Source organism: Phoxinus phoxinus (assembly GCF_949152265.1).
Source record: "Phoxinus phoxinus genome assembly, chromosome: 11".
Classification (NCBI taxonomy): Eukaryota; Metazoa; Chordata; class Actinopteri; order Cypriniformes; family Leuciscidae; genus Phoxinus; species Phoxinus phoxinus.
In genome coordinates, this window is record NC_136886.1 from 12903671 (window position 1) to 13047849 (window position 144179).

Genomic DNA, 144179 nt, shown 5'->3' on the forward strand with positions numbered 1-144179 from the left:
GCATGTTTGCAGTACGTGTTCTAAGCAGGTCAGTCTGTGCATTAGTGCTGGGGATATTTAGTAGCCTTTTCTGTAGATTTTGTGAGACAAGTGATGGGATGATTCAATGATTTACTAATGTCATGGGTTGAACCATGTAAACGCAAACAAACATGAAGACGAAGATAGTAGGCAACCTTTCAATAACAGCAAACTAACACAACCACACAACAGACGACACCGGACAGCTAGACTGAAACAGAACTGAACATATACAGATGATAATGATGATCATTGATGAGTGCACAGATGAACATAATTAGTATCCGTAACAACAAATGAATGACTAAGGCAGACAATGAGGAAACACAAAGGGCAAATTCCAAACAGCATTTTTGCGCACTTGAAGGGCCCTTCGGGAAGGGGACACCATTTGTAGGGGTTTTCCAAACGAAAGTGAACAACTGGAGCCCTTCACGAAGAGCCCTTCCACAAGGCCCGTTAGCGAAGGGAATATGCGATGTCCCTTCAAGGAAGTAATTTTATAATTTATTGTCATGTGACCCAAATACACGTGATTCATTTTAAAGCTAGATGGCGGGATAGTTGAGTTAATTTACAACCAGAGCAATTCAAGTTGTTTTGTTCATGATACATTTCACACATTTTTGTCATGTTATGTTTAAATAAGTTTCATAAATGTGCAATGCAGCAAAAAAAGGTAATGCAGGGTCCAAAGATGAGATGGCAAGTTTTAAAGTTGAGAACAGCGAAACACACTCACACCCAGATATATTGCAACCCATTCTCACTCCCAGGGCGTCAAAAACTGAAGCATGGTCAAGTGCCTTCCGCGTCACTTAGAAGACGTCGAAGGTGCCCCTAGGCGTCACTATATTGACGAACAAGGAACTCCATTGATTTCAACGGTTTGCCTTATGCGTCAGATTAAGACGCAAAAGGCAAACTAGCCTAGTTTAATAGACCCTATACGTCATCGCAAATTTCTAAAGCTCTGGTAAGAAATAAATAGGCCTATTAAATTGATTAAAAAAAATGTATAGCTAAGTTTCGTTTCTATAGCTACATAAATGTATTTAATGTCTATAAATCCCCTTTTTAACATTATCTGTAAAGACTTTTATCTGGGCCTGGCTACCTCCAGCAACTCGAAAGCTTTAAAATCCATAACACGTGTGTATACATGTTTATATATTTGCGTTTTTATAATGCATAACTAAATTATTGTGTAGGCCTACTGTGTATACTTCTGGCCTGTTTCTTATTGTAAAAAAAAAAAAAAAAAGATTAAAACACACACATATTTGTATTGATAGATTTGAGATCTTTAGGACAGGGACATTAATTATCAGCTCGCTATTAATGTTAATTAATGTGCAATCTGTAGAATCTGCGATATTACGTGCTTTTACTGTTGTGGTTCTTATTTTGGCCAATCAAAACATAACAAACTCTTACACATAATCAACCGGGTATTTTTTATAATATAATAATAAGTGTATAATAATACATACAATTGTTGGTTTATAATTAATAAATGTAATATATATATATATATATATATATATATATATATATATATAATAAAAGCAATGCCACCAATAAAGTTTTTTTTTTTGGCATCCCATTCTCGCGATAAATCCTGCCAGTCTCACGGCAGTTCGTGATATGGTCACGTAATTTAATCTATTGATTCGTGAAACGGGCACGTTTATTTAGTTATTTTCGTAATTGCAGCACGTTTTTTAAACTAATGTATTTCAATGGGAAGCATCTTTCGTGATCAAAGCACGATTCTGTCGGGCTGCAGAGAAGCTGTTTAATCAACATTTATTCACGAGATCTTATCATAGTTTATGTATTTATTTTAATTATATTATTTCGGTCTTATTGCCAGGGAAGCTGGATTGCTTTGCTGTTTATTTATATTTTAAAATATATGTTATCAGTAGGAAATCGCGCTGAAGAAGTCTCATTCCGAACACCTCGCGATATTTGGCATCAGGTCACGTGTGCCAGATGTTGGTAAGTAGTCGTAAATACGCTGTCCTATTAATGTTTGATATAATGTATTTTCTGTGTATCGAAATGAATCAGATTAGCTCAAGTTCAGTCACTGCATTATATCTGTCATCTCCACGGAGGCTTTGCGTTTCATTGCTTTCTTTGAAAATGGTTTCTATGGTGATTAAACACTGTCTGTCACGTGACGTGCTATAGGCCTAGAGTAGACCTTCAATCAGTTAATCATATTCATATCAGGTTTTTAAGTAGTACAATTAGTTCCAAAGTTGTATGTGTAGTAGAAGCACAGTAAAAACAACACCATGCTTTTACCACAGTAACATTAGTGATAAGTGTAGTAAAAAGACAGTAATCACACAACTTACCATGCTTTTACCACACTATTGGTAGTTTTAATGTGGTACTTATTGTAAATGCACAGTAACCACAACACTAACCATGCTTTTACCTCAGTAACCTCAGTTTTACTGTGATGGGTGTAGTAAAGGATAGCAATCACAAAACTTACCATGCTTTTACCTCAGTAACCTCAGTTTTACTGTGATGGGTGTAGTAAAGGATAGCAATCACAAAACTTGCCATGCTTTTACCTCAGTATTGGTAGTTTTAAAAGATAATTGTTGTAAATTATGCGTATTAACCACAACACCTACCATGCTTTTAATGTTTAATAATGTAACATCCAATATTTGTAAGGAAAATCAGTACTTTTTCCTTTAAATAATCCTATATATTATACATAATGATATTCTATTTTCTCTGTTTTCAGCTGAAAAGACCAAAAGGGCCTTTCGGACTCAGTCAGCCCATTATTGTTGAGGACAAGTAAACGGAGGAGACGGACCGCTGCAAAGACAAATATTCGCAATGGTATGTATGTGTTGGTTTTAACCCTAAATCAAACATTTTATCAAGCATTTGTTGTTTCTTAAACCTGTTCTTACAAAACCCATAGCCCAATCAGTGTGAACAGTCTCAAAGTCTTAATAATTCACAAGATTTAACAAGTTGTCAAATTCGTACGATACTAGTACATATTTGTATACTCGTACATAATCCTACAGCTTTTACTCCTAGTGCTGTCATTGGCTACTGCCTCAATTCCTGTACATATTTATCGCGATATTTGTAAATCAGTTGCGCCCCTTCTTGGAAAGTAGTCTGACGTCCCACACACTGTCAGAAAGTTTATATTAATTGCATTGTGTATTCATTAAAATATTACAAATGGGTCCATGTCTGTTGTGTTCATGTTCCAATGTCCAATGATACATGATGTCTCTCCACACCTCATAACCTACCTCTGTTTGCAAGAGTGGAAAAGCTAATCTGACTTGTCACATGACATCAGATACTCGATTGTTTTGTCGTAATCAGATCAGTTACACTGCTGATAACTGTCCCGTTTGCATATAAATCATGTTATTTTTAAACGAGTTCATATGATTATTGCTTGCTATTAAAGACATACTTTTATTCATAGAAATGCCCACATATCAGTGAACGTATAACATAAAAATGCTTTTAACATTTAATTATGCAACACTCTTTACAGAAATAAATCCTACAGTTATGGATAAACTCCCAACATCATCATCAAGTCCTGTGCTGGGCACATTGGGCAACAAGTGTCCTCCAACGTATTCGATCCGTGGCCAAGTTCTCCGCATCTTCCCATGGGACACTGACATTCTTCAGGTCTTCGTGAAACATCTGTCTCCATGTCTTCCCAGGTCTTCCCTGTCTCCTGCATCCTCCTGGTGGTGTCCACTTCATCACTGTCTTTGGGTGGTGTTGTTTGGGCATGCGTCGGATGTGTCCAGCGAGGTGCACCCTTTGCTCTGTCACAGTTTCTGAAAGTCTTCATGTGAAGTCCCACTCCTCCTCAGGATCTCTTTGATATATGCAGAACCAATATTGAAAATAGTGATTTATCTTTTTTCCATATTGTTAAAGCATTTAGTTTTCTCTTTTCAGCTTCATAAACTGTGCTTGATGTCTGCCTAATGCCTTCATCAAAGAAGTGTCAGTGCGCATCAGGTGTTTTGCTAAAGGACATATTCATTGCCATCCATTAGTTCTAGTCATGCAGTGACTTCATGATGCAATAGACAAATGTATATTTCTGCAAGTGTATATAGCAGGTGTTTGTCCGAACAATTGAAGATAGTGAGAGTGTTCAGGAAAACCTTTAGAAAACAATCAATATTTATGGAATTCGTATTGGTGCTGAAAGAATATTACAGAAATGAGACACTTGACATAATGGATATTATTCTGAGTTTGTTACCTTTATATTTAGATGGACTTAATGTCTTACATTTAGCATCATTAAACCTTTTATTACAGTGGTCACTATAGTAATGTGAGGACAATGTCCACCATAACTACATCTATGGTATCATTACATCACTACCTGGTTAATGTAAATGTAATATACCCGTGAATGTATTTTATTGAAGCATTATGTTACTGACATTTATAATCATTAACTATTTTAAGTTGCCTTTCATTTAGTGACAATAAAAGTGACTAATAATCACAAGAATATAGAATTAAAGGTGAGAATGTAAAACGTTGTGCTTACGTTTTTGCCTATTTGTTCTTTAAAGCGAAGAAACAAATATATTTTCACATAACAAAGTTGTATCTCATCTCTTGGTTTGTAAAAATATAACTTCATCATAGCGATTTTTTTAACGTTACTGTATATGTCACTAAAGATTGCCCTTGTATCTTATACCTGTTTTTTTTAATATAATTATCTGATTTTTATACTGTTGTGCAGTAGGTTTGGCACTACATTTGTCTTAAACAGTTTGACATTAAATATTGGAATATGCTTTCAAAATTAAGTGCATTCATTGTGACATTTATTTGAATATAATTGATATAACTTTGATATACTATACATACACTGTAAATGTTAGAGGCACTTTAGTACATGTAATTATCTTTAATTAAAATACTGCAAAACTACCCCTGCTGTAGGCCATTGCTTAGAAAAAAGTTTTTCTTTCAAATGTATTTATGAATCACTCTTTGATCATGTGATCTCGTTTTTGGATGGTAACCACACAAAGGAGTCTTTTGTTTTTAAATGTGAGTTTTATCATTTAATTAGAATTAATACATTACAGCCCAAATATTGTTTGGGTTTAAATATTAAATATTTAAGGTATCTATCCCTGCAGCCGGAACCAGAAGAGATCTGTCATCATTTACCATAAATGGGCAAGTAAGTGTGACGCATCTGTTCAGCTGGATTGTTATTGGCTGTGACCAGCGCCATGGCTCTGGCTGTGACTTTATCTGTGATTGGACTATCGTTTAACTCATATAAAACGGCGCTTCATGTTACAAAGCATGTTTCGGTGTTATTATTGCGTTAGTTATACATAAAGTTAACTATAAAGTGTCTCTATGTTGTGAGAAATTGCTCCTTTACTGAGATCCCTACCCTAACCCTAAGCATGTCTGCACATTTCAATGAACTACAGAACAATGTTTCCTGTTCCATTGGTAGCATGACAGAGATATGTGGGTAATGTAGTTTAAAACATTTAGTAATGAAACAATAAATGTTAAATAAATAATATTTTTAATGGACAACTGGATATCTAAATTTGTTCATTGTGCAAACCTTTATGACATATATGAGGGACAGGCTGAAATTTGATAATTTACTGTGAGCACTTTAAAAAATAACCTTTATGCCAGCTTTCCGTATTATGTCAGAAAACTGGGCCCAACATTATTTAGTAAACATAGCATAAGCAGTTGTCCTGCCGATTTTCTCTTTGATACACTAACCGGACTGTGAGTTACAGCCATTTGAAATGTGCAGTTTTTTGCTCTTCTGCTGGGCCCTTGGGGTGGAAGTGCAGTACAATCTACACCAGGGATAGGCAACTCCGGTCCTGGAGGGCCACTGTCCTGCAGAGTTTAGCTCCAACCCTAATTAAACACACCTGAACTAGGCAATCAATGTTTTCAGGATTACTAGAATAGATACAGGCAGTTGAGTTGTTATCAGGGCTGAAGCTAAACTCTGCAGGACAGTGGCTCTCCAGGACCGGAGTTGCCTATCCCTGATCTACACAGATCTACACTCACTATTACACAGGGATAATGCACCATTCAGTAACACAAACAAAAACAAAACAGTACCAACATTTCCTTTTCACCCCCTCTGATTGCTGCTTATATGCCTGACATCAGTAATGTCTATGCTTTCATTTTAAATGCAGTAGTAGATGTACTAGAATGATCAACATGGATCATCTTCAATTATGCTTGAAGTGTTTATAGCAAGATAGCCACTGCAGCCTCTTGTTATTCACATAGCTTCCCTTTATTTCACTACAAAGATTGCAGTTGCAGCTTATACATGCAAGTATGTGCAACTTTTGTCCCAAATATCATTAACCAGATCTAAATGTGTATGTCCTAAGAAAAAGAATCATGGTAATTAATTATATGTACCGGTAGTTGTTTTTAAATTATGAACTAAACTAAAGAAATAAGAAATTAAAATTTCTCAAATATGTTTTTATTTACTGTACCAAACACCACTTTCAATAAACAATATTCACCATACTTTATTACACAACACTTTATTGGACACAGCATAAAGTTGATAAAGTAGCATACAGACAATGAGATTCAAGATAAATAAAAATGTGTCTTCAAAAATACATTAACATCATATTAATCCATTCACAGCTGCTGAGCCACAAAATGAGTGCCAGAGAATCATATTCAGTCACCTATGATACAGAAAACAGATTTGATATTGTGTTGGAAAATAATGATTCATTATCACAGCTAAACTGGTTTCTTGCTCTTCCCTGTACATGTCTCTATCATGTTCATGTTCTTCTTCCTCGTCTAAACAGTTTGTTCAGGTGTACCCTACAGTACAACAGAAGAACAGAAGATGTGATCACTGATGTGGTGTAGCTTTTTCTCAACCAGAGGAAGAAGTCTCAACATCCCATTGTCAGGCGTTCTCCAGTCCTGGTCTGAAAGTAAAGCAAAAAACACAAACAATACAAATTAAATTGTTTAATGGACAGTCAGGTCAGCTTATGGCTACGTTTACACGTGGATGGCTATTTTCATAAACGGACATTTCACCCCTCTTCGTTTTCAAAAATAACATTGTGCACACGAACCCGTGTATATGCCGTCCAGAGCATGCCAAACCTGTAGGTGGCAGTGTAACAAGAAGCTCAAGCCCACGTTAGCCAATCAGAATCCAGAAAATAGTCACATACTGTGACGTCGCTGCCTTAAACTCAGTTTTTCTCAGTTTACATGCAAACGTGCAAACAAAGTTTTCCAAAATCTCCACTTTGGCCCGAGTTTTTAGAAATAATCGTTTTCTGTGATAAAAACGGAGTTTTCGTGTAAATGAGAGGCCAAACCGCAGGGAAATATCTGTGTCTTGTGAAGGTAAACAATGAGTCCGCACACCAGAAAGTGCTCCTAGGCAAATTTAATGTTTGCTCACCGCATGCAACGTTTCGGGCCCAAGCCCTTCATCAGACATATCATCAAATATCTGTGTCTTCACTTCGTGTAAACGGGGCCTATGTTCTGCGATATATTAAAGCTGCCGTCGGCAACTCTGGCAGATTGAGTGGACTTAGACAAAATTTTGAATGTTTACAACTCTCATGCCCCTCCCCCACTACCAACGAGCACCCGCCCATCGTCAGTGCGTGTGTACCTGATTTTCTGTGAACGCGTCCGTCTCTTCAGCATCGAGCAACACCATAGACTCGGAGGTAGGCTGCCCTGGCTAATCTATCCATAGATAGCAATAACCGAGGAATTGGAAGCTTGTTATTAGATTTTCTCTCTGCCATCACGCTTCGTACAATCTTCAGGCGAACTTCAGGCGTGTCGTGTGCATGTGATATTGTAACGTCCGCGTCTGCGCGAGGGAGGGGGATCTGTGATTTGTGCACGACCTGTGATTGACAGTCAGATCTCACTGTTTAGACCCGATGATCCGGGAGCAATTTATGTTGTTCTGTCGGATTATAGTGTCAATTTCACTGAATTTGATCAAAAAAATGTTGCCGACGGCAGCTTTAAGCAGTGATGGGCTACTCTGGCCCTTAGCGTCCACTGTCCTGCAGATTTAGCTCCAACCTCAAACCCTCCTGCCTATTGTCTAAAGTAAAGTAAAGCTGAAGACTTTCAGATGTGCTCGATTAGGTTTGGAGGTAAACTCTCTACCTCAAAAAGGAGAACACAAAAGGGCCATTTTTTACCCATATCAACAGCAACCTATTTTAAAATATCTTTAAGAAAGGCATGGACTCTTTTGCCTTTGCAAGTGATGCTTGATTTTTTTCAAGACAACATACTCTTCTGTCACTTGTTTCAAGAGCTTCACTTGGTCAAAAACCAAGTGATAACCTGTACAATGTAAAATTGTCAACATCAAATTATGTACTACATATTACAGCATTGTTTCAATACAAGACATACCAATGGACTCGCGTACCTTTCTGTCTTCTTTGGGCACCAGATGTTCCTTCCTCACCCGAAACAAAGGACTTACTCGATTAGCTTGTGTTGATATAAGGACTGGTCTTCCTTCTCTGCTGTAAAACAAGAAAGTATCTACTGACTCGTGCAATTACTATTGTTCTTGAAACATAAATTAAGACAGTTATATGCCTTACGATTCAGGTGAGAGCATTTGATGAGTAAATACTGATTGAAATATTCTAGAAACTTTACCTGGGAAGGGCAAGATCCGCTGCGACTCACTAGTAGCTCGTGTCAGGGTTGGCTCTTAAAAGAGCTGTTGAGTTTGATGTTGTAGAGATGTAAAGTAATCCTGCAATACAGAAAGGAAGGTCATTTTATTACATTACATGCAAGCAGTCAGTTATACAACTGTAGGATTTATTTCTGTAAAGAGTGTTGCATAATTAAATGTTAAAAGCATTTTTATGTTATACGTTCACTGATATGTGGGCATTTCTATGAATAAAAGTATGTCTTTAATAGCAAGCAATAATCATATGAACTCGTTTAAAAATAACATGATTTAAATGCAAACGGGACAGTTATCAGCAGTGTAACTGATCTGATTACGACAAAACAATCGAGTATCTGATGTCATGTGACAAGTCAGATTAGCTTTTCCACTCTTGCAAACAGAGGTAGGTTATGAGGTGTGGAGAGACATCATGTATCATTGGACATTGGAACATGAACACAACAGACATGGACCCATTTGTAATATTTTAATGAATACAATGCAATTAATATAAACTTTCTGACAGTGTGTGGGACGTCAGACTACTTTCCAAGAAGGGGCGCAACTGATTTACAAATATCGCGATAAATATGTACAGGAATTGAGGCAGTAGCCAATGACAGCACTAGGAGTAAAAACTGCAGGATTATGTATGAGTATACAAATATGTACTAGTATCGTACGAATTTGACAACTTGTTAAATCTTGTGAATTATTAAGACTTTGAGACTGTTCACACTGATTGGGCTATGGGTTTTGTAAGAACAGGTTTAAGAAACAACAAATGCTTGATAAAATGTTTGATTTAGGGTTAAAACCAACACATACATACCATTGCGAATATTTGTCTTTGCAGCGGTCCGTCTCCTCCGTTTACTTGTCCTCAACAATAATGGGCTGACTGAGTCCGAAAGGCCCTTTTGGTCTTTTCAGCTGAAAACAGAGAAAATAGAATATCATTATGTATAATATATAGGATTATTTAAAGGAAGAAGTACTGATTTTCCTTACAAATATTGGATGTTACATTATTAAACATTAAAAGCATGGTAGGTGTTGTGGTTAATACGCATAATTTACAACAATTATCTTTTAAAACTACCAATACTGAGGTAAAAGCATGGTAAGTTTTGTGATTGCTGTCCTTTACTACACCCATCACAGTAAAACTGAGGTTACTGAGGTAAAAGCATGGTTAGTGTTGTGGTTACTGTGCATTTACAATAAGTACCACATTAAAACTACCAATAGTGTGGTAAAAGCATGGTAAGTTGTGTGATTACAGTCTTTTTACTACACTTATCACAGTAAAACTAATGTTACTGTGGTAAAAGCATGGTGTTGTTTTTACTGTGCTTCTACTACACATACAACTTTGGAACTAATTGTACTACTTAAAAACCTGATATGAATATGATTAACTGATTGAAGGTCTACTCTAGTTTAGGCCTATAGCACATCACGTGACAGACAGTGTTTAATCACCATAGAAACCATTTTCATAGAAAGCAATGAAACGCAAAGCCTCCGTGGAGATGACAGATATAATAGAGTGACTGAACTTGAGCTAATCTGATTCATTTCGACACACAGAAAATACATTATATCAAACATGAATTATAGGACAGCGTATTTACGACTACTTACCAACATCTGGCACACGTGACCTGATGCCAAATATCGCGAGGTGTTCGGAATGAGACTTCTTCAGCGCGATTTCCTACTGATAAAATATATTTTAAAATATCAATAAACAGCAAAGCAATCCAGCTTCCCTGGCAATAAGACCGAAATAATATAATTAAAATAAATACATAAACTATGATAAGATCTCGTGAATAAATGTTGATTAAACAGCTTCTCTGCAGCCCGACAGAATCGTGCTTTGATCACGAAAGATGCTTCCCATTGAAATACATTAGTTTAAAAAAACGTGCTGCAATTACGAAAATAACTAAATAAACGTGCCCGTTTCACGAATCAATAGATTAAATTACGTGACCATATCACGAACTGCCGTGAGACTGGCAGGATTTATCGCGAGAATGGGATGCCAAAAAAAAAAAAAAAACTTTATTGGTGGCATTGCTTTTATTATATATATATATATATATATATATATATATATATATATATATATATATATATATATATATATATATATATATATATATATATATATATATATATATATATATATTTTACATTTATTAATTATAAACCAACAATTGTATGTATTATTATACACTTATTATTATATTATATTATAAAAAATACCCGGTTGATTATGTGTAAGAGTTTGTTATGTTTTGATTGGCCAACATAAGAACCACAACAGTAAAAGCACGTAATATCGCAGATTCTACAGATTGCACATTAATTAACATTAATAGCGAGCTGATAATTAATGTCCCTGTCCTAAAGATCTCAAATCTATCAATATAAATATGTGTGTGTTTTAATCTTTTTTTCTTTTTTTTTTACAATAAGAAACAGGCCAGAAGTATACACAGTAGGCCTACACAATAATTTAGTTATGCATTATAAAAACGCAAATATATATACATTTATACACACATGTGTTATGGATTTTAAAGCTTTCGAGTTGCTGGAGGTAGCCAGGCCCAGATAAAAGTCTTTACAGATAATGTTAAAAAGGGGATTTATAGACATTAAATACATTTATGTAGCTATAGAAACGAAACTTAGCTACACATTTTTTTTATCAATTTAATAGGCCTATTTATTTCTTACCAGAGCTTTAGAAATTTGCGATGACGTATAGGGTCTATTAAACTAGGCTAATTTGCCTTTTGCGTCTTAATCTGACGCATAAGGCAAACCGTTGAAATCAATGGAGTTCCTTGTTCGTCAATATAGTGACGCCTAGGGGCACCTTCGACGTCTTCTAAGTGACGCGGAAGGCACTTGACCATGCTTCAGTTTTTGACGCCCTGGGAGTGAGAATGGGTTGTATATAATGCTTATTTTAAAAACTTTTTTTTGTATAAAATGTATATTTATTTGCAACAGTTACGTCAACAGCAATAAGACATTTCTGTCGTAAGAACAGCTATTCCGCTGATGGGTACCGTGCTGCGTTGTCATGGGAACATCCCAGGTGAAAATAATGAGGAAATGATGTTGTCTTTCGTTGCTCCCTTCGTCAAGTGTATTCCAAATGGCTACATAATTGCACGCAAGTGCCCTGCTCCCTCCAAAGTCCCCACTTCAAGGGCTCTGCCCTTCGAAGGGAGTAGGGCATAGGGATGCTCACTTCCGTTTTTGCCCAAAGAGTCCAAACAAACGTGATTGTGACAAATAAAGCCACGGTCACACTAGACTCAACTAATAGAGTGAGGTTGGGGCAGGATATTTGTCTGAGAAATGTAAGACAGGGAGTGTGTTCAAGAAACATGTTCAGTAACTTTACATTATTTTTTCATTCCATTTGGTGGCACTGGTGGCATGTACAAAAACGGATTCAGTTTCAAATTGCTGATTTGGATATACACAGAGATTTGACATTTAATCATCTGCATAACACTTCTTCTTTGAGAGAATGCTGAAATAGTTGACATAAGTGTGAACGGAGAAGCTTTTTAAAGAAGCTTAATTACTTTTCAAATGGATTATTAACATATATTGCCCCTGATAAATTATGTTTTCACAGATTGGCTCATCAACATGTAAAATGCTTGAGTATAAGGGATGTAGATAAAACTGATGCTCGTAATAGAGGTTGAACTTTGCTGTAGTACGCTTGCTCTATTATACACCAACCCTTCATTTGTCATGCAAGAGGGCCCTTTACGAAATGGGAGAGCAACTCTGCACAGCACTGATGAATGTATTTACCCTTTCAGTAAAGAATCCCATTTCCACTCCTTTATTATTATATATTATTTACCTCTTTTATTGTGAGTCAGATTTATATCTAGGCTGCTTGAATAAAGGTTTGCACTGCGCTTGGCCTAGAGATGTGAATTCCACATCTACAAATCACTCATGCTAATATTCCCCTTGTTAAATTGTTAACCAATTGACTTTCTGTCGGCTAGACCCTTTTTAACAGCAACTGAAAACACTGCACATATTAAAGTCTAATCATATAGCTATAGCCGTATTCTGCTCCAAGGAAACAGAAGAGTGCAGTGGGATCTGTCGGTTTACCATTAAATAATTTGTTGACCGACAACACCGAAATTCGCACTTAATACCAAAAAGAATGAACTCCCTACTACTACCCTTGAGTCAGCCATGGGGGTTTGACAAACACCATCTGTTGAGTAATAACAACAACATTTTTCTCACAGTTTGAATTCTGGCTGAATAATGGAAATATAAACAGGAACAATAAAATATGTAATTAAGGTTAGAAAAAAACTGACATTTAATCTCTATGATAGATGTATAATAGAAAGTTAGATATTATGGAGGTTATACAGAAAATAGACTTGACAAAAGAAAAAAAATGTTTGTCAGCTTTTAAACTTTCACTTGACAAAAACTCTTTGTCCCGATTAATTGATTAATCTTCCTCCATTTTATGATGTTTTTTTTTCTCTCTCTCCAAGTGTCATAATTCGTTAAGTATAACACTTCCTGAAATTTGAACAAATGGAAAAAGTGGGAAAAGTCTAAAGAACTGCAAGAACCTAACATCTGTCACAAAGTTTCCCTTTTAATCTTTTGTTCTGCTTCTAAGCATCAAAGCCCAATGACAATCAAGTTCCCCATTTGATTTTACAGATCTGATTGAAACACAGCAGGAAATGTAAAGCTTGTTAGCCATCTTTCAATTACTCATTAGACAAGTTAATGAGTTTCTAATGGTTGGAAACCTAAATAAATAAATAAAAGGAACAGAAAAAGTAAGATGCAGATTAATTAGTATATATAGGTTGCAACTGTTTAAATCACAAATAAATTAAATGAATCCCAAAGAAATATCATAAAAAATGGGGTCAGAATATATTAATATAACATATATATTAATATAACATGTATCATAAACGTTATAAAAATGTAACTCTCTCTCTCTATATATATATATATCAAATTATATATAATTTAAGATATATATATATATATATATATATATATATATGTATATATATAAAGGAAATGTGGCTGATACTCAAAAATACAGTATTACAGTTGCGTTAATTACAGGTGGGAAGTCTATCATTACCTTTCCTTCTTTTAGATCCTCTTCACAGCCTAAATTATCCTGACATCTTTATCCAGACAAGCCGTGGTCAAGCAACAGTTGGTAAGTTATATATTTATTTAATTTTGCTTCCTGTATGTGTTGAAGGATGCATAGTGTGTGTTTGGCCTAGCAGAGGCATTTTGTCAACCCATTCATCTCTTGGAATGCCAGTTGACTCTCTCTGTGCCCTTGAACAAACCATAAGGTGAGGTCAGCCGAGTCCTGCAGTGCTGTTTTGAGGTTTATTATTAGCATTGATAGCATATGTAATTAATTGCTTATGCACACTGACCTTCTAGGTCTTCAGATGTGTAATAAAAAGACTGTCTGTAGGGGCCTCTGATGTGAAAAGTTAGTAGAAGATTAAACAAATTGTGATGTTCTGTATGATGGAAAACAAGGTCGACCCTGGAGACCTTGAGACAGAGAGAAACCAACTCTGAAAGTGATAGCACAGTGTAGATTAAGATGTTGTGCATTTTGTTCCACCAACAGTGTGACCAATGAAAATCTCTCTATAGCAGTCAACTTGACATCTTACTGAGCAGATGTTTTCAGTTTCTCTTACTGATTATTGTGTCTCTCCACGCCAGCAAATCTTGCCATTTTCAGTCACCCACAATTAAAATATTTCAAGCAATATTAGCTTCTTGGAATCTAAATTACCCCATTTAGATTATTTAAACTAAATGGGCATGGTTAAATGCACAAACAATCGTAAAAACGTTTGGTGTCTGTATGTTTTAAAGGGGTCATGAACTTCCTTTTTTTATGATTTTATGCTATTGTCTGAGGTCCACTTATGATGTTCGCTTTTTTACATAAAAGACATCATGATTAATAAGTAATAGGCTATTTTTCTACCCTGTTGTTGAGCCTTGAACATGAAACACTCGTTTTTATGGGCATGTTGCATCAAAGACTGGGAAGTAAACGCCCACTGCTATAACAATATTTCATATTACAATAAGTTTCAACACCCCTGTCAGTACACGTAGGACATATTGGCTGCATCCGAAATCGCATACTTCCCTACTATTTAGTAGGCGAAAAACAGTTTGTGACAAAGGAAGTATGTCCGAATTCACAGTACTCAATACAAAAAGTACCTGGATGACCTACTACTACCGATGAGATTCTGAAGTGTGCATATGATGGACATTTTACTATCCCATGAGGCAACAGGAGAGGATTGATGAATGGCAGTGAAGCGACATAACTGACGCTGGTAGGTCACATGATAATGACAACATGGCGAATGTAGTATGTAGTAGCTAGAAGCATACAGTATGTTCAGATTACATTCATCCTACACACATTCATACTATATAGAATGTACTTTTATAATCGGTCGTGAAGTAATTACTTATTCAGAATAAGTAGCTACCTACTCAAGGGAGTATGCTATTTCGGATGCCGCCATTGTAAAAACTTGCACCGTTCTTGTCGGATCCAATATAGAAGGCACGGCATACTGTTTATTTTTTATTTCAGTCTCTACAAATCCAGCGTCAAACTGTGTCTTGTATACAAAGGAATCCACAGTGAAATGAAGCAAACAAATGCACAGGGTCTTACTCGCAGGATCTGGAACTTCATTAAAATTAAAGTTCAAACTCGCAATAATGTTGGAATCAGAAGGAACCTTATGCTGCGACTGTGTTTTTCCACAACCTGGCACTACACAACAGTTTGCACTCTTCAAAGGCATGTTATTCGCTTGGCTGCTCGATCCAGTGTTAGCGTCATGTATTTTTTTTTACATGGAGGGGGGGAGGGGGAGGCGCTGATCTTCGTTCTTTCAAATATCTATGACGTCATAAATCGACACATTTATCTGATAATTTTCAGACCTTGGTTTCAACAAAAGCTATTTTTGGACTAACAATGGAGTTTTGTTCTGAAACTTACAGGATGATGACCTCTTATATGCAAAAAGCTCAAGGAAAATTGTATTTCTCAATTCATGACCCGTTAAAAGCATAAATTAATGCTTTTGTTCAGCAAGGACACATTAAATTGATCAAATGTGACAGGCATTTATAATGTGGAGTTTTATATTTCAAATTAATCCTCAGATAAATGTATCACATTGCTTCCGCAAAAAAAAAAAATTAAGCAGAATGGTTTTCAACATTGATAAGACATTTTTCTTCAGCACTAAATCAGCATATTAGAATGATTACTAAAGGATCATGTGATACTAAAGACTGGAGTAAAGGCTGCTGAAAATCCAGCTTTGCCATCACAGGAATAAACTACATTTGTATTCAAAATGTATTCAAATAGAAAACAGAAGTTTTGAATTGTAATAACATTTCACGTTTTTGCTGATCATATTGATGAGAATATTTTTAGATCTTCTTTCTAAAAAAAATCTCTCTCTCAACATAATATTTTGCAATAGAAGATAATGCTCAAAAAATAATAAATAATCACATAATTGGTACAGAATTATGGGTAAGGTTCAGAGATGGTTGTTTAAATGTAACTTGCATCACGCATCTGAAATCTGGACAAGGTGATATCCCAGTACATACACAGCAAATAAAAAGCTTTTTTCCCACATATATATGAGTAACGTTCCCTTTCTTTAGAATAACTGAATAAAAATCCCTGATATTATGGTACAATTTGTCTCATACCTCTTCATGCCAGGCAGCCCTGTGAAACTTTGTCAGCCAAGCGAGCAACAGTCTTTCCTTGCAGGGTTTTGCACAGCAGCGAGGCCGTAAAGCACTGCTCCACTGTCCTCATGTATTCTTCATGAACCATCATCCGCAGTAAATATTTCACAAACCTGCTGACTAGCTGTGACGTTGATTCCCCGTCTGGAGATGCCTGGGTGTCACATTTGGAGAGAGAAATGCGATTATGCTCAACAATGTCAGCTGGTGCCACTTGACGCCAAAAGAGCTGCGAGATTCAGGATGTGTGAGATAAGGAAGTTTGTGAGCTGTGTGTGTGTGTGTGTGTGTGTGTGAGCCCAACTTCAGCAGAAGCATTGCTGAATGTGTGAGAAATGTGTTTGTGTGTTTTACTGTATCAGGCAGAGGATGACTGTATCGATTTATCCCATAAGCGCTATGAGCTTTGGTGCATGGTGGGCAACTAAGAAAACAGATAACAAACAGACGCGGCTACAAACTGATGGAGAACAAACTGTTGTCGTATACAGCCTTGTGAAGATTAAAGGCGGCAGAAAGGGCTCTGCAAATCTTTCAAGTGAACATTTAATAATGATGTCAAAACCTTTTTCACCTTATAACAAAGAGGAGTAAAGCATTTTTTGAAAAGTGTACCTTTTTTTTCTTCCATAAAGGAAATGATGGTCTTCAGTCATTATCAGCAGGCTCTTCAGCCGCTGGGCCGCTACATACTATCGGTGATATAGGTTATCAGCAATATGGCCCAGACATGCCGGGGACTTACTCAAATCGTCTATAAATAAATTACAATATGAAAGCGAGGATGTTTAGCACCCAGTTAATGTTGGAGCAAATTTGCACAGTCAAAGCATCGACTTCCTTAAGAGTGTGAGGAAGGAGTTCAGACACTGCCCATGTAGAAGCACCAAGCAGTAGGGAAATATAGCAATAAATATGCAAACTAACTCATCTGAGATATGTTGTTTAGGAGAGCTGTGCTATTTATACCATTTCTTTATTTAATATTTTTATTTTAATATTTAGTTTTTGTGGCTGTATGCAATTTTGATCTCTGTATATTTATTTATGTGTTTGTTTATTTATTAGTATTTGTTTCTATGATCATAAGCACAATGTATATAGCTTTAATTATACATTAATATTCATATTTTTCAATTATTTATTTATTTGACTTTTTATTGAATTTTTTAGCCTGAATATATTTAGTTTGTCTGTTTATTTATTTATTTATACATGTATCTGTATTTGTTTCTATGAACAGGCCTATGTAATTGTATACATTAATACAATTTACAATCATTTTTTATATTACCTGATTTTCACTGGCAATTTTGTTTGCACAAAATGTGTTTTAATTTATAATTCAATTTACAGTTGTACATGTCGCTACACATGGTTATGTAAAGTATGACTTTTATTCTATTTTTAGACTATTTCTGTTTCTTAAAAAAAAGGGGTGGTTGGGGAATCCACTTATGCTTCAGTGGTTCAATGGATTCATTTAAATTATATATTAGGCAAGTTTTCATTTTCATAATCTTGCCTAGGGCCCCACAAAACTCATGGATTGGCCCTGTCCTTGGGTTATGAAAAATCTGCCAAGTTTTGCAGAATGTTAATCGCACCCAGGAACACATAGAAATCAATGCGTGTGTTCTAGTATGGCTAACTCCAAGAGTGATTGTGTGCATTGTGTTATTGAAGGGAGTTCATCAATTGCTGCAGGTAAATCAAATTTCCATTTCTTTGGCAGAAAAGTGAAGCCGCTGCCGAGGTCAGGGAAGATTGGACCCTCCTCTCAGCTCACCTGATATCCAATCTGCAGAAGTGGCATGGTGGTTCCAGTCAGAGGCCCTAGGCTGATCTCTTTATGTGTCATCAGTTGTCATCATCACTGTAAGCATCTCATGCTCTCGGGTCAGCCACAACAATCTGTTAATATCTCTGCCTGGGCCTTCAGAGTGTCCCACAGAGAGAGACTTAAAACACTGTCCACAGAGAGAATCTTATTTTCCTTGAGCAACAGCTAAAATTACATATTGATTAATAATGCCAACTAAAAAAAAATAAAAAATTGTATATTTGTGACTTAACTAAGCAGGTTATATTTGTTATAAATGCTGAGCTGATCTCTTCAATTCAAATCTTTATTGTGTGAGTGGACATATTGAATCTAATAAGCACACGATAAAAATAAGACTGTAAAACAGATTCACTCTTTGGCAAATAATTAAAAGTCTTCTCAGCGAAGCTGACTACAACATCCAAGTCATGGGTCAAATTCCTAAAAAAAAAAAAAAACATACAAACTGATATGTACTTGCTGAATGCAGGTTGTTTTGGACAAAAATGTCTGCCAAATGTATATAACAAACCAAAATCTTTCAAAAGATGTGGAAATACAATGCATACAACTCAAAATTCATAAATGTATATAATATTTACTGCTGCAAATAACAATATGTACCCGCAGTCACTAAACATTTAGTAGTTTTTTTTACAGTTTAAAACTTTAAGCATTTTAAGCAGTGACATAATTTATTACATATCACTTTTCCCTTTTCATGTGAGAATTTACACAAATTAGGCACAATTATGAAAAAATCTGCTGATAAATAAATGTTTCTAATGGGATTATGAAAATGTTTTAGAAGTTGTCAAGGACAACCGCGTCATAAAATAAATGAATACATCAATCAATATAGATCAGTGCAGTAGTTTTGTTATAAACAGACTGTGCACAATAAATGTACAGGAATTTCTTCTTCTAACTAAATTCCTTTTTAAACCCAAGGGTGGCACTGTTGCTTCGGCTTTCGTACTGTATTTCACCCTCTCCTGTTTCCATGTTTCCACAAAGTAGGACAGATGGCATTACTAAACACCAAATTGTAGTTCAGATTGTTCAGTCACAGTGTAAGTTGACGGAGTGTGAGAGAGACTTGTGATGTTAGCATGTGGAAGATGCCTCTCAGTTCACCAATGCAAAGTGGACAACTGCGGAAAATTAAAAATTAAAGGAGAATTACTGGATATAGCAAGCAAACGGGATTTTTTATTGCAAATATAAAACGTAACAGAACATATACTGTGTATGTAAATAGATTATGTGCATTTTATGATACAAATGTTTATGATATATTGTTTAAAAAAAACTAAATGCAGCATTTTAGATGGCTTATTTTCTATTTATGCATCATCAAACCTTTAACTTATTAATTGGTTGTAATTAAATAACAGCCCTTGTTCAGCTATGGGACAAAGCATTAGCTTTTAAAAAAATACTCATTGCGGGTGCTTTAGTAATAACTGGTTTATATTTATTATGTGTATGTTAGTGTGCCTATGGTGTTTGTGTATTAAAATGTGTAAAGCTCAGCCAGCTGTATATGCTCCGGCAGTTACACGGGTCAATACACGGTAGGTGGCAAACAATCCCCTTGAATGAGTCACCCGCTTGAATGTAACTTTTAGATGTCTGAGCAAGTGTGATTTACATAAAAGCGTCGATGTCAGAGTGTATGAACAGAACATTCAAAATCACATATCCTTTTGAAATGAGAAAGAAAGAGCCATAAAAAAGAAGGGGGAGAAAAAAATAAAGAGCTCATGCTGCTATCGAATCATGCAGTTTTCATAACCAGTCAATCTTTTCATACCCAGTCAATCTGATCAAAGTTTCCATCTCACAGATCGGTGGTCAAGTTCCAGAAAGCAACTGACGCCGACATGCCAAAGAAAAGACTTTTGCACAAATTCTCATTTAAATGATGCCATTCAAGTTTCTGATGATGGAGCACTAAGGGAAGTTATAGATCTGTGATCCCGCATATAAGCTTGAATTTGGAGAAAGGGTGTCGATAAATTGAATTTCACTGTGCTGCAGTGTGAAAATAATGAAATTTCACCTGAAATATGCTGCCTTGAAATATCACTTCCCCTTTAATCTTCAAATCCCCCCACGAAGCACACTTTAGCACTGTTAATTTACCTCTCATCAGTGTGAACAAGCTGAAAACATGACTGTCATTTGAGCAGAAATAGCTGTCATCTGAAACGCACCCTGAGAGAAAATGAACAAAAACTATGGCAGCAATAGTGATGTATCAGATAATACAACATAATGAGGCCGTTTCTAAATCCCACGATATTTACTCCAGAATAAACTCCTCACCGCAAGCCATCAAAAATGCTTGCTTTGTCGTCTGCTGCACTATTAGCACGGCTACGTACTTCGTCACTTCACAATGAGTGATCGAGCTTCATCGTTCACCACGTACGCAGATTACAAGAATCACTCATATCTAATATGTCACCTTTCATATTAAAACACCAGAGATTTGTGACAGGAACGTGAAGGATTTGCCTTCAAAGAAACGGCTCAGGGCAAACAGACCTCAACCTGGCTCACTGGAAAAACGTGCATCTACTTACAAATCACTGCAGTTTCCAGTTGAAATGAATACTCGCAGTAAAACACCAACAACTTTTATTACTTTTCACACAAATTACGATTACGGGGGCAGTATCAATTAAGATAATAAAGACTTATTTTGCATGGTTCCTTGCACAACACAATGTTCTGACCTCAAAACATCTTTATGTGGATGATTTTTGTACACTAATTGTTTTTGATGATTGCATTAAACAGCACCATATCTATGGCTTTACTAACCTATTAAACTAGCACTGTAACATTTTTGTAATTTTGCTCGGTTTCATCATTTTTTATATGCCTGCTGTAGTTTATATTAATTTAATTTATTAGTCTTAGTTTAATTATTTTAATACTTTAAGTTAACTAAACAATAATGAGAAATGTTGCCTAGGCAACTTGCTGAAAGGAAATAAGTTTAATTTCAGTTAACTGTGTAACTTTTGTCCCTCTTTTTCGCCGTGCTTCGGCTGTGCGGATGAATATGGTTCACAGTGCCTGTGAACACACGGAAATCCAAATTTAATGTAATCTGAGCATGTAAGTGCAATGTTTTAATCTGTTGTTTTGACTAATTGGAAATAACATTAATAACGATAATTAAGGATGTTACAAAAGTTATTACAATTGCCAGTTTAATATGGTCAAACGTTGTTATAACTGATATTCTGGTCAAATTGACAATGGTAGTAACTCATTTATAGATTGTCATTATCATCAACCGGAGGTCAACATCATTTCAAGACTCACCTACTCGAAAGGATTTACTAATTCTATAAACTTTACCCATTAAGACAATTTCTTGAAAATAAATTCCAGCACAGCGCTACAACAACCCATAATGAAAAGACCCTTCACGACGGATAATGCTTTAAAATTAAATCTGTTAGAGAGCTACACGGAAATTTGGAATATATGGAAATACAACACCGTACTCACATGTTTACATAATTTCCGCGTCGCTTTTACAACATTTCAAATCCCCTCTCGCCATCTCTGAAAAGCCAAGTGAAGTTTTAAGTTTTCTTAAATTTTTCTCTCTCCATATCATTTTACATTACATCTGGGAATACACAAAGAGGTGTCGGCGATAAACCAACACACTGTGACAATTTAAATTACAAGCGCTCCTCTCTGTCTCTGAGGAGATGTTTGATATGTTAGCAGCTAGCAGTCGCCGCTGACGTTCTTATTGCACATGTGAGTCAGAGAATGGATTTTAGTTGCTTAGCATAATGGAAGTAAGAAGAGGTGTGATCAAGGCTAATATCTGACATCACCTTGACCTCCTGAATGAAGCCAGAACAATAAGCCATCACAGCAGTTCTCTCAGGAACACTGCGTACTACAAAGAAGGTGTTGTGGCCCCAGGATATGGGAGGTATGATGTATTATATGCATGCACCATGAGGAGAGCCTGGCCCATTAACAGCCTGCTTTGTTTATAACAAACGCTACGTTTCTTTGTAGCCTTTGTGAACTATAGCGTACCACCCGGGCCGCCGTTCCAAAGGGGTGTGGAGCGTCTGCATGGCGGAATAAAAACTGGAGCATTCTCTTCTATCTCATCTGTCTCGTTAGTGATTAATTCTCCAGCCAAAAACAGTGACTTCCTCCTGCATTAATTTCCTAAGTAATGTGACACCTCCATAGAACGACAGGGCGAACAGGTCTGAAAGTGCCCGAATGCCGAATTCTTTCCTGCTATAAATCATTAGCCATTAGGGACCTGTGGGGCTTAAACGACTTAAACAAATGAACTTGTCTGATTTAATAAGACCTTCAGTTACATCAATATGCTTCATGAAAGAATAAATTGGAGGGTGAGAGGAAAAAAAGGAAATTGTAGTAGGAACGGAGAGATCTCCCCATGCGTCACTGTTATCAACCCCTTGTACTAAGTGTAATTGATTTCCATTTATGTTCATGCATTTGCCAAGTACAATTTCAAGTTCACACAGTGACCTCGAGGTGCTGAAAGGTATTATATTAAATAGGAAAATTGTTTTCCAAAAAGAAAACAAAAAAATTACTTATTCTGTATAGGGATGGGCATTGACAAAAATGTGACGATTCGATTCGATATTGTTTGCGATTCGATTAAATTCCAATTCGATATTGATTGGTTTGGATATATATATATATATATATATCAGGTACAGTATACAAATATATAAACATTTAAATGCTAGCTGTCATAAACGCTTGTTTTCATGACAGATTTATTTATCATCATATCATCACAATCATATATTAAACGTAAAGCTTTTCTTACAGGGGTTATGCACAACAAGCTTCCATATTATGTAAAAAAAAATAGGTTGCATCACTTTCGGTTCAGGTCTTTTGTATGTGCTTTGTTGAATATAGAGCCGTTTTACTCAAGATACCTTCAAAGGAGCGAGCAAAGATGAGACATTTAGATATTTAAATATAATAATATACCAGCAATAAAAATAACTAACTAGGCCTACTGTAGGTTAGCTGATTACCTTAAAAAGTCCATAGATGTTGCCATCAGTTCACACTATTCTGCATAAAGCCTATCGAGCTATCGACACTGAATGGCTTTCTGAGGTAAATGTAGTTACTGTACGTGACATTTTGTTTACAAGCTGTTTGACGTCTTTCCTGGTTAAAACTGATTGAGTGATGCATATTTTTTGTATTACTGTATTATTAAACATAACTTCTGATATTCATTCATGTTCATTTGGTGCTATAACTAGTAGTAATGAGGAAGAGATGATCATGTGCTCCCCGCTACAGCTTGAGACGGCTACAGCGTTATGTCACGCCACATTAAAGAGCGCCAAAACGGTATTTATTGTTAGAATTTTTCATAATAAAATTGACAATTTGAAAGCAAAACTACAAATCATATTTAGTGAAGTTTGGTTCATGCATTAACTGAAAACAGACCTAAAATTAAATTATTGGGATCAAGGAATCTATATAGTTGCTACAGATCAAGACGTGTTTTTAACTTCTAAATGTAGGATTTGTTTTCTTTCATTAGTAGCTTAGGCACACGTATTAGCTGTATAACAGCAACCGTTGTTACCTGCTGTAAGTGTTAGTAGACTGTCAGACTGTGAGAGACTCTTGAGGCAGCCTGCTGTAGTTTTGTCCTTCTGGGGATACAGGCTCTTACTTAGAGCTTAAGGGTGTGTGTGAGTACATGTGTGTGTCTGTGTTCAGGGGGGGGTGGAACACATGCTGGTAACCATGGTGATGGTGAGGTGCTAAGGCTCATTAGAGGAACACACACAGAAGGTAGCGGGAACTGTGGACTGGGTGTGTGCGCAATTGTCTGTCCATGGCGGAGAAGCAATGGACCAAACAATGTGTTGAAGTGCTGTTAGGTGGTGAAAAAAGATCATGTTTGCAGAATATAGTCTTCACACTCTTTCAATTGAGCTGAAATGTAAGCCTTCAGCTGGCCATTTGGTCCATCCTGCTTCCTGGCCTAAAGCAGAAGCCAATCATGCTCTCATGATCCTGTCATATCTACTGTAATCCAAGCAATCTGCACTTTCTAGGCTTCTGCAAGGCACTGACCAACAGTGGCATGCAAAGTAGGGCCAAACACATGTTGGTTTATGGGAGGCCTGTTCTAGTCAATGGAAATATATATAGGCCTATATGAAAAAAAAGACTGTTCAACTTGAACTAAACAGTTGTATTTAAATTTTTTCCATGCCATTAACGTGCAAAAAAATAAAAAGACTTCAAAGCTCCTGCAATCCAATTTAATGCATAACTGCATGCACATATTTAAATTAAGTTACTGACATTTTTTTTCTTGCTTTCTTTACGGCCACTTTATTAGGTAGACCTAGTCAACTGCTTGTTTATGCAAATATCTAATCAGCCAATAGTATGGTAGCAACTTGCATTTAGGTATGTAAACATGGTCGAGATTATCCAACGCCATCTCACGACCAATTCGTACGAATTTGTACGAGTGAGTAAAATGTGGCTGATTCGTACGAATTCGTACAACCTCATTCATATGAATTCGTATGATTTGTCTAAACCCCAGTTACGGTTAGGTTTAGGGGCGGGCTCAGGGGTAGGTCATACGTACAAATTCATAAGAATTGGGTTACTCGTAAAAAACTCGTAAAATATGTACAATTTAGAACTTACAAATAAGTACGAGTGAGGTTGTATTCATTTTTTTTTCCGAATTAGCCACCTTGTAAAATTTTAAAGTGAGCATCAGATTGGGGAAGAAATGTGATTTACAGTAAGTGACCTCAAACGTGGCATGGTTGTTGGTGCCAGGCGGCTGAGTATTTCAGAAAATGCTGACCTAATGGAATTTTCATGTACAACCATCTCAGAAAATTGTATGTATATATATATATATATATATATATATATATATATATATAACTAGTGACGGGCAGTGCTGTGGAAGAAAATGACTTGTTGATGCCAGAGGTCAGAGGAGAATGGCCAGACTGGTTCGAGCTGATAGAAACAAAAGTAACTCAGATAACCACTTGTTACAACCGAGGTTTGCAGGAGAGCATCTCTGAATGCACAACATGTCAACCCTTGAAGCATATGGGCTACAGCAGCAGAACACCACAGCTGGTTTCACTCCTGTCAGCTGGGAACAGCAAACTGAGGCTACAATTCACATGGGCTCGCTAAAATTGGACAATAGGAGATTGGAAAAAACATTGCCTGGTCCAATGAGTCTGAATTTAAGCTGCTAATTTTAGAGGTCATAATTTGGCGCAAACAACATGAAAGCCATGGATCCATCCTGCCTTCTATCAACGGTTCAGGCTGATGGTGATGTAATGGTGTGGAGGATATTTTCTTGGTTCACTTTGGGCATATTATTACCAATTGAGCATCGTTTAAATGTCACAGCCTATCTGAGTATTGCTGCTGACCATGTCCATCTCTTTATGACCACAGTGTCCCCCTCTTCTGATGGCTACTTCCAGCATGATAATGTGCCATGTCACAAAGGTCAAATAATCTTAAACTGATTTCTTGAACATGACTATGGCTTCAACAGTCAGATCTTAATCCAGCACCTTTGGGTGGTGGAATGGTAGATTCACATGCATGTGCAGCCGACAAATCTGCAATCTATCAACTGTGTGATGCTATCATGTCAATGTGGACCAAAATCTCTGAGGAAAATGAACTACTATATGAAGGTTGTGCACTTTACATAATATATTTACATTTAGTTTACTTATAATAAGTGTTTGTTGACTTGAAATGTTTTTTTAAGGTCCAATTATGTCTCAATTTAACAGTACAAAATCCTAACGTGTTGTCTAAACAAACCATTTATGTTAAAGGTGCTCTAAGCGATGTCACTTATTTTTTAGGCCAAACTTTTTTTTTGTCACATACAGCAAATATCTCCTCACTATCCGCTAGCTGTCTGTCTCCTGAACACACTCTAAAAAAAATGCGGTCTCTGTAGACACCCCAGGCTCCACAAACAGCAACAAAAACAAACTGGGCTAACCCGCACCACGAAACATAACACAGTGTTCCAGCCAATAACCGACAAGAAGGATTTGGGGGTGGGGTTTTAGGGGTTAGTGCGCGGATGAGGAGGAGGGAGGGTCTAGCTAGCCTCCGTTTTGTTTGACAATAGTTCGAACGTCAACAAGAAGTGACGTCACCCAGGATCGCTTAGAGAACCTTTAAGTAAAAAATCATTACATCCAGAGGGTGACAGTATCGACGCCAACTGCCATTTTGCCCTAACTTAATTTGGTTGTGTTCAATCTGCTTAAATATATGTACAATTTAAGTTTACTTAATCCGTTTGTGTTGGATTACATGAATGATTTGTGTTGCATTAACTGAAACAGGGCGGTGCTTGTTAGTTCCCAGCATGCTTTGCATATGGTTGAATTAAGAGAGAATAAATGTTAAAATTAAGTGTTGTTTTATGTTTTTTTGAGAAAATGAGAAAAGGGGAAGACTTGACAGTGTGTAATTGTGTTTAATGTGCAATTACACTGGAATTATTAGAACCATTTAAATTACAGTGGGTTACCATTGTGGAGAAGAGTGGAGCATTTTGTTTGGCTGTGGACTGCTGAAGGAGCATGTAAATCTTAGCTTTATAGATGATAATATGTGCTACTGCTGGCAAATAGCTTGCTATAGTCTACCATTCTAATTATGTGTCACTTAAATAAATGAAATATTAATGGATGAATGAAAATAAAAATGTTGAAGTTACATGAACAAATTTTTGTTTGTTTGAACAATGTTTGTTTAACGTAATCCAGTTATGAGTGACCTGATGACATAAAAAAGTTAATTAAATCCAACATGTAATTTTTTTGAGTGTAACTTTGCAACTACTGTACATGTCAGTGAACTCTCATTATAGTATTGGTAGACTGTACTGTACTGTTAGGTTAAGGTTAGGTGTTCAGGTCGGGAAAGTAGAATAAGTTAAAATGTACTTGCAGTTACTTTTTAGTACTTGTGCAGTTACTAGTTTAGTTACTTATAGTCAATAGAATGTATAAAGTGGGTCCTGTTTTTCATCAAATGACAGCTAGGACTTTTATATTGTAAAAAAAAAAAAAAAAAAAAATCTATTTATCAAAGAATCCTGAACAAAAATGTATCATGGGTTCTACATAAATATTAGGCAGCACAACTGTTTCAACATTAATAATATGAAAAGGTTCTTTTTAGCTCTAAATCAGCACATTAGAATGATTTCTGAAGAATCATGTGATACTGAAGACTGGAGAAATGCTGCATTGCCATCACAGTAAAAATTAAGCTTTAAAATGATTAAAATAATAATGAAAAATGGTTATTTTAAATAGTCATATTTCACAATATTACTATTACATAAGATTACACATATTACATATATTACATAATAGACTTCTTTCAGAAATATTAAACTATCACGAGTACTTTGTGCAGTATAAACAGTTCACATTTCTTTACTGATTTGTTACATATTATTTGCATAATTACTTTAGTGAATCGAGATTCAATACAACACAAGTAGATTCAACGTAAATGTGCCTATGTATGATTGTTCTTATAACTTTTATGAATGTATTTTTGCTTTAAATAATATAAAAACAGCTCTTCCACATTGTTATACTTTGTTCCTTTGATTGATTCTGATACTTTCTGTTGATGCCATAGATAAAAAAAAAATGTATAATCAATAATTTGAGATTGTTTATAATAAAAGCATAGTTGTTCACAGTGTTTCACAATGACTGATCAGACTAAAGGAGCACTTTAGAAATTAAATAACAATGGAATACATTCATCCTTTATCTCGCTGCAGTTTGTTCAGGGCAAAGTGCCAATTTAATTGGACAGTGTTAACTGAATTCCCTTCCTGTTTCTCACCACTTTCCGCTCCCTTTTATTGCTATTGGAGGACAGGTCGGAAATGCTTATGAGGCATTTTGGTGTCACAACCCAAAATTGGCCGACACCACAAACACTGAATTCATTAAGTCACCCCTCCATTACTGGGGCCACGTCAGATGATGGAAGATTCTCCCTGATGCCGCCACTTTCTTGATAGCTATCTAGTGTAATTAAACTTATAATTGCGATGCCAAGAAGCGTAATTGCATGGTAGAATCCTGACAAGACTAGCCAGTTATTAGAAAGTCGAATCTCAGGCATTTTAATTGACTTGGCTAAGACATGGGTAAGATTCTCATTGATAGCCTATACTGCCAACACATTATTATTATTATTAGTGTTATTATTATAATTTGGAAAAAAATAAATGAAACAACATGTTAATGCCATTTTGGGTGAGAATAAAGTTTAGCAATATTCCTGCAAACAATAGGCACCATTTAGAAATTAATGATACACAATGATATATAAGCAATCAGCTTTGTTAGTAATGTATTAATACATTATATTGTGTTTATATATTACTAATACGAATAATAGCCATCACCATCATAATAACAGTACATTGTATCAAAACAAACAAACAAACAGCAACTAAAAACAGCAACATTAGCATACATTAGATTGTTCATCTATTTAGCTGAGGGATGTATTGTACAACCTGATCGCTGACAGAACAAAAGACTTCCTGGGTCTCTCTTTATAGCACTGTGCTGCAAACAGATTGTTGCTGAATGCACCCTTTTGTCTGAGTAATGTGTCATGTAGTGCACATGATGCATTCTCAATTTATGAGATTGATGAAATACATTTTTGCTAGACATTCTCCTTTCTGTAATCATTTTCAGTATCTCAAATGATACTCAAAAGAGCAAGCCATCCAGATGAGTTTGTTGAATTAGAAATTGTTTATATATTATGCATATGAGGATGATACAAAGCATTTTGGTACACATCCTACTTTCCCTAATTAGCTGACAGACCACAGTGCTGTCAACATCGAGGTCATGAGTTAAAATCCCAGAGAACACATCAACAGAAAATGTTTACCTGTCTCTTTCAATAAAAGCATCTGCCAAGTGAGTGAATAAATCTTAGATGGAACTGACCACAACATTGAGTTAAAACCTTTCCATAAGTGTACTGCAGACTCCAAACGATGAGGGTTACAGTATGTCAAAAATAGATGTCCAGCAACATCTTAGATGTTTTTTTTTAGATGTAAAAAAAAAAAAAAAAAAATGTTCTTATAAAACAGGGACAACCGCAAAAGTTAGTATATGTGTGTAGTTTGTGTGTGCAGAATCCAGATACTTTGTAATTTAATTTCTAATGTGTTTTCCTGTTCATACAATAAAGATGTGATTTATTCCATTGTGGGTGTATTATGATGGCATTCTTTAAAATATTCACAAAGGAATGTAAATTAATGCAAATGCAATGTACATAAAAGTAACAGTAACAAATTTCATGTCAATTGGTTTGTAGCACAATGCAATTTTTAATAAGGACAGTGACTAAAATTTGGACTTGGCATATGAACAAATTTTAACATGACTAGAAACTTGAGACAACAACTGGCTTCCTCTATTTTTCACAGATAATTGCCATATCAAAGGGAAATAGACCCATTAAATAAGGCCTCAACAGTCCCACGGTGCGTTTGGAGTGTGAATGTGCCACAAAGCTACAACAATTGACCTAGTCCTTAATCTATTTGATAAGTCTTATTCTTATCCACTAAAACCACCTCATGTCGCTTGTTGAAACTCATATGAATTTGTCCTGCAGAAAACAAAAGGACTTACCAAATACATGATACTTACATGTACACCCTCAAAAATGGTATTGTTTGCTTCAATACTGCAGAAGAACCATTTATGGTTCTCCAAAGAACCTATAAACCTCCAAAGTCCTTTATTGATTTTTAAAATGTTTGAACAACAAGAAAAAAAAAATGCTTTTAAGAACTGTTCACTAAATCAATCAATAATGTTTTAACCAAATTCATTTCTGGTTCTTTCTTTGTTAGTCAAGTCAAGTCCCCGAAACACGTTCCAAGGTTGAAACATTTTGAAAAACATTATCATCTCCGCGTAAACCTCAAAAACGCGAATCTGTCAAAACGCCAACGGCGTCCACACGCATACTACGTGCTCAGGTGACATGTGACACATTGCTTTAAATTCAAAGAGCACTTGCTTTGAATAATGTGCTTAACTTCCATAAGATCATTGTTCCACATATTGCTGTAAAGGAACAAATTTAGGACAAATGTTAAACCTGAAAAGAAAAGAAAAAAGAAATCCATTTATGATGACCTAAATATAAGACAGCGTTAGTCTTACTTGGGATTTAAATTAGCCTACAACCAACTTTTATACCTTGGAAAATTAGATGATTAAAGTCAAGAGAAAAGGCTAGTGATGGGGTACGGGGGGATGGGAAGATGAAACAGACCCAAGACAGAGGGATGTACTGGAGTGAGAGAGCCTGTTCAGCTCCACTACACAGTAGTCTTCTAAAAGAGCATAATCTCACAGAGCCCATACTCCCATGAGTCTACAGAGAGACTGTGTGCTGCATTATACTGACAGTCAGGTGAAAAAGCTCTTGCAAACCTTACTGTTATCATGATGTTCTGATGTTCTTTATCTATCTGTCTTCCTACTGTGTGTGAGAGAGAGAGTGCAGACAAATACTGCATGGAAACGGCATGATGCATCATGGTATATGGTCGAAATGACTTTGCAGATGCGGAGAGAATGCCTGTAAAAAAAAATGGTATGACCATGGTAAGATTAAGCTTTATATTTGGAGAATTGGATCATAAATTGATTCATGTGGATGCATACAGTAGACTGTGTTTGTGAAAGCAAAAGTATTAAACTGAATGAATGTTTGTCTTCTTACATGAAATGATATCATCAAAAGACATTCGTGTGTATATGAAGTGACAATTTCTGTGAATTCCAGTGACTTTTTTGTTGAAGATAAAAGCGGTTTTGTGTCAGCAGCATTGCTGACAAGTGCTAAAAACAGATAACGGCGTGACTGTACTTTATTGCCGTCCTCAGTAGCAACAGAGACTGAGAAAGGGCACCTTCTTATTTTGAAGATGATGGCTCGTTTTTACACATAGTGGACTACTGACAGGCATAAAACAACATAAATAAAAACTTCTAAAAATAATTCTGTTCCTAACACCTGGGCAGTTTTTACAAGAAACATGTTTTTTATTCAGCCAATTAGTAGCATGTACTGACACGATTATTTCCAAATGTAACTGCTCTTAAATTAGAGAAAGGCAAATAAATCCTATTGTCAAAGGCCACACATAAAAAATACATGCCATGCATAAACAGCATATTTAAACAAGAGTTTCTCCATGTACCATTTATAGAATACAATCATGCAAATTAAACCTTTATCCAGGATTAAAAGATTTTCTTTTATGCCATATTTAAATTTTGCTTTTAAACTGTATAACATCATTCCATTACCCTGTTGGATTTACCCCAGACAGTGCACGACTTCACTTTATTTGATATTAACTTGCATAGACAGTATGCTTGATATATTTAGATCTACTAAATATTCATGAGTCATGCATCTTATTTGTGCATGTCATTAATTAGACTTCTCTTACAGCAGTTAGCTCAGGGTGATGGCCAAGGGGCTTTCCATCAGTTGGGGAAATTGCAGTTGGCCCAGGTGCTCTCAGTCTCAGCTGGTGTTAATGTCTATGGTTTACTCACTCCTGAAATAAACAGTGCGAATAGAGTTCCCTTATATGACGTGGGAGTTGCAACCTAATCTGGAGTCAAACTGCCATTCTTGATCCTACTTTAGATTTGTCAGGATGGTTTTACTCGCAACCCACCTTTACTATATCAGATGCTAGAGCTCTAAGTGATTCCCATTAGCCGATATGACAGCTTAGTCGCTAGACACATTCTCTCAAAAGCCAGCTCTCACCTTTTGCTATGTGACTGGGATACTTTCAAAGAAAATAAAGCAGTGCTTTAAATTGGTCAGATTGTTCATTGTGTGTACACTGACAGTCAGGGTTACAGCAATTGGGGCTAATTTAAAAAATAAAAGTTAAAATACTCTTAAATCATAAAAAAATATGGTAAACATGTTTTAGAATGAAAAAGCAACTAGCTAACTTTTTATGAGTAAAGTTATATTCAATTTTACAACTGTCACCATGACCACATAACAACATGTATACAATTACTGTAATACAGCTCAAATAATACACAATGTTTACAGAACAAATAAGTGCAAGTATACATTTAAAAAAATTGGCCACATTTACCTCTATTGTAAGTTCCTCACTATAAGTTTACCATTAAGTTTACCAGACTATTCCATTAGGGACTAAAAAGGCATAATTGTGGTTGTTTATCAATTTAACTGTTTAATTATGCCTCACTTCGGAGGGAAAAACACACAAAAAGTACTTCTAATAACTTATCTGTACTACAAGATGAAAGGTGGCAAGCAAAAGCTCGGATGCTATCAACAGAAACATCATGTCTGTCTGAATGTCACTTAGAGTTTATCCCTTCAGCGTAAATGTGACTTGTGGTGCTGACTATGGAATTTAAAAGGACTTTTTTTCCAAGTACTGTCTTCACTAGGCCACTCAACGTCAACGGTACCTCTGCTCTGAACAAAGCTCAAAGTTAAATCAAGAAAAATAACTGACATGGCATAGCCACAAGTTATTATGAACATGTGAAAATGAAATTAATTCAATGCAATGAGATGTCTCTTGGCTTTCGCATCCAGGAAACGCTATCCTGGAGCATCCCAGCGCATGTCTCATTTGTCATGTTCTTTCTCGCAGCCAAATTAAAAATGCAAGTGTGCATATCATTAACAGATCGCTCTGACAAAACAAGTTCATGTGCATGCAATTCTCCGAGGTCACCTCTACCTCTTGAAGTTATTACTTTGGGGTCACGTGTCATAATCAACTGTCTGGTGGTAGGACAGCAAGGAGGGTAAAATATTCAATTTATGTAGAGAGGTTAGCTATACGACTTCAAAAACATGGTTTTGCTTTTAGCGTAATGTGTAGGGCAGGAACTTTGCCGCCTTACGGTTGAGTGTCCCAGGGATCAAATCTTCGGAAATAGCTTCTGGCGGTTCTGAAGCAACGTACACATATCAAAGAAGGTTAGTCCGATCTATGGAACGGGGAATCCATGCACATACTGTACATTCACATTGCTAGAAAGCGTTTGATGTGCTTTCAATTGCAGAATATTGATAAAACACGGGGTAAAGAAAGACTCAAACTGTGCAATATTTCCTCTGGTGATTTTACTGTTATTGAACTTCAGTCATTTACGCCCAGCGAAGCGGTTTAAAATAGCCCTGGATTTCTATGGAAACGCCTATTCAGAATTCTCTACTGCTCCCTGGACAGTCAAGTATTTTAAACAAATCCAATTTGTATTGTTGTTTAATTGTCCATTCCACCGCCTCCAAGACCTCATCACAGATCAAAAGAGGACTTGAATACATTATTCAGACCTCCATAGACTCAATCAATGATCTTTAACTGTGGTACACAAAGCATGAATTAGAACCTCCCTCCTGTTTCTTCACATAAATCCCATCAGTCTGTATCATCAGAGCCATATGGCCTGGAGGATTTCTTATACATTCTTGACATCAGATGGAATGTCCACCATAGATGTTTTATTTGACAGTTCAACCTACGAGTCCAATATTGCCTTTAAAGTAAATACAAGATTTGGAAGCTTGATCCAACTTTTGCCACAATGGCTTATCAACCAAAAGTCAATATTTGGAACTAATCAGTGCCCTGTTTTACATTACACTTTCAAATGTAACCACTGGCCAACAGGATATGAGTTGCAGGATAATTTCCTGGAGCACGTTAGGAAGGAATTGTATTACTTGTGGAGATAAATTGTTTTTAATGGGTGAAGTACATTTCATGTGGTCATAATTATTGTAGTCATGTTCCCTTTGCAGTCCTCTGCGGCCTAATTTAAATTCTGTTCAACTTCATCTTCATTATTTTCTCATTGTTTACAACACGTTTACCAGTGATTAAAAATATTTATAAGTAGGCGTGTCTATTATACCAACACAGGCTCTAGTTTAAAGGTTTTAATTCACAGACTAAAAAGGAAAAACGAGAGAGAAGTTATGCTAATTGAGGACTTATGGCCTCATTTTGTATTCTACATATTATTAATGAATCCTCATTAGAATAGTCATAATTCTAATTAATGTAGCTGTTCGTCTTTTAAAAAATGGTTAAATAAGATGTTGCCAGCCCTTCATCATAGTAAAGACAGTTGGTGATTACAGCATGGCCAGTCTCTCTTATTTATTATCTTTCAAAGAGAGTAGGCAAAACTGTTCAGAAGTCTTATTTCAAACACTGTGCAGAATGCAGATTTGCTGGAAAACATCCACACACTCCAAAACCTCAGAAGAAAGGATTATTTGTTTGACTCCACTGCAAAAAATGACAATATAAACCACTTTATATACACATACTGTAGAGAAAAAAAGACAATAAAAGCACATACTAATCTCTCTCTCTCTCTCTCTCTCTCTCTCTCTCTCTCTCTCTCTCTCTCTCTCTCTCTCTCTCTCCTCTCTCCTCTCTCTCTCTCTCTCTCTCTCTCTCTCTCTCTCTCTCTCTCTCTCTCTCTCTCTCTCTCTATATATATATATATATATATAGTATCATTTATTAAAACATTTGTTTACAAAGCTGATTCATTCACGATTGAAAAAAAGGACTGTCTTCATTGAATCAGTCACTCAATTGATTTGTTCACTCAATTGATTTGTTCAAAAGCACTGATTTATTCAAGAACACCACTATGTTGCACTGAGCCATGCAGCTGTTAACTATGTTGTGGCTTTGTTGGGAGTTGGGACCTACAGTATTTAGTTTGGCAGAGCAAAAATAGACAAAATAACTGGCAAAACCCTACGTAAAATGTTACTCACCACAAAATTCATTCTAGAAAATCCTTCTGGGCACATATGAAGACCCTTAAACTGCATTTACAACCTCCGTGATAGGGTCTTCTTGCATTTATGAGTATTACACACGAAACCCCTGTCCACACACCAATTGTGTGAATCCAACAGGAAGGGTCCTAAGAGAGTAATAAAGACCTAATGATATATTAGGCTATAATTTATACAGCAAGTGTGTTACTGTGAGTAGGATTTAAAGCTCTAATTGAAGTGAACAATGTGTAATTTGCAATCTGAATGCTAAATTAGTCAAATCCCCTCCGAGCCTCATGCATCTGAAATAAGGACTAGACTCATCGTCAACAGTTTTCCCATTATTCAGCACCACAGGACCACATTTTATATTTTTTTCCTCATAAATCTCCACAATTCATAGTTGCAATACAAAAATCTGTGTAATCTAAATTACGATCACTTAATCATTTTCTATTCACACATAGCATATTGTATGGTACATTTTTATGCAGTGGGTAAAAACACAGATTGGAATCTTTTGAGGGTTGCCCTTTTTTAACCCATAGTCGGGATAATCTGGGTGGATGGGGCGGGTTGTTAGGATAGCCTGCATATGTAGATAAGAGGGAAAGAGGCAGGACTGGCTGCTGATCTCCAGCAAGAGCTTGCATCTAAAGGTACAGTGAAGATTAGCAAATAATGACAGGGCCTTGCCAAAAGCAGATGCTATATCTGTAAACAGCACTGCGTTGATCAAGCTCAATTGTGTTCGACAAACCCTTTCATTGTTTCATTTCAGCTCTCTCTAATACAGTATAGCTTTTTTTCTTCATCAGTAACAAGAAGAAATAGCTCTTAGTGTTATTGCACATTTGGCTTTTCAAGTCGTGTCATTCAGGGGAGGAGTTCCTGCTCTTGTTGTTATCAGAAAATTAGAAATGGAGGCCTGTGTGGGAGTCAAAGATAAAGCACTGGAGAGCCTCAACAAGCACAATATCAAGTGCAGATGAATAGAAATACTCGCAGCATCAATGGTGTGCACTGTAAATGGGGACATGCGGGCCATTTACTTTTATAATTGCTGTATAGAAGAAATTAATTTTTGAGTTGTGAATTCAGGGTGTATATAAATCATAATGAAAGTGTTCAAAAGAATCAAGATTAACTAAATAAAATAATAATAATAAAATCACCACACAGGGGTGGGACATTGAAACTGAAACGATGGACAAAATAATGTTGGAGCGGTTTCACGTCTATATACAGTATGTGCGGCCTGTTGGCAAATATTCACTAATTTTACATTTCATCAGTAAGATTTGACAATCCACACAACATAATGGGACACATATCAGAGTTCAAAAGAGAGTCCAGGTACTGACATAAAACCACAGCTGCCCAACTCCCTGCAGAATTAAATGCGCACCTCTTCTCTTGGTTTCCCCAAAAACTGTTCGTCAAGAGCTTAACAGTCAATATTCATGGTCGGGCTGCTATAGCCAATCCTTTGGTCACTCATGCCAATTTCAAATGTCAGTTTCATGGTGCCAACATTGCAAATCTGGGGCTGTAGACATCTGATGAGTCCACCTTCACTGTCTTTCCCACATCTGTGGGAGTTATGGTGTGGAGAAGCCCCAAATAGGCTTAACACCCGGACTGTTGCATGCCCACAGTGAAGCACGGGTGGATCAGTGATGGTTTGGGCTGCAGTATCATCGCATTCCCTACTGTGCTTGAGGAGTGAGTCACTGCCAAGGACTACCGAACCATTCTGGAGGACCATGTGCAACTAATGGTTCAAACATTGTACCCTGAAGGTGGTACCATGTATCAGCATGATAATGCACCTATACACACAGCAAGACAGAATGGTTTGATGAACATGAAAGTGAAGCTGAATGTGAGGCCATTCTCCTATCTCCCATGGCCTGCAAGGTAACCAGATCTAAATATGTTTAAGCCACTTAAGGGTATTTTGGAGGAGCAAGTCAGAAGACGTTTGTGGAGGACTTGTACCCATCATTCCCAAAATTAATTGATGCTGTATTGGCCAAAAAAGGAAGCCCTACACAAGGGGTACTCAACAGGCAGCCCACGGAACGCATCCGGCCCGTCAGCATTAAATTTGTGGCCCGCGTCAAGCTAAATATGAATGTATTTTTATCATAATTTGCTTTCAAAATTAGCGTGAGTATATTACTTTGGTTCTTATGCGTACACTAGGGAAGGCGTACACTAGGGAAGGCGTACACTGCGCGTGATGCACATTTAGTCATCAGAACAGAACAGAACGCGCATAGTGTACACGCACAGCGTGGTTTTCCTAACCGCAACGAACAATGTACGGCACTTTGCATGTGTGCTTTCAATAGTTTTTGCACTAATTTAATTTGTCCACAAGATGTCGACACTGACGGGCCGTTGTTTCACAGTCTGAAAAGAAACAGATAAGACAGAACAAGAGTAACAACAAACACAATAGCCACCCGTGTTAAAAGATACCTGCAACTCCATTTTAAAACGAGTATAAATACATTTTTATCGTAACTTTTGTAGCGAAAAAGCGCAGAGACTGGACAATGATGAATCGTTCTAGTGCATCTGTGTCAAGCATCTGTGTTCACACACGCTGTCAAATGCGTGAGACTGTGCGCGTAATTTAAAAACTTCTTAAGTATCTTTATTTTTGCATCATTTAATGCGGTTGAAAGTTGACTCCTGAAACGTTGCAGTGTGTAAGTGGCTGATGGTCCTCTTAGCAGCATGAAGAACAAAACTTGTATTCTTAATGTCAATGTGTTATAAACAGAAAGCAAGCAGAGAGCGCTACCATTCTGTCGTCGCTTCATTGAGCTAACAGAGAATCTCTTATTTATCGTGTTTACCCTACAATGTTGGTTATAATTAGAGGATTCGCGAGACTGTGACTGAACGAAATAATTATTTTGGATTCTGACCAAATTAAAAGGTAGAGGTAATAATGAATAATATTAGAAACCTTTGTAAAGCGACCCTAGGCACTAAATAATTATTACAAAAGTGCAATGGAGTATAAAAAACACTATAAAAAGGTGCAATGTTTTCGTCTGACTGACAGACTGTCTCAAATCAGCCAGTGAGCAAACAGGCAGACCTGAAATTACTTGTGAAAACAATGCAGATTAAATTAAGTTTATTTGCTCAAGAATGTTTTTGTTTGTGCATTTTTGCATTAAGAATACAGCAAGACAAAGCTGCTGTCGAATCACAACACAGGAACCGCTGGCACAATCAGAACTCGTTAAGTATTTCTGAAGGAAGGAAGAACAAGAACAAGGAAGTCATCAGCTCGTTTTTAGGACAGTGAAAATAGCGGTTTACAGATAAGTAACTTTTGTGAAAAATACTGTGTTTTTTTTACACGCGAAACATGAACACATGTTATATCAGCCCGGTCTCACCCCAAAACGTCATATACTGACGGGTCTTGACCATACGTCAACATACGACGAAAAGGGTACCCCTATAACGTCAATATGAGACGCAGACATAAGCGCACCAGCAGCGCCTTCTAGCGGTACCCTAACGCATACCTAAACCCAACCATACCCGAATCGTCACACATGGACGTTAAAGGGTACCCTTTTCGTCGTATGTTGCCGTATGGTCAAGACCCGTCAGTATGTGACGTTTTGGGGTGAGACTGTGTTAGTTATATAGCACACTGTAAACACAATCAAAGCTTCAAAAACATAGGAAAAACGGGACCTTTAAGTACCCCTGCCCTACACCCTACTAACCAGGTGTTTCAGTTTCACCGTCCAACCCCTGTGTATATATACTGTATGTAAAATGTTAAATATTTTCATTTATATACTATGAAAATAGTAAAACATGCAGTTTGTTTTACATTCACCTTGAAATAATTAGTGTACTCAAAATAGAAGATAATTACACACATAAACGGTTTCCAAACTAGAACAAGTGTAAGCTCAGCTGCATCAGCTATTTCACTGTGCAGATGAAAACATGGTGCATGAATATAGCTTGATTGATTTTAAAATGTCCATAATAATGTTAAAACCAAACTACGTGACAAGGAAGACAGCTCAGCATGTTCAAAGAATCCTATAGAACTTAAACATTATTAGACTTCTGCACAATCAAATCATCACCTCATAAGATGAAATTTCCTCTGCAGCAGACTGAAATATTAAAATAAAACAAAGGGAAGAAATTCTGGGCCTTTATTGATCATCTACTAGGTAAGCTATATCTAAAACAGATGATTTTCGAATACCAGGAAAGGCATGTACAGGGACAGGTCTAAAAAAAAAATTAAATCAGGAGCAGATAAATTGGATGATTTACGCAGAGTGTGGTTGAGGATTTAACAATTTTCCACAAAAGAAGTGATGCGAACCTCTGCAGGTCACTTGTGAAAACACAGTCAGACTGTTCATATTTTGTATTATAATGCAATTGCTATTTCTTTACTGGGGAATTCAATAAACCTGAATAAAGGACTGTCAAAAATATGTGCACATTTACAATGTCGTGTGCACTGACTCTGGGCAGTTTAGTGGCTCAGAGGAAAACAGTCACCAAAACATTTGCCAGCCCTGTGTTCATATACATCATGGACTCATCCAGAGCTTATCTGAGTGCTCCTGGCATTCCCTTGCGGAATTGTTATCTCAGCCAAGTTTCCTGAGGGTAAGAAACTTTTTGAAAATTCAGCAAGATCCACTCATGGTCCTTCAATGGGAGCCATTTCGTTCTGAAAGCACTTGCATTAAAAGTAGACCAAGAAGCCTGCTAATGAGGACAGCTCACAAAGACACATGGCTCAGTGTGACACCTGTCTAACTGCGCACATCTAAGGATCTGTCTCTTACCCCCTTATTTATGCATTCACTCATTTCATTTGTCACATTATTGCTATCAGCATGCATTGCGGTGCTTCTACGTCTGAGAGGGAAGTAAGCCCTTATTGAGCCCCCATGGCTTTTGGGGCTACACTTCAATCACCCTAACCCTCAGTGCTAAACTCAGAATGAGTTTTCGAGGCAAGGAAGGTAGTGCCTCTTTACAAAATATGACATTAAAAACAGCGACACCATCAGGTAAAATTATGCGGCAGGCAGCGCCTTTCTTGCTGTGTGAGGAGGCAGTGCCTCCATAGTGCTGATTAGACCATTATATTGTTCACACGTTAAATCCCACCTCTCGTTTTTGTGTGCATTCTGCACCTGCAAATTAATCTGAATGACTAGCTAAATAATGATGTTAATGGGAAGACTAATTAAAAAGTAAGTATACAACTCACCCACTTATCACCGCTTAATGTCGTGTCAAAATAAAACTTGAAAATGCTTGAAAACAGCTTGGATAAATGAAATGTACATCTATGTGACCAGAGTTTATTGAGCTTTGGTGATTGATGATCCCAAAATAAGTGAACTATTAAAAATAACTGCTGAACATCAAAATATACATAAACTCAGAAATGTGTTACTACGTTCTTAGTATTAGTTTTGAATAAATGTAAAAATACTTGATGTGATTTATATTTAGAGTATTAATTAACGTTACGTTAAACAACAAAAAAAAAATTGAGGTGGGAGGGTTGATAGTGTAAGTAAGGTTTATTTATTCAAATGAGAAAATGTGTCAACATTAAATGTAACTGGAACATGAATTTACATTCAATAAAAAAACAAAAACAAAACTTTGCATCCACTTTTCAGAACACCACTGCAATATTTTATCCTTTTTTTTTAGCTTTATAAATATGAAACTTTATGTTGCCTCCCTGTATCTTATACACATTTATCGATGCAAATTTGTCTAAAAATTTCAATAGAAAATAAAAATTCAAAAAGGTTTATGTGTGTTATGTGTCGTGTTTGTGCTGGTGATATACAGATTCTAATGTCAAAAAAGTTACATTCAAAAATCATGTTTTTGCATTATCTTCTTCTAGACAATAAAAATGGCCTTTACAGTCGTCCTTTTTCCAACCCGATCTCATGGCAATGTGTACATATTTTACGAGCTGGCTAATTCATACGAATTCATACGACCTCACTCGTACGATTTTTGCTAAATCGTACATATTTTACGAGTTGCCCAATTCGATGAATTTGTACGAATTACCTACCCCTGACCCCGCCCCTAAACCTACCCATCACTGGGGTTTAGACAAATAGTAGGAATTCGTACAAATTAACCACCTCGAGTGAGGTTGTACGAATTTGCACAAATTAACCACCTCGTACTCACTTGTACTAATTAGTCATGAGATAGTGTTGTCTTTTTCATGTACAGATAATCCATTAGCAATATGCTAAGCTATTTTTTTGATGTTGTTGTTTTACCTTTATTGTCATTTCATGGTATACAACTAAATTTGACATCTCTCAAACTGTATTCATCCATATTACCCACATATACCAACGCACATAAAAACAATAATTTAAGACAATAAAAGCAATTTAAATAGCTTAAAGTGTCTTATGCATGCTTGAACAATATTGCATACACGTCCGTTCAGAATTATTGAAGCAGCTGTGGGAGGATAGAGGCACGGCACGGGAGAGGGAATTCAGTTCAAAAATGGCTGTATAATATAATATTTGCTTTAATTATGCTAAGGATTCAGCCTGAATGTAATGATAGGATGGTCTACCTGCCTGTCAACCTATTTATTTCCAATACATCCATACCCTGCTTGCTCAGACATTACACATCATCAGCATTTTCCCTGAGAATATGCATTGCAGATACATTGCTAGAGTAATGTCAAAAATGCCTCCGGTGCAGATACATTGGACGGGTTTATCATAAGCGAGACTTCATCCCTTCATAAGCACTTGTAAGAGCTGTGTTTGTGATGTCTGAGTTGGTAGAGGCGCGAAAGGGGAGAAGGGTCGGTCTGCATCTCGCAGTAATACAAACCCCGCCCCTACAAGTTACGCCTACTACTGCAAGTTACACCGCAAACAAACAAGCATGGATGTCATTAGCTGCGTTTCCACCGAAATTACCCGGAACAATTTATCCCAGGAACTTTTTCCCCCCCCAGACCTGTTGCTGTCTGCATTTCCATCGCGGACGGGGCTCTACTTTCCAGTTCCTGCTGCATCCTCTGAATTTAAGCTTAATAAAGCCTAAACCATGCCGTTGGTCCTTCTGTCATATTTTTTTTTAACTCCTTAGCTGATTCGAATAGCAAACAACTCTTACTTCACGCAACGAAACAGACTTTTAAAAATGGTGGTTGAAATAAAATGCTGCGTGGAGTCAACCAATCAAAATGCTGCGTGAACTCAACCAATAAGCATGTTCAGAGCCCAAGTCCCACCACGAAAGTTCCTGAACTTTAAAAAAGTACTTCCTCTCCAGCAGGGACTTTCTGAGGGGGACATTTTTACCAAGAACTTATTTTAGACCCTGGTTCCTGCGGCCGAAACACATTGAATACCACCCCAAAGTAAAAAGTGAAGTAGAAGAAGAGCGGTACTAGTGGCAACCACATAATAAAGGCTAGATGTCTTGTCCGCGCTGCTGGCCAATGGAGGTTGACGTCCGCACACGGCGGCCATCTTGCCACAGGGCGCTTGCTCACTTGTAACATTGTGTTTTAATGGTCCATGCACTTTTTAAATAACCATAACTTGCTCAATTTTCTACCGATTATTAAACGGTTTGGTTTGTTATAAACATCAGATATGTAGTGATGACACTGCATACATATGAATAATTATAACAGTATATATTTCAACATGTTCAAGAATTATAGCCACGTTAATAACATTTGTAAGAAACCAAACCGTTTGTAAATCCGTCAAGATTTCAGCGAGATAAGAAGATTTGTGTTCGTGCTGATCACTCAACTTACTTCAGATACCACAGAGCTCACCAGAAAGCTTCCCTGTGACAAGATGGCCGCCGGTGATGCCGTTCGAGACTCCGCCTTAAGACATCTAGCCTTATATGGATATCTATGGTGGCAACATCAACAATTCTAGAGGGAGCTGCTAATTGGCTGTTTCATTGTAAGGGGTATAACTTTTATATGGGGTGTAATTTGTAGGGCCGTGGTTTGTAGAACTGCAGGACGTTGTACACACTTGGAGAAGGGCCGTTTGCAAGGTTGTTTGAAAACATGCTTTATTTTTGTAATTCCATTAGGTGCCACTAGTGTCGCAGAAACTACATACTTCACCTTTAAAGCAATCAGACTGTGATTTAGAAAATCTTTTTTTCAACACTGTTTAATGTTAATTTTTATATTATCCACAGTAAGCATAATTGTCTTACGTTTATGTCAAATCACAATTTATTCAAATGTTTGGACTGTTTCTACCTGTTGCAGACCAAATGCCTATTTGTTTTCAAAGCAGTTTTGCCAGACATCTAATTAGGGACCAAAGAGTACTCATTAAAAGTTAATTACATTTTTAAATCTAAACAGTGTCATTTTCAAGAGCTACATCAGCAGCTACATTTAATATGCTGTAAGTGCATGCTTTCTATTGCTTGTATCAGTCCGCTTTTGAATTGTGCATTTATGAGAGCGGCAACAACATGCTTTTTGTCAACCCCTCTTATGGTCGGTATCTTCAAACCAAGTGGATAGTCGCATTCATCAAACCCCTGAGGCGGTTTACCAGAGCACAGAACCCATGTGAATTGAATGAAAGAAAAAAGTCAGACTATGAACTTGTACTAAACAAACAGATTCACAAAGCTTTCACCCGGTCCCTGTCACTATTAATCAGTATTAACAGCAGGAATGCATAGGTCTCCAGAGCCAAGTGCACTTAAAGGTTTCATGTGTTCTCTTGCTCAAAAGCAGATAAATGGCAAGGGCAAGACTTCAAGGAAAGGTTTTTATACAGTAGTTGCCTGCAAATGAGATCTATTGCAATGCTTGCATGTTTAGCTGATTATAAAAGGACCTCATGATGGGTAACTTGGAAGGTTATGTTTGAAGTAAGGACCCCACCAAAAGAAGTCACTTCGATTTAAAAAAAACTACATAACTCTTACACCACTTCTCGACCTCAGACCTGTGTTTTCTAATCCAATTTTCTGCACAAACTGAGCTACAGTGGCAGAGTGGCTAATATGTTTATACCGACATCATCTCTTTTTCTCCGTCTCACACACACAGCACTGGGTGTTAAAGTTTCTATTTCACCATCACTCTGAAAGACTCTGATGTGATGCCTGCCTCCTGGAACCTTAAGAGAGTGCATGTGCAGTGTGCTAATTCTCAACTGACAAAGCCTCACTTCAAATGTATGAACTCATCAGGGAGAGGAGTGAAAAGTCCCCCTCTTCCTTTCAATTCCAGGGTAATGAAAAAATTTACAGCTGGAAATTGAGGCTTTATGTATGAGGGATACAGATGGAGTAGAGAGAGATGTTCTCTCTATTTTGCAACCTCACATTTTAACACATGGACAAGTTAGCATGCATAGCTAAAGGAAAACCAGCAAAGGGAATCCTAGAGGAACGTGACCTGAGCCACATGGACAGCGTTACTAAATACTTTGTATTCATAAATACACATGCATGTTTTAACTAATAATATGAAATGTAATCAAGCTTGATACTTAAAGGGATGGTTCAATCAAAATATGAAAATTCTGTCATAATTTACTTGCCCTCATACCAATCCTGAATGCAGTTTTTTCCTGATGCAGAACATAAAAGAAGATAATTTATTTTGAAGAATACTGGTAACCAAACAGTTTCGGTTCCCATTGACTTCCATTGAATTTACAAAAAAAAAATGCAATGTATATCAATGGGAACAGAAACTATTTGGTTACCAAGATTCTAAAAAATATTGTCTTTCATGTACCACAGCAGGAGAAAAAATGCATTCAGGTTTGGAATGAGGATGAGTAAATTATGAACTCTGAAGGGGGCCTATCCCTTTAAGTAAGCTATATTATTAATTAAAAAAAATAAAATCAGATACACCCATGCCATTTCAAAACCTTTTTTCCGTCCATTTTTCCAATAAAATGTTTTTATTATATGTATTTCTTTTTATTCATCAATTTATTGTTGTAATCCACAGAAGAAATAAATGAATACAACCTGGAATGACACAAGGGTCATTAAATTACAGTATTTAAATATGCGGTCGAACTGACTGACAATAAAATAAATAATAAGCCCTTTCTAAATATATGTAACATTAAAAAGTTAATATTTGCACAGTTCCCAATAGATCCATGGCATGGCCCAACTTTCCCCACTCTATGTTTTGCACTATTCATTCGTCCTTGACACGTGGCTGTCCCACTATTCAAGGTCTTTGCACGTAATGTTCAATGGCTTGCAGGCCAGAAATCAAAAGAGACACACCATTAGCCAAACCAGACATGAACAGCTATAGACAGAAAAAAAAAGAAAAAAAAGATTCATTTTTCTCCATCTAGCCCATTTCAGCCATGCTGCTGTGCTGTCACCATCTGACTACACCTGTTTGGCATCTCTAAAAATCATATCTCTCGAAAGCTGCTCTTTAATCAAGCTTTATGATGGCAGACGATGCAGGAAGCTTCACGTTTCATGAATACAGTGTGTGCCAGAAAAGACACAGAACTGAGGTAAAAATACAAGTGATGGCTTCATCAAAGGGTTCTGAGCCGAATGACATTTCGTACAGAGCTGTGGGTTCAGAGAGTTTGCTTACACCTCCCAATCAAACATGGATTGGCCTGTATTTTTAACCATGTGGAACAAAGCACTGTATATGAGTCAGACAGGAAGGTATGAACAGCTACGAAGATAAAGATTGCTTAATATGGAGCAAATTGTGCTTAGGGGCAAATAATTGTTGACTGACATTTCAAAAGCTGATGTTGGTACATCACTTTTGATGTACCTTTTTTGGTTTAAAAAAATGTCTTTAACCTATCAAAAGCAACATCATGTTACATCTATATAGTTTGAGTAGACAGACATACAAACTTTCTACGGTTACAAACTTTGTCAGAACAAAAGATAATTAGAATACGTTTTTTAAATAAATACAGTACATATAGTTGTGCCACATCAAAGCAGCAGACAAATCTACTGAGATGCTCTTTAAAGTTGAGAATAAAATAAGACGCAATTTCCTGTCAACATTTGTAGTCTACGTGGCGTGCTAATGCATCCAAAACACACTTTCAGTTTTTAACTTGTTCAGCAGACAAGGAAATTACCGTGGCTATGTGCAAAATGCTTATCATTTAATTTATCTTTAGCACTGTAAAATATTCCAGTGCGAAGCAATAATTACATACAATTCTCAATTCTCCATGCATATGTGTGAAATGGCCTTATTCCGACTGGATTTGATAAGAGAGCCTGAAGACACAGAAGTCATGAATTAATTCCCCACCACCGCCCTTTCAAGTTGGTGCAAAATGAAAACTGTCTCTCACATCATCCAACACATGTTATTTCATTTTCTATCACTAGTGGGTTATTTCAATATATTTGCTAAAAGGAAGCTAGATTGCTGCTTGTATTTTATTAATTTACTGATATGATTGAAATGATTACAGGCCAATTTCAAACAGGCCTTCCCTCAAGGACGTGATAGAAGACTCTGAAAAGAAAGAGACAAGAAAGAAATAATTATATGTGTCAGACGCAAAAGGAAATGGATATTGATTTCTTTTCTGCATATTAAATTTATCCCATTAATTTTTTTTTTTTTCATGCTGAGTCTTCTGCATTTGGTCTTGTTTGATTCTGCTATCAAACAAGTTTCCCTTTGGATTAAAAAAATCTTCAGTTTATTGCACATGATGGAGGATTCATGAAGGAGTGAACAAATATTAAATCACCCTTTACTTCTTCTTTTTTTTCTTCTTTTTTACAATTTGCTATTTTTTCATTTCATAGTGAAATAATCACATGCAATTATACCATACTAAAATGTTACAAGCAATTTAGGTCTCCAAATTGTGTGATGTGCATAGAAGTGAGTGCCATGAATTTTATATCACAGTAACTTTATATCACTTTGTATATACAAATATGTATAAATACACATTTATTCATATACATTGTTGTAGCATGCAAATGCATCTACTGCAGTTCATGCCAAATAAACATTTATAATATCACCTGGCATACTGTCAAACCATAGACGTGTATTTAATTTTAAGGCTGTTTTAAAATGAGCTTTTTGAAGAGAAGACAGCTGTTTTGTTTTCATTATTTTGCTCCCAAGAGTTAGTATTCAGGCCTGTCACCTCAGCCTTTTATCCTGAAAAGAGATACTTATCATGAACCATAAATCAATCGAGACATATCAAATAGGTTTGATGGCTATCCGTACAACATCTATGGCTTATCTGAGCTTTACACTGCAGCCTCTTATACACAACTAAATAACACAGAGGGGAATAAGCAATGAACAGAAAATGTTTCTATAGTTATTTTTTAGGAGCCCATTCAACATGCAGAATGACTTCCTTTTTTTTACATTTTTATCCAAACTCTATTTCCCTCTGTAAAGTTATTTCGAGTGGCACACATGAGGAAATGTTCAGCTTCATTAGAGCACCGCTTGAAATAAGGTCTCCTTGAATTACCATCGCAGCAAACCGCCTTGAGAACCAAAAGGATCAACCCCCATTGTAGCCTTAGATGGACAATGACAATATGGTAGTAGTTTAAGAAGGCAATCACAAAGAAATGCCCTCAAAAGACAGATAATGACTTAGAGTGATTGAGGTGAGAGCAGCTATTCAAGCACCACAGAGTGTTTGACCACATCACTATTGATTTTGTCACCAGGTAGTGGTCATGAGACAGCTGACAGATTGTGAAAGATACACTTCATTAGTTGTAAACATCTATGTAACCATGGGATTCCTATTTTCCACTTTTCTTCTTTCTAAACTCTTGTTTGAATGCTTCACGTCACTGGTCCGATTCACATTCGCTTCAAAAATGCATGGAAAAGGTGATAAAATGGAAGCACAACACTGAGCTCTTTATATCTACAGGTAAAAAAAAAAAGCGTGTCTTAATTGGAAATTTGAGCTAAGCAAAGCACAAATGTACAAGACTTGCAAAAGCAGTGCAACACTAATTATAACATTTTAACACAGAGATACACAGAAGATATATTAATGATAAGGGGAGACGGTGATAAAATGAGCTACATGGTAAGATGAGGCATTGTTTCTAGGCAACCATACACAAAAATGCATGTAACAGCATTTTCAGGAAGAGGCAATCATTTAATTCTATTTGCGGTGAAGGAGAGCACACGACAAATGTAATAACTAATTTATGGAAATTTTCAGATACATTACTGTTTGGATGTATGAATGGATGTATGGATGTGTGGATGTATGGATGTATGTATGTATGTATGGATGGATGGATGGATGGATGGATGGATGGATGGATGGATGGATGGATGGATGGATGGATGGATGGATGGATGGATGGATGGATGGATGGACGGACGGACGGACGGACGGACGGACGGACGGACGGACGGACGGACGGACGGACGGACGGACGGACAGACGGATATTCCGTTATGGTAATAGTTATCATTATAATTATAGTCCATGTGAACAGCCCTTAACTTAGTTAATATTGTAATAACAAAAGTTGAAAAAGGCTTATCAGAACAAAGTTTTTTGATTTCTCTAGCTTATTTGCTGGTTCATAATAGCCTTTCCACCAAGATAATTTAACTCAAGAGTAATGGCTGTGGCTTCAGGAAAACATGAACGGTTGACAGAACTGCGCTATTGACTGTGACTGACTTCATATTTTTTTCCCCATAAATGTAATGAATTAATTAGGCATAGGCACTTAAAATGTTAATTACACTAATTTTCACCAAAAGAAAGTTGCACCTTCACTACATTGGAGAAATTTTGGACATGTGAAAAGAAGATTAAACACCTACACAGATGAGGAGTGGAATTAGAGTAATGGTTATCACTCCCTCACACACTGTGTGTTTTTTATGTTCTAAACTAATTTTCATAAATTTGAGCATCTCTTCTTTGCTCAAACATCATTATAAAATGACCATGGTAGGTGATTTGGCACCTCCACACACATCCATTATGACAGATGCAGTTAACATCACATGGAACATCATTTAAAGGGGAAACAAACACAACTGCGCTAAAGCAAATAGTAAAGCTGTAGTTTGCATGACTTATTCACATACTGCGTTCATGCTGGGAACCGTTCTCTTGCCTCCAGCACCATAGACATCACTATTACCCATTAAGGTATATTTACAACTTAATTGTGTAATTATCATTATGCTACAACTAATTCTGCAGCTATACATTAAGCTGAGTAAAATTGGTAAATATAGTCATAAATGCTCAGGAAAGTGGTACAATACATGTATTCACAATTAAATTAGACACATATGGTCCACCTACATCACGGTAGTCATCTGTATTATCCATTACGGTAAATGACAATTTAATTTTGTAATTATTGTTATGCTAGGTAATTGTGCAGCTATACATTAGGCTGTGTAAAATCAGTAAATATAGTCATAAAGGCTCAGGAAAGTATTCACAATTAAATGAGCACATAATGGAGGTACTTTTGGTTTGTCATTCACCACAAGCTTATGTTTTTATTTTCTACAAAGAACAAATTATTTCTAAAATGTATCTCCAATGTTGAGACCATCTACATGTTAAATTTTACACTTTAGAAATTTGTTCCTGGGAAAAAAAGGGGGTAAAACATGTCAAAGTCTCTACATTTAGTATCCAAGTTAAGTATCTGTTTTCTGTTATGTAGAACCACAGCAAAAAGCAGTGGAAACACATTATTGCGATTCTGAACGTAAAAGGATTTATTATGTAAAATAATTAGTTTGGCATCTATACAAAGAACAGAAAGTGTGGGTCAAAAGAGCAATGTCTTTATACTATTGACTTTTTCTTTGTCTTTCATGTAAAAACTGTACTTTTTAAATATTATTTTGCATTTGCTAGTACAAGCAATTGTTAATCCATCTTATCAAAACAAGTATTTGGGGAATAGTGTGATGCAGAGGCCCGTTTTTTTTCTCAAGATTAAACCCGTGGAAAAAAATAAATGTCATAAGTGCATTCTCAGTGGTTGCCCTTTAGGTAATCATATTCTCATTGTAAAATAAATGATTTCCCTCTCCTGACCTTCACAACAACTTTAAACAGCTCAAATTTCAAGGCAACCCTGTCACCATTATGAGATGTCAAAAACGATAGGGCTGCACGATTAATCGAAATAAAACCGAAATCGCGATTTGGATTATTGCGATTATGAAAACACATCCGCTGCTATTTTTAATAAATAAATATATGCACAGCGTGTTTTATAATGAGGAGCGGCAGTGTGATCAAAGCGGCTCGATCTGCAAGTAACTTTGACTCTGCGAGTCACTTATGATGTGCATTTGAAAAGCAAAACATTACATGTTTTTACTCCAAACACACTTCATAACATCAGTCAAGTGTTTGAAACAACTTCCATTTGGGATCTGAAGTGGCTTCTTATCACAGAATGAGGCAGACAATATATACTGCATGCTTTTACTTTAATCAATGCTATATCGCTTAGCATTGCATTATAAATATACTGTATTCTTATGAAAATACCCTAGATGGTTTGAATAACCAGATACATATTGTTGTCCCAGTCGTGTGTTTATTGTCTTCATGTTTAATGCAATCAAAGCATTTCTAAATCTTCTATTTATTTAGCTACAGCGATATGGATACCTTTGTCCATTGCTGTGTCCCAAGTCGCATACTATATCCTTCCAAAGCAGTATTCGAAATTAGAAATGGTGTGTCCGAAATCGTAGTTTGTTGAAATCAGTGTTCCTACGATACCCGGATGGTCTACTTTTTCCTGTTAGAATCCAAAGTGCAGATCTGTGCATACTCTAATATTGCCCACAACCCATTGCGCGTTGGACGAGGATTCGATTAGAACTACAAAAAATTAATAAAAAGTGTTAAAAACAAACATGGCGGATGTGCGACTCCGGCGGTTAAGTAGAGAGGTTTAGATAACATTATCAGTAACCTGACGAAAAAATATATTTATTCAATGTTATCCACATTAATCTGGCACAGGATTGTGCACTTTTGTAATGATACGATTGGTCATTAACTTTTAAATGCATCATTATGCAAATTCAAACACATGAGGAGAGTTCACCACATGAAAGACCCACAACTGGCAGATCAACTTACTACCTTTCTCTCCTAAATGGTAGGAAATTAGATTATATTGAATGTGGAGGATTTTAACTGTGACAAGATGATTGACGGTACAGTTTAAATGGTGACAGGATACACAGAACTAAGCGACAGAGCTGTCCGTTAAAGGGCCCCGATTATGGATTTTTGAAAATGACCTTTCATGTAGTGTGTAACATAGCTCTAAGTGAATGAAAACATCCTGCAAAGTTTTAAATCTGAAAGTGCACCATATATAAAGTTGCTGTCTTTCAAAAGTAAGAGTCGACTCTGAGTCAATGGAATGAATTGTTTTTCAAACGAGTCATAAGCCGTTTCGTTGTGATGTCTAGATGTAACATTAGCCCGCCCACGTATTGCGCGCACAGACACCAGGGAAACTTAAACCTCAAACCGGCAGCTGATTCCTGTGGATACTGGACAGCATCATGTCGAGGAGACGCTGTGCAGCTCTACAATGTGACGGTAAATACTTTTTTTTCACTGCCCAAGGATGAGCATGTGAAGAATCTGTGGTTAAAATTAATATTTACCATGATACTACAGCAGTATAATCCTAAACTATTCCTGTTACCTTTATTTTTACTGAAGACTGCTTCTCAAATATCGGAGTTCAATGCAGGATTCTCAAACCGCTTGCTCTTGTAAGACGGTGTTCAAAATACTAGTTTTGAGTTTTACATTGTGTAGGTCTCCTGCTAACTGGCTAACTTATGTTGTCACTCTCTTACTGAAATACTTCTACTAATCAGCTGTGGGCCACTATTACATAAAACTCTGTCTATTAATGCAGATTGTCTGTCGTTCTCACTACTTTGAGGAAAGATTAAGCATGGCAAGATTTGTTTGACCAATGTTTACGTTACATCAGTCATTCACGCTAGAGCTTGGCTAATGTATACATTGCATACATGCACTGTTATTGATCAAGTTTCCACGTGTTCACCACAATATATTAGAAACAAACTCTGTAAATAAATTAGTACATGTAAAATAATCGGTTGATGGACATGCACTTGTTAATGCTGATGGTGAGGAATTGCAACATCTCATAATGTACCTCAAACTGAGTAGTGAATCACTGAAACGTCCTGCTCGAGTCAGTCGCCCTTGCGATGGAGGTTTGGGTTGAATAACTAGTTCTTCTAGTGCCATCGCACTCGCGCTCGCATTGATATGGTCAAATCGACGTCATTGTTTGTTACTGTGTTTAGTTTATGTTGTAGGAAGTAGGGCTGTCAACGAATATTCTAAATTTGAATATATATTTAAAAAAAAATTTAAACAGAATTTCGAAGGTGAAAATTAATATTTGAATGTGGAAAAACACGCCCGCGGTAGCAGAGGCGCGGCTGTCTGCTCTGTGAGTGGGTGCGCTGCCTGAGAAAAAAAAAAGTTGACTTACATGGAAGATGGCAGAAAGTGCAGAGCCCAACTCGACCACAGCAGAGAAAGTGATTTTAACCCCCGAAAATCTAAAAAGCCATGTCTGGAAGAACTTTGGATTTTGGTCGGTAGAAGGTCAAATGGTGGAGCCGCGAGATAAAGTAGTATGCAAGCTATGTAAGATACAGTTAGCACACCATTCGACCACTAGCAACAAACATTACTAAAGTGTAGGCTACTGTACTGACTGTATAGATATTGCATGAATAAGGTAGGTTAGATACAGCAGTTTCATGCACTGCAGGCTTCCACTGATTTGATTATTTACCGTTTCATGTCAAGGAAAAGTTCCATGTTTACCACAGCACAGCTTGCTCGGAGCGTTCAATGTCGGTTCTATATACTGTCTATATACTATATATCATTTACTCACCCTCAAGTTGTTTCAAACCTGTATTAATTTATTTCTTCTGCTGAACACAAAGAAAGATATTTTGAAGAATGTCAGTAACCAAACAGTAGTCTGTACCCATTGACTTCCATAGTATTTTTTTTTCCTACTATGGAAGTCAATGGGTACAGACTACTGTTTGGTTACTGACATTCTTCAAAATATCTTTCTTTGTGTTCAGCAGAATAAATAAATTAATACAGGTTTGAAACAACTTGAGGGTGAGTAAATGATGACAGAATTTTAATTTTAAAGTGAACTATCCCTTTAATGTTAATAATATTTGTTTCAATCACTGAATGAAGCCTGCCATATCTGGGACAAGAGTCGCGACCTTAAATTGCTTGCACAAAACTCTTGATCAGCACTCAACATTTGTTTATTGTTGTTGTTCAATTAAACCATTATGCGCAGAGAGCATGAGGGTGAGGGTGAGAGAGAGAAAGAGTGCCTGCGAGTGGGAGTGAGCGAACGAGCGAGAGTGAGGTCTGCAGTCTTGGCCATTAGTTGATTTACTTGTTTTTGTGTAGGTAATACGTTGTCAAATATGTTTAAACTAAAATAAACTACCAATACAAGTAGTTATGTCTCTTTGTATTAATTTGTCCTGTTATTGACGTAATGCAATAACATTGACAAAATGCGCAACGAGATGTTCGAATATATGTGTTTTTTTAGAGGGAATATTCGAACGTCATTTTTGAGCAATTTTGACAGTACACTTTTAGGGCATGGTATAAGTTGGTGAATTGGGACGCAGCTCATATTAGGGATTTCCTGGAGCGTCATACGTTTTATTTCTTCTGTGAGGCATGTTTAGACTTTCTGTGCGAGGGCGTCCTCCGACTTCCAGTATGAATAAATAAAAAATTCAACATTTAAATCACAATTAGATTTTTTCCCCAAATTGTGCGGCCCTAAAAAAATTATATAGGGCCCTATCTTGCACCCAGCGCAATTGACTTTGTACACCGACGCATGTCTCATTCCTATTTTGCACCAGCACACAGCGGACTTTTCCCTCCACAGACGCACGTCGGTAAATTAGGGAATGAACTTGCGCTCGCGGGGGCGGTTCAGCGCAAAGAGGAGGCGTGTTCCGGCGCAAAACTTCCCTGGTGCTATTTTACAGTTTTAGAAAGCAATTGCGCCACTGACCAGGAAAAAAACAGTCTAAAGACAGTGGCGCGTTGCGCGTTAGTGATATGGTATTTTAAGTGCGCGTGCTTGGCCATAATGTAGCGTGTTAACGCGCATCCACTTTGATTCTCTAATAATTATAAACAGATGCAGCAGTTTTCATTTTTGCAAATCATACATTATTACAAGGAAAGATATTAACACACGAGGGAAATCATTGTTGTGTCCGTGAAGATGTGAAAAAGGTCTATCTAGATTTTTTTTTTAAAATCTAGATTAGGCTACACATTTATCCAAATTATACGCCTGTTTAACCGAAGCTAATTTGGGTGGGTTTCTCCCATCATCCCCAATGTCACTTCTCTGTGTTTTACGGCCCTGACGAGAACGTCGGTCTCCTCGGCTGTGAACTGCTCCTGGCGTGCGCCGGCAAACCCGCCGTTATAATAGCGATCCGCCATGGAACAAGCGCACCAGCTCTTAAAGGGAATGTGAGAGGACGCTCTGATTGGTTTATTTCACGTTACGCCCAAACCACACCTATGAATAATGAAGCTACTTCAGACCAACCCCTTTTAGATTTGCGCCAGGCGCAAGAGGCATTTATCCCGCCGGGAAAATAGCAACAGCGCCTGGATCCGCCCACAAAGTTACTTGCGCTTTGCGCTTTCACACTTGCGTTTCAGATCGTTAAAATAGGGCCCATTGTCTGGCTCATGATATTAACCCTTCAAGGAAACTAATGTGTGATGTGTCTGGGTCTACCCAGAATGTATTTAAAAGTGATAACGTGTTTACACAAATATTTTGTTGGTGCAGAAGGGCAGATGTTTCTGTGGCTATAGGATGGTACAGGTCAATTAGGTGAAGTATAAAAGTTAGTTGAACTGTGCATTTCCAATTTTGCCTGAGTTTTTTGTGTTGTTTAATCTCTGGCCCTGCAATTACGTGCTGGTTTAAAAACAAAAACCCTTTAACCAGACCATAATTAAATAGATATTTTAAGAACAGAACTTAAGTTATATAGACAAAATGTGAAGCTGCATTTTTTAAGCACATTAAATGTCCAGCTAAAACAAAACAAAAACTGTAATTTACCTCTTATAGGAATAATGGACGCCAGCCTCCTTGGTCAACAACTACAGCGCCTTAAAATACAGTAGGTTGTAGCAAATTAGGTGAAGACTAAAAGTATTTTGGGTTTTTTGATCATACTTTCAGAACAGAACGTATATGCTAATATCTTTTTGACATTTACTTTATGACATATAGGCTATGCTAAATAATAAATGTTAACGTAACTGTGTAGCAGTGACATTTTAAACATATTTGCAGTGCTGTATTTTGACCCAATAGATTTCCATTGCAAGAGTATTATTGGAAACAGGTTTCTTGGAAACATGACTTTTTTTTTCCTTTTTCTATTCTTTCTTCGTTGTTAAACACAAAATATTAGGCTGTTTAGATGCTCTTTTCCATACTTAATAAGAGGGTGATGATGCTCAAACCTGTGGACTACAAGTCCTCTGAAGCCATATGATAACTCTGTGTGAGGAACAGACCAAAATGTAATTATGTAATCACTGATAATCTTGAGATTCCTTAAATCGTCTCATTTGTGTTCAATAAAAAAAAAAACTATTTTATGTCATGCTATAGGTTTGTCATCACTGCTGATATAAACGCAATCTTGCTAAATCAGAGAAGCGAACAACTATGGATGACGCATGATTTGATAAAACTGTTTGTGTGTTCACACTTTCCTGACAAGCGTGACTGACGCACAGAAAGCAGAATGTATATCTTATTTGTGCTCGCCTGCTCGCGTTCTTTAGAACATTTGCAGTAGGCCAACATTCGCTGCAGATACTGTAAGTACCATTATGTGATGATGCTTTGAAAACAAAACCTAAGTTTCAAAAACCAAAATATAAAAGTGAGGTGAGCAACGTTATGCATTTTGCCGCCTTCTCTTGAGTCGTCGTTACCAAGCAACAGGGGGAAAAGGCTGCTGCTTTGATGATGCAAAAACATTGCGGTTCGGACTTAAATAATATAATGTCGAACACAATCCAGTGGGGGCAAAGGGAGTGAGGAGCAATCGAACTCAGGTTTGGACCAAGCAATCAAACCTGTAAGCACCCTAAAAAAAACACGACAAGATCAAAAGCTACAGCATAGGGCAATATAACCAGTGAACTTTGGTCAGACAATTTTGGTCTGTCCCTCACACAATAACACACTTTTATTGCATTCAGTCGGTTTTACATTAAACGATACAAGTGCTACCTCAACATACTTTTCATCTCAACTTTCCCTCATTGCTTCATTTCCAGCTGCACAAAACCCAATTTCACTTTTACACTCTGGTGGACAGATAAAGCATACAGCAAGTGAAATCTGATCCCAGAGGGGTGTTTATTGGGTTGGTTAAGGATCATTGCTGCACGTATAGGTGCTCTATTAGCTCAACAACCAAATGCATTGGGTCCCATCAAAGGTGAAGCTGTCATTTAGCCACTGAAAGCCAATGCAACATTGGAACTGTCCTATTGACTTTGGGACTTCAATGACAGCCCATTACACTTAGCCCATGATAGCCTGCTGGTGAGCCTCTGGCACTCTACAGGGCCACTGCTTGACAATAACTCCAGTGGGTGTGGACAAGACAAGGACAAGGAATATAATTCCCATGCCTGAGTGTCCTCTGGCTGACGTGCTCTAGGATACCCCTCCAGACTCTCTCATCTGGGTATTTTAGCAAAGCTCTATGGCTTCAATCACATCGCTGATGGTTTTCCATTATTGTCACTTTATGATTGGTCCCAAGTAGATTATTTCAAGCTGTTGGGAGAGTGTTATGGATGCTATTTAGGAGTAGGCTACACTATAGCTTCCGTAGCATATGATTGATGTCTACAAAACTAAGACACATGGATTAAAAGCCACAAAACTCTCATTTTGATTTCACTGGGTATTTATTTTGCTGTGCCACATTAAACAGGAACAAAACAGTCAAGACCAGCATCTTTAAATGATGTCGGTGTTGGCCGAGGAGCCTGGCAGTCCATAATTCCAGCAGAGAAAGAGAGAAAACCATGAATCTCTGATTGGCATTGTTGCTTTTTGTGTTACTGATGGTCCTTTTGTTCTCTACCTTGATTACGACATATCAGTATCAAGCTTCACTCATTCATGGGATTATCCATGAAAAGCCAAGGGAGTGCTGATGACTGGCCATCACAGTGAATATTTTTATTCCTGTACATTTTGTTTGTTCCTGTGATTCCTATTATATATACTGTGACCCAAACCGACTGACCAGAACCCAAAACAACCCCTCTTTTTATTTCTCCTCAAATAGCAAACAGACGAGACATTTAGCTGAATAGAACGGACCTTGTGTTATGATCGATGAGCTTTTTATTGAAATAAACCGAACCAACACTGAACTGATTTTAGCTGTAAAATGTAACTATTGTAATTACACACTTGCTTTACAGCAGAATTTGAATTAAGTCTCATATTTGATGAAATTTGCATCATTGATTCTGTTATTTTCCTGCATGAAGCTGCTTTAAAACAATCTACTGATTAAAAAAGGCTATATTAATGAAGATGACTTGACATATTTAAATTAATCAGAAAGGAGAAGTTTTCATTTAATTTCATTAAAATTAAATAATTGTTACAACAATAATTTATACTTTCATTACAAGCACAAATCTGACATGTAAAACTACTACAGCACGACAGGTCGCGAAACGGACCTATATCTTAGACTAATGAACAGCAAGATGCATGACTTAATTGTTAGCCAGATGTTCTGCTTTGAGATGTTTTATAATTAAATTAAATGTAAAAAAAAAAAACATATATATATATATATATATATATATATATTATTAATGTATAATTGCTCATAAGTAATATATTCATTGCTTGTTCTTATAGTTATTTATTTTTTATAGCAGACTAAAACACTGCAACAAAACAGGTGCTCTTTCAAGCCCTGTCAAGTTTTTGATATCCATAGACTGTTGATACACAGCTGTTGGTTCAAGGCAATTAGGTATTAGAATCTAATTATGATAAATGTATTGTTTTGATAATATGTAAATATATGTTTTCAAATGGGTTTTTGTTGGGAAATGTTAAAAAAAAGCATTTATTTCATGGTATACTGAGAGCATTGAAAAATACACTTATGGTTATTCGTGATGACAGTGTAATTATATTTAAACCAATATATCCAACATGAATGAAATCTTATTAAAAAGGGTAGAAGAAAATAAAACAGACCTCACACTGGCTCATACAACCGCCTAATATTGTTGTCAGAATGACATTAACAGGCACTAACTGCAGCACAATCAATAGTTTGAGCTCAAGCCTCTGCTGTGAAAAGTAAAATGCTCCACTAGGAGCGGTTTAATTTATTTATTTTCTTTGAGGTCCTTCTGATAGGCACTCAGAAATGCTACTGCACTCAGACAGCAGAGAAACTATCCCTTGATATTTCTTCTCTCGTTCAGAACACAGAGTCTAGATCACATGCTGTCCTGGGCCAACTCTGTACCTCTGATGCTGCAAAAGTGTCTTCTTTAAAGCATTTTAAGAAATCTTCTTGTGGTATTAGAGGTAGGTGAACTGTATTGTAAAAAGGTCAGCCTCAAAGAAGTTATTTGATGCAATAGAGCAGGTGCACCTTGCTAAGAAGCTGAAAGACGACATGGAGTCGGCCGGAATTAAGGTGTTGTACGGTACGATAAAGCCTTCGGCCCTTTGTGTATCTTTATTTCAGATCTGCCTGGTGGATCGGCTTAGTAGCCTTAGTGGTAGATGAGTTTAGATCTGCTTAGTTTGGCATATAAATCCATGAGTTCACAGATATGGGCATCTTTGAAAGTAGTAAAAAGAACGTTCTATTTATTATTTTGGCAACGGCAAAGAGGAATGCTTTTATGTTATTGCCAATTTCAGCTCATAATTTAGAGCCATCTGTGGTAGTTGTTTAAAGCAAGTTGGTGATGGACACTTAAATAACGCAACTTGTGTCATGAATCCCAAACTTTTTAATCTCCAATATGAATATATAAGAAATAACTTATTTTTATAAGAAATAAAAATACTGTATTAACCTTACCTACAAATTTTATTACTTTATTTACAGAAAATCTAATTATGATGCATTAAAAATATGTCTAGAGATAAGTAAAATTAATAAATAAATTGAAATAAAGTAAACAAATAAATAATAATAATATGTTCATATTGCATGATGCTATTGGCCAAGCAGTACAAAATAACCAGATAAAAACATAATATAATAAAACAATGAATTAAATATATTTAAATATAAATTATATGGCACTTAAAAACAACAAAAGCAACATGCAAGTAATTGTAAAAACACATATCTAACATCTAACCAGCAACATGTCTATTCATCAAAAGACTGCATCACAGTTTCTGCAAAAATAGTAGTCATATATATATATATATATATATATATATCAAAAAAGGAAAACAATACTAAATCTATGCCTAACTATAAATTCAGAAATTAGTCATAAAAAAACATTCTTATCTATAAAATTCATCAGTTGCAATCAAATGTCTGCCTATGCCTTCACACACTTGCCTGTCTGAAATTAGTGGTCTTACACGTCCACACAGCCAGGTGCTTTTACAGTTATCTTTGGAACATCTGGCCAGAGGGTTGCTATAGTAACTCCCTGCCAAGACTCATATGCTTGCAAACGTTTATATATGTGAAGGTTGCCCCAAGCAGAGCCCTGTGTCAGGATGTACAACAGTAGTACTGCATTTTGCCAACATTTGCAAAGGAAAAAAACAAAACAAAGATAAAACAGCACGCATCACCTTTGGTTGTCCAATAATATATGTAAATTAGATTCCCTGGGCTTTTCTTTTCCAATAACCATATGAAAAGAGTTAGAGGAACAAAAAATGAAACCATTTTTCCCTCGCTGTTTTTTTTTTTTACTCGCTTGTTCAATGCTACCTTTTCCCAGTTCACAAACAGTCTTTGTCTTTATAATTGTTTTAGAGGATTAAGGTCTTTCAAGAGACTAGAGCAGTCATTTATCAATCTATATATATTAAATGCTTTATGTTGCCATCTAACAATTGAAAAGTGATCTGATCCAAAGACAATAAATACCCTCAAAACAAATGGATTAAACAAACAGAGGTAATAACAATCCCCAGTTACAATCTTGGGGTCACAACACATCAGGCTAACCGTTTTCAATGTGGGAAGAAAAAGGAAAGAGGAGAGAAAGATGAACAGTGCTTTTATACGACTGAGACACTGATCATTTTGACTCCAATTAAAGGACAAGTTCGGTATTTTACACTTAAAGCCCTGTTTTCAGATCGTTTCTGATGAAATAGAACGGATAGAACAGGTGTTTTACCATTCGTTGTAAAACTGTGGACCTATTTTTTTCAAACGCATCACACCCATTCTTCCGTTGAGAGCTGGAAAACAACGATAAAACCTGTTGGAAAGCATCTTTTGCAGCGATTTTTGTGTGAGCATATCAGTGAACACACCTGACCACTCGGTGAGTTTCACGTCTTTGTAAATGAAAGTTTAATGCGTTTTAGGAAGGATTATTCCTGTGCAACTATGCAGCCATTGTGGAGGTGGGGGGGAAAGCGAAAAAAAACTAAAATTCTCGGGACAGCAGCATCTGTCCAAATTTTAAACTTAACCGTTCTATTTCATCAGAAACGATCTGAAAACAGGGCTTTAAGTGACTTTGAGCATGTCATGGTTCTCGGGTCACAAAGCTTAAATCATCACATGGCGGCAGTGGCTCAGTGGTTGTCTACAAACTGGAAGGTTGGTGGTTCTATCCCCAGTTCCCACCTGACCAAGTATCGAGGTGTCCATGAACATGAGTGTATGAATGGGTGAATTTACCATATAGCCTACTCAAATGGCCTCCACTGTCACTATCTCTCAATAGAGCACCTTTAGTATATGGTGGAACAGGTGATTCACATAATGAATGTGCAGCCGACAAATCTGCACCAACTGCATGATGCTATCATGTCGATATGAAGCAAAGTCTCTGAGGAATATTTCCAGCACAGTGTTCTTTCAGTCAGCCTCATGAGGCAGTCACTTGGAATGGTTTTCCAACAATCTTGAAGGAGTTCCCAGAGGTGAGAACATGTTGGCTGCTTTTCCTTCACTCTACGGTCCAACTCATCCCAAACCATGCATCTCTATTGGATTTAGATTGGGTACTTGTGGACGCCATGCCACCTGATGCAGCGCTCAATCACTCTCCTTCTTAGACAAATAGCTCTTACACTACCTAGAGGTGTGCTTGAGGTCATTGTCCAGTTGAAAAACAAATGATGGCCCCACTAATTGCAAACCAGATGGGATGGCATGTAGCTGCAAAATGCTGTGTTAGCATGAATTATGTCTGGCTGTAATCTGAGGTGCTGTAAATCAGCAGTTTCTGATGATGATAATTCTAATAAACTTATCCTTTGCAGCCGAAATACCTCTTTGTCTTCCTTTCCTTGGACGGTCCTCATGAGAATCAGTTTCATCACAGCATTTCATGGTTTCGGCGACTGCACTTGGGCATTCAAAGTTTTTGAGATTTTTCGTACTGACCTTCATTTCTTAAAGTAATGATGGACTGTCTTTTCTCTTTACTTAACTGAGTGTTTCTTGCCATAATATGGATTTGTAGAGTAGTTGTAGCACTAATAGGGCTATTGACTATTGTACCCACCCTTCCTCTTCACAAGACTATTAAAAGGCAATAAATATCACAAATTAACTGTTGACAAGGCAAACCTGTGAATTGAAAACCATTCCAGGTGACTACCTCATGAATCTGATGAGAGAATGTCATGAGCTTGTGCCAAGCTGTCATCAAAGCTAAATGTAGCTATTTTGAACAATCTAAGGGGATGTTTACACGACAATGATATGATTAAAACTGAGAAGTTTTTCCTTTGAGTTTTCTACATACAAATTGTCAAAACGATCCCCATTCACACGGATCCGCGAAAACGTCTAAATACGCTGTATTCTGCTGGCAGGCCATTAGATGGCGATAAAACACTATAGACTGAACACGTAAAATGCATGTCCAGGACATCATCGTCTTTAGAGATTCGTGTTTTTGTTGTTTACACAGAGACCATCTTCAAAAATTTGCACTTTGAAACCCGTTTTCAAAAGTTTGCGTATAAATGAACGGCCAAAACTGTCATGGTTCTGCCCTGGCACAGATAGATCTGTTTGCCTCTCCGGACTCATCCCATTTACAGTTGTTTTACTCCCTGACAGAGGGGACCGTCGGCACGGATGCACTGGCATACAGCTGGCCCCAGGACCTCTGCAAGTATGTGTTTCCCCCAGTGAGCCTTCTTGCACAGACACTGTGCCAAGTCAGGGAGGAAGAGGAGCAGGACTTGCTACTGTAGTTGCCCCTTTTTGGTCCAACCGGACCTGGTTCCCCAAATTGATGCTCCCCTTGACAGCCCTTCCCTGGCCCATTCCTCTCAGGGGGGACCTCCTCTATTAGAGACGGGGCATCATATGGTACCTGCATCCAGAGCTATGGAAACTCCATGTCTGGTCACTGCATGGGACGCGGAGGTTCTCGGTGATCTACCACAAGCTGTCGTAGACACCATCACTTCTGCGAGAACACCCTCTACGAGGCATGCTTATGCCCTGAAATGGAACCTGTTCATTGAGTGGTGTTCTTCTCACCGAGAAGACCCCCGAAGATGTTCGATCGGCACTGTGCTTTCCTTCCTGCAAGATGGGTTGGAGCGAGGGCTTTCTCCCTCCACCCTCAAAGTGTATGTTGCCTCTATTGCCTCACATCACGATGCAGTTGACTGAATCCGCCTTGCCCTCCCTATATTCCCTCTTCATCTGTTATGGAGGCCAGCAGAAGGGAAAGGCGTTCTCCAAGAAGAGGTTGGCCCACTGGATAGTGGATGCCATCGTCTTGGCGTATCAATCCCAAGACAAACCATGCTTTCCCTTGGCAGAGCCCGCTCTGCTGTCTCTGACCGGTGTTGTCTCCCCCCTGCTATAGGCCGGAGCCACCTCAGTGACATTCCATATGCTGTACTGCCAGGAAACGCCCAGTCCATATGTGTAACCTCCACAACATGATACCTCCCTACAGGCAGGATGTGGCTTTCGAAGCGTCTCCCTTTCCACTGAAAGGGCACACTTTCTTAGTGTTATAACCCTCGTTCCCTGAAGGAAGGAACGGAGACGTAGTCCCATCACCACTATTGTTCGACCACCGCTGACTCCGCGCTCCACTCAGCAGAAAAACAAAGATGCGACGCACCTGCTGGTCATTATATGCTCTCGCTGCGATGCAGAGCAGCTGATACAATTACCGCATGCCAATGTGCATTGGCTCGTTTTATTACACTTGAAATAGATTGGTCTCTCAAAGCGATCCCAATCAGTACGGTACGTCCGACTAGGGTTACATACCTTACCGAGACGTTCTCTTGACATTGTTGCTATATCTTGTCTGTCTTGTCTTGAGTCTCGTCTTTTATATTCTTCTGTGTGTTCCAGCCCTGTATCCCGAGTTCCCTGGCCACTGACTCTTAACTGCCTGACAGGTGCAGCTATCTAACCCCTGTGTCAAGCCTTTGGTTCTGTGAGCCTCTACCTAGTGGCAAGACTGGTGCTACATCTGAGATCTACATCAAGCTATGAGTTCCTTGTGTTCCTGCCTGGTCTTTCCTTCAGAGCTGCCTCTATTGCACTCACGTCATCGCCATCTTACTGACGGTCTCAGTGGTCACCCATCCTGCCTGTTGTCGTGTCGTCTGCCCTGCCCTACTGTTTGAACTGTGGTTCACACTTCACTCTCCCTGCTGTCTCAAGGCTTCTGTCTTGTAAATAAAATCCCCTTGTCTGCTCATTTGCATCTGGGTCCTTTCTCTTGCAGAACTGTGACAAAAACGCGTAAAAAGTTTTAAGTTTTTCGTTGAAAACAGTGTTGCGTAAACAGCCCCTGAAATATAAAACATATTCCGGGTTGTTTAACACTTTTGTTTACTACATAATTCCGTACGTGTTTTCATAGTTTGGATGTCTTCAGTATTTTTGTACAGTACAATGTTAAAAAAAATAAAGAAAAACTGGTGACACAGGTGTGTCCAAACTTTTGAATGGTATATTACACATTAGAAAAGCTTGACATTTTCAATGGCATTTTAATTTAGTTTTTTGCCAGTGCTTCATGTAATGATTTATTTTCACACTAAACTTTATTTCGTACTTGTCAGCATCTCCATCTGTGGTTCTGGCTCAGCCAGGAGATGCATCATTTTCTTTTTTCTCCCCCATATAACTATTTTGGAACATGATCAGGGTAGCTGATTCTCTTCTCCTCATCATCACCCTTTCACTTTTTTTTTCTATTAGAGATGACAGAGGGATTGTATATGTCCCATAAAATGAAACCGCAGTCAGTGACAGTTACTGTATGTTATAATAAGAGATAATAACATATGATGGACAATGTTTTATGGCAGTGGTACTCCAGTAGTTAAAGATCTGGGTTAATGCAAAGGCTACAAGTTCAAAACAGAGTAGGGGTGACCCAGGAACTAAAAAGGTAATGAGACTGTTATAATGTGTTTTTTTTTTCACTGTTCCCTTGATCAAGGCATCCAACCCCAAATGGCTCGAGGGGATTCCTGCAATTAAGCAAAATGTCTTGAATGTAAAGTGCCTGAATGTAATGTGCCTGAATTTAAAGTGTTCGTTAAATGGCAAATACTGTAACACTCACCATGTTTGAGAATTGTAGTTATCTGGGAAGTGGGTACAAGTCAAATTTGACTAAAACATGGAACAGTTTATAAACAATTATTTTCTGTGATCTTAAGTATTTAAACATAAATACGTATAAAAAAGTATTCAATCATACTTTCTTACAGCGCTCTATATTAAGTACTTTAGATGCCCACAATCCACACACTGTTAGATGGTGAGTCTCACTGTTCGATTCATTAAATTTGGAGGCTGAGGCATGAGACATTAACCAGTTGTCATTGCTGACTTCCATCCTTGTTCCTGCTAAATTTACTGACATGTGATTTAGATATTTGAGATAATTATTTAAGATTTAGATTTACAATCTGCATCGTATCCATAACATAACATGACATGGTTCTCATTCAAGTACTGTAGGGCAAGTTTTCCCCCAACAAACTGTATTATCCCCTGGTTTCACAGACAAGGCTTCAGCCTAGTCCCAGACTAAAATGCATGTGTGAACTGTTTTAACTGAAAACGACTTGCACTGGCATATCTTAAAATATGTCACTGCCATTGTTTTGTGTCAAGATGCACACCAGTAACGTTTTCTTCTAGGACACATTCAAAAGCTATACTTAAATGTGCTAATTGAACTATTCCTGGTTTAATCTAAGCACTATCTGTGAAACCAGGCCTATAAGCAGCATTAAACAATAAGGTACGAGAGGTCGTGCTGTATTGTGAATACAGTCATGGCTGAAGGGCGTTGTTAGGAACCCATCAGCCGTGACTGTATTTAAAATACAGAACACCTCGAGTACATTATTGCTTTTATAAAATGGTTACCACACAATCAAAATATTAAGACAAAAATATGTGTATTAATAAGTTACTTTTTTGAAGTTACCGGTAATCATTAAATTCCATTCTTCCATTAGGAAAAAAAAATGGTCCGACAGAAACTGTAACTGTTTCTAGATTTAATGCCTAATTTCTTTGTGTGCGAAGAAAATCTGGTCCTTCCTTGAGAGAAGTTTCCTCTCTAAGAAACATTTTCCAGTCAAGCTGCTGGCACACCAGGTGGTTCTCTCACTCCCCAGGCGATGCATATGATAAACAGTATGGAAAAGCCTTTTCCTGCACTAAAACATCACAATGCATGTCCTATAACCCTTTACTAAAGCCTAATTATTTTTATTTTAAAAGTAAGAAATTGACTGATCCTTCATATTATAACAGTAACATAAATAGTTGTCCAACAATAACACAGTATGAACAGCGCAGATCTTTTCCAGTTAATGTTCTGTCAGTGTGGCAGAGGGGAAAAAAGGAAGAAGAGAGAGGATAAAGAGTGGCAGATATCATTAATTACAGTGATCATTTTTCATTATTAACAACTTTGGAAACAGTGTTAATTATTTTCCGTGCTCAGAAGCGAAACAGATGTAAGCACTTTCATGACAGGTGTCAAGTTGCAAAGAGCGGCTTGCTCCAAGGAAGGCTGCAACATGCACAGCTTGTCTGTTCAATGTCTAACACTGGCACCAAGACTTTATTTGCCTCGTATGATCGACGTGACCAGGGCATATTACCCATCTCACTGAGCAGCTGGCAATGCATTTGGAGGAGGAATAAAGATGAAATATCCATGAGCTGATGAAAAAGTAATAATTCTCCTCCAGAGCGCGAGGAGCCAAACGGTACAAGATTTTCAGACCAACAGACAGAAATCAATAAGGCAGATTTGATGTAGAACAATTTACAGATGACACTTCACTCATCACACCATATTGGAAAGCATATTGTAAGTTCCCCCTCTCTGTGTGGAGGCCTGCTCCTCTGAAAGAGTAATGCGAATTAACGTTTTACGCATTGAACGGTGGGCCTAAACTTTGAGTGTAATCAGGGCACATCAATAGCTTTTAATGTAAGCCGCATTAAATATTTTTCATTAGGGACGGCAAAAACACCTTTATTTCCTCAAACATTGTTGGTAATGATTTGTAATTTTCTTTCATCCAGCACATTATCTCATTCAATTATATTCTGGCCCCTCCATTTGACATATGTTTATTTAATATCGGCCCTTCTGAAAATTTAATCTTTCATTCTGAGATAACCTGGAAGGTAAAATTAAAACTACCAAGGAAACCCATTTTACAAGGTTTTAAAATGGGAAAAGCATTTGTTAAATGGTTCTTTTGGCTGTGCTGTTGTCTGTGAACAAAGCTTCCATGTGATTGGAGGAGTGTGAAAAAGGCTTTAGTTTTGAAGGCACATTTTTATTTTTGGTCTCCCTTCAGTTCACCTCCATATTGTATCCTTCAAAAGCTCTCACTGGTCCATCACAAAATTAAACTCTAACAGAAAAGTACACACACACTAGATTAACGACTGAACAAAAAGAAAGCTCTGTTTTGCACAGAAACAATGCCATGCGATATTTTACATTCAACATCAAGAAAGGCTCAAAGGGATAGTTAATCCAAAAGTGAGAAATCTGTTGTAAGCTGTTGTTAATGTTGTTGTTCCAAACTTTTACAACTTTTCCTTCAAATGGAACACAAAATATACATTTATCAGAACAAGAATTTTAGCAGAATGTCCACACTTCTATTGTCTTCAGCTATATTTCAACTGAAGCTTTATTTTGAATTCTGGCCAATGCTTCAAATAAGTCTGCTATATATATATATATATATATATATATATTAAACATAAATATGGACCAGTTCCAGATTGTAATTAGTAGGACCACGTATATTTTGGAAGAAAAAAAAGAATAATATTAAAATTAAGAATTTTTATTTAAAATGCAATTTAAAATAAATAAATGAAATATTACTATATAGTGAAGCATGCAGCATTGTGAATCGAGCCGCTCTAATCTGCGGCAAATACCAGCAGATAATGAGCTGCTCTCTTATAAGAACACGACACAGTGACGCGTTTCACTCTGTAACACGCAGCGCATAGGTTTATTTGATTAAATCACAGCCTTTGCCAGGGAAGGGATGTGGATATTTTTAAAGTTTTAAATATGAGAAAACTACAGCTCACATGACAAAAACTGCATAAAAAGCTCACAGGAAAAAGCATAAATTGACTACAAAATAATCAGTTATTATTATTTTTTGTTTTTCTCTTATTTTTGCATGGGTTCATAATGACAGCCTGTCCAAAAAAAAGATGTACTCTCAGTTTGGCATGTTTCATTGCAATGTCTCAAATAAAAACATTAATGACTCCGCTTACAAAATCATAAAAACTTTTTTTTATTATATTTGAATAAAGGGTGAAGATGTAAATTTTCCTAGGCTGGACATGAATTTTAGCCGTGTACTGTATGTACTTTCCGGGGGTCCTGCACCAACTGTGAGACTGTGAAAGGAAAGGCTAACAGATATAATTCTCCAGTATTATGGTCTGCAGTATCAGTATGCCCCATGGCCTTTTTTTTCTTTTCTTTTTTTGAAAGCTGTGAAAAGAGTGACAACTGAAAAAATAAGAAGACAAAAGAGGCAATTTCAGAAGTCACTGTAAAGCTTCATTTAAGCTCCCCCACAGCCAGGAATTTCCATTTACACACTGTCTTGAAGCAGGAAAAGAATGCAACATTAGCTACACTCCTATAGATTATTCATGCCGTTACTAATATGAAAGAACATTTATATCAATACGGACTGCTTCTATGATTAAACTAATGGCTTTTAATATAACATTGGAAAATAGTTACTCAGTTGTAATGTTGCTGCAGTATTGAATGAGATGTGATTAAAGAAATACATATCAGTGCTAAATCTCCATCAACTGCAGCTCCAGGGACTTCAGCCACCTGTGTTAAACACATTTAAACATCTCCGATATAGCTACGATTTAACTAGCTCATGGTTGTCCTGGCAAATGAACAATTTCCAGCCGTAGTACTCAGCCAGTGTTTTGCAACAGACCTTTCATCTGCCTTGTAAATAAACAAAAGCAGGGCAAAGACTGCATGGTAAGAAGAGCTGACAGGAACTCCTCTGTGGCCAGTCACAGAATGGGCAGGTTGCCTGTAGCACCTGCTAGTATTATGTGACGTCAAGCTTGTGTCACCTACAATAACACTCCCCCTCTTAAAAATGAAACCTAGAGGCTAATGGGAAACAAACCACCTATAGAACTCCAAGTAAAAACTATTTTCTCAGACTTTGCATTTTTCACAAACCTCACTTTTTTCAAGATTTCAACAATAACAACCAAAAGCAGCTGAGGAGCTTCTTCATGAACAGAATTTTCAATATAACCAGTTCCAGAGTAAATACCACACAGATTGGTTTCAGTTGCACAATGCCTACTAACCTTATACAATAGAGAGCAGATGCTATTTTTAGAAGTATCTAAAAATAAAAAAGGAAACCTAGCTGCAAATATGACTTGTATTTCCACATCTTTCTGACATCCGACAGATAAATCCATTAATGCATAACTGCATCAGTCTGACCTTGGCCGGGTTTTTCAAAGCATTAAGGGGAAAGTAAGTCGCATTTATAGTACTTAATCTCTCCAGCCATTTTCCCGAAAACATTGTTATATAAGTAGCACTTCAAAACATTTATAAGTTTATAGCCATTTGTAAGTCAATTCAAGTTTGACTTTAACTGATCTTTATATGCTTTTAGTCATCAAAGACAAATTAATAAATAAAGTAATATAAAAGGCCCCCTAGGGTCTGTCACTTTGGGCCATCAATGTAAAGCTTTACAGCTTCTAAAGTAGACAGGTTTAGGCAGGCATTCCCAAGTTAGTCACCATAAAATCCAGAAGATCAGTGCTTTGGATATTGTATGGACCCTTTTTGCATTTCTTGGGTACTTAGAAGCGGAGGTCATCATAGTTGGGAAAACTTATATATTGGTGAATAGAAACTACAACAAATACAATTGAAATTGTTGTCTTCACATTTACCCCAATAGCAAAATAATTGATTGATCAATGATTGATCACATTGCTCAGAAGAGGGAAATATGTCAAATATAGTGTTATAAATGTTAGATTTACGATGTTAATAGCTATGCAACAGTCTGTTGAGTCAGTTATGTGAGAGTCAGTGAGATAACCCACATGATAGGTAGACCCTATGGAAATGTTACTCTCTGGATTGTTTATGCAAAGTTGGTTGACAATGATGTCTTAAAGTAAGGTACAACACTGCTGGAAACTGTACTTCACTGCTGGAAAGATGAATGTGTATTTAAATTGGGTCATGTATGTTAGTAGAAATGTGAAATTAGTTTAGAAGTTGGTGCCTTCTAGACTGAGAAAAGCCAGAAAATGTATTGTGGATGAAAGACAACAACTCCTATAATGCACTACGAGGCCACGCCTACCGGTTACAGAGGCCAGTATCGAAAGAATTGATACAAATAGGTTGCTAGTTGACTCGAAACTGAAAAGGCGCCATTTTATCAAAAATCTCCGTAACGAGTCGGCCCGTGCTCTTCCTCCTGACCACCGGGCAGGTCTCGCTCCTCTGCTGCAGCGGCTGCTCCGGCCACCTCTGGTTCCTCATCCGCGGCTGTTCCTCGCTGTGTTGTGGCTCGTGCGGGTGACCATGAGCGTCGGATTCGTGCCGGATTTCGGCTTTTGGTTTCTGCGGTCGCCATTCATTATGTTTACATGCACGCTTTTTGTTTCAATCGGACTGAATTAATTCCGAGTGGTGAATCTGAAACAAGTGATCGGTTGATGTGCGTTTTAGCATTGTGAGGCAGAATGCATGACCTGCAAAGCTGGCACGTACGTGTCAGTGTCAAATAATGTAATAATGTAGGCGTAGTGAATGGCGACTGTGGAAAGCAGGAGCCGAGTACCGGACATTCTGGGTGATCTCGAGGTCTAGTCTGGTGAGCGGGTCCGATGTGCGGCTCATGGGGGAGCGGGAGAGACCTGCTTGGCGGTCGGGAGGAAGAACCCGGGCAATCCCGGCCGGACATGTCCAGGAAAAAGAGGACGTATGGTCACCCCTGCTACTCAGCTTTCTCCACAGAGCAAGAGCCTGTTAGCTTAAAAAAAAAAGATGGCTGACACTGTTTGTACATTCTGTGAGTGAGATCCCCCCCTTTATGGGCGGGTTGAAAACATGCAGAACTATCTCCTTCTACTGGCTGTAGTTTTTAGCCTCTGGTCAGGAAATACTCAGATGATGCTGAAGGTAAGATGGGGGGGGGGGGGGGGGGGAAGCACGGTAATTCAAAAATGCTACAGGTTTTCTACTGATACAAAGCTTAATGCTAATCGGTGAATTATCCCATTAACAAATGAGGTTGAATTATAAAGTAGCCAAACCGCCAGCGCTTTTAAGTGAGAGGTGTCTCGTTCCTACAGCTGGGCAGAGAGGGTGTGGAAGTTGAGTGCCCTCCGGTCTTCTGTTAGAAGTACTGGTAAGAAGTGATGTAGAAGCACGATCCCCAGCTTTTTTTGTTGAGAGTCTTCCTGTTTTGAGACCATAAACATGTGATGAAGAATCTCAATGACAAACTCACCATGCATCAAACAGCATGCAAGGCTTTTCTGTTGTCATTCTTGGAGTGTGCAGAGCCTGCACAGAGTTTGAAACACAATGGCTCTGTTCCAAAACCTGAGCTGGCTACTGCCTACATACAGCTGTCTCTCTTGTGCATAGAGAACACAGGCAGAAAACACAGAAGACTGACTTCCATTTCAATAATGTTAACGTGTTACTAAGCTTACAATGCAATGCTGAGTCTTCTATTAGGCTATATTTAAAAAAAAAATCAATACTTAGTAACGAATGCATCTTCTATTGTTTTTTGTTTGTTTGTTTGTTTGTTTTTGGGGGGGTGGGGGTTTCAGAGCATTATCAAACTGCTAAATGTTTAAATGTTAAACTGATTAAATGTTAAAAGCAAATTAAATGTTTTTGAAAGTCTCTTATGCTCACTATATACAGCAGTATAGCAACATTTATTTTAACAAAAATACTGTAAAAACGGTAATACTGTGAAATTTGACGATTTAAAAAAAAATCTAGTTCAATATATTTTAAAATTACATTTATTCCTGTGAATTTTCAGCCGCCATTTATCCCCTCTTCGGTGTCACATAATCTTTCAAAAATCATTCTAATATGCTGATTTGGTACTCAAGAAATGTTTCTTCTTATTATTAATGTTGAAAAGAGTTCTGCTGCTTAATATTTTTGTGGAAACCATACTTTTTTCAGGATTATTTTATGAAGAAAGTTTAAAAACATTATTTGAAATCTAACTTTTTGTAACATTCCAAAATGTATTGTAATGAAGTGACGTTGGATAAATGTATTGTTATGACTGCCGTGTGTGGGGGGGGAGGGATTTGTGGAAGAGTGGGTTGAGTTACGTGAGTGTTCGCACCTGATGTCTGATGAGCGTGAATTTGGAGGAGAGGGTGAGAATAAAAAGACGAGCTCAGTGAAGGGGAGCGAGGCTGAGAAGCGGTGTGTTGTTGATAACGCCTAGCTGCACTCAAGGTTGGGGGGTGGGTGCCGTTCGTATGCTATTTAGGGCTGCCGGCGGCGAAGATAGCGTAGCGGGCTAACCTGTAGATTAACGTGGGTATAGGAGTGCGCGGGCGACGCGGCTTCTCAGTAAGGGGTGCTCTGTTTTCCGCTACAGTTCCGGAGGCCTCACGAGCGCTGGACTGGTGTCTGCCTTCTCCCATTGCCAACCAGCGCCAAAGCCTAGACCCCGGGGGAGGGTCTCGCATCCTGGGAGAGTTAAGTGTTTAACTGTGTGTGTGTGTGTGTGTGTGTGTGTGTGTGTGTGTGTGTGTGTGATTTTTAAATCTGGCAGTATATCCATTTCATGACGGGGTGGGAGGGTTCTGATGAACTAAATTCTTCTGTAGTAGTCTGAGGGCATCTTCAGTGTGAAGTTCACGTGCATTGTGAATGGGTGCAGTGCCCTCTGGGGGTGAGGTGTGTCCTCTAGCTTTTTATTATATTTATTGCGTGGTTGTTAGCTTTGGTAGGGCTTTATTTATTGCAGTGTTTTCTGTGTAGCATGCTCCATCGTGGTGTTGTTCGCCCAGGCAGATTAGCATTTGTGTTTGGGACTTCAAGAACCTGACCCAGTCTGACATGTGTGGTAACTGCATGAATTATACTAAATAAAGATAATTGTTTCTACTTCTATGGTCCTGTTTGCTTTGTAGAGTGGAGGCCTCTAGCTGTAACAATCTGACCTCCCCAATAGGTTTATTACACTGGTGGCAGCGGTGGGACTTGCTTAATTTTTGTGAACCCTATAAAACCTATACACTGTTGCAAAAATGTTACAGGGGGAGGATAATGCTGGGCCTGAGGTGGACCGCGCAAGGGAGGTGGGTCCATTAAGAGCTACGGTGAGGCCAGTGTTTATGCCCGAGACGTTTACTGGTGTAGGCCGGGAGTGGTCTGATTGGTCAGAGCAATTTGAACTGGCTGCTGATGTAAATAATTGGGATGAACCCTTAAAACTTAAATTTATGTCTCTACTACTCTCTGGGCGTGCAAGAGATATTTATAGTGGTTTGTCCGGTGAGGCTAAAGGAAATTATGCGCTGCTGAAAGCCGCTATGGCTAGATGTTTTGAGCCTTGTGACAGTAGCGACTGGAGTAGAGCTACATTTACAGCCCGCCGTCGTATGCATAATGAGACCGCAAGGGAATTCGGAAATGCTTTACGGCGTCTTGCTACTAAAGCTTACCCCACAGCTGATAATTGTACTTGCGATATGTTGGCAAGAGATCAGTTTCTTACACATTTTGCAACTGGTGACTTCCGTATTAGCTTGCGTAGAGCAAAACCTAATACCCTAGAAGATGCAATTGATCTTGCTTCTGAATTAGAGCTGCTTAGGAATATGGAGCAAACCTGTCTGATGCCTGATGCAAAAGTAAGGGGAGTGGTTGAGATTAAACCCAAAAGTGAAGAACAAATGCAAATGATGCTAGGAATGGTGGAGGAGTTGAGGCAGGAAGTAAAATCTCTTCGTACAACAGTGAGTAATATGCAACAGTCTATGGCAAACCCCACTCCCACTCAAATTTCCAGGGAACCTGTACGAGAGCCCAGGAACAGTGGTTCCCAAGGGTCTGTAGATCGAGCCAGAGGGGCGGGGGGTGGTTGTTGGGAGTGTGGGTGTACAAGACATATCAAAAGAGATTGCCCATATTTGCAGGGAAACTACAGGGGGCAGGCACTGTAGGCCCGCTGCCTGCCCCCCGGCGATTTGGTACATATGCGGCCTCTGCAAGCAACCAGGGTGGCTCTGGATACATTGGAGCCAAAATAGGTGCGTCAGACTCCCTTCTCTTGGTAGATAGTGGGGCAACATTATCAGTCATACCAAAACAACTTTGGCTTGAAATCACTAAGGGGGGAACAGAACTGTCTGGACATCATGGTGAGGTGTCTGCAGCCAATGGAGGGTTGATGGGGATTTTGGGAAAATGGCAAACCGTCTGCCAGTTTGATTCATTGGCATTAATTGTGGAGTTTTTGGTAGCTGATGTGCCTTCCCAGGATATTCTTTTGGGTTTTGACTTTTTGAGTAAATATGGGGTTGTTATGGACTTTGGTAAGAAGGAGTGTCGAATAATGGGTAAAATGTTTCCCCTGATTATTCCGGCAGATCTTGATAAACCCCGGACTGTGATCGTCTTGGAAGACACTGTAATTCCCCCACGTAGTGAGGCAATCATTGCTGGAAAGGTGGATAATTCCTTCGTGGCCCATTGTGAGGGTATGTTGGAACCATCAGACACATTATCCAATCAATGTGATGTAATGATCGCTCGGGTGGTCTGTACAGTGGAAAGGGGTAGACTGCCGGTACGAGTGATTAATGTAACTAAAGATGCCCTTACATTAAAGGGGGGTATGAGGTTGGGAACTTTACATACTGACATCGAGGTGGGCTGTAGGGCTGAACATTTGGGCATGGGGGAGGATGAGGATGGCCCAAATGAGCCTTGGTCTGTTGATAAGCTTATTGCTCATTTTGGGTTGCATCAGAAGAATTTTACTCCATCTGACTTAACAGATATTCGTGAGCTTTTACGGAGAAATATGTCTGTGTTTAGTGAGGGGGAGGGGGATTTGGGGAGAACTCACCTAACACTGCACCAGATCGATACAGGGGATGCGAAGCCCGTGAAGTTACCACCCCGCCGTGTTCCCCTCCATTTACAACATGAGGTGTCTGACCATGTAAAGCAAATGTTGGCAAATAACATAATTCAGCCTTCTCATAGTCCATGGGCAGCACCAGTAGTTTTGGTACGCAAGCGTGACGGCGGCCTCCGTTTTTGCGTGGATTATCGCAAGTTAAACGATGTAACCCGGAAGGACGCGTATCCGTTGCCACGGATCGATGATGCCCTTGATAGTCTAAATAAGGCTTGTTGGTTCTCCACTCTCGATTTAGCCAGTGGTTACTGGCAAGTGGAGTTGGATCCTAAGGATAAATATAAGACTGCTTTTATCACTCGGCAAGGTCTGTTTGAATTTAATGTCCTTAGTTTTGGTCTTTGCAATAGTCCAAGTACATTTCAGCGACTGATGGATCTGGTGCTGGCAGATCTTCAGTGGACTACCTGTCTGGTGTACTTGGACGATATTATTATATTTGGACGGACATTTCAGGAACATTTGGGTCGTCTGGACGAAGTTTTGAGAAAACTACGCCAGGCTAACCTTAAAGTCAAGCCCGCTAAGTGTAACTTGTTTGCCACTCAGGTGCAGTATTTGGGACATATCATTTCATCAAAGGGGGTGAAAGCAGATCCCGCCAAAGTGGAGGCTGTGCGTCAGTGGCCGGTGCCCAAAAATCAGACAGAGGTCAGGAGCTTTGTGGGTTTAGCCTCGTACTATCGGAGGTTTGTGAAGGGGTTTGCTGAGATTGCTCGCCCCCTGCACCAGCTCACTGAGAAAGGCAGGCGTTTTAAATGGACAGAGGCATGCCAAACAGCCTTTGAACAGCTTAAGCTGAGTTTAATGTCAGCACCTGTTCTTATATATCCTGATCCCTCCAAAACATTCGTTTTAGATACAGATGCTAGCGATGCAGGTATTGGGGCTGTGTTGTCACAAGAAGAGGGGGGGGGTGAACATGTTATAGCATATGCTAGCAGAGCCCTTACTAAGCAGGAAAGAAAATATGCCACAACCAAGAAGGAATTGTTAAGTATGGTCACGTTCATCAAGCATTTTAAACATTACCTGTTGGGTAAGGAATTTGTCCTGCGAACAGATCATAATTCCTTGAGGTGGCTGCATAATTTCCAGGGTTTAGAGGGACAGTTAGCCAGATGGGTGGAGCAGTTAGCAAGCTTCCAATATAAAATTGTTCACCGCCCTGGGCGAGGGCATGCTAATGCTGACGCCCTTTCTAGGCTGCCTGCTTACCGGTCAACTCCAGGGCCCCCGGAGCCAGCCCCACAGACACGAGGGGTGCCTGTAATAGCGGCAGTACAAAATGTGCCTACCAATGTAACCCCAGGGTGGGAAGGGGATGAGTTGGCCCGGGCACAGTGGGAAGATGCCGAGTTACAAAAGATCATTGCTCTAAAAAAAGAGGGAGGGACTTGTTTGCAACCACCCGACGATCTACAAAAGTATGCACCGGTATGGTCCCAGTTACAAATGCAGGGCTCCCGGTTGGTGAGGTTTCCCCCATCGAATTCGGACGCTGCAAACCAGGTCCAAGTGGTTATTCCCACTGTAATGGTGGCAGAAATTTTAAGACAGTTGCATAATGATATTACGGGGGGACACTTGGGAATACAGAAACTACAAGCAAAAGTGAAAGACCGTTTCTATTGGTTGGGCTGGTTTGGGGATGTTAAGCGATGGTGTAGCGAATGTGTGGATTGTGGGTCTAGAAAAGCTGTGGGGAAACAGTGGCGGGCCCCACTACAATCGGTGGTAGCATTAAGGCCATATGAGCGGGTGGCGTTGGATATTTTGGGACCTCTCCCCGAAACCCCCAAAGGAAACAAATATATTGTAGTTATTGGGGATTACTTTTCCAAATGGACAGAGGCTTTTCCTCTTCCTAATCAGGAAGCTGAGACGGTGGCCAAGTTGTTGGTGGAACAGTGGGTGTGCCGCTTCGGAGCCCCCAGGATAATCCATACGGATCAGGGCCGAAATTTTGAATCTAGGTTATTTAAAGAAGTGTGCCAGTTGCTGAACATCCATAAGACTAGGACATCACCGTACCATCCTCAATCTGATGGGATGGTTGAAAGGTTTAATAGAACATTGGCCTCCATGTTGTCTCTGTTTGTAGATGATAACCAAGCTAATTGGGACATTCTGTTGCCTTATGTGATGATGGCCTATAGAAGCAGCGTTCACTCCAGCACTGGGTTTACACCCTACAAAGTTGTTTTTGGGAAAGAGATAGTCCTTCCGGTGGATGTTATGCTTAACCTGGGTGGTGGGGAAAGATTCTCTTCCGCTTCAGAGTATGTGTCTAGATTGTTGGAGACATTGTCTACAGTGGTAGAGGCGGTAAGGGGCCATCAGCTAAGAGCCTCTGTGAAACAGAAGGGAGAATATGACTTCAGAGCACATTTCCAATATTATTCTGAAGGAGAATTGGTGTGGGTTCGGGGGAAAGCTAGGAAGAGAGGGCTTTGTCCAAAATTACAACGAAGGTTTAAGGGGCCTTATAAAGTCACAGAGAGAATAACCGAAGTTCTGTATAGACTTGTGCCAGTTGAGGGAGGGACAGAAATAGTGGTGCACTTCAACCGACTTAAACCATGTCTTTCTTCTGTAACAGAGGTTATCAACCAAGAGGGTGCAGAGAGCCCACGGATAGCTGGCATCCCACCTAAGGAGACCTGGCTGCAGACTTCGGCTTCTACAGCGGGTCGAGAGAGCGAGGTGGTAGTGCCAGGGGCCAGATCTGCGGTGCCCCCAGTCACACCTACAAGGGCAGCAAGCAAGGTGCCAGGAAGCTGTGCTGCCTTAGTGGGATCACAAGGGCAAAGAGACCGGCCGGCTTCGGCCACACAGAACCAAGGTGGTCAAGAATTTTCACACACTGGGCAGATGCAAACATCCATGACTAGCCATTCTACAATGACCGGAGAGGCCCAGCAAGGTGCATCGCTATCCAAAGACTTACGCCAGGGACGACTAAGGAGGGCACCAGTGTGGTCCTTGGACTATGAAATGTGTTGAATTCGACTCGAGGACGAGTCTGCCTTATGGGTGGGGGGAGTGTAATGAAGTGACGTTGGATAAATGTATTGTTATGACTGCCGTGTGTGGGGGGGGAGGGATTTGTGGAAGAGTGGGTTGAGTTACGTGAGTGTTCGCACCTGATGTCTGATGAGCGTGAATTTGGAGGAGAGGGTGAGAATAAAAAGACGAGCTCAGTGAAGGGGAGCGAGGCTGAGAAGCGGTGTGTTGTTGATAACGCCTAGCTGCACTCAAGGTTGGGGGGTGGGTGCCGTTCGTATGCTATTTAGGGCTGCCGGCGGCGAAGATAGCGTAGCGGGCTAACCTGTAGATTAACGTGGGTATAGGAGTGCGCGGGCGACGCGGCTTCTCAGTAAGGGGTGCTCTGTTTTCCGCTACAGTTCCGGAGGCCTCACGAGCGCTGGACTGGTGTCTGCCTTCTCCCATTGCCAACCAGCGCCAAAGCCTAGACCCCGGGGGAGGGTCTCGCATCCTGGGAGAGTTAAGTGTTTAACTGTGTGTGTGTGTGTGTGTGTGTGTGTGTGTGTGTGTGATTTTTAAATCTGGCAGTATATCCATTTCATGACGGGGTGGGAGGGTTCTGATGAACTAAATTCTTCTGTAGTAGTCTGAGGGCATCTTCAGTGTGAAGTTCACGTGCATTGTGAATGGGTGCAGTGCCCTCTGGGGGTGAGGTGTGTCCTCTAGCTTTTTATTATATTTATTGCGTGGTTGTTAGCTTTGGTAGGGCTTTATTTATTGCAGTGTTTTCTGTGTAGCATGCTCCATCGTGGTGTTGTTCGCCCAGGCAGATTAGCATTTGTGTTTGGGACTTCAAGAACCTGACCCAGTCTGACATGTGTGGTAACTGCATGAATTATACTAAATAAAGATAATTGTTTCTACTTCTATGGTCCTGTTTGCTTTGTAGAGTGGAGGCCTCTAGCTGTAACAATCTGACCTCCCCAATAGGTTTATTACAGTATCTTTGCACACATAAATATAAATTAAGTTCCTTAACATAAGATAGGGAGGAGCGAGCCCATCTAATCTTTCAATCAACAGCCGCAGCCGCTTACTCTAGCATCAGCTGTTCCAGCTTCCCTCCACCTCCCCAAACTCCACCTTCATCTTAGGTACCTTGCCCTTCGTAATCATATCCTACATTAAGCCACTGTGGGGGGTATATCAGAGCTCAAGTTGAAGCTGCTTCATCGAGCCACTCATTGGTGGACAGCAAGCCAAATAAGGTAAACCTAATATCTTACAGATTGCATGGGCAAATGAACTTGTTAAACATATTTAAACATAACAATTTCTAACCTATACGGGACACAAAGAATTAGTAAAATATAGGGGAAAACTTTAAGACACTGAAAGCATTCCAAAGCAGCTGTATATATTTAAGCAGAGCCCAAGCCTACAAGGGCCACAAGGTAGCTCTAGTCTACCTTACAGCTGTATAATTACATGTAGCCTACTGTATCTGTCATTAAGATGTTTCTGACCATAGGACTGCTGTTGGCCAAATACATTTGGTTCGGTTAATAGACTTTCCAAATGGCTATTAAATGCCACCTCCATGTCAGTATTGTGTGTTCCATTTATTACAAGGTGTAGAGATCTTATCATCATCAGCCATTTCAAATAACACATTCAACAGACGCTAACAAACATGCTGCTGAAATACATGGAAGATGCAATCACTTATTGTGAAACTGCTTTTCACAGCATACTGTGACTAATAGCATGCATCACATTGTGAATCATGTTTTATCTTCAACCAAAGCTTAAAAGCTTTTTTTGTGTGTATTTTTGTATTTGATCTTCCATACAAAAATCTACAAAGCAAATTAATGGCCACCCAGATTTCCAGATGAAACATGCAATACATTTGCTCCCTCTTATTCTACTTGACTCCATGGTGCATGAAAGCCAAATAACTTTAAGAATGTAACTACAGAGAGTAATTCCAAAAGAATATCCCAAAAGTATCATGGTTTCCACAAAAAAAAAAAAAACTCACTACAATAATAATAAGAAAACAATCAGCATATAAGAATGATTTCTGAAGGACCATGTGACAGTCTGCAGTAAAGGCTGTTGGAAAATCTGCTTTGCCATCACAAGAATAAATTACATTTAAAAAAATTAAATAGAAAACATTTTAATTTGTAATAATCTCTCATTTTTAATCAAATCAAACAAAACCAGCTTTATGGTGAGCATAAGAGACTTCTTCCAAAAACATTAAATAATCTTACAGATATAGTATACTATTTACATTGCAAGTCTACAGGTCAAGCTGATCAGAGAGTTTAAAGCATACCGTATGTATTTCATAACTTTGTTGTAGCATAGGTTCTCTTACGTAGAGTTCTCTCGTACTGCGTCGAAGAACGCTACGGGAAAGATATTTCTTTGTCGAGATTGAAGCCTAAAATTAATCCTTAATTTTGTAATAATGTAAAACGCTTTTCTGAAGCATACAACCTAGGCGGAGCAATACAGCTCACCCATTGGCTGCTCTGCCAGAAAAGCACAGCCTATGCGAGGCCAGGACGCTGACCAATGAGGACGCTTCGCGCCCTTCTGCGTCACCTCCCGCCCAAACAGGCGTGGCCTAGGCCTATAAATACGAGCATAGCTGTCTAACACGCCGATTTTCTTAAATTCAACGAAGCTGCACGCATCGCTGGATTGATTCGAGCCGCCACAGCCGTTTGGAACAAGCACCTCAGCAGGACGAGCCCTTACCTGAAGCCGCTGGTCATCGCCGCCTTCAGCCGCCGTTCCCTGCTGCGCTTCTCCGGCGTGGAATATCCTTTCAGTTTTGTGTGTGTTTTGTGTGTGTGTTCGCCTACCGCGGCACACATTTTTTCCTCACAAAAGAGCAACGAGTGTCTTTTTAAAGATGTCTCGCGTTTCCTGCGGCTCCTGCCAAGCCGCGCTCATCGACGGGGACCACCACGAACTGTGTGTTTCCTGCTTGGGCGAGGAACATGCAGCTCTCGCTCTCGGTGATGGCGGCTGCCATCACTGCGACATGATGCCAATCGCGACTCTGCGGACTCGCCTTGCATCTTTCGCCGAGACTGCTCAACCGCCCCCTGTAGCGCCGCGCCGTAAGAAGCGCCGCGCTCAGCGGGTCCCGGAACCTCCCTCCACGAGGAGCTCGCCGCCGCCACCGCCGCTAGCTCCTCTCAACGTGTCGCTTGAGTCGCTCACCGACGGACAACAGCCGCAGCACGCCGCTTTGTCCGTTATGGAGGACGACCAGCAAGCCGTATCAGAGGGGGATGACGATTGCTGTTCGCTTCTCGCTTCGGAGAGCGAGGGATGGGCGAGCTCTGTGGACCTCCCCTCCCCCGCCGTTCCGGAACGTCGAGGAGGGAAGATCAGCATCGAAGCAGAGCTGATGCGTCTGCTCACACAGGCCGTATCGAGCCTCGGCCTCGAGTGGTCGACGCCCGAACAACCTGCACTCAACCGGCTGGATGGCCGCTTCCTCGCTGGAGACCGCGCTGCGCCCCCCTCCAGACACGCACCCTTTCTTCCTGAGCTTCACGAAGAGGTAGCGAAATCGTGGAAGGCGCCATTTTCAGCCAGAGTACGTACTTCTGCCTCGCCAGCATTCTCCGTAGTGGACGGTGCTCGAGACAGAGGCTACCACGCTCTCCCTCCGGTCGAGGAGGCTGTAGCGACTCACCTTTGCCCACCCTCTGCTGGACGGCGGGCTAAGGGAGTCCTACCATCTAAAGCTTGCCGCACTTCGTCAGCTCTGAACGGCCGCGTGTATTCCGCCGCCGGACAAGTTGCATCGGCGCTGCACACCATGGCGGTGCTCCAAATCCACCAGGCTAACCTCCTCTGCAAGCTAGACGAGGAAGGCCCGGGCGCGATCAGTGTTCCGGACTTACGTAGCGCCACAGACCTCGCTCTTCGCGCTACAAAGTCCGCCGCACACGCCATCGGCAGGATTATGGCCTCAGCTACTGTTTCCGAGAGACATTTGTGGCTGACTCTCTCCGAAATGGCGGAGTCGGAGCGCTCTGCGTTCCTCGACGCTCCCATTTCACCGACTGGCCTCTTCGGATCCTCCGTGAAGGACTTCGCGGACCGATTCGCCGAGGTACAGAAGACTTCGCAGGCCATGAGACATTTTCTGCCAAAGCGCTCCAGTTCCGCAACAGGCCGCCCTAAACAGCCGCCTGCCCGAACTCAGCAGCGCCCCGCGCCCGCCGCACCGGCCCAGCAGCAACAGGCCCGAGAGAGACCACGGTCTCGCTCCGCCGGACGCCGCCCGCCACCGCGTGGTCCTCGGCCCAAGATCTCACTCAAGCCCGAGGCCTCGGCGCCATCCTAGCCCTGCTAGGAAAACGACGGTGTTCGGGTCCCGCTGCGGCCGGACTTCCACCAAAGATTTTCGCTTGTACAGCCCTAAGTTCCGTGTTTGTACCAGTGTATTTAGCAGCCAACAAACCGGCCGTAAAGCCCGTTTGCCTGCACACAAACGCCGTTTTCACGGCGACCCAGATAAATCTAAAAAAGAGTTTAATTTCTGGTGTTCCGGCCAAGGCCGATGGTGTAATGTGTGTAACTGCAATGCCCACCCAGTGCCCATTCATTCACACAAGCACAGCCCCGTTCAACACAGGGTTTGCACACATAAAATCGGCTCATGCCGGTTGTGCTTTACATGTAGTGAGCGTGCCCACTATCCAGTGCCCACAACCACTACACACTGCACGTTCCGCGGTTTCTGTAAAAACGAAACTAACGAACGGTCAGTCAGTACACAAACACAGTGTCCCCGGTGTTATAAATGTGCCCGCCACCAAGCGCCCACGTTTATTCACAAACATAACGAGCCCCGTAGGGCTCGCCCCGCGTGCTCTCTCTCAACTCAGAGAGTCGAGCGCGCGCGGGACGCATACTGTGTTAAACATGTCCCCCGCCTCAGACGCCACGGCGTCCATGTTACAGCACACGGTTGCTCTCGTGTCGCCGCCATTTCGCGACCAGGGCCCAGATTACATTCAACCCCTAGTCACACGTGCACATGCATGGGAAAGACTTCCCGGGGTCTCAGAATGGGTGCTAGAGACTATAAAAAGAGGCTATTCGCTACAGTTTCATCGACGCCCTCCCCGTTTCACGGGAAAAGTCGAAACCACGGTAAAAACAGAAGTAGCACATCTACTTCGAGCCGAAATAGCGAAGCTATTGAGCAAAGGGGCCATAGAGCCTTTATCTCAAGCTCAGAGCGAAGGGGGTCTGTACAGCAGATATTTCCTGGTACCGAAGAAAGACGGGGGTCTCAGACCCATTTTAGATCTAAGGCGTCTGAACAAAACGCTAACAAAGCGGAAGTTCAGAATGCTCACGACCAGAAAAATCCTCGCGCAAATTCGCCGAGGAGACTGGTTTATGGCGATAGATCTGAAAGACGCGTATTTTCACATACAAATTGCGTCACGTCACAGGCGATTTTTGAGATTCGCCTTCGAGGGCCGGGCATATCAGTACACAGTCCTGCCATTCGGCCTATCCCTAGCACCTCGTACATTTACAGTGTGCATGGACGCGGCGCTGGCACCCCTGAGACTCCGAGGCGTTCGAATTCTGAACTATTTGGACGATTGGCTGATTCTAGCTCAATCGCCGTCAGAACTCGCTCACCACAAGACGCAAATACTCGATCACCTCGAGTGCTTAGGTCTGAGAGTCAATTGGGAGAAAAGTTCACTGTTTCCCAGTCAAAGGATCTCCTTTTTAGGACTGGATCTGAACTCACTGTCTATGACAGCACGTCTGTCATCACAGCGCAGGCGAAATACCCTGCAAATGGCGAAATCCTTCCGCAGCGGCCACATAGTGCCGCTCAGGAGATTTCAGAAAATGCTGGGCCTCATGGCCTCAGCCTCTACAGTGCTGCAGTTGGGCCTGCTGCGCATGCGCCCACTACAGTTCTGGTTGAGAACGCGCGTACCGCGCCGAGCATGGTTACACGGTCGTTATCGCCTCAAGGTCACTCAGGAATGCATTTCAGCCCTGACACCATGGAGAGCGTCAGACTGGTACCGGTCAGGTGTAAGCCTGGGGACTTCCTCGAGCCTGAAGGTGGTGTCCACGGACGCGTCCACCTCAGGCTGGGGAGCACTGCTCGACGGCAGACCGCTCTTTGGCCAATGGGCAGAGCGAGCCAAACTACCGCACATAAACTGCCTGGAAATGATGGCGGTGGACTTTGCGCTGAGGCGTTTCTGTCCCCGGATAAAAGGACACCACGTCCTGGTCCGCTCGGACAACGTGTCGGTAGTAGCCTACATAAACCACCAGGGTGGCCTGAGGTCCCGAAACCTATTCAGGTTAGCGGAACGCATACTGGTGTGGGCCCAGCACAACCTGCGCTCGTTAAGAGCAATACACGTGCCAGGCCACTTGAACGTAGGCCCGGACAGACTCTCACGGAACAATGTTCCTACGGGAGAGTGGTCCCTACACACACAGACAGTGCGTCTGCTGTGGAAAAGGTTCGGCAGAGCGGAAATAGACCTGTTTGCAAACCAGGAGAACGCTCACTGCCCAGAATTCTTTTCGAAGAGCGCGAACGCGCTGGCCAGAGTCTGGCCCCGCCGTCCGCTCTATGCCTTTCCTCCTGTCTCACTCCTGCCTCAAGTGCTGGAGCGTATCAAGGAGAGCGGATGCTCGGTACTACTGGTTGCTCCATACTGGACGAATCAGACCTGGTTCCCAGCTTTGATGCGACTGAAAAGTACTGCCCCGTGGCCGATTCCAGTGAGGAGAGACCTCCTCTCACAGGCCAAGGGCGCGATTCTGCATCCTCACCCCGAGCTTTGGTCCCTACACGTATGGGCCATAAACGGGTACCCGCTAACCTCCCAAGAGGAGTGTTAGACACGATCGAGCAAGCTAGGGCTCCGTCTACTAGACGGCTCTACGCTTCCAAATGGTCGGTGTTCTCTGGATGGTGTTCAGATCAAGGTCTGTCACCACTTCAGTGTGGAGAACCGGAGATTCTCTCCTTCTTGCAAGAGCTATTGGATAAGGGAAGAACCCCATCCACGCTCAAAGTCTATGTGGCTGCCATATCAGCGTTCGTTAATCCAACGCTTGGCCGTTCACTAGGCAGGAACGACCTGGTGGTCCGCTTCCTGAGAGGCGCCAGGAGGTTAAACCCTCCAAGGCCTCCTTCAGTCCCCGTTTGGGACCTTTCTACAGTGTTGAACGCTATGAAAGGGGCCCCTTTCGAGCCTATTCACTCAGTTGACATGAAACACCTGTCTTTCAAGACCGTGTTTCTTTTGGCTCTCGCTTCAGTGAAGCGTGTGGGAGACTTGCAAGCGCTCTCAGTAAGAGCTTCTTGTATGGAGTTCGGGCCAAACGACTCTGTAGTCGTATTGAAACCGAAGCATGGGTACGTGCCTAAGTCCCTCAACACACCGTTCAGGGCTCAGGTCATCTCCCTGTCGGCCCTGCCGGCTTCAGAGGACGGAAATAGCTCCCTTTGCCCGGTCAGGGCATTAAGAGCTTATGTGTCCCGCTCCGCTGTTTTTCGACAGACGGAGCAGCTCTTTGTTTCGTTCAGCGGACGCTCCAAGGGGCGAGCCGCGACGAAACAGAGTCTGTCTCGATGGGTAGTGGACGCCATTGCGCTAGCCTACGCATCTAGAGGTTTGGAATGCCCTTTGGGCATCAGAGCACACTCCACAAGAGGCATGGCCTCTTCATGGGCTTGGTATAGCGGAATCTCGTTACAAGATATCTGTATGGCGGCAGGCTGGGCCTCCCCGTCTACATTTATTAGGTTCTATAACCTAGAGGTTCCTGCGTTGCAGGCTAAATTGCTCTCGGTCTAGAAGACTATGTATTAGTGTCCTGCCCCGCGCTGCGGCCCAGGTCACTTCAGTGTTAATATGTATAAGTGTTCCTGCCCCGCTGTGCGGCCCAGGTCACTTCAATGTTTAAGCATCACTCACTGACAATGTGTCCCATGAGCATGCTATTACCCCTCATATATATCTATATTTACATATATATGCTATTATGCCTTAAGAGGCACTACTATAAAGGGATGATGCTAATTTAGCCGCTCTCCCTATACTTCTTGGGGTAGGCACTTGTATACCAGGGCGCGCGCGCCCTTAGGTGTCTGTGTCGGTCCAAGAGCACGCACGGCGTTTTACATGGGGTTCCCGTAGCGTTCTTCGACGCAGTACGAGAGAACTCTACGTAAGAGAACGTACTCGGTTACTAACGTAACCTCGGTTCTCTCTAGAAGAGGGAACGAGTACTGCGTCTCATGGCCGTGCGTGTCCGCGCTGCGTCGCTTCATTGACGAAAATCGGCGTGTTAGACAGCTATGCTCGTATTTATAGGCCTAGGCCACGCCTGTTTGACGCAGGTGACTGTTTGTCCCAGGTGACGCAGAAGGGCGCGAAGCGTCCTCATTGGTCAGCGTCCTGGCCTCGCATAGGCTGTGCTTTTCTGGCAGAGCAGCCAATGGGTGAGCTGTATTGCTCCGCCTAGGTTGTATGCTTCAGAAAAGCGTTTTACATTATTACAAAATTAAGGATTAATTTTAGGCTTCAATCTCGACAAAGAAATATCTTTCCCGTAGCGTTCTTCGACGCAGTACTCGTTCCCTCTTCTAGAGAGAACCGAGGTTACGTTAGTAACCGAGTACGATTTCTTCAGCAAACAATGTTTGATATTTGAGGTGTACTTTTTATTGGTTGATGAACTTCTAGTTGATTATGTGTTTCAGATATTATTCCTGTGTGTTGAGTTTGCTCAAATTAAAAGTGTTTTTTTATCTCTCTCAGGTAATTACATCACATCTCTCCTTAATGCAAGTTACAAGGAAAACTGTGTCATGACAGAGTTACAATGGTTTTAACTTCTACAGGCAATGGTGGCAATTCTACCACACCAGTTTTCTGATAACATGGGTAAACTTTCCAAACTATTTTAGATCCATTGAATGTGAATTAATCTATATATATATATATATATAATAACAAACCAAAATAATTTCTATGGAATTTGTGAGTTCAAGCTTTATTTAGAAAAGAGCTGGCAAATAGATTAAATTGTCATTAAGATCTAGAGGATTTAAGGAATTAAATTAAAGTGTTAAATTCAATCTTACGCCATAAATTCTCTCAGGAATTCAGTAAAATAGTGATAATAGTAAAATTGCCTTAAACTCTTTAAGAATAGTATTTTATACATTTTCTTTTGTGCACTTAAAACACATTTGAAATGTTGTATGCTTGCTTATGTTTGATCTTCTGAATCTGATTTTAATTCCTGAAGGTACAGTAGCATGCACTTCTCATTATCGGATGAGTTCTTCTGATGTTTAATGCAAAAAAAAAATGTTGACATTTTTTTTTTAAAGAATGTTCAACAAGCAGCAACAGCCATTTAAATGATTAGCAATAGGTCATTCTGGCATATAGTATTTTGCAGTCATTTTTCTGGCTGAAATATTTACTGAGGCTTACACGACCTGGCCAGGATTCAATATGGTGCGCTAAATTTGTAATCATCTCTGATTGAATAACTTTGAAACTGGCTTGCTCAGCATATGGTGCCTCTAAACCGTTTCTAAAAGTCTATCACAAGCACTCACAGAGTATCTCTTCAGATATGCGGTTTTCCTAACGGGCCACGCGTTTCCTTCAACCTGATAGAATTCAAATAATTTATAAAATCAGCTAATTTCCACTGGGATAATGTGTACAGAGGCTTTGCAAGAGATGTCATTACTTAGGGTGCTTTAGCTTTCAGAGCTCCAGTTGTGCTATCAAATGGAACAGTTTATGTGTCATCTACAGCTAGTAGCAGGTGTAGGAAGACGGTTTGCAGAAAGTGAGGCAAGTGATGTGGAGATGAATGCTGCACCTCTCTCTCTTTCCTTTTCATTTGCATTTTAAACTCCTTTTTGCTTTCCACAGAAGCCTCTCAAACATAATCCCCTTTAACACCATCAGACTCTGAGTGGTCAAATTTTTGCAGTAGTTTGAGGAGAGATTACTTTTCAGGTGTAGTTACTTTGTTATCATTCCCTAGGATAATAGAACTTGGGCAACATAAAACAAGCTGAATGTAAACTCCATGCTGAGGGACAACATAAGGTCTTTAGAGAATACAAAGCATCACCACACTTTCTGCTTTTCACTCTTGACACCACAACATCCATTGTATTCACTATTATTTTTGAATTCCAAAGACAACTGTATAACTATATTCTGGCTTTTTTTAATGATGTTGCACCAGATGTTTTATGATGTTGCACCATTCAATCAATGTTCACAGTGTCTAATGAAGTGAGAAACATCTAATCTAGCAGTCCAAATGTATAATCAACACAGTGTTATCTCAACCTAATTTAGGAAACAAGACAAAAGATGGATTAATAAAGTAGCACAAATAGTTGTATGCTTAGCCTACAATTATTTTTGCTACTTTATATTAAAAAAAAAGAAATTATTAGCTTAACAGCACAGGTACTAGTATAAGTGAGTGTTATACTACAGTACCTGTACCGGTAAGTCAATGGCTATTGTCATAATAAGAAAGATAACTGATAAATGACCAATGTTGAAATAATACACTATTTTGTCTAAATAAGATAACAATTTTAAATGCTATAGATAAGTGGACTAACATTATAATGTGCAGTATGACAAATATATATATTTTGCGTTATGAAATTACTTATTTTAAGATTAAACATTAGTATGTCTACAGAAGAAGACAGCAAAGGTATGAAATGTAAACATTTTGGAAATGAGAAAGCAACTCAAAGATACTGATAAGAGAAAAAAATGTAAACAAATCACAAATAAACTACTGGCCAATAACAAATCTGGTTACTATATTGTGCATCCCTAAGTATTTTTACTAAATGGAGTGCATTCCCAAACCATCATCATTCGCTCAATCACTCCTCAGCCATTCATCACCATCTGCCGACGTATATCTTTACTCTCTAAAGATGCACTCAAGTTTGATTTGGTTCTAAATTTTACTCTAAATGAATTAAACTCAGTATAAATTCTTAGTAATGGCTGAATTTTAGATTAATAATCCATTTGAATACAGAGAACAGACAAACGCATTTATAAAGACAATGTACAGCTATCAAAGGCAGAAAGATGTCTGTTATCCGTGTCTCTGAATTTAGAAGTTACATCACAAGGAAATTTCCACAATGGATTATGACCTGCGCAGTTACACACCTACCCAGTCACTGTCAAGTCGCCAAACTAAGACTCTGCCAACACATCATAATGTAATAGTTTGACAACAGGGTGTGGTGCTGTGCTATTTCCAGCTAATTGGCATTTGGGTTATATAAAGGGATTTGAATTGCAGCTGGCGGTGGTGTTGATTCAGTGCTAGGTCTGATTAAATATCGCAGCCTCCTGTCAGACGCAGTTGGGCTGGCATCAGTTATCTATGTGATATGTGTCTCCTGGGCGGCACTCCTTACTTCCATCTGCCATTTCCATTCATGCCAGTAGGCTTATTTCACTCATGCTCCTGTTGTTGTTGCAGCTCTGTTATGTTTAATTCGTTTATTGCTGTAAACATACATCGTCTAGATATGGTCACATATTTGGTTGGTGGCCTGAAGGAAATGAGGCAGACAAACGTGTGGTTGCAGAGAGAGTGGAATCGTATAGAGAAAGGAAGAGACAGCTATTTGAAGAACACACGAAATGAGAAGAACAAAATCCCTGAATTCTGAGAAAAAAATCCTTCAAATGAAACATATGGACCAAAATGATTTATATATTAATTGCTACGGCAATATTTACAAAGACCTACGGAACAAAACAAATCTACTCCAAAGGGAATTATTCTCTCTATCAGTAAGCACTGTTTCTGAACTCCCTGAAATGATTTAAAAAATAAAGACTGAAACTACGTTTTCTTCATCGAATGTACACGTCACAATATTTTTCATTGAAAATGTTCCCACCCAAGGCATGAGCAAAATAAAGGAGACGAGGCCTGGCTGAGTTGTGTTAGTGTTGTCAATATGTCCAGAGATGCTGTTTTTTTTTCCACCCCGGATCTAACAGGGTTATGGTAAGAGGTGTGACATTTCTGAAACATGCGGGAAGTGGTTGACCGATCACAACAAACTGATCCAGCTGACCAAGAGAGACCAGAGCTGAATAGAGCATTACTGACCGAATGGGAAGAGAGGAAATGCAACAATGTAAAATATGTGTTGAAACCCTAGTAGTAGACCAAAATAAAAAATAAAATTAAGACTTTGTAAAAGTGTCCTCTTTAAACCATTAAGTATTAAAGAGAGAAAGAGAGAGAGAGAGGGGGGGGGGGGGGGGAGACAGCCCTAAAACTCAGAAATCTTGCTCATTTTTGCATATTCAATCCAGCTGTGTTGACAATACATGCTAGATCTGATGACGTTTCTCAGTAGTGTCTTACTGAGTGTCCCACGTGTTCTTGCGCAGATCATATGCATCAGATCTGAACTGCAAAAAAACACATGAGTTTAGGTGAATAACGACTCATTTCTGACATAAAACTAAATAGTTGTCGCAAAATAATGTACAAGTGACTTTTGCTTTACTTTCATTATTCAACAAAACATATGTAGTTTATTGTCAAGGTGTTTTCAGAGGTGTAGCTTAAAACAAAGAAAATTCCATTTGAAAAATACTATAAATGTTTATAGCATTTTTCAATTTAAAATATATAAACAATTGTCCATTATTCAACAGCATAACATAGCTGACAAACTGATAAGCTAAAAAGAGAGAGAAAACAATGAGTCAGAATAATTGGTTAGAATAAACAATGGCTAAAGACTGCTTCATTCTCTTGGACACAAATGTGGCAAAGGATCATTTGAATCAACTTGAATTTGAATCTGAATCAACATGCACCAACGCTAAACTTTCTGTATTGTAATCATCATGTTCACAAGGAGTAATAATTACTTCAGTTCAATGAGCTCATTGTTTCTCACTAACATATATGATATTAGCTAACTTGGTGATTTGTATATGTATTTCTGAAATCCATTACTTGGACATAGTCACCTCTGATAACACATCACTCTAAAGTGTAATGTAGACAGATTTATTTTCTGTAAAGCTGCTTTGAAGTGATATATGTATTGTAAAAAGGGTTATAAAAATAAAGGTGAATTTAATTGAATTATTTTTGCATTATAAAGAGACAATAAATCAGAAAATGTCGGTCAAGTCACCTTTGCTATTGAGGAAAATTTATAACTGCTAAACTGAGTGCCAAGAATCGGGCAATGTGACATAAACTTGGCAAGCGGCGAATTTGGATTCAGACTTATTTATATGCAGGAGAGCATTTCAAAGAAGGGTTAAACCCTTGATCTTTCCAAGTATGCTCCTTTTGTCTATCTCCCAGTTTTTGAGGGCAGGTGCCGCACACTTTCTGATATTGTTCTGCTGTGTATCACGAAAGTTATATAGTCAATTTTCTGTGGGTGTTAACATAAAAATACACAATGATATGACTAAAGATCAAAGATTATCATCACAACAGTTTTATTTTCAAAGTGCTTTCTTTAATAGGGTATACATGTTTTCCAGCCCTTAAGTCCATTTAGTTGCCGTGGATAGTGATGATGTCAATGGGAGATTGCCTAAAGCCTGATCTGGGTGCAGCTCCCTGAGGAGGTTAGGTAAATTTGTTTTTCCTCACACTACCACGGTAAAAATTACAGGTGTTTTTCAGCTAACTCATGGGTCCCCAGAGAAATCTAATCCCACCCGGATGGGAATGTATGTGTTTGTGGTATATTATATTTTCACAACACTTCTCTATTTTGACCTTTACCGAAAACTGTAAATTGAGCTAATTTTCTCGTTGCGCTGTCTGGTGCACCTTGATTATGGATTTAGATATTTTTGCCAACTTTCTGGGTAAAATAACAGTTGGTGGCTCAAGTACTGTTGGCATCTCATCTAAAAAAAAAAAAAAAACAATAAGCAGAATTTAGTCAAGGACGATTCAGAAGAGCTAAACAAGTAAAGAAAAAAAGTGATCACAGACTGCTCAGATCTGCCATTACAGTAGCAGCTTACCCTCATTAATTTGTAAAAAATTAAATAAACATAAGAGAAATAAACTGTATATAAAGTTATAATGAAATTAACACACCATTCCATGTATTATTTCTGGCTTTGATAATCTCGGTTTATCTGTGCCAATTCTGGTACAGTAAAAAAAAAAAAAAAAGTACTGCCATATTTCTGTAAATATGTTATGTTTGATATGTGAAAATGAATTTCATATATTTTCTCCTGCCCAGCATATGCTGCCATGCCCATTCGCTCAAGCATAAATTTGACTGACAAGGTCTTGCATGTAAACCATGCTGAGCAGGTTTCAATAAACAGATGGAGCATTTTAATATCCTAGAGGGCTCAGAGCGCAACTAAATGCTCAAAGATTAGACTAACCAGTCCTTTGAGTCTGGTGATCTCCCAGACCAGCTTGTCAGATAAGAGCTGCACTCGTCAGGTTTAGGGATCACAAAATTGAGAACAGACAAATCCTTATAGAAAGAAAAATGTACAGGTATCAACGGCAGAAAGATTTCTGTGAACGGTTCTTCGTGTCAAACAAGGCCTGCCATGCTGGATAAAGAGGGATTTTCTCCTCTCCAAACCTCAGAATTTCCTAGATAGAATATCTCTGAGGCAGCGGTGGCAACATTTTCAGTGTCAGGGCTGTGGTATAAGAGAAAAAATATAAACACTTTTATCCTGAAAACATTTGGACCCATTTATCATTCCATTGAATCGACCACCATATGCTGCTGAGAATGTGGCAATAACCATGACTCCCACCCGCCCTTCAATAAAAGACACGTTTTAAAATATGAGACTCTTCTCTTCCAGTCCTCAGTTTTTTTTTCTGTGTCACCTGAATGGCTATAGTGTGAAGTCCCAAAAATCCAAATATAGTTTTTAAGATCTTTGAAAAGATGGATGTGCATCATGTAACACATTCATTACATCCATACAATGGAAACAGCAGACTGTTGGCAAAGAAGTGGCATAATCTATGACTGCAAATATAGAACACATGTCTGAAAGCACTATTCGAGGGATGCTCAATTAAGAAATGAAAACCGTCACATCCTTATGACCAAAATCCATCATTCGATAACATCAGCACTTTTTCTGATTTTATAGCAATATCCACCCACAGTGGAAGCTGTCGATGGCTTCTGATAACATCCTGCCAGGTCCAGCAAGCACTGATTTAATGTGTCCATCTGGCAAATAGAAGTATGTGCCTGTAAGAATGTGTAGTGCGTGCGCGCGCGCGCGTGTGTGTGTGTGTGTGTGTGTGTGTTCACAACTATCCTGACACAGCATGAACCACAGCTGCAGCAATCAAGGGAATTTGAAGATGCAATTGCTGGAAATAATGAACCAATTAAAATGAAATGCCACTCATAAAAACAAAGTAATTTTTCAAGCAGTCCATCATTTATTGGAGGAAAGCAGAAGTCTCCCTTTATTAAAGGGGTCATATCTTGAAAAATCTAATTTTCTTTGATCTTTTGAAAAAAAAAAGACAGTTTAATGCTATGTAAACTCTAACTTCCAGAAGTCCAGAATATTTTTTTTAACTAAGCTGTTCTATGTGACTTTGTAACATCTTAAAAATTGATATGAGCACCCGTATTTCAATAGCAATGATTTGCTGTGTAGCAACTTATAGTCGAACTAAAGCAAAAAAAAAAAAAAAAAAGGAGGAGGATGTAGGATAGATGCCATTATTCTTAAACAATAAAATAAGATGCAATTATTCCAGTCTCTATTTAACCAATGACAATAAGATACAGTGCAAGTCTGCCAAACATTGTGTTATTTCTTGCTCACAGTGAAACGAGTGGCTGATGTTTCTTTTTAACAAGGTCCTTCATCATGACAACCTGACCTTAACAGTTTGTGCTGGACATTTCAGCACAGATTTGTGAAGGGCCAACTAACTGGAGACTCTACCAGCAAACTCACTGTCTTAAGCATTGTTCATACATGTCAAACTCATAGAGGGCATACTCACACATGGACTTTGTTTTCAAAATTACGATTAATTTATCACTCTCAGGGGAAATATAGATAAATACATAAATGAAAAAAAAAAAACATAAGTCGCAACTGACTTTAATAATTTGGGCTCTTTAATATTAATATCACATTAGGGCTCCCTACAGCTTATATCAATAGCTAAGATAGATTTTATTATCATTAAGAAAACATTTTTTAAGAAATCATTTATTTAAACACACACACGTGTTTAAAAAAGAAAAAAAATGAAATTTTGTGTTTAGTTTTCTCCCCCCTGCTGTACCAAACACGTACCGAACCGTGACTTCAATACTGAGATACGCCATGTTTGTGTACGGTTACACCCCTGATATATATATATATATACATACTGTACATACATACATACATACATATAAATAATAATAATAATAATAATTCATTACATTTTATATAGCGCTTTTCTCAGCACTCAAAGTGCTTTACATAGAAGGGGGAATCTCCTCAACCACCACCAATGTGCAGCATCCAGCTGGATGATGCGACGGCAGCCATATTGCGCCAGAACGCCCACCACACACCAACTTACTGGTGGAGAGGAGACAGTGATGAAGCCAATTAGTATATATATGAGGATGATTAGGAGGCCATGATGGACAGAGGCCACTGGGCAAATTTGGGATTTTTTTGTGACCACAGAGAGTCAGGACCTCGGTTTAATGTCTCATCCGAAGGACGGTATAAATACAAATAACATAGCCTACATAAATGACCCAGGCAAAATGTGGGACCCATGGCCAAACCAAATGAGAACCACTACCCTAGAAGAGCCTTGTCAACCAAGGTCAAAACAAATCGCCCTATGCTCAAGCATATCAGCACAAATGACACTCAGCAGTTCTAGTTTTGAGTATCGCCTTAAATATAAAGGTTATACTTAGACTCAGAGTCATTTCTCAATGCACACTGAACCCTGCAAGACACATCAGGAGAGCTTTTTGGGAGGCTTCTATTATTAAGCAGAAACATGCAATTTGATTTGGGGTGATAAATGAAAGGGCATTGGAATAACGTTTGCCGAGGAGAGTGCCTCTCTATAGCAGAGATGCTTGAGAGGGGTAGAAGAACTGCACGGTTCAATGGCTTGAAATGATTAATGAGTTCCCCCCTACAGTGGGCTCTCCTCGACAACACTATTTCCCCTGTGAAGACAAATTCCTGGATGTTCTTGCTGTGTCTGGTGGCTAAAATATTCAATGCGTTAACCCATCATTTAGATTCATTGTGAACCACATCACATAGTCACTGTTGGGCCCACAGCTGTACAAGCGAGAGACTAATGTTTCTTTTTTGACTCTGTATGAAGGTTTTACTGTGTCGAACCCACCTAACGTCACCCTTTACTACCACAGTACTCCCACAGGGAATGCTGAACCCTTCAGAGAGCCCATTAGATGGATTCAATGGTTCATTGAAACTAGGGAAAGTGTTTGGTTTCATACCTGCAAAATGGTTACTGGGATGGAGTCCCCTCTGTAACCTCAGAAAGCTGTCATCGGATGACAGAATATGGGTCATTGCTGCCTCTGGGAGGGTCAAAGCCGATTTTCCTGGTATCTTTTTGTGGTTTGGGTATGACTTTATGAAAGTCACTGGGGACGTGACTGAAAGGTATCAATAAATGACAGCGGAGCACAGTAACTTTGTATCTGAAAGTCTATCATTTGAGTTTGAGCTAGTGCAAAACAAACGTTTTGCAAGACTGCACCGGTTTTAGAAGATTCGCTTAATTAATAATTGTGGTAAAGGAAATCCATCAAAACAGATGTGCCCTATGAATAAAAACATGCATAAGCTTAAAGCAGCGATAATCGTCTATTTCTTCTTTTTGATATGCCTCATGGTGGTGCTCAGGATAAAGTTTCTTACGGCAAATCACCAGACTTTAATTACACCTATTATCTACTAGAACAAATGTCGACCGTTCAATGGCCAGTGGAACAGTAAGCGTAATAGTAGCTCTGTGTTTGTTTCCTTTAATTAAAACAGGGCATTTGGACAGTAAAGGAGATGTTTTAATGAAGGCATGTGAACTCTCTTTGGCATGTAATAAATCCCCATTAGGACCCCTCGCCCTAAGGCTGACAATCATGCTTTTGCAGCCACCACAATCAACCTCGGCTGACTCTTAAACCTGCTCATTATTAAAATACATTAGTTATGATAATCCTTGCCATGGCTCCAAATTCAGTGAACACTCAGCATTAAATTTTTAAGCTGTAATTTTAAAAAAAATACAGTGGTTGCAGTCCCTACGGAAAGATCTGTCTACAATCCCATTGTAAATTGAGCACACCTACTAGCTTGATTTGGTTTAATGAGGAATTATAGGATGAATGCAGCAACTGTGAACACTGATAGGGTCACAGAGACTGGTATTGTGCTCACATTCAGGACTGAATCAGTACAAACGGCAAACTAAACGTGGGATTTAGACACGTCAAAGAAACATGTTAAAGACCCATCATCACTAAGTGCAGTTTTATGTTCTGTATCCAAGTTATTTTTAACACAAGAGGCACAACCATTTTTAACTTGAATGTGCAAGGTTGTTGGTGTCATTCACTTCCAGTTATTTTACCTATACAAAAATGGTCAGTGATGCCGCTTTATAGTGCAACATATGAAGGTATTTGTTATCATATTATTTAAAATTATTATCATAATCATAAACACACTGGTTTGTAGTTTTACCGTTTACAGCCGTTTTTTTGTTTTTTAAATGAATCTAGTTATTTACCTATAGCAGCTAATGAATCGGAAGTCTCACACATTCAAAGAAAATAGGTTGGATAGAAAATAAGGTGAATAGACTTTTAAATATTGAGTAATACCTTTGGAAACTGGAAGTATGAATGAGACTCTTGGTGCGTTCAACATGGCAGACCATGGATTCAGCATCTGTAATTGGTAAAATGTGTTAAAATGCATGAAATGACTATACTTTTAATGAGTTGCATGTACAAAATATGATAGTATTGTACAATAATGGTAGAATCATGTATTACAATTCCGTTTCAGTACCTTTATAAGTTGAATAAAAAGCATACAAGAGCAAAAACACTTGTCTTTATTCATCATGTGGTAGAATGTATGTAGTTTTTTTTAGAAAAGGTACATTGCCATCTAATTATGACTTCTCAAATCATAAATACAAATAGGAGGATTGAGAAGGCCATATGTTATAAAAACCTACATGCTGGAGGGATGCAGGTGATATTAGGATGGGAGATTTTCTGATTCTAGAGAATATTTGTGACCCTATTATTTTGAGTCAAAAGCTACAAGAAGCAATTTGTGGGAGAAAGCAAATTCATATATGGATGATTCTACAGAATTGGTTCAAAGTCAGAGTTGGAAACATCTTAAAGGAAATTGTGCTTTTCCATAATTTGTTTTATTTATGCAAATTGTATAATACCCAAGGTACACATTTCTAAATGTGCCGTTAGTTCTCATATTGTATTTTCATAAAGTTTGGGAGTATTTTTGCTCTCCCCAAACTTGTCACAACCGAAACACAATAATATATAATTTGATAAGGGTTGTATTGATCTATTAAGATTTCATTTATTTTTGCTTTTTTTTTTTTTTTTTTTTTTAATTCACTGGGGTACCTACATGATATCCTGATCTTATCAGAAACTTGAATTGCTCAGCAAAATGCTCCTTTCTGAGAGGGGGGGGGGGGGGGGGAGATACAGGAGTAACCATGGTAACCTCTGTATTTCTGTTCTTTTCCATAAGCACTACCTACTGTCACAGTTCGTAAATCAATAACAATTACGGTACACAAATATTTCAAGTGTGATTTATGAGAATAAATTTTATTTTGACCCATATTCTAGTGCAAATGAACCGATCCTCTCTTTCACTACTTGTTATAGCATAAAAAATAAAAAAAATAAAAAAAAACATAAATGAACATCAGAGGGTATAAATACATAATTATATAATTAGAAAGCAGGGACTTTTTCGCTCAGACCATAAAACTAAACGTGAGTTTCTGGGTCAAAACCACAAAAAAATTAAAGGAGCAGATACATTTTTTCTAGATTTAAAAAAGCTGTATAGTGCAAAATAGATCCTCAATAAATTTGGTCCATTTTCCCTGAAGTAAAATGAACGCATATAGCATCCATGCTAAATGTTTAATTGTCAATTGTCATTTTAGACTACAAAACTTAACATAAAACTTTGATTTGCATGGGGTACTTAAAATGGTTCTGCCATTTAAAAGACAATATAAGTCTTAAAAAAAATTTGAACTTAAAAAAAAGCAAACCACGGCTAGAATAGTAAACAGTTATTAGAGCCCGACCGATAAAGGATTTTGAAGGCCGATACCGATACAAATATTTGTTGGTTTTAAAATCCGATATTCCGATATATCGGCCGATATTTAAAAAAAATAATAATAATTCAGAAACGCGCAACAAAACATTAACAGATTTCCCTAACATTAGTTATTTGTAGTAATAAACATACAAATAAAATGATTGCTGCTACAGCCACAACTATTACTACCAGCATTATTATTATTATTACTATTGAGAGTAATAATTACAAAAAAATAAATAAAAATGACATTATTACTATCATCATCATGACTTTTATATTATCATTAAACAAGATAAAGGTTTTTATCAACCTAAAAAACAAACATTTTTCAACCTATTTTTAGGACAAAAAACCTTGTCTTATATTCCGGTATACTACAATGTCAGCTTGCTTATCCCTTTACCTGCACTTTTTAAATTCTTTCCATCAAGCTACATCAAACCATTTTCAATCATCAGTTGCTGCCTGCCTTCTAAAACCTACTATTTAGCGATCTAAATCCATTATGTGACTCGTTAATGCTGCGGCTGAATGACAGTCTGCAACGCACACTTGGCGTCATTGGATTTCACACACGTGTAAAAGAAAAGCTAACTTTTATGCACAAGCTACGTTTGATACTTTTTCTCTGTCTAAATGTTCGCTCCTCGCAAGTCTAACTTACATTTTATAATGCAGGGCCTCTAACTAGAGATATGCTAGTTATAAATACATTAATCATTACTTTATTTAGGCAGAATAAGTTCGTTGTGGTTTCCAAGCTCGTAACGTTAGCGGTCTTCCACTGATAGTGGCATTAGCTAGTCTATGATGAGCCATAATTTAGCAATGGATAACGTCATACTGCAAATTGTAAAACATACATTTTCAATATAACAGACCAAGGAGAGATGATGCGTCTCATTGCTATAACTGTCACGCTATTAAAGAAATATTTCAGTCACATTGTCAAAAGTTTAAAGGACAGTCAGTCACCTACACTGTAACAACGTAACGTTACTAGCTAATTCCGCTTCACTCTCTGCTTATTTAACAGCAGCAAAACTGGACATGATAGTCACACATTTTGTCATGCTTATTTGAGTTAAGACAACTGATGGGGATGTTATTTTAATTGTTATTCAAGCAATGAATGTATATGTTTCGTGACCAACTCACCATGAACTCACTTAACCAGTGCCGCAGCTCCCACCACGCGCATCACGCGCTGTCCGTAAGGCATCAAGAGCTGAGGGAGCACCAAAAAAATAGCCTCCCGGAAGTTCCGGGATTCTCCCGCATATTGATAGCGGCTCACTGATGCCCGCGAATTAGTTAAAATCTCCGGAATCTAGAGCGAGCGCGCCCGCGAGACTGTGCTTCCAAACCGTGTAGCGCGTGCACGGCAGAGCAGAGAGGGAGAGAGAGCAAGAGACCGCGCGCGTGTGTGCCTGTAATATCCCTGAAGGCTGTTTCGTCCGATTTTTTTTTTTTTTTTTTTTTAATATTCATTTATCGGCCATTATAAATGCCGATACCGATAGTTTGGAAAATGCCTAATATCGGCCGATAATATCGGCCTGCCGATATATCGGTCGGGCTCTAACAGTTATGTTAATTGAACTGTCAATGTCAGTGAGAAGCAACGTTTATTTTTCTTGTCTCCCCCCGTCATCACATCTCCAGAAGGCTGTTAGGCTGCAGGGCTAAGAGTACTGACCCTGAGCAGCCCATCAGCAATTCTCCTGACCTTCACCCAACAGACCTGATCCTATAGTGGCTCATAGTTGTCATCATACTTCACTATGTGGCATTAAAAAATGTGTGTCAGGCCTTTGCTTGAGAAGATTACAAACTGGCTCAAAATGGTTCTGGACATTTTTTTTTTAATCTTGGCGGTGCTGCCAATTCCCTAGTTGCAGTTGCAGTTGCAAAAGGCACACAGAGTAGAGAACAAAAAAAGCTTTCCTCTGCCAAACAGAGCAATTCCATCCTTTAGACTTTCCTTTCTCCCAGAATGTGTACATGAAGGAAATTAATGCACATCATTATGGTCAATAATAAAAAAATATTCAGAGCTTTCTTAAAAGCAAGCAATTCCAAGGGCAAGACACTGGAATAAAACAAAAATGGGAAAAAAAAAATCTATTATTTTGGGTCAGGGATGGAGAATATTACACCTCTGTCGTTCCAAGTTTTAAAACCTGAAATAATTCGATGCCAGCATCAATACTGTAGCTTATTTCGTCATGGGGTGTTACTCACACACTGATGGTAATAGTCTAATTCTCTCTAAAAGCTTTCACAGACACAGCAAGGCTGTACACAATGTACTACTATTCACAAAACATAACCATCACTGCAGCTCAGATGAATTTGAGTGTTTGAATTTGGTCCCATGACTTACTCGATGGTGTTGAATTGTTTATTATCGTCTTGCTATAGTTGGAAAAGCAGCACTTAAAGCATCTCATTAAGCATGACATAATTCTCTCCTCCTTTATTTACTACTCACAGTAGTAAAAAGCATAATGGCTTATTAATCAGGGTTAAAAGTCTGGAGACGCAAGTACTGATGCCTGTGTCAAAAGAGATAAGAGGAAAATGTAACTGAGAGTAACGATAAATGTAGTGGACATCTCTTTAGCATGCTTGGCCGTGCACAAAACATGATTTAAGAGGGCATACTATGCATGAAACTAACCAACATGTGGCACAAATCAACAAACAACCTTAAAGCCATTTCTGTAGCTCAAACAGCAGCAGTAGCAATGCCCAAGTCGTGAGTTTGATTTCCAAAGTATTATCTTGGGGAGAATTGTAGGCTACACCTTCATTCCACAGATTATACTAGACTAAATTCCTACATATTTAGGTGAAGGTGGAAGGTGGAAGGTGGAGGGTGGATGGGGCAGGGGGAGACTGAAGTGCCTGTCACTAATATAAGGAAAAGCAGCAACATAATAGTAATGAACTTTATTTTCTATAGCGCCTTTAAAAAAGTTGCAGCTCAAAGTGCTTCACAAAAATAAGAGAATAAAAGCTACCCTAAAAAGTATGTTTTAAAGGGAAGATTTAAAAACATTAAGAGATTCCGCTTGCCTAGAGTTCCATAGTTTTGGAGCAAATTTTAAGTTTTAAATTGTCAAATACAAAGTACTGTTCCTTGGCCACTAAATTCTCAATTCAATCGATATTGGTAGGTTGCATGTTGGCAACATGTATGTACTTCACCTATTTAAAAAGAAAGAAAGAATAGCCTATAAATCAGCATAATTAACATATTAATGTAGCTACTACTGTACGGTGTTTATGGTACTCCAACTTACTTACAAGAATGCCATGGCATCACCATACTAAATGTAATAAATGATTGTGTGTTTGTACGCTTTTGTTTACCTGCGTCAATCACAACGTAACACGTGCCAGTGTTGAACTTGCTGAAGACTTTCCTCATCGCTGTCAATCGATAGTATGCGTTTGCAGGGTTGTTTCAATTAAATTGTAGGTATTCCACTCATCCAGCGCTGTCATTCTGTGTATTAGCCAACATTAGAATCGCGTAACTGTTTATGGTCCACACCTTTAGCGCTTGAAATTAAATGATTCGAACGGAATAATTCAGACCAGGGTGATCCGCTTGACCGATTCATTAAGAATCGATTCAGGGATTCGTAACACGCTGGTTCGTAAAATATTCGATTGAATATAGTGGACAAACTGCTTCGTTAATGTTATTGCCAGAGAAATTAAACATTGTACAATCGAGTGACATCACTACTCTCTGAAGAAAATTCTATATTATTTATGGATATCGTTTTGTGCACTGGCAAATTGACAGAATAGAAAAGGGGGGCACTCTTGATTACCACAAAGTACACGCACGTACACGTACGCACACACACACACACACACACACACAATTCTTAAATCGTTGTAGCCCATGGGATTAATATTTGTCTTCGGTGGTAGGCTATTTTAGGGAGCCTAGACAAACCTAAATCATTTGGTGAACTGCATGATTCACAGTTTAAGATGTATCAGACATGATGTAGGCTAACAAATGTCTGAATGGGCAGATAAATAATAGTTTATGAATGATTAGCAGCATCACATGGAGAACAAAAAAATGAATCATATGCAATTTATTATAAATTAAACACAGGCCTGGTTTCACAGGTCTTAGTTCAATCAGGACATTTAAAGGGGTAGTTTCACCCAAAAAAAAAATATTTGTCATCATTTACTCACCCTCATGTTGTTCCAAACCTGCATGCGTTTCTTTCTTATGTTGAACACAAAAGATGATATTTTGAAGAATATGGGTAACCAGACAGTTGATGAGTCCCCACCCAGCAAACACATTTCTGCTATGGCAACGTCGCTGTCAATGTGCTCGCAACATTGTAACAACGTAGAATTGTAAGATGCAACCGGGCTGTAGCAACGTTGTTGCGCGACATTCAGCAACTGCGAGACAACGTTCTGACAATTATTTTTTTTATGCTAGATAGATATCCCGCATTTAGTATGTTATGCTTTGTGGTTAGTTTTTAATGAGTCATATGTTAGATAGGCCTAATCATATACTTTTTTAATTAATTATAATCAATAATTACAGGGAGTGACTACATTAACTAGCATGAGCAGACAAGAGAAAATCTAGCAAAGAAACAAATGATACGACAAATCAAAAGAAAAAAATAAACAGGTGTGAAAGCGGCTACACATTTTTTTTCTTCTCTGTGCGTTTCCAAAAAAAGGAAAAAACATTTACATGCAACAAGTATGCGCTTAAGTCGTTGCCTGTTCAAGGAGTGCTGAAATCAATTAGCCTACTTATCATTAAAGTAATTTTGGCTTCATTATGGCTTATAACTTTTGGCTTTAAGTTAAAAATGTGTCATACTTGACCAGAAGATGTTGAAATAAATGTCACATTAAACAAGGAAGTTGTAGATTGTGTTTGAATAATTACGTATCTTTTTAGCTGAGGTAAATTAAACACAATTCACCTTTGGCTAAGCCCCGCCCCCCTTAGTGACTGTTGCTATGTCTGTCAACTTCATCTGGGCTCTGGTTTGGTATCAACATAGCTTATGCTGTGACAGCTCTTCCAACGCATTCTCATCCTGGGGCGTCATATACTGACACTTTTGACATTTCGTCTACATCCAACGCACATGGCACCCTTTAGTGTCAATATGACACGCACAGAGCTTTGTTCGGTTATGGTTGGGTTTAGGTCTGGGGTAGGGTTAGGGTTAGACCGCTAGGAGGCGCCTTCTGGCCCATATCTATCTGCGTCTCATAGTGACGCTAATGGGTGCCATGTGCGTTGGATGTAGACGATATGTCAAAAGCGTCAGTATATGACGCCTTGCAAATTTGATCAAACTTTTATAAAGCAGCAAATAAAGTGTCCGATAGAAGTAGGTAAAAAGGGGCTGATGCGTTCGAGTATTCAAGACATACCGGTGAAACGCAAGCAACAAAGTTGTATTTATTAGCAGCGTGTGCTAGCGTATCAACAATTAGGGTAGAGAACCGAATTCATAACCTAAAACAGCATAAAACTGTCTAACTAGTATAACTTCACAGTAAATCAAAATTTATCTTAGAGCACACAAAAGTGTGCTTGTTGATCCTTGAGGGGTTTCGCTGGCTGTGAGGGCGTCCACACAGTTTAATCCAAAAACGACACTTGTCAGGATTTGGGAAAAAACGGACACCTCCGTCCAACCTCTCTGGGAAACGCCAGGCACAACGTTTAACCATATTTTTGAAAAAACTACTACGGTAATGGCCTGCCGAGACCAAAAATATGAGACGCCTGTGTTAAAGTCAATGGAGCGCTGTGAAAAAGTGTATGACCTCTGTGGGAGCTCGTTCTTGGCTGCGCTGTGATTGGTCAATATACATTCTAGGGCGTGGCTTAGCCAAAGGCGAATTCTCACATATGCTTGATGATGAATGAGACGGCCCAGCGGTCGGTTGAAATTCAAAAGGCTGATTTTCGTGCTTCAGGGCAGTGACAAGTACATATGTCGTCCAGTGGTTGTCCAGACACCATAGGCACAACCTTAAGCAATGGCTCTGAACGGTGGTTCAATGTCAACATTGTGACAACGCTGTAACAACCTTCACCACACAACGTAGTTATAGCAACCTTTTGGTCATGTTGTTAAAACGTTATTAGGTTGTTAGGCTACGTTGTGCCAACGTTCTGTGTTTTCTGGGCATTGACTTCCATAAAAATACTATAAAAGAAAATGGGGCCCATCAACTGATTGATTACCAACATTCTTTAAACTATCTTCTTTTGTGTTCAACAGAAGAAAGAAACGCATACCGGTTTGAAACAACTTGAGGGTGGGTAAGTAAGTGCTTTTATAAACATGCTTTAGAAAACATTACTAGCATCTTGAGACAAAACAATGGCACTGACATATTTTAAGGTATGTCAGTGCAAGTTGCTTTCAGTTAAAACAGCTCAAACCTGCATTTTAGTCTGGGACTTGCCTGTGAAACAGTGGGATAGTGAAGTTGTAAACACAAATGCCAGCTGATTGCATCCAAAGTTGCTCTACAGTCACACATAGGCTACTATTTTTACTCCCTTATGTTCAGTGTTTCAGTACCACACTTGATATCCCTATCACATTCAGGTTTGAGCGCAGGCCATATGGCAATGCAATCTATGTGTGCTTTATCTTCACGGTTGCTCATTAGAAAATAAATAAATAAATAAAATGGTTTGTTGATATTCAATTACCTTGTTAATTATTTTACCATCTCAATAATCTCTACTAATAATCTCTACTAATCTACTCAACCACCTGCACTTAGTCGTTGTTGTTGTTGCTTTTTTAAAAAGTGAATGCCTTTTTTTTTTTAGACATAGTGTACAGCAATACCCTACCAATCTTTTATTCAAAGGGGGCATATTTGCCTATGGAGAAGCTCAGACCCACTAAGGTTATTTATTGCTCGTTGGGTAAGAGAAGTGAAATTTCCTCCCGCGGGCTGCGTGAACAGCTAACAGAAGAATGAACACCGAAGATGTGCCTCCAACACTCCACCACACAAGACCTTTATGATCATCATTAAAGCATTTTCCATTTTGTCACTTATCTCCTGTGCCCTTTGGCAAATCCTCACAGATATATTTGCCAGTTTATACCTAACTGGGTCACTGCGCTAAGACGCTATGCTGCCATAGTGTACCGAACAGACACATCTTTACCAACCTTCACGGTGGATAATGCAAGGACGGTGTCAAATATGATTATTTTTGTGTGCTATTACTCTCCCTTTACTTAATACAATGGTGCACTGATAGTTCGCTTCATATGTCTGTATAATGGCTGAGCTTCCCTAGGCCTCGTCTAATGCATTGTATTGTCTCTCTTCCATGCATAGATCTGTCAAATCTCTGTTGTACAATATAATGAGATTTTTGGTGCAATGGAAACAGACGGTCTCCTCCAACCCAAGTCTATGGAAGGAAAAAAGCTATTCAGCCTCATTTACAATTTTCTTCTCAGTTTCAGCAGTTTTTGAGGGTTCACAGCCAAGCAAGAGTTTGAGTAAGTATCCAAGTAATTCCGTGATAGACACGAAGATAGACCAGTAGATAGAAGTCAGATATATTGGTGGATTCCTACTTTTTCTGAGACAAGCAAAAGGATAAAAGTGTAAAGAAAAGTCTTATTTCCAATATAAGATAGTGGGCACACAATTAACTGATAAGATGACACGTCACACTGAGATATCAAAGTAGGACATGAATTTCACTAACACATACATTTAGCAGAACATGCATAATACGGTAGAAACCCATGGCGCCTTGTACGGGTGTACGTACTGTGTAGGATACCATGATGACCAATCAGAATGACCCGAGAAAAAAAATTGTGAGAATATTTCAGCAATTACGACGCATGTCTCAGTGAATTGTCTGAATGTTGGTTGGTTTGCCTTTGGATCCAATAGTATTTTTCCATACATTTTTCCCCATAGGGATTAAAGCTTTATAAGCCAAGAACCTGAAACTGGTGAAATATAAAACTCTTCAATTTAAGGTGTTGATTATATGTAGCCTGCAAAATATACAAATATTTAAGTATTTTGAGTGTGTACGTAAGGTGTTTCATGGGGGAGGATGTTCCCTAAAAAAGTTATTTTTGGCCCAATTTGCTCACCGCAACTCTTGGTGTGTTCGACTTGAAGCGGCGCTACACAGATCGATCGGTGTTTGACATATTTTACACCATGAAATTTCACTCTTAAACACAATTATTTGAAAAATAGTTAAAAATAATAATAATGCATGGCTTCAACAAATGCATATAGCATTATATCTCATTTGTCTTTAAAGGTTTATAAGTTATCATCAAAAATCCCCCAAAAATGTTTTTACCACACTGTTGCACTCTATAATAAATAATACATACATGATCAGTTGTGGCCTAATGGTTGGAGAGTCAGACTGGTAACCTAAAGGTTGTGGGTTTGAGTCTCTCTTTTTATAAGGTAAAAGTATACAATAAGTGTGCACTTCCTTGATTGGTCAGGTTTCTCTATGTACCTTCAGATGAAATCCTGCAGATGCCAATGGTAAAAGTCTACTTGTCCACCCAGATTTCGAGCAATCTGATAGGACTATGCTGTGATGCGTGTTGTACAAATCCAACCAAGGAACAAATATATATAATTACACTATTACATTCAAGCAGTTTGTTATAGTTTAAGCAGACAAACACAATAAAGTCATTCAACTGTAAGCAGTATTTACATATTCCAAAGCCATCACAGTTCATTTGCACCTTTCTCCCACACTGCCTCCCGATGGACAACACCTGACAGCCTGATTGCTTTCCCATTCATATTCATGTAATCTTTTTTTTTTTTTTTTTCAAGCTTGACACATTACAATAAGTCAAGAGATGAGCAGTGTCAAAACAATGAGAGCAAATGCGGAATTAGTATTCGATAATTCTGTCTTTGCTGATGAACTTGAGATCAAACCTGTGCTGTGTGGCTGCAGTGGGTGTTTTCTGCAGTACTTGTGAAAAATGGTGGTCTGACAATTCTATGATTCATAATTATATTCACACACAATGCAAATGATGTTTGATGCAAATTGGTTTTCGCATTAGAGACTAAATGTGAGAAGGCCAATCAGAGATGCATTTTACACATCAAAATGAGCATATCATCAGTGGATTACAAGCAGTTGGAATTTAGAACTGCTACGGTCTTTCATGTGAGTGTCTTTAAAACTAATTTTTGAACGCAACATGGCGTCTTTGAAAGTAAAATCACATCTTAAAAGGCCAGCTGCTGCCCATGTTGGGTCATGCAGGAAAAAAAATAAAAATCTCAGCCTCTATGCGAGTGGATAGAGATGCGTGAAGCCAGACCTTTTAATAAACCAGAGCAGAGATTCCACTAAATTGTAACCGTTGCTGAATTATTTCTACTAATAATGGTCACGGAGTTACTCTGTGTGAGGAGAAATTAAGGTTTTAAGAGAACAGAGAACGAAAATACCAAAACTGCCTTTTTAATGGAGTTTACCCCAGTTATCTTCCTGCACAATAAGCAAATGGATAAACCCCACTACTAAATTGTTTCCTTCCCTGTTCCCCTACAGGTAATTATGTCAAAATTGGCTTGATATTAGTTTTCTCCTAGTGTGTGTATGTGTGTGTTAATGTTGGAATTTCTATGATAATGGAGCAAAATGTCACAGATCTGTGGCTTGCTGTGGACGCTGGAAATAATTACTCTCTCTGGGCAAAATGAATGGGTGTACTGTTATATATAAAATATCCTGATGAAGTGAATATATTTTGTGAGGTTAAGAGGCAAGAGACAGACAACACCGATGCAAGTGGTTCAGTGAGTAATCATTATATTTATAGGGCTTCTCGGAAGCACCAGTGTTATTTCTGAAATCCAATTTGTCCGTGCAGGCGGGATATAGTAAAACATGTAAGAGACAGAAGTGGGCAATAATAGCGAAGATTTGGCCGCCCAGTCAAAAAACACTTCACCCTTGTCAACTGAAGATGATTTTGCTGATTAAAGTTGTTTATAAAACCACATCTCATCATCTGACTGAATTTGTAATTGACTGAAATAACTTTCTGTATCAAGAAAATTATATAACACATTAGCACAATAAAACAGGACAAAATGACATTTTTTTCACATAAATCACTGGATGTCTCAAGGGCCTAATCATCTAATGTAGTTTCTAGAGTTTTCTAGCCATTTACAATGTATTATAGTGGATTAAATATATTAAGTCACTTTATAAAAAATACTAATGGCATTTAGGATAAATAAAAAAACTGTTCACAACCCAACAGTAGCTACAGAAGATCTGACCAAAGCAACAGTGAAGCATGATGGCTTATACAAAAGGGCTAATGACTTAAGTCATGAACCAATGACATGACAGCTACGAGGAAGGGAACAATGAATATCAAGGCAAGAATGCTTTTCAGAAATGTTTCTAAAGAATTTGAGTGATTAATATTTTGTGTTTCTGATGCCATTTATTGTATTGCGGAAATATGGTGGAATTATATGGTATCCGGGAACTGTTGTATTGATCCGACAATATAATGGTGGGCTGCCAGGCAAGAAAACAATAAATGGATTCAGAAAATGTGCTGATCAAACATGTTTATCCTTATTTGCCTATAGGATTTAATTTTAATTGTTAACACTTATTTACTTGAATGAACAAAAATCCAAGAAGAATTTACTGTTGCATTTAAAGAGTAAAAACTGAATTCAGAATTATGTCACCATTGTGACGTTCCAAAGTTCCCTAATGATTTTCCATCTGTGGAATATAAGGATACCTTTTTAATAATTTACTGGTAGCTCTTTTTTATGAAGTTAAAATGATTTGGAAGTCTTTCAAACTTTGAAACTCAAACACACTATACACATTTTATTACAAAAGTATAATTAATGACAACAAAGAGCACAGTTTAAGTCATTATCCACTGGTAATCTTCCCCTCCAATGAGCCGTGCAACCATTGAAACCATATTATTGAGTCAGTGAGTTGAACTCAAGAATCAGATCAAAACTATTAAACCAATTTTGTGAACTGAAAAGATCTGACTAATGATTAATTCACAATTTGGACATTGCTGCTTCTCTCATGAACTCTCACGAATGGGCCAAGGAGAGTTGGTTGGATGTCAAGATTCTAAGTATTTATATCACTCTGTTTATGACACAAAGCTTTACATGGCATCACAAAACTTGGAAAACAGCACACAAGTCTTATAGGCCATTTTTATGAAACTTTAATGTCATTTTAGAGTGTGACAGCTCCAGTCCTCATTAACTTTAATAATATTAAAATAGTGGCCTGAAAATTTATTTCCCACAAAAGAAAGTGATGAAGGTTTCCAAAAGGATGGCAATGACAGCATTTTCATTTTGGGATGAACTATTGGTTTAAATTGCAACACATTGATAACTTCACACACTTAAAAAGATACAGATAGGAAAATTGCAGACGAGATAAGTTACACATTATTTCATGCATCATTATGCAAAAGCATCAGCGGAGCTTTCTGCTTGAAGGAAGCAGGACAGGCAGAGCTGCAGTGACATACTGCTTCTTTTTGTCTTCCCAGTATGGCAGGATACATTGTAGTGTCACATACATGAAATGGAACAATGAATAAAGAATAAAGGATAGCTAAAATGAAATGAGGAATGTGTTTGTCAGAATGTGACTCTAAAAGAAAGACTTGACAGGCCAGTTTAGAGTGATAAAATAGCTATATCCACGTATAGTATAAGTCTGAAGTATGTTGCTAAGCTTAAAAATTCTGTCATCTCAAAAAAAAGTACTTTGTGTTAAAATTCAAAAAGCCAATTTATCAAGACTAATTTGTCAAAAGTCCAATCTTACATACAATCTCTCAAGACATACTTTCGGCTTTCCGCTGCTGTAAGTAAGTGCTCTTCAGCAGATATTGCCTGAATGCATGTGGTGCAACATTCTGTTAAGATGATTCACCCTTACAGTTAGAGGAAAATAACTCAATATGAGAGGCATTAATTATGAGCATACAATAGAACATTAATGAAAAATGCAAACACCAAAAGCATGCATGTTCTAACGGATATGCTAAGATGCTCCTGAAATTACAGTGACACTCTATTCATCACAGAGTGCAGAAATTAATCGTACCCATCTCATAATTATACCTTGTTTTATCATTCATCATTAAAGTATTCTTTTGTTGTGGCATGGCTTGTGAAATGCTCAGCTAAATTGGCTCATCAGGGCTGATTGGGGTAAGGTTGGATGAAAAATAGACAACTTACCTTCAGGGTAATTACACATCAGCAGAATACACTTTCCCTACATACCACTGCCTTGTTACCATGGAGGCACTCGGAGATGGTGAAGTGAGGAAAACTGAGTGTTAGGGATTCGGGAGTTGGCCACTGGCAAGCTCCAAGGCAATGCCAGTCACCCTGAACTATGTGCTCATGCATCATCCAGATGATTCTGCATGATCACAGGTTCACTGCCCTTTGGAGAGGTTCCTGCATTCACATGGTTACTCAGTGTCCAGACATCACGCACATTGTTGTAGAATAAAACTATAATTTTAATGTCACTGTGATGTAGTCAGGGAGAAGGAGATTTTTACACGTTTACAGGACCATCCAGAGTATATGATTCTTGTATCAGTTTTCCCAACACTTTATTGAAATTTATTGATGAAACATAATATGTAAATGAAAATATTTGTACGCAGATTTCACACAGAAATCCGCATGCATGCATGGTTAATGAATGAGACCCGATGTTTTGATTTGTCATGTGTAATATGTTGTTTGGTAATTTTGAATGGATCCATGTACTGTAGTAGTTTTATGCAGTCAGATCAAGGCGATTGGTTTAGGGTTGTTTTTTTGGCATCTCCGTGTGGTCCTGTTTGATTTTGCACCTTAAATTTTCTCAAATGTAAAGAAGCTTTTTGCTGTTGCACTGTATACTGTGAATTCTGAAAAGTTTGTATCTCTAATGTTTTGTTTTTTTTCTCACGGGAGCTTTCATGGGTTTACATACATTTATGAATTTGGTTATAATTAAATAATCCTTATATAACTTGGGTATTTCCCCTCTGGGCTTCCATAGAAAACGACTGACAGTTCTGTTAGTAAAAGTTCTGAGCAGCAAATTCAGAAGTTTTCCACAAGTTTTGACATTTTCTTTTAGTTCATAAATAGATAATAAAATGGTAGAGGTTTTGAGAGAGGACAGAGGTCATAACACTACAATAACAACAATAGTTTATTATTACCTTTCCACTGTGAAAAAAAAAAAAAAAACTAGCCATCATTGGAAATCTGTCCCAATATAATACCACAAAGCTGCAACGTAATAACCGTGATATTCAATATTGTTCCTCCTGTCTCTAAAGTATCCAAAAAAAGACCTGGTTAAGAGGTCAAAGAACAAAGTCTGGTGACCTTTCTTTATTTGGAATGATTCCCGTTATTGAGGTTGTGTTCACACTTGGCATGTTTGGTTCGATTAAAATGAACCCTGGTGCGATTGCTCTGTCAGTGTGTTTCATTTGAATAAGTGTAAACGCTGCCATTTGATCCCTGGTGCGCACCAAACAAGTGGACCTTGAATCTAACTCGAAATGGCCTGAAAACATGATGACTTATGAAAATAAGTTGACTATTAAAAAGAAAAGCACTGTATTAGTTCACAAATCATATATATTGTTATACTATATATATATATATATATACACACTCTGTTGAAGCAACATGGACTCTATTAATACTATTCTGAAAATAAAATCTCATTTAAAAGATTGAGTATCATATTAAGCATCACTGTTTGGGTAAGATTGACTTAATGAAACGGAAAGAGTAAACAAGCCATTGTGCCTTGGAGCCTAAGCCCCTTTTCTATATGAGCTCTTGTTGTACATGCTTCTGTTTTAAATGTACCCCATGTGTACCAATAGTAATTTGATATTACATACGGTTGATCTGTTCAGCACCAAAGACCGAATTTGGTTACTCAACTTGGTTACTCTGCCCATTTCCCTGAAATGTTCCTCTGGCATTCAGTGACAATAGGCCTCCACAGACTGGAATGCTAAAAACTAGATAAGGAAATGCCAAGCATGGCAAATGATGTCTAAACGACTGTCTGACATAACTAATAATGAAGAAAACAGATGAACATCCTCTTCAGGAGTACTTCATCACAGAAACTCACATCAAGAATGCAACCTGCTCTGCAAAGATAACTGCAGCCAAGAGCTGCATCCCGTTCACCGGCTTCTCCCTGAAACCTACAGCCAAAAGGAGGAGGAAAGGTGTGTGAGAGAGCGAGAGAGGGAGAGAGAGAGTTTGGGCAGCAGATATGAAAGGTGGTGCATAATGTATTCATCATTTTCACACGCATGTTTAAGTAAATAACTAAAACATCCCAATGGCACTCCACTAGTGTGCACCCTCACCTTTGTTCGTTCTAATACAGAATATAGACAATAACAAAATAGCAAAGTATCAGAATAAGCTGTGTGTACTTGTACATAATGTTTGCATTTAAATGCAAGAGAGAGCTATTAGTTGGCCCAGCCCCAGAGGGAATCTGCCGACATATTCTGCATTTTCTGTGCTGAATTTACTGAATTTAAACATGGTAAAATGTTAAATGGAGCTGAAACCTTCTAAAATATTTAATGAATGTACACACATAGGGATTTATAGAATCTCATGAATGACAGAAAATCAGATTCTATGGAAATCTGCGAAAGTGTCTTTGGCTGCAGTGCAGATTTTTTCTGGGCATAGCTATTAGGAAAATGTCAGTATAGGAGAAATATTTCTGAAATATTTTATATTTCTGTGAAATATGTATTATTATACTGCAAACTAAACTCACATAGTGGACTATTTGTTCTGCAGACCAAAGCATGAATCCTTCTCCCATTCATATTGTCCAACAGTAAAATGTACAACTGTGCCTAGAGAAGCAACGCAGTACTTAAGATGTCATGTGCTTGTATTCTTGCCAGCATAGGCCACACCCGTCAAAGACAAAGCAAAAAAGAATAGAGCGATTTTGATTTTCCCAGTCAAAAGTAGAAATTTATGGAGGAACTCAATGAGCCTCGGCATCTAAACAACAGCAACCTCAGGCACTGCATCTCATCAATCATTCGACACTAGCATGCAGCTTGACAAAAAACAACAACAACAAAACTTAGGACGGTGTAGGTGCTAAAGAGAATTTTAAATAGCAGTAGAAACATTCAAATTGAACTGCCAAACTGCAAATAAATTTGGCAGGTTATGGTTTTTATTAATGGTGCTTGCCTATGGCAAAGCAACATTAGTGTTATTGCTCATACTTATTAATGGTGCTTGCCTATGGCAAAGCAACATTAGTGTTATTGCTCATACTTATTATTAATGGTGCTTGCTTTAGCAAGGCATCATTATTGTTATTGCTCATACTTATTATTAATGGTGCTTGCCTATAGGCAAAGCAACATTAGTGTTATTGCTCATACTTATTAATGGTGCTTGCCTATAGGCAAAGCAACATTAGTGTTATTGCTCATACTTATTATTATTACTGGTGCTTGCTTTAGCAAGGCAACAGTATTGTTATTGCTCATACTTATTATTAATGGTGCTTGCCTATAGGCAAAGCAACATTAGTGTTATTGCTCATACTTATTAATGGTGCTTGCCTATGGCAAAGCAACATTAGTGTTATTGCTCATACTTATTAATGGTGCTTGCTTTAGCAAGGCATCATTATTGTTATCCGTCATACTTATTATTCTTCCTACTTCTTATTCCGCCGTTTTTTTGACGCGCTACTCCTCCCGCAGTTTTTGTCACAGACCCATGAATGAGGTGTCAAATCGTGCGGCCTATTCGGGAATGGTGTGCTATGACTTTTACAAGCGATCGGGGGTGCGGTGTTCGCCCCAGGGGCGAAAAAGTCGCCGAAAAATCCCATAGACTTAACATTACGTCAAACTTTGACGCCTCATAGCTCAGAGCGAGGATTTCGTAGAAATGTGAAATTTACCACATTTGGAGAGACTGGCAGGCTCTTTAAGAATATACCTCACAATGGGGAAAAAGTTGCACCCCTGGGGGGCAGGAGCGCCCGAAAGTTTCCCATTGACTTAACATGGTGTAGGACGGCCCATGAAATGGAGAGAGAGAGAGAGTAAGCGATTTTGTATTGACCATAACTCTGGATCACAGTGTCATAGAGACAAGGGGGCGGGCTCATTTTACTCAGACGACCAATCAGTCTCTCAGGGTCATTGTGAAGCTATCAGGCCACGCCCCTAGCAACCATTTAGAGCACATTAGCAACAAGTTCCATAGACTTCCATTGAAAGAGATCAAATGGATATCTCTGGATAGAAGAGTCATAGAAACATGAGGGTGGTCTCGTTTGACTCGGGGCAGCAAACAGCCAATCATGAATCACATCAACACTTCCTAGCCCCTCCCTAGCAACCATTGTCGAGCACCTTAGCAACCAAAATTCACAGACTCGTAGCTCAGAGCAAGGATGTCGCAGAAACGTGTAATTTGGCACATTTAAAGAGACTGGCAGGCTCTGAAAGAACATACCACACAATGGGGTAAAAGTTGCACCCCTGGGGGGCAGGAGGGGCCCAAAGTTGCCCCAATGAAGTACTATGATGTAGGACAGCCCATGAAATGGGCTGTCCTACACCATAGTAAGCGATATTCTATTGAACATAACTCTGGATCACATTTGAAGAGGCTGGTAGGCTCTGTAACAACATACCACACAATGGGGTAAAAGTTGCACCCCTGGGGGGCAGTCCCGGCCCAAAGTTGCCCCAATGAAGTACTATGGTGTAGGACAGCCCATGAAATGGGCTGTCCTACACCATAGTAAGCGATATTCTATTGAACATAACTCTGGATCACATTTGAAGAGGCTGGTAGGCTCTGTAACAACATACCACACAATGGGGTAAAAGTTGCACCCCTGGGGGGCAGGAGGGGCCCAAAGTTGCCCCAATGAAGTACTATGGTGTAGGACAGCCCATGAAATGGGCTGTCCTACACCATAGAAACCGCATTTGTATTGAACATAACTCTGGATCACAGTGTCATAGAGACATGGGGGTGGGCTCATTTTACTCAGACGACCAATCAGTCTCTCAGGATCACTGTGAAGCTATCAAGCCACGCCCTAGCAACCATTTAGAGCACCTTAGCAACAAAATCCATAGACTTCCATTGAAAGACATCAAATGGATATCTCTGGATAGTAGTGTCATAGAAACATGAGGGTTGGCTCGTTTGACTCGGGGCAGAAAACAGCCAATCCCAAATCACCTCAACACATCCTAGCCCCTCCCTAGCAACCATTGTCGAGCACCTTAGCAACCAAAATCCAAAGAGGGGATATCTTCCATTCTGAATGTCACAGAGACGTGGGAGTTGGTTTATATCATTCATACTGACAAGCAGCCTTTGGAGTTTCATGATTGGCGCTGCCAAGCCACTCCCTAGCAACAAAAGAGAGTACCCTAGCAACCATTTTGCAAGACCTATATCTCTGCATCAAAACATTGTATAGAGATGGGGGTTGGTTTATACATTCACACTGACTTTGGAGCTTCATGATTGGCAGCTGCCAAGCCACTCCCTAGCAACCAAACAGATTACCCTAGCAACCGTTTTGCAAGGCGTATATCTCTGCATCAGAACATCGTATAGAGATGGGGGTTGGCTCTTTTGACTCATGCTAGCAAACAGGACTTGCTACATGCTACACATGCTAGCAGTGAATAGCTACATGCTAATTTTGATTAGCTAAGTGCTAAATCATGCCAAGAAAATGCTACAAACACCATAGTAACCATCTGTGACAACTACCAACCACCTAGTAACAACATAGCAACTACCCAGAATACCCTAGCAACTGCGTAGCAACGGCCTAGCAACCACAAAAATACCCTGGCAACTGCCTAGCAACGCCCTAGTAACCACCCAGAACACCCTAGCAACTGCCTAGCAACCGCCTAGCGACCACCTAGAACACCCTAGCAACCGCCTAGCAACCACCCAGAACACCCTAGCAACCGCCTAGCAACCACCCAGAGCAACCTAGCAACCACCTAGCAACCGCCTAGCAACCACCCAGAACACCCTAGCAACCGCCTAGCAACCACCTAGCAACCGCCTAGCAACCACCCAGAACACCCTAGCAACCGCCTAGCAACTGCCTAGTAACCACCCAGAACACCCTAGCAACCGCCTAGCAACCACCCAGAACACCCTAGCAACCACCTAGCAACCGCCTAGCAACCGCCTAGCAACCACCCAGAACACCCTAGCAACCGCCTAGCAACCACCCGGAACACCCTAGCAACCACCTAGCAACCACCTAGAACACCCTAGCAACCGCCTAGCAACCAACCTCGTGCAACCGGGTCGTGTTTTTTGCCACTGCAAGCACCATTCACATTTTCTTCTGGAAATGTACATTCTAGTTATTATTATTCTTATTCCGCCGCTTTTTTGACGCGCTACTCCTCCCGCAGCTTTTGTCACAGACCCCTGAATGAGGTGTCAAAACGTGCGGCCTATTCGGGAATGGTGTGCTATGACTTTTATAAGCGATCGGGGGTGCGGTGGTCGCCCCAGGGGCGAAAAAGTCGACGAAAAAACGCATAGACTTAACATTACGTCAAACTTTGACGAGTCATAGCTCAGAGTTGGGATTTCGTAGAAATGTGAAATTTACCACATTTGGAGAGGCTGGCAGGCTCTGTAAGAACATACCTCACAATGGGGTAAAAGTTGCACCCCTGGGGGGCAGGAGCGGCCCAAACTTTTCCTATTGACTTAACATGGTGTAGGACGTCCCATGAAATGGAGAGAGAGAGAGAGTAAGCAATTTTGTATTGAACATAACTCTGGATCACAGTGTCATAGAGACAAGGGGGCGGGCTCATTTTACTCAGACGACCAATCAGTCTCTCCGGATCATTGTGAAGCTATCAGGCCACGCCCCTAGCAACCATTTAGAGCACCTTAGCAACAAGTTCCATAGACTTCCATTGAAAGAGATCAAATGGATATCTCTGGATAGAAGAGTCATAGAAACATGAGGGTGGTCTCGTTTGACTCGGGGCAGCAAACAGCCAATCATGAATCACATCAACACTTCCTAGCCCCTCCCTAGCAACCATTGTCGAGCACCTTAGCAACCAAAATTCACAGACTCATGGCTCAGAGCAAGGATGTCGCAGAAACGTGTAATTTGGCACATTTAAAGAGACTGGCAGGCTCTGTAAGAACATACCACACAATGGGGTAAAAGTTGCACCCCTGGGGGGCAGGAGGGGCCCAAAGTTGCCCCAATGAAGTACTATGGTGTAGGACAGCCCATGAAATGGGCTGTCCTACACCATAGTAAGCGATATTCTATTGAACATAACTCTGGATCACATTTGAAGAGGCTGGTAGGCTCTGTAACAACATACCACACAATGGGGTAAAAGTTGCACCCCTGGGGGGTAGGAGGGGCCCAAAGTTGCCCCATTCACGTACTATGGTGTAGGACAGCCCATGAAATGGGCTGTCCTACACCATAGTAAGCGATATTCTATTGAACATAACTCTGGATCACATTTGAAGAGGCTGGTAGGCTCTGTAACAACATACCACACAATGGGGTAAAAGTTGCACCCCTGGGGGGCAGGACCGGCCCAAAGTTGGCCCATTGACTTACTATGGTGTAGGACAGCCCATGAAATGGGCTGTCCTACACCATAAAACCGCATTTGTATTGAACATAACTCTGGATCACAGTGTCATAGAGACAAGGGGGCGGGCTCATTTTACTCAGACGACCATTCAGTCTCTCAGGATCATTGTGAAGCTTTCAAGCCACGCCCTAGCAACCATTTAGAGCTCCTTAGCAACAAGCTCCATAGACTTCCATTGAAAGACATCAAAGGGATATCTCAGGATATAAGTGTCATAGAAACATGAGGGTGGGCTCGTTTGACTCGGGGCAGCAAACAGCCAATCCCCAATCACCTCAACACATCCTAGCCCCTCCCTAGCAACCATTATCGAGCACCTTAGCAACCAAAATCCAAAGAGGGATATCTTCCATTCTGAATGTCACAGAGACGTCGGAGTTGGTTTATATCATTCATACTGACAAGCAGCTTTTGGAGTTTCATGATTGGCAGCTGCCAAGCCACTCCCTAGCAACAAAAGAGAGTACCCTAGCAACCATTTTGCAAGACCTATATCTCTGCATCAAAACATCGTATAGAGATGGGGGTTGGTTTATACATTCACACTGACTTTGGAGCTTCATGATTGGCAGCTGCCAAGCCACTCCCTAGCAACCAAACAGATTACCCTAGCAACCGTTTTGCAAGGCGTATATCTCTGCATCACAACATCGTATAGAGATGGGGGTTGGCTCTTTTGACTCATGCTAGCAAACAGGACTTGATACATGCTACACATGCTAGCAGTGAATAGCTACATGCTAATTTTGATTAGCTAAGTGCTAAATCATGCCAAGAAAATGCTACAAACACCATAGTAACCATCTGTGACAACTACCAACCACCTAGTAACACCATAGCAACTACCCAGAACACCCTAGCAACTGCCTAGCAACCACCCAGAACACCCTAGCAACCGCCTAGCAACCGCCTAGCAACCGCCTAGCAACCACCCAGAACACCCTAGCAACCGCCTAGCAACCACCCAGAACACCCTAGCAACCGCCTAGCAACCACCCAGAACACCCTAGCAACCGCCTAGCAACCACCCAGAACTCCCTAGCAACCGCCTAGCAACCACCCAGAACACCCTAGCAACCGCCTAGCAACCGCCTAGCAACCACCCAGAACACCCTAGCAACCGCCTAGCAACCACCCAGAACTCCCTAGCAACCGCCTAGCAACCACCCAGAACACCCTAGCAACCGCCTAGCAACACCCTAGCAACCACCCAGAACACCCTAGCAACCACCCAGAACACCTTTGCATCTTCATAGCAAACTCCAAGAACACCCTAGCAACCGGGTCGTGTTTTTTGCCACTGCAAGCACCATTCACATTTTCTTCTGGAAATGTACGTTCTAGTTATTCTTTTTATTCTTCCACACAAAAGTTTGGCGCGCTACTCCTCCTGGACCGTTTGTCACACACCCCTGAATGAGGTGTCAAAACGTGCGGCCTATTCGGGAATCGTGTGCTATGACTTTTATAAGCGATCGGGGGTGCGGTGGTCGCCCCAGGGGCAAAAAAGTCGACGAAAAATCCCATAGACTTAACATTGCGTCAAACTTTGACGAGTCATAGCTCAGAGCGAGGATTTCCTAGAAATGTGAAATTTACCACATTTGAAGAGGCTGTCAGGCTCTGTAAGAACATACCTCAAAATGGGGTAAAAGTTGCACCCCTGGGGGGCAGGAGCGGCCCAAAGTTTCCCATTGACTTACTATGGTGAAGGACGGCCCATGTAATGCATGCGTTTTGTAATGCATGCGTTTTTCCTACTATGGTAAATTGCATAGGGATTTTGTATTGAACATAGCTCTGGATCACAGTGTCATAGAGACAAGGGGGCGGGCTCATTTTACTCAGAAGACCAATCAGCATCTCAGGATCATTGTGAAGCTATCAAGCCACGCCCTAGCAACCATTGTCGAGCAGCTTAGCAACCAAAATTCACAGACTCATAGCTCAGAGCAAGGATGTCGCAGAAACGTGTAATTTGGCACATTTAAAGAGACTGGCAGGCTCTGTAAGAACATACCACACAATGGGGTAAAAGTTGCACCCCTGGGGGGCAGGAGGGGCCCAAAGTTGCCCCAATGAAGTACTATGGTGTAGGACAGCCCATGAAATGGGCTGTCCTACACCATAGTAAGCGATATTCTATTGAACATAACTCTGGATCACATTTGAAGAGGCTGGTAGGCTCTGTAACAACATACCACACAATGGGGTAAAAGTTGCACCCCTGGGGGGCAGGACCGGCCCAAAGTTGCCCCATTCACGTACTATGGTGTAGGACAGCCCATGAAATGGGCTGTCCTACACCATAGTAAGCGATATTCTATTGAACATAACTCTGGATCACATTTGAAGAGGCTGGTAGGCTCTGTAACAACATACCACACAATGGGGTAAAAGTTGCACCCCTGGGGGGCAGGACCGGCCCAAAGTTGCCCCATTCACGTACTATGGTGTAGGACAGCCCATGAAATGGGCTGTCCTACACCATAGAAACCGCATTTGTATTGAACATAACTCTGGATCACAGTGTCATAGAGACGAGGGGGCGGGCTCATTTTACTCAGACGACCAATCAGTCTCTCAGGATCATTGTGAAGCTTTCAAGCCACGCCCTAGCAACCATTTAGAGCTCCTTAGCAACAAGCTCCATAGACTTCCATTGAAAGACATCAAAGGGATATCTCAGGATAGAAGTGTCATAGAAACATGAGGGTGGGCTCGTTTGACTCGGGGCAGCAAACAGCCAATCCCCAATCACCTCAACACATTCTAGCCCCTCCCTAGCAACCATTGTCGTGCACCTTAGCAACCAAAATCCAAAGAGGGATATCTTAAATTCTGAATGTCACAGAGACGTGGGAGTTGGTTTATATCATTCATACTGACAAGCAGCCTTTGGAGTTTCATGATTGGCGCTGCCAAGCCACTCCCTAGCAACAAAAGAGAGTACCCTAGCAACCATTTTGCAAGACCTATATCTCTGCATCAAAACATCGTATAGAGATGAGGGTTGGTTTATACATTCACACTGACTTTGGAGCTTCATGATTGGCAAATGCCAAGACACTCCCTAGCAACCAAACAGATTACCCTAGCAACCGTTTTGCAAGGCGTATATCTCTGCATCAGAACATCGTATAGAGATGGGGGTTGGCTCTTTTGACTCATGCTAGCAAACAGGACTTGCTACATGCTACACATGCTAGCAGTGAATAGCTACATGCTAATTTTGATTAGCTAAGTGCTAAATCATGCCAAGAAAATGCTACAAACTCCATAGTAACCATCTGTGACAACTACCAACCACCTAGTAACACCATAGCAACCACCCAGAATACCCTAGCAACCACCTAGCAACCACCCAGATCACCCTAGCAACCACCTAGCATCCGCCTAGCAACCACCCAGAACACCCTAGCAACCGCCTAGCAACCACCTAGCAACCACTCAGAACACCCTAGCAACCGCCTAACAACCACCCAGAACACCCTAGCAACTGCCTAGCAACCGCCTAGCAACCACCCAGAACACCCTAGCAACCGCCTAGCAACCACCCAGAACACCCTAGCAACCGCCTAGCAACCACCCAGAACACCCTAGCAACTGCCTAGCAACCGCCTAGCAACCACCCAGAACACCCTAGCAACCACCCAGAACACCCTAGCAACCGCCTAGCAACCACCCAGAACACCCTAGCAACCACCTTGCAACCACCCAGAACACCCTAGCAACCGCCTAGCAACACCCTAGCAACCACATAGCAACCATCCAGAACACCCTAGCAACCGCCTAGCAACACCCTAGCAACCACATAGCAACCAACCAGAACACCCTAGCAACTGCCTAGCAACCACCCAGAACACCCTAGCAACCACCCAGAACACCCTAGCAACCACCCGAACAACAATGAATAAGCCATATCTCAGCAGCAGAACATCGTACAGACATGGTTGTTGGCTCGTATGCAATCATGTACCACACTCTAGCAACCGAGTGTCGAGTTTTGCCACTGCAAGCACCATTCACATTTTCTTCTGGAAATGTACGTTCTAGTTCTTCTTCTTCTTCTTCTTCCACTTTTTTTTCGTCTCGCTACTCCTCCCGCAGTTTTTGTCACAGACCCATGAATGAGGTGTCAAAACGTGCGGCCTATTTGGGAATGGTGTGCTATGACCTTTATAAGCGATCGGGCGTACGATGTTCGCCCCACGGGCGAAATAGCGGCGAAAAAAAACGCATAGACTTACATTGAAAAAAACGTAAAACGCCTCATAGCTCAGAGCGAGGATTTCGTAGAAATGTGAAATTTACGACATTTGAAGAGGCTGGCAGGCTCTTTAAGAATATACCTCACAATGGGGTAAAAGTTGCACCCCTAGGGGGCAGGAGCAGCCCAAAGTTTTCCCATTCATTGTCTATGGCATAGGACGGCCCATGAAATGGGCCGTCCTACACCATAGTAAGCGATTTTGTATTGAACATAACTCTGGATCACAGTGTCATAGAGACAAGGGGGCGGGCTCATTTTACTCAGACGACCAATCAGTCTCTCAGGATCGTTGTGAAGCTATCAGGCCACGCCCCTAGCAACCATTTAGAGCACCTTAGCAACAAGTTCCATAGACTTCCATTGAAAGAGATCAAATGGATATCTCTGGATAGAAGAGTCATAGAAACATGAGGGTGGTCTCGTTTGACTCGGGGCAGCAAACAGCCAATCATGAATCACATCAACACTTCCTAGCCCCTCCCTAGCAACCATTGTCGAGCACCTTAGCAACCAAAATTCACAGACTCATAGCTCAGAGCTAGGATGTCGCAGAAACGTGTAATTTGGCACATTTAAAGAGACTGGCAGGCTCTGTAAGAACATACCACACAATGGGGTAAAAGTTGCACCCCTGGGGGGCAGGAGGGGCCCAAAGTTGCCCCAATGAAGTACTATGGTGTAGGACAGCCCATGAAATGGGCTGTCCTACACCATAGTAAGCGATATTCTATTGAACATAACTCTGGATCACATTTGAAGAGGCTGGTAGGCTCTGCAACAACATACCACACAATGGGGTAAAAGTTGCACCCCTGGGGGGCAGGACCGGCCCAAAGTTGGCCCATTGACTTACTATGGTGTAGGACAGCCCATGAAATGGGCTGTCCTACACCATAGAAACCGCATTTGTATTGAACATAACTCTGGATCACAGTGTCATAGAGACAAGGGGGCGGGCTCATTTTACTCAGACGACCAATCAGTCTCTCAGGATCATTGTGATGCTTTCAAGCCACGCCCTAGCAACCATTTAGAGCTCCTTAGCAACAAGCTCCATAGACTTCCATTGAAAGACATCAAAGGGATATCTCAGGATATAAGTGTCATAGAAACATGAGGGTGGGCTCGTTTGACTCGGGGCAGCAAACAGCCAATCCCCAATTACCTCAACACATCCTAGCCCCTCCCTAGCAACCATTGTCGAGCACCTTAGCAACCAAAATCCAAAGAGGGATATCTTCCATTCTGAATGTCACAGAGACGTGGGAGTTGGTTTATATCATTCATACTGACTAGCAGCCTTTGGAGTTTCATGATTTTTCAAGCCACTCCCTAGCAACAAAAGAGAGTACCCTAGCAACCATTTTGCAAGACCTATATCTCTGCATCAAAACATCGTATAGAGATGGGGGTTGGTTTATACATTCACACTGACTTTGGAGCTTCATGATTGGCAAATGCCAAGACACTCCTTAGCAACCAAACAGATTACCCTAGCAACCGTTTTGCAAGGCGTATATCTCTGCATCAGAACATCGTATAGAGATGGGGGTTGGCTCTTTTGACTCATGCTAGCAAACAGGACTTGCTACATGCTACACATGCTAGCAGTGAATAGCTACATGCTAATATTGATTAGCTAAGTGCTAAATCATGCCAATAAAATGCTACAAACACCATAGTAACCATCTGTGACAACTACCAACCACCTAGTAACACCATAGCAACTACCCAGAATACCCTAGCAACTGCCTAGCAACCACCCAGAACACCCTAGCAACCGCCTAGCAACCACCTAGCAACCACCTAGCAACCGCCTAGCAACCACCCAGAACACCCTAGCAACCGCCTAGCAACCACCCAGAACACCCTAGCAACCGCCTAACAACCACCCAGAACACCCTAGCAACCGCCTAGCAACCACCTAGCAACCGCCTAGCAACCACCCAGAACACCCTAGCAACCACCTAGCAACCACCCAGAACACCCTAGCAACCGCCTAGCAACCACCCAGAACACCCTAGCAACCGCCTAGCAACCAGCCAGAACATCCTAGCAACCACCTAGCAACCGCCTAGCAACCACCCAGAACAACCTAGCAACCACCTAGCAACCGCCTAGCAACCACCCAATACACCCTAGCATCTTCATAGCAAACTCCAAGAACACCCTAGCAACCGGGTTGTGTTTTTTGCCACTGCAAGCACCATTCACATTTTCTTCTGGAAATGTACATTCTAGTTAATGGTGCTTGCCATAGGCAAAGCAACATTAGTGTTATTGCTCATACTTATTAATGGTGCTTGCCTATAGGCAAAGCAACATTAGTGTTATTGCTCATACTTATTATTAATGGTGCTTGCCTATGGCAAAGCAACATTAGTGTTATTGCTCATACTTATTATTTTACTTCTTTTTATTCCGCCGCTTTTTTGACGCGCTACTCCTCCCGCAGCTTTTGTCACAGACCCATGAATGAGGTGTCAAAACGTGCGGCCTATTCGGGAATGGTGTGCTATGACTTTTATAAGCGATCGGGGGTGCGGTGTTCGCCCCAGGGGCGAAAAAGTCGACGAAAAATCCCATAGACTTAACATTACGTCAAACTTTGACGAGTCATAGCTCAGAGCGAGGATTTCGTAGAAATGTGAAATTTACCACATTTGGAGAGGCTGGCAGGCTCTGTAAGAACATACCTCACAATGGGGTAAAAGTTGCACCCCTGGGGGGCAGGAGCGGCCCAAACTTTTCCTATTGACTTAACATGGTGTAGGACGGCCCATGAAATGGAGAGAGAGAGAGAGAGAAAGCGATTTTGTATTGAACATAACTCTGGTTCACTGTGTCATAGAGACAAGGGGGCGGGCTCATTTTACTCAGACGACCAATCAGTCTCTCAGGATCATTGTGAAGCTATCAGGCCACGCCCCTAGCAACCATTTAGAGCACCTTAGCAACAAGTTCCATAGACTTCCATTGAAAGAGATCAAAGGGATATCTTTGGATAGAAGAGTCATAGAAACATGAGGGTGGTCTCGTTTGACTCGGGGCAGCAAACAGCCAATCATGAATCACATCAACACTTAATAGCCCCTCCCTAGCAACCATTGTCGAGCAGCTTAGCAACCAAAATTCACAGACTCATAGCTCAGAGCAAGGATGTCGCAGAAACGTGTAATTTGGCACATTTAAAGAGACTGGCAGGCTCTGTAAGAACATACCACACAATGGGGTAAAAGTTGCACCCCTGGGGGGCAGGAGGGGCCCAAAGTTGCCCCAATGAAGTACTATGGTGTAGGACAGCCCATGAAATGGGCTGTCCTACACCATAGTAACCGATATTCTATTGAACATAACTCTGGATCACATTTGAAGAGGCTGGTAGGCTCTGTAACAACATACCACACAATGGGGTAAAAGTTGCACCCCTGGGGGGCAGGAGGGGCCCAAAGTTGCCCCAATGAAGTACTATGGTGTAGGACAGCCCATGAAATGGGCTGTCCTACACCATAGTAAGCGATATTCTATTGATCATAACTCTGGATCACATTTGAAGAGGCTGGTAGGCTCTGTAACAACATACCACACAATGGGGTAAAAGTTGCACCCCTGGGGGGCATGAGGGGCCCAAAGTTGGCCCATTGACTTACTATGGTGTAGGACAGCCCATGAAATGGGCTGTCCTACACCATAGAAACCGCATTTGTATTGAACATAACTCTGGATCACAGTGTCATAGAGACAAGGGGGCGGGCTCATTTTACTCAGACGACCAATCAGTCTCTCAGGATTATTGTGAAGCTTTCAAGCCACGCCCTAGCAACCATTTAGAGCTCCTTAGCAACTAGCTCCATAGACTTCCATTGAAAGACATCAAAGGGATATCTCAGGATATAAGTGTCATAGAAACAGGAGGGTGGGCTTGTTTGACTCGGGGCAGCAAACAGCCAATCCCCAATCACCTCAACACATCCTAGCCCCTCCCTAGCAACCATTGTCGAGTACCTTAGCAACCAAAATCCAAAGAGGGATATCTTCCATTCTGAATGTCACAGAGACGTGGGAGTTGGTTTATATCATTCATACTGACAAGCAGCCTTTGGAGTTTCATGATTGGCAGCTGCCAAGCCACTCCCTAGCAACAAAACAGAGTACCCTAGCAACCATTTTGCAAGACCTATATCTCTGCATCAAAACATTGTACAGAGATGGGGGTTGGTGTATACATTCACTCTGACTTCAGAGCTTCATGATTGGCAGCTGCCAAGACACTCCCTAGCAACCAAACAGATTACCCTAGCAACCGTTTTGCAAGGCGTATATCTCTGCATCAGAACATCGTATAGAGATGGGGGTTGGCTCTTTTGACTCATGCTAGCAAACAGGACTTGCTACATGCTACACATGCTAGCAGTGAATAGCTACATGCTAATTTTGATTAGCTAAGTGCTAAATCATGCCAAGAAAATGCTACAAACACCATAGTAACCATCTGTGACAACTACCAACCACCTAGCAACACCATAGCAACTACCCAGAATACCCTAGCAACCGCCTAGCAATGCCCTAGCGACAACAAAAAATACCCTAGCAACTGCCTAGCAACGCCCTAGCAACCACCCAGAACACCCTAGCAACACCCTAGCAACCACCCAAAATACCCTAGCAACCACCCAGAACACCCTAGCAACTGCCTAGAAACCACCCAGAACACCCTAGCAACCACCTAGCAACCGCCTGGCAACCACCCAGAACACAATAGCAACCGCCTAGCAACCACCCAAAACACCCTAGCTCCTGCCTAGCAACCACCCAGAACTCCCTAGCAACCACCCAGAACACCCTAGCAACCACCCGAACAACATGAATAAGCCATATCTCAGCAGCAGAACATCGTACAGACATGGTTGTTGGCTCGTATGCAATCATGTACCACACTCTAGCAACCGAGTGTCGAGTTTTGCCACTGCAAGCACCATTCACATTTTCTTCTGGAAATGTACGTTCTAGTTCTTTTTATTTTTATTCTTCCACACAAAAGTTTGGCGCGCTACTCCTCCTGGACCGTTTGTCACACACCCCTGAATGAGGTGTCAAAACGTGCGGCCTATTCGGGAATCGTGTGCTATGACTTTTATAAGCGATCGGGGGTGCGGTGTTCGCCCCAGGGGCGAAAAAGCGGCCCAAAAAGTCCCATAGACTTAACATTGCGTCTAACTTTGACGCCTCATAGCTCAGAGCGAGGATTTCGTAGAAATGTGAAATTTACCACATTTGGAGAGGTTGGCAGGCTCTGTAAGAACATACCTCACAATGGGGTAAAAGTTGCACCCCTGGGGGGCAGGACCGGCCCAAACTTTTCCCATTGACTTAACATGGTGTAGGACGGCCCATGAAATGGGCCGTCCTACACCATAGTAAGCAATTTTGTATTGAACATAACTCTGGATCACAGTGTCATAGAGACAAGGGGGCGGGCTCATTTTACTCAGACGACCAATCAGTCTCTCAGGATCATTGTGAAGCTATCAGGCCACGCCCCTAGCAACCATTTAGAGCACCTTAGCAACAAGTTCCATAGACTTCCATTGAAAGAGATCAAATGGATATCTCTGGATAGAAGAGTCATAGAAACATGAGGGTGGTCTCGTTTGACTCAGGGCAGCAAACAGCCAATCATGAATCACATCAACACTTCCTAGCCCCTCCCTAGCAACCATTGTCGAGCAGCTTAGCAACCAAAATTCACAGACTCATAGCTCAGAGCAAGGATGTCGCAGAAACGTGTAATTTGGCACATTTAAAGAGACTGGCAGGCTCTGTAAGAACATACCACACAATGGGGTAAAAGTTGCACCCCTGGGGGGCAGAAGGGGCCCAATGTTGCCCCAATGAAGTACTATGGTGTAGGACAGCCCATTTCATGGGCTGTCCTACACCATAGTAAGCGATATTCTATTGAACATAACTGGATCACATTTGAAGAGGCTGGTAGGCTCTGTAACAATATACCACACAATGGGGTAAAAGTTGCACCCCTGGGGGGCAGGACCGGCCCAAAGTTGCCCCATTCACGTACTATGGTGTAGGACAGCCCATGAAATGGGCTGTCCTACACCATAGAAACCGCATTTGTATTGAACATAACTCTGGATCACAGTGTCATAGAGACAAGGGGGCGTGCTCATTTTACTCAGACGACCAATCAGTCTCTCTCTCTCACAGGATTATTGTGAAGCTTTCAAGCCACGCCCTAGCAACCATTTAGAGCTCCTTAGCAACAAGCTCCATAGACTTCCATTGAAAGACATCAAAGGGATATCTCAGGATATAAGTGTCATAGAAACATGAGGGTGGGCTCGTTTGACTCGGGGCAGCAAACAGCCAATCCCCAATCACCTCAACACATCCTAGCCCCTCCCTAGCAACCATTGTCGAGCACCTTAGCAACCAAAATCCAAAGAGGGATATCTTCCATTCTGAATGTCACAGAGACGTGGGAGTTGGTTTATATCATTCATATTGACAAGCAGCCTTTGGAGTTTCATGATTGGCAGCTGCCAAGCCACTCCCTAGCAACAAAAGAGAGTACCCTAGCAACCATTTTGCAAGAACTATATCTCTGCATCAAAACATAGTATAGAGATGGGGGTTGGTTTATACATTCACACTGACTTTGGAGCTTCATGATTGGCAAATGCCAAGACACTCCCTAGCAACCAAACAGATTACCCTAGCAACCGTTTTGCAAGGCGTATATCTCTGCATCAGAACATTGTATAGAGATGGGGGTTGGCTCTTTTGACTCATGCTAGCAAACAGGACTTGCTACATGCTACACATGCTAGCAGTGAATAGCTACATGCTAATTTTTATTAGCTAAGTGCTAAATCATGCCAAGAAAATGCTACAAACTCCATAGTAACCATCTTTGACAACTACCAACCACCTAGTAACACCATAGCAACTACCCAGAATACCCTAGCAACTGTCTAGCAACGCCCTAGCAACCACAAAAAATACCCTAGCAACCGCCTAGCAACCACCCAGAACACCCTAGCAACCGCCTAGCAACCAACTAGCAACCACCCAGAACACCCTAGCAACCACCTAGCAACCACCCAGAACACCCTAGCAACCGCCTAGCAACCACCCAGAACACCCTAGCAACCAACCTAGCAACCACCCAGAACACCCTAGCAACCGCCTAGCAACTGCTTAGCAACCATCCAGAACACCCTAGCAACCGCCTAGCAACCACCCAGAACACCCTAGCAACCGCCTAGCAACCACCTAGCAACCGCCTAGCAACCACCCATTACACCCTAGCAACCACCTAGCAACCGCCTAGCAACCACCTAGAACACCCTAGCAACCGCCTAGCAACCAACCTCGTGCAACCGGGTCGTGTTTTTTGCCACTGCAAGCACCATTCACATTTTCTTCTGGAAATGTACGTTCTAGTTAATGGTGCTTGCCATAGGCAAAGCAACATTAGTGTTATTGCTCATACTTATTACTGGTGCTTGCTTTAGCAAGGCAACAGTATTGTTATTGCTCATACTTATTATTCTTATTCTTCTTCTTCTTCCACTTTTTTTTCGTCTCGCTACTCCTCCCGCAGTTTTTGTCACAGACCCATGAATGAGGTGTCAAAACGTGCGGCCTATTTGGGAATGGTGTGCTATGACTTTTATAAGCGGTCGGGGGTACGATGTTCGCCCCACGGGCGAAATAGCGGCGAAAAAAAACGCATAGACTTACATTGAAAAAAACGTAAAACGCCTCATAGCTCAGAGCGAGGATTTCGTAGAAATGTGAAATTTACGACATTTGAAGAGGCTGGCAGGCTCTTTAAGAATATACCTCACAATGGGGTAAAAGTTGCACCCCTGGGGGGCAGGAGCGCCCCAAAGTTTTCCCATTCATTGTCTATGGCATAGGACGGCCCATGAAATGGGCCGTCCTACACCATAGTAAGCGATTTTGTATTGAACACAACTCTGGATCACAGTGTCATAGAGACAAGGGGGCGGGCTCATTTTACTCAGACGACCAATCAGTCTCTCAGGATCATTGTGAAGCTATCAGGCCACGCCCCTAGCAACCATTTAGAGCACCTTAGCAACAAGTTCCATAGACTTCCATTGAAAGAGATCAAATGGATATCTCTGGATAGAAGAGTCATAGAAACATGAGGGTGGGCTCGTTTGACTCGGGGCAGCAAACAGCCAATCGTGAATCACATCAACACTTCCTAGCACCTCCCTAGCAACCATTGTCGAGCACCTTAGCAACCAAAATTCACAGACTCATAGCTCAGAGCAAGGATGTCGCAGAAACGTGTAATTTGGCACATTTAAAGAGACTGGCAGGCTCTGTAAGAACATACCACACAATGGGGTAAAAGTTGCACCCCTGGGGGGCAGGAGGGGCCCAAAGTTGCCCCAATGAAGTACTATGGTGTAGGACAGCCCATGAAATGGGCTGTCCTACACCATAGTAAGCGATATTCTATTGAACATAACTCTGGATCACATTTGAAGAGGCTGGTAGGCTCTGTAACAACATACCACACAATGGGGTAAAAGTTGCACCCCTGGGGGGCAGGAGGGGCCCAAAGTTGCCCCAATGAAGTACTATGGTGTAGGACAGCCCATGAAATGGGCTGTCCTACACCATAGTAAGCGATATTCTATTGAACATAACTCTGGATCACATTTGAAGAGGCTGTTAGGCTCTGTAACAACATACCACACAATGGGGTAAAAGTTGCACCCCTGGGGGGCAGGACCGGCCCAAAGTTGCCCCATTCACGTACTATGGTGTAGGACAGCCCATGAAATGGGCTGTCCTACACCATAGAAACCGCATTTGTATTGAACATAACTCTGGATCACAGTGTCATAGAGACAAGGGGGCGGGCTCATTTTACTCAGACGACCAATCAGTCTCTCAGGATCATTGTGAAGCTTTCAAGCCACGCCCTAGCAACCATTTAGAGCTCCTTAGCAACAAGCTCCATAGACTTCCATTGAAAGACATCAAAGGGATATCTCAGGATATAAGTGTCATAGAAACATGAGGGTTGGCTCGTTTGACTCGGGGCAGAAAACAGCCAATCCCCAATCACCTCAACACTTCCTAGCCCCTCCCTAGCAACCATTGTCGAGTACCTTAGCAACCAAAATCCAGACAGGGATATCTTCCATTCTGAATGTCACAGAGATGTGGGAGTTGGTTTATATAATTCATACTGACAAGCAGCCTTTGGAGTTTCATGATTGGCAGCTGCCAAACCACTCCCTAGCAACAAAAGAGAGTACCCTAGCAACCATTTTGCAAGACCTATATCTCTGCATCAAAACATCGTATAGAGATGGGGGTTGGTTTATACATTCACACTGACTTTGGAGCTTCATGATTGGCAGCTGCCAAGCCACTCCCTAGCAACCAAACAGATTACCCTAGCAACCGTTTTGCAAGGCGTATATCTCTGCATCAGAACATCGTATAGAGGTGGGGGTTGGCTCTTTTGACTCATGCTAGCAAACAGGACTTGCTACATGCTACACATGCTAGCAGTGAATAGCTACATGCTAATTTTGATTAGCTAAGTGCTAAATCATGCCAAGAAAATGCTACAAACACCATAGTAACCATCTGTGACAACTACCAACCACCTAGTAACAACATAGCAACTACCCAGAATACCCTAGCAACTGCATAGCAATGCCCTAGCAACCACAAAAATACCCTGGCAACTGCCTAGCAACGCCCTAGTAACCACCCAGAACACCCTAGCAACTGCCTAGCAACCGCCTAGCGACCACCCAGAACACCCTAGCAACCGCCTAGCAACCGCCTAGCAACCACCCAGAACACCCTAGCAACCGCCTAGCAACCACCCAGAACAACCTAGCAACCACCTAGCAACCGCCTAGCAACAGCCTAGCAACCACCCAGAACACCCTAGCAACCGCCTAGCAACCACCTAGCAACCGCCTAGCAACCACCCAGAACACCCTAGCAACCGCCTAGCAACTGCCTAGTAACCACCCAGAACACCCTAGCAACCGCCTAGCAACCACCCAGAACACCCTAGCAACCGCCTAGCAACCGCCTAGCAACCACCCAGAACACCCTAGCAACCACCTAGCAACTGCTTAGCAACCATCCAGAACACCCTAGCAACCACCTAGCAACCACCTAGAACACCCTAGCAACCGCCTAGCAACCACCCAATACACCCTAGCAACCACCCAGAACACCTTAGCATCTTCATAGCAAACTCCAAGAACACCCTAGCAACCGAGTGTCGAGTTTTTTGCCACTGCAAGCACCATTCACATTTTCTTCTGGAAATGTACGTTCTAGTTATTATTATTCTTATTCCGCCGCTTTTTTGACGTGCTACTCCTCCCGCAGCTTTTGTCACAGACCCCTGAATGAGGTGTCAAAACGTGCGGCCTATGCGGGAATGGTGTGCTATGACTTTTATAAGCGATCGGGGGTGCGGTGGTCGCCCCAGGGGCGAAAAAGTCGACGAAAAAACGCATAGACTTAACATTACGTCAAACTTTGACGAGTCATAGCTCAGAGTTGGGATTTCGTAGAAATGTGAAATTTACCACATTTGGAGAGGCTGGCAGGCTCTGTAAGAACATACCTCACAATGGGGTAAAAGTTGCACCCCTGGGGGGCAGGAGCGGCCCAAACTTTTCCTATTGACTTAACATGGTGTAGGACGTCCCATGAAATGGAGAGAGAGAGAGAGTAAGCGATTTTGTATTGAACATAACTCTGGATCACATTGTCATAGAGACAAGGGGGCGGGCTCATTTTACTCAGACGACCAATCAGTGTCTCCGGATCATTGTGAAGCTATCAGGCCACGCCCCTAGCAACCATTTAGAGCACCTTAGCAACAAGTTCCATAGACTTCCATTGAAAGAGATCAAATGGATATCTCTGGATAGAAGAGTCATAGAAACATGAGGGTGGTCTCGTTTGACTCGGGGCAGCAAGCAGCCAATCATGAATCACATCAACACTTCCTAGCCCCTCCCTAGCAACCATTGTCGAGCACCTTAGCAACCAAAATTCACAGACTCATAGCTCAGAACAAGGATGTCGCAGAAACGTGTAATTTGGCACATTTAAAGAGACTGGCAGGCTCTGTAAGAACATACCACACAATGGGGTAAAAGTTGCACCCCTGGGGGGCAGGAGGGGCCCTAAGTTGCCCCAATGAAGTACTATGGTGTAGGACAGCCCATGAAATGGGCTGTCCTACACCATAGTAAGCGATATTCTATTGAACATAACTCTGGATCACATTTGAAGAGGCTGGTAGGCTCTGTAACAACATACCACACAATGGGGTAAAAGTTGTACCCCTGGGGGGCAGGACCGGCCCAAAGTTGCCCCAATGAAGTACTATGGTGAAGGACAGCCCATGAAATGGGCTGTCCTACACCATAGTAAGCGATATTCTATTGAACATAACTCTGGATCACATTTGAAGAGGCTGGTGTAACAACATACCACACAATGGGGTAAAAGTTGCACCCCTGGGGGGCAGGACCGGCCCAAAGTTGCCCCATTCACGTACTATGGTGTAGGACAGCCCATGAAATGGGCTGTCCTACACCATAGAAACCGCATTTGTATTGAACATAACTCTGGATCACAGTGTCATAGAGACAAGGGGGCGGGCTCATTTTACTCAGACGACCAATCAGTCTCTCAGGATCATTGTGAAGCTTTCAAGCGACGCCCTAGCAACCATTTAGAGCTCCTTAGCAACAAGCTCCATAGACTTCCATTGAAAGACATCAAAGGGATATCTCAGGATATAAGTGTCATAGAAACATGAGGGTGGGCTCGTTTGACTCGGGGCAGCAAACAGCCAATCCCCAATCACTTCAACACATCCTAGCCCCTCCCTAGCAACCATTGTCGAGCACCTTAGCAACCAAAATCCAAAGAGGGATATCTTCCATTCTGAATGTCACAGAGACGTGGGAGTTGATTTATATTATTCATACTGACAAGCAGCCTTTGGAGTTTCATGATTGGCGCTGCCAAGCCACTCCCTAGCAACAAAAGAGAGTAACCTAGCAACCATTTTGCAAGACCTATATCTCTGCATCAAAACATCGTATAGAGATGGGGGTTGGTTTATACATTCACACTGACTTTGGAGCTTCATGATTGGCAGCTGCCAAGCCACTCCCTAGCAACCAAACAGATTACCCTAGCAACCGTTTTCCAAGGCGTATATCTCTGCATCAGAACATCGTATAGAGATGGGGGTTGGCTCTTTTGACTCATGCTAGCAAACAGGACTTGCTACATGCTACACATGCTAGCAGTGAATAGCTACATGCTAATATTGATTAGCTAAGTGCTAAATCATGCCAATAAAATGCTACAAACACCATAGTAACCATCTGTGACAACTACCAACCACCTAGTAACACCATAGCAACTACCCAGAATACCCTAGCAACTGCCTAGCAACGCCCTAGTAACCACCCAGAACACCCTAGCAACTGCCTAGCAACCACCCAGAACACCCTAGCAACCGCCTAGCAATCACCCAGAACACCCTAGCAACCGCCTAGAAACTGCCTAGCAACCACCCAGAACACCCTAGCAACGCCCTAGCAACCACCCAGAACACCCTAGCAACCGCCTAGCAACCACCCAGAACACCCTAGCAACCGGGTCGTGTTTTTTGCCACTGCAAGCACCATTCACATTTTCTTCTGGAAATGTACGTTCTAGTTATTATTCTTCTTCTTCCACTTTTTTTTCGTCTCGCTACTCCTCCCGCAGTTTTTGTCACAGACCCATGAATGAGGTGTCAAAACGTGCGGCCTATTTGGGAATGGTGTGCTATGACTTTTATAAGCGAACGGGCGTACGATGTTCGCCCCACGGGCGAAATAGCAGCGAAAAAAAACGCATAGACTTACATTGCGAAAAGCACGTAACGCCCCATAGCTCAGAGCGAGGAATTCGTAGAAATGTGAAATTTACGACATTTGAAGAGGCTGTCAGGCTCTTTAAGAATATACCACACAATGGGGTAAAAGTTGCACCCCTGGGGGGCAGGAGCGCCCCAAAGTTTTCCCATTCATTGTCTATGGCATAGGACGGCCCATGAAATGGGCCGTCCTACACCATAGTAAGCGATTTTGTATTGAACATAACTCTGGATCACAGTGTCATAGAGACAAGGGGGCGGGCTCATTTTACTCAGACGACCAATCAGTCTCTCAGGATCATTGAGAAGCTATCAGGCCACGCCCCTAGCAACCATTTAGAGCACCTTAGCAACAAGTTCCATAGACTTCCATTGAAAGAGATCAAATGGATATCTCTGGATAGAAGAGTCATAGAAACATGAGGGTGGTCTCGTTTGACTCGGGGCAGCAAACAGCCAATCATGAATCACATCAACACTTCCTAGCCCCTCCCTAGCAACCATTGTCGAGCACCTTAGCAACCAAAATTCACAGACTCATAGCTCAGAGCAAGGATGTCGCAGAAACGTGTAATTTGGCACATTTAAAGAGACTGGCAGGCTCTATAAGAACATACCACACAATGGGGTAAAAGTTGCACCCCTGGGGGGCAGGAGGGGCCCAAAGTTGCCCCAATAAAGTACTATGGTGTAGGACAGCCCATGAAATGGGCTGTCCTACACCATAGTAAGCGATATTCTATTGAACATAACTCTGGATCACATTTGAAGAGGCTGGTAGGCTCTGTAACAACATACCACACAATGGGGTAAAAGTTGCACCCCTGGGGGGCAGGAGGGGCCCAAAGTTGCCCCAATGAAGTACTATGGTGTAGGACAGCCCATGAAATGGGCTGTCCTACACCATAGTAAGCGATATTCTATTGAACATAACTCTGGATCACATTTGAAGAGGCTGGTAGGCTCTGTAACAACATACCACACAATGGGGTAAAAGTTGCACCCCTGGGGGGCAGGACCGGCCCAAAGTTGCCCCATTCACGTACTATGGTGTAGGACAGCCCATGAAATGGGCTGTCCTACACCATAGAAACCGCATTTGTATTGAACATAACTCTGGATCACAGTGTCATAGAGACAAGGGGGCGGGCTCATTTTACTCAGACGACCAATCAGTCTCTCAAGATCATTGTGAAGCTTTCAAGCCACGCCCTAGCAACCATTTAGAGCTCCTTAGCAACAAGCTCCATAGACTTCCATTGAAAGACATCAAAGGGATATCTCAGGATATAAGTGTCATAGAAACATGAGGGTGGGCTCGTTTGACTCGGGGCAGCAAACAGCCAATCCCCAATCACCTCAACACATCCTAGCCCCTCCCTAGCAACCATTGTCGAGCACCTTAGCAACCAAAATCCAAAGAGGGATATCTTCCATTCTGAATGTCACAGAGACGTGGGAGTTGGTTTATATCATTCATACTGACAAGCAGCCTTTGGAGTTTCATGATTGGCAGCTGTCAAGCCACTCCCTAGCAACAAAAGAGAGTACCCTAGCAACCATTTTGCAAGACCTATATCTCTGCATCAAAACATCGTATAGAGATGGGGGTTGGTTTATACATTCACACTGACTTTGGAGCTTCATGATTGGCAAATGCCAAGACACTCCCTAGCAACCAAACAGATTACCCTAGCAACCGTTTTGCATGGCGTATATCTCTGCATCAGAACATCGTATAGAGATGGGGGTTGGCTCTTTTGACTCATGCTAGCAAACAGGACTTGCTACATGCTACACATGCTAGCAGTGAATAGCTACATGCTAATATTGATTAGCTAAGTGCTAAATCATGCCAATAAAATGCTACAAACACCATAGTAACCATCTGTGACAACTTCCAACCACCTAGTAACACCATAGCAACTACCCAGAATACCATAACAAATGCCTAGCAACCACCCAGAACACCCTAGCAACTGCCTAGCAACCACCTAGCAACCGCCTAGCAACCATCCAGAACACCCTAGCAACCGCCTAGCAACCACCTAGCAACCGCCTAGCAACCACCCAGAACACCCTAGCAACCGGCTAGCAACCACCTAGCAACCGCCTAGCAACCACCCAGAACACCCTAGCAACCGCCTAGCAACCACCTAGCAACCATCCAGAACACCCTAGCAACCGCCTAGCAACCACCCAGAACACCCTAGCAACCGCCTAGCAACCACCCAGAACACCCTAGCAACCACCTAGCAACCACCCAAAACACCCTAGCAACCGCCTAACAACCACCCAGAACACCCTAGCAACCGGGTCGTGTTTTTTGCCATTGCAAGCACCATTCACATTTTCTTCTGGAAATGTACGTTCTAGTTCTTCTTCTTCTTCTTCTTCCACTTTTTTTTCGTCTCGCTACTCCTCCCGCAGTTTTTGTCACAGACCCATGAATGAGGTGTCAAAACGTGCGTCCTATTTGGGAATGGTGTGCTATGACTTTTATAAGCGATCGGGCGTACGATGTTCGCCCGCCGGGCGAAATAGCAGCGAAAAAAAACGCATAGACTTACATTGAAAAAAACGTAAAACGCCTCATAGCTCAGAGCGAGGATTTCGTAGAAATGTGAAATTTACGACATTTGAAGAGGCTGGCAGGCTCTTTAAGAATATGCCTCACAATGGGGTAAAAGTTGCACCCCTGGGGGGCAGGAGCGGCCCAAAGTTTTCCCATTCATTGTCTATGGCATAGGACGGCCCATGAAATGGGCCGTCCTACACCATAGTAAGCGATTTTGTATTGAACATAACTCTGGATCACAGTGTCATAGAGACAAGGGGGCGGGCTCATTTTACTCAGACGACCAATCAGTCTCTCAGGATCATTGTGAAGCTATCAGGCCACGCCCCTAGCAACCATTTAGAGCACCTTAGCAACAAGTTCCATAGACTTCCATTGAAAGAGATCAAATGGATATCTCTGGATAGAAGAGTCATAGAAACATGAGGGTGGGCTCGTTTGACTCGGGGCAGCAAACAGCCAATCATGAATCACATCAACACTTCCTAGCCCCTCCCTAGCAACCATTGTCGAGCACCTTAGCAACCAAAATTCACAGACTCATAGCTCAGAGCAAGGATGTCGCAGAAACGTGTAATTTGGCACATTTAAAGAGACTGGCAGGCTCTGTAAGAACATACCACACAATGGGGTAAAAGTTGCACCCCTGGGGGGCAGGAGGGGCCCAAAGTTGCCCCAATAAAGTACTATGGTGTAGGACAGCCCATGAAATGGGCTGTCCTACACCATAGTAAGCGATATTCTACTGAACATAACTCTGGATCACATTTGAAGAGGCTGGTAGGCTCTGTAAGAACATACCACACAATGGGGTAAAAGTTACACCCCTGGGGGGCAGGAGGGGCCCAAAGTTGCCCCAATAACGTACTATGGTGTAGGACAGCCCATGAAATGGGCTGTCCTACACCATAGAAACCGCATTTGTATTGAACATAACTCTGGATCACATTTGAAGAGGCTGTTAGGCTCTGTAACAACATACCACACAATGGGGTAAAAGTTGCACCCCTGGGGGGCAGGGCCGGCCCAAAGTTGCCCCATTCACGTACTATGGTGTAGGACAGCCCATGAAATGGGCTGTCCTACACCATAGAAACCGCATTTGTATTGAACATAACTCTGGATCACAGTGTCATAGAGACAAGGGGGCGGGCTCATTTTACTCAGACGACCAATCAGTCTCTCAGGATCATTGTGAAGCTTTCAAGCCACGCCCTAGCAACAATTTAGAACTCCTTAGCAACAAGCTCCATAGACTTCCATTGAAAGACATCAAAGGGATATCTCAGGATAGAAGTGTCATAGAAACACGAGGGTGGGCTCGTTTGACTCGGGGCAGCAAACAGCCAACCCCCAATCACCTCAACACATCCTAGCCCCTCCCTAGCAACCATTCTCGAGCACCTTAGCAACCAAAATCCAAAGAGGGATATCTTCCATTCTGAATGTCACAGAGACGTGGGAGTTGGTTTATATCATTCATACTGACAAGCAGCCTTTGGAGTTTCATGATTGGCAGCTGCCAAGCCACTCCCTAGCAACAAAAGAGAGTACCCTAGCAACCATTTTGCAAGACCTATATCTCTGCATCAAAACATCGTATAGAGATGGGGGTTGGTTTATACATTCACACTGACTTTGGAGCTTCATGATTGGCAGCTGCCAAGCCTGTCCCTAGCAACCAAACAGATTACCCTAGCAACTGTTTTGAAAGGCGTATATCTCTGCATCAGAACATCGTATAGAGATGGGGGTTGGCTCTTTTGACTCATGCTAGCAAACAGGACTTGCTACATGCTACACATGCTAGCAGTGAATAGCTACATGCTAATATTGATTAGCTAAGTGCTAAATCATGCCAATAAAATGCTACAAACACCGTAGTAACCATCTATGACAACTACCAACCACCTAGTAACACCATAGCAACTACCCAGAATACCCTAGCAACTGCCTAGCAACGCCCTAGCAACCACAAAAAATACCCTAGCAACCGCCTAGCAACGCCCTAGCAACCACCCAGAACACCCTAGCAACTGCCTAGCAACACCCTAGCAACCACCCAGAACACCCTAGCAACTGCCTAGCAAACAGCCAGAACACCCTAGCAACCGCCTAGCAACCACCCAGAACACCCTAGCAACCGCCTAGCAACCGCCTAGCAACCACCCAGAACACCCTAGCAACCGCCTAGCAACCACCTAGCAACCGCCTAGCAACCATCCAGAACACCCTAGCAACCACCTAGCAACCGCCTAGCAACCACCCAGAACACCCTAGCAACCGCTTAGCAACCGCCCAGAATACCCTAGCAACTGCATAGCAACCGCCTAGCAACCACCCAGAACACCCTAGCAACCGCCTAGCAACCACCCAGAACACCCTAGCAACCACCCGGACAACATGAATAAGCCATATCTCAGCAGCAGAACATCGTACAGACATGGTTGTTGGCTCGTACGCAATCATGTATCTCACCCTAGCAACCGGGTCGTGTTTTTTGCCACTGCAAGCACCATTCACATTTTCTTCTGGAAATGTACGTTCTAGTTAATGGTGCTTGCTTTAGCAAGGCATCATTATTGTTATCCGTCATACTTATTATTCTTCCTACTTCTTATTCCGCCGTTTTTTTGACGCGCTACTCCTCCCGCAGTTTTTGTCACAGACCCATGAATGAGGTGTCAAATCGTGCGGCCTATTCGGGAATGGTGTGCTATGACTTTTACAAGCGATCGGGGGTGCGGTGTTCGCCCCAAGGGCGAAAAAGTCGCCGAAAAATCCCATAGACTTAACATTACGTCAAACTTTGACGCCTCATAGCTCAGAGCGAGGATTTCGTAGAAATGTGAAATTTACCACATTTGGAGAGACTGGCAGGCTCTTTAAGAATATACCTCACAATGGGGAAAAAGTTGCACCCCTGGGGGGCAGGAGCGCCCGAAAGTTTCCCATTGACTTAACATGGTGTAGGACGTCCCATGAAATGGAGAGAGAGAGAGAGCAAGCGATTTTGTATTGAACATAACTCTGGATCACAGTGTCATAGAGACAAGGGGGCGGGCTCATTTTACTCAGACGACCAATCAGTCTCTCCGGATCATTGTGAAGCTATCAGGCCACGCCCCTAGCAACCATTTAGAGCACCTTAGCAACAAGTTCCATAGACTTCCATTGAAAGAGATCAAATGGATATCTCTGGATAGAAGAGTCATAGAAACATGAGGGTGGTCTCGTTTGACTCGGGGCAGCAAACAGCCAATCATAAATCACATCAACACTTCCTAGCCCCTCCCTAGCAACCATTGTCGAGCACCTTAGCAACCAAAATTCACAGACTCATAGCTCAGAGCAAGGATGTCGCAGAAACGTGTAATTTGGCACATTTAAAGAGACTGGCAGGCTCTGTAAGAACATACCACACAATGGGGTAAAAGTTGCACCCCTGGGGGGCAGGAGGGGCCCAAAGTTGCCCCAATGAAGTACTATGGTGTAGGACAGCCCATGAAATGGGCTGTCCTACACCATAGTAAGCGATATTCTATTGAACATAACTCTGGATCACATTTGAAGAGGCTGGTAGGCTCTGTAACAACATAGCACACAATGGGGTAAAAGTTGCACCCCTGGGGGGCAGGAGGGGCCCAAAGTTGCCCCAAAGAAAGTACTATGGTGTAGGACAGCCCATGAAATGGGCTGTCCTACACCATAGAAACCGCATTTGTATTGAACATAACTCTGGATCACAGTGTCATAGAGACAAGGGGACGGGCTCATTTTACTCAGACGACCAATCAGTCTCTCAGGATCATTGTGAAGCTTTCAAGCCACGCGCTAGCAACCATTTAGAGCTCCTTAGCAACAAGCTCCATAGACTTCCATTGAAAGACATCAAAGGGATATCTCAGGATATAAGTGTCATAGAAACATGAGGGTGGGCTCGTTTGACTCGGGGCAGCAAACACCCAATCCCCAATCACCTCAACACATCCTAGCCCCTCCCTAGCAACCACTGTCGAGCACCTTAGCAACCAAAATCCAAAGAGGGATATCTTCCATTCTGAATGTCACAGAGACGTGGGAGTTGGTTTATATCATTCATACTGACAAGCAGCCTTTGGAGTTTCATGATTGGCAGCTGCCAAGCCACTCCCTAGCAACAAAAGAGAGTACCCTAGCAACCATTTTGCAAGACCTATATCTCTGCATCAAAACATCGTATAGAGATGGGGGTTGCTTTATACATTCACACTGACTTTGGAGCTTCATGATTGGCAAATGCCAAGACACTCCCTAGCAACCAAACAGATTACCCTAGCAACCGTTTTGCAAGGCGTATATCTCTGCATCAGAACATCGTATAGAGATGGGGGTTGGCTCTTTTGACTCATGCTAGCAAACAGGACTTGCTACATGCTACACATGCTAGCAGTGAATAGCTATATGCTAATTTTGATTAGCTAAGTGCTAAATCATGCCAATAAAATGCTACAAACTCCATAGTAACCATCTGTGACAACTACCAACCACCTAGTGACACCATAGCAACTACCCAGAATACCCTAGCAACTGCCTAGCAACGCCCTAGCAACCACCCAGAACACCCTAGCAACTGCCTAGCAACACCCTAGCAACCACCCAGAATACCCTAGCAACCGCCTAGCAACCGCCTAGCGACCACCCAGAACACCCTAGCAACCGTGTAGCAACCGCCTAGCAACCACCCAGAACACCCTAGCAACTGCCTAGCAACCACCCAGAACACCCTAGCAACCGCCTAGCAACCACCCATAACACCCTAGCAACCGCCTAGCAATCACCTAGCAACCACCCAGAACACCCTAGCAACCGCCTAGCAAAACCCTAGCAACCACCTAGCAACCACCCATAACACCCTAGCAACCACCCAGAACACCCTAGCAACCACATAGCAACCACCCAGAACACCCTAGCAACCACCCAAACAACATGAATAAGCCATATCTCACCACCAGAACATCGTACAAACATGGTTTTTGGCTCGTATGCAATCATGTACCACACTCTAGCAACCGAGTGGTGAGTTTTGCCACTGCAAGCACCATTCACATTTTCTTCTGGAAATGTACGTTCTAGTTAATGGTGCTTGCCTATAGGCAAAGCAACATTAGTGTTATTGC

General features: G+C 40.5%; 1 protein-coding gene and 3 long non-coding RNA genes across 4 annotated transcripts; 2 read left to right on the forward strand and 2 right to left on the reverse strand.

Annotated features, from left to right (window-relative positions):
* Positions 1–1648: 1648 nt before the first annotated feature.
* On the forward strand, positions 1649–4939 carry LOC307007283. Its single transcript, XR_013799609.1, has 3 exons — positions 1649–2025; positions 2795–2895; positions 3581–4939. It is a non-coding gene; the product is annotated as an uncharacterized lncRNA (long non-coding RNA).
* Positions 4940–6583: 1644 nt separating this feature from the next.
* LOC307007281 lies at positions 6584–10589 on the reverse strand. Its single transcript, XR_013799607.1, has 5 exons — positions 10457–10589; positions 9642–9742; positions 8785–8884; positions 8546–8645; positions 6584–7049 (listed from the first exon to the last, which is right to left on the reverse strand). It is a non-coding gene; the product is annotated as an uncharacterized lncRNA (long non-coding RNA).
* An 8234-nt stretch (positions 10590–18823) lies between these two features.
* Positions 18824–102952, reverse strand: LOC307007154. Its single transcript, XR_013799592.1, has 3 exons — positions 102701–102952; positions 97816–97882; positions 18824–19690 (listed from the first exon to the last, which is right to left on the reverse strand). It is a non-coding gene; the product is annotated as an uncharacterized lncRNA (long non-coding RNA).
* LOC307007203 (uncharacterized protein) lies at positions 74806–78809 on the forward strand. The gene is made up of 2 exons (XM_079628960.1): positions 74806–75351; positions 78400–78809. The coding sequence occupies exons 1-2, from the start codon at positions 75042–75044 to the stop codon at positions 78801–78803; spliced, it is 714 nt and encodes a 237-aa protein (XP_079485086.1). The 5' UTR covers positions 74806–75041; the 3' UTR covers positions 78804–78809.
* Positions 102953–144179: the final 41227 nt, after the last annotated feature.

Excerpts from the sequence above, each read along its gene's own strand:
- LOC307007203 (XM_079628960.1), top strand. The coding sequence starts at position 75,042 with ATGGGGATTTTGGGAAAATGGCAAACCGTCTGCCAGTTTGATTCATTG. Across the intron at positions 75,352-78,399 it reads CTTCGTGGCCCATTGTGAGG|AGGTTATCAACCAAGAGGGT; the intron begins GTATGTTGGAAC and ends CTTCTGTAACAG.